Source organism: Artemia sp. Qi Xiang Cuo, chromosome 13 (assembly GCF_049724085.1).
Source record: "Artemia sp. Qi Xiang Cuo chromosome 13, ASM4972408v1, whole genome shotgun sequence".
Lineage (NCBI taxonomy): Eukaryota > Metazoa > Arthropoda > Branchiopoda > Anostraca > Artemiidae > Artemia > Artemia sp. Qi Xiang Cuo.
In genome coordinates, this window is record NC_142806.1 from 63,476,439 (window position 1) to 63,586,088 (window position 109,650).

The window sequence follows — 109,650 nt, forward strand, 5'->3', positions numbered from 1 at the left end:
AAAACATTTGAATAGAAATTCAAGGTTTTTAATAAATAGGCAAAAAAGCACTAAAATCTGATTGCGTTTGGGAAATCAGCATAAAATTGGAGAAGAAGAAAAATGGGTTATATCCGTGAAATACTAAATACATATCATACAGATCTGGCAAATCTTGACAAGGAAGGTGACAACAATTTAAACTTTTCATTTTTTGAGACAATCACTGAGCATATGGAAATTGGTGATGAGATAACTTTAGCTGACTTTGGATACAAAAGCTGCTTCGTTCTTGATAAGAAAACGCTTCGGGGGAACGTTATATCAACCGGAAGGAAGAAAAAGCAACTTTAAGGCTGAAATTTGGAAATTTAATATGAAATTTAATCTAACACAGCACAATTTTTTGTAGTAACAGCTTACTCTAATGTTTTATAACAATAGTAACAGTAGAGTCTAACTCTTAAGACGTACAGTAATCGTAACATGTGGTAATTTTCTGGCAGTGTTAATTATCTTCATCTGTCACCTGTACGATATATTTACATCCTTGTTGAATTCCATTGTATGAACTTCTAATTGGCATAGCTTTAATCTTTGGAGCCTTGATGCATAGCACAGACTGTTCAGCTTCCTTTGCTAAGTTTATCAGGAACTTGTGAAGCTTCTGCTTGTCGTCTTCTTTGAGATTCTAATCGACGTCGAGGAGAAGCTTTCCTGCAATTTGGATCCCATGTCCATTTAACTGTCTAAGGATGTAGTCTACAGCTTCGACAAAGAGAAAGAGAAAATAGTCGTGGCTCTAACATTATTTTTAACTAGGGCTGTGTTGAAGTTACATCAGCAGCCAAGCGTGGGATCCCTCTACAATTACACAGTTACCATTTCTGCTTGATAAAATAGTAGAGCACAGAATACTCACAAGCTCGAAATATGATACCGGAGGAGGTCCTGTTTGTCTTTCGTCATCTTCCTCTTTATCCGTTAGTTTCTTCCTTTTGGGATTCCTTCTAGACAAAAAAAAAGAATATTAGTATGTTTTAGATTTTTAGATTTTTAGATTTTAATGTTTTAGATTTTTAAGAAAGGAGCTGAAGAAAAATATGGAAAATTAGCAAAATTAGAAAATTAGCAAAATTAGCAAATTAGCATTTGCTTATACAAGCTTCATATTGTGGAAAGTATTGAGTGTGGAAAGTATTTTTGTATGTGTGTAAGTTGTTTTCTTGTTTGTTATTTTTGTAGTCATGGCCCTTGATAGATGTAACATACATCTATCTATTTATGTTAGTTTAATGGTATCGTGTGCTTTATTATGTTTTTGTAAGGTTTTGCAATTTTGCGTTGTTATTGTTATGTAGGCTACCATACTTTGCTATGAGTGTTATAATCATGTTATTATTTTGTGTGATTTTCCTTTTTTTGCCATGGCCCAAAGTGGCTTTTATTGCAATAAATATCTATCTATCTATCTATTGAATGCTCCGTTTACTAAAAGCTCGTTGCAATAAGGGCTCAAGGATTCGATCAGAGCAAAGTGCTTTTTCAATCGCTATGGATTCCAACAACTTAATTTCAAAAGACTCAATCAATATTTTCGCCCAGTCTAATTTAAGACAACCTGTCTGCATATCTAATGAAAATCGAAGTTGCAAAATGGCGTATTCCATTGCCAGGCAAAAAATACTTATTCAACCAAATTGGTGAATTTTCTTTCATTTATCTCTGGCCATTTTTTTTATTCAGTATCTATTCTGCTCTTGCTAGGTTCACTTCAAAAGGTTAGATTTTGTTTACTTATTTTTGTTTTTTTGTTTTTTTTTTAGCACTGAGGACGACTTGGCGGAGGTCTTTGTCGAAATATTTGCTAGTTATTCGTCTTGATATTTTGCCACTGGCTGACAATATCCTCGTTCTCTCACCTATCTAACTTTATTTTCCATTTATTATATCCTTTCCTCTCTTGACTTCATACGTTAATTATAGCCAGTATGGTCTTAGAATGTATATACGTCAAGCTTATGGGGAGCATTTAACCAATATTGTTTTAGTTGTTTTTAAATTGTGTTAAAAACATGCAAATTTTATTTGTGAGTTCAACTTTTTAGAAATCTGCAAAAGACATCGAATTCTTCCTCCTTCTTTACGTTTTAACCGACAATTAGGCAAACAATCTGAAGGTCCGTTCATCCAGAGAATGTGTTTCAAAACTTTAACACATATTTTTAAAAAACATACATTTAAAAGGTACGTCCTTAGTAATAAAATATTTAATTCCAAATCTTTATTATATTAGGCTTTATCCGTTCCAGATTTTCACCAAATTTTACATACCTCACAAAGGTCTTTCCGACACGTTTTACATTTAGCGAAAACTCGCTTATCGGTATTTTTAAATTAGAATTTTCAACCGTTCAACAAACACGGATTTTCCTTCCTACATTTTGTCCTGGTCCTCCTTTGAAAAATCTATCCTCCAAGGTTTTCAAATACAAGGAGCTAAGTATTCTATCAAAAGAACCTAAATTTTCAATAACTAGAACCGACATAAATATATAAGAAATTATTACGGGTGTGGAGTCCGCTATTTTTAGCACTCATGGTGAGGCTGAGAATCCAGACCTACTCAGAGGAGAGATCGTAAAGAGTATTCTTTATCATACGTCATCATTGACGCTTTCAACTCAATCAAGGGAAGAAATTAAAATCCTCCGAAACTTTAAAAGAGATAAAAACACAGTAACTACAAGAGCGGACAAAATAACAAAGTTGTAATTATAGATTCTGCAGATTATCAAATAAAAATAAATACCCTTTTACTGAATAAAAATACTTGCAACAAAATAAAATCTGATCCCAAAGACAAATACACACAACAGTTGAAAAAAGAATTAGAAAGTTTAAAAGACAATAGTCTAATTACCCCTCAAATGTACAGAAAATTCTACCCCAAAGGTTGTACAGTCCCAGAATTTTATGGTCTATCAAAAATCCGTTAGAAAGATATTCCGTTACGTCCTATTGTAGCATGTTATATTTCTCCAGCTACAGGTGTAGGAAAGTTCTTAGTCACCATTTTTAAGCCTCTTTTAAGCACAGGGAAATCTTGTACAAAAATTTCGATAGATCATGTTGACAAGTTAAAAAAATCAAAGTATAACATAAAAAACTAGCTTATCTAGTTTTGATGCAGTTTCCATGTTCAATTCATGCGATGTCCTTAAATGTGAGCAGGCCTTATAAAGAAAATTAGAGAAAAATTCTGCTAGGTCACATTACTAAACTTTGGAAATTGACACAGTAACAACGCTTGTTCGTCTTTACAAAAAGTTCTCTTTGTAGTTTAAGTTCCAAGAATCCCTACTCCGAGTTCTCAAGGCCGTATCCAGGGGGGGGGGGGGGGGGGGTAACCCGGTTTGAACCCCCCCCCCGAAATTTTTGACCGAGTCGAAAATAAGTCGAAAATTAGTAAAACCTAGGTAAAAATCAGTATAATTAGTCGAAAACTGAGTCAAAAATTGGTACCCCCCCCCCGAAAAAGTCAAAAATTAGTTACCCCCCCCCCCCGAAAAAAAAATCTTGGATCCGCCCTTGCGAGTTCCAGTTCTTGAATTTTCTATATACAGAAAGCCGACCGATAATGATCGGTATCATGTAAATTCTGAATTAAATGTCAAAGATATTCTGTTTTGCAATGGCTACCCAAAAAACCCTTATTGAATATATCCTTGATAGACGATTAAAAAAACATAAAACAGGAAAATAGGGAGCCCGCCCCCCTTGATTCAGTTATTCCGGCAATTCAGAACAAAACTTTCATCACTACCATACATCTCGAAACTTAGCGAAAAACTTGGAAAAATTAAAAAAAAAATCATAATCTCTATATTTCTTTCAAAACCGAACAAAATTTGAACATTTTTTCAACTCGTTAAGGGTTAAACTGACCATGTACTAGGTAGTGTTGTCTACAGAGTCCGGTGTTCATGTGGGAAATTTTACATAGGTTGGACCCATCATCAACTAGGGGAACGATTGCATGAACATAAAATTTCAATAGATAAGTCGCTGAGATTTGAAAATAAAAATGACAACTTTGATTCTGCTTTGGCCCTCCATATATTTGAAAATCTTGCACATTTAGTTCTTTTTTAAGCAGCAAATTTAATATTTACTGCCAGTGGCCTACCACAATCTTTTAAAGAGTTAATTGTGATAAAGAAAATATATAAAGAGAAATTTGGCTATAAATAGAGACACCGGTGATATTTCCTTAGGCGAAATTTATAAAAACTTAATTTCAAAAGACTCAATCAATATTTTTGCCCAATCTAATTTAAGACAACCTGTAATGATGAAAGTCGAAGTAGCAGAATGGCAAAGTCTATAGCCATGCAAAAAGTACTTATTGAATCCAATTGGTGAATTTTCTTTCATCTATCTCTGGCTGTTTTTTTTTTTTATTCAACTAACCCCCTCTCACACCCATCATTTCGCAAAACACATTCAATTAAAATTTTGAGATAGCCATTTTTTCAACGTATTTGAAAGTTCTGGAACTTGTGTCTTTGAGGATGAACCCCCCCCCCCACGGAGGGGGGAACGATATTAGATGAAATTTAAACCATATTAAGAGCTTTTAAGGAAATACCCTTTTTCATTAAGATAAATTCATGGATATTTTACATTAGATCTTCTTTACGCTTTTATAAAATTCCCGCTTTTATATAATTCTCTGACATACCAGAAAACTGAGAAAAATATCTTCCTTGTCAAGCCAGAGACTGAGAACAGAAAATTTCGACCACAAAAGCGCATGCAATGAGTCGAAAAATGCTTCACTGTTTCAGATTTCAGAACTGGGTTTCGAAATCTGTCAATGAAGACTGAATCCTACCAATTTTGAGTTTTCTGAAAGACAAAATTCCCACAATTTGTGCTTATCTGGTAACGTTGTCTCTTAATTTCCTGTTTTGTTTTTTTTTTTGCACTCATCCCTGCAAGATCTAATCTCCCCTGAACTCCACCCAAAAAATATATAGCGAAAATGCGCCGTTGGCGTATTTTTGCTTCCCTTGGTGCGCTATCTAATGTGAGGAACCTGGCATCACTGATCCAAGCCATGGAAATGACTTTACAGGAGGCCGAATCCGACAAAACCATGCCAAAGGATTTATTCTTCAAATGGATGACTTCGCTACAAATCTTTGAGTGTCTTCAATTTGATGTTTTCTAATGACCTGGTTTTTCAGAAATAAATCGAAAGCAACAAAAACATTTGGAAAAGGAAGAATAAACCAAGAGCTTCAGAGTTAAAAACTAGGCCCCTAAAAAAATCAGGAGGGCCATGGCCGCCCCCCCCCCCAAACGGCGCCACTGTTCTTACAGGAAAAAAACTAAAGCTAAGATTTTGCTAATCCAGACACAGAAACGTCATGGATTCTAATTCCAAGACTTATTGTTATTACTGTTATAACTGTTTTTTTTAAAGCCCTTAGTTTCTGCTCTGGTTGGGCGTGTCAAATAAAATAAGCGGGCGTTTACTGTTTACCATAAAAAAATGAACAAAACAGAAGAAATTAAATGAATTTTACTACTGTTACTACTACGAACAACTCACCGCAGCACCAAGCCGCCTGAGGCCAACAAAGCTACGCACGCACCTCCTCCATCACAATCTATTCAAAGCCTCCCTCTTTACAGCCTCCCAGGAAGTTCCCATTTCCTTTAAATCTTTCTTTATGACATCCTTGCAACTCATCAGCTCAACTACAGTGATTGACGTCAGCTCAAATATTGACGTCAGAGTCAAATATGGGTGTGAAGCATGGGCGCTCCGAAAAGCGGATAAAGATTTGCTAGATGTTTTCCAGAGAATTTGCCCACGGATTGTTCTGGTTACGCGGCTGACTGACATTATTTCAAACAGTAGGCTGTACGAAAAGTGTGGTTCAATCCCTCTTTCTATAGCTATAATGAGAGAAAGGTTGAGATGGCTAGGGCACGTTCTGCGGATGAAGGATGACAGATTGCCAAAGATAAATGAATCTTATTCGTCTTAAATTTTAGTTTTCAACTAAATAAGAAGGAATTAAATGGATGTTCTGTATCTGAAATTTTGGTTTTCAGCTATAAAAGAAGAAATTAAATGAATTTGTCCATCCTATATTTTATGCTTCAACTAAAAAGAAAAATTTGAAAAATTTTCATTCATCTAATTTTTCAGCGAAAAAAATAGAATGGATTAAATGAATTTCATCAATCCTAAATTTTAGTTTAAGATGCTTTTAATCTTAAAAACGCTGTTTTGATATAAATTTGAATTTTTAAAAAGTAATGTTTATTGAATATCAAATTTGAAGATAGACAACCTGGGTTGACGGAGGGAGCAGTAGTTCCCTTACAGTCAAAAGAGCTTCGGATTGAATAGCTAACGATAACTAATCGTAAAAGAAAAGTAACCTCAGTCAATAAAAACCAAAAAGGAAAAAATGAAGCTCTTATCCAAGTGTATGCAACGTCGGAATCCATTATCAATACTGATTATAAATATGTACAATATAATATAAGGCTAATAATACAAGATAATTTGCATAGTTTCAAAAATAGAGATTGAGCTTCCCCAAACGTTTGTGCGGTCTTAATGGAAATTATGCAACGAACTTCAACATGCATGCGGACCCTAAGACACTACTGACAAAATATGAAATTTCTCACTTTTCTAGAGAAGGGTGGTCACAGTAAGGCCATAAAGTTACTACGGTTGCCCCTAGCTGTGACCATCAGATGTACTACGGTCGCCACTGCCTATGGCCATAACCTGTAAGGTTTACTACGGCCGCCTTCCTATGATCATAAGGTTTACTACGATCGTCCCTGCCCGTGCCTGTAAGGTTTCCTACGGCCACCTTTATCTGTAGCAGTCTCTCTACGCATTTATATATAGGGCATCTGGTCATGCGAGAACTGCATTATTGCCTGAATATAATGAGAATCATAGATGATTATGTAATTATTAAAACAAGTGGTTCTGCACTTTTTTTTTAACAAACCTATTGTCCAATGTCATCTTCCTTACCAGCACACGATGCCCAGCCCTACACCTGCTAATAATTCCTTCTAATTTCTTTTTGAAATCCATCTGACTTTGGGGAGGGTCATGTCCCTCCCCTCTTTGATGCAAATGGGGGGGGGGGGGTTCAAATTCAGGAGGTGCTAAGTTATTAATTCACAAATAACAATTTAGTTCCACCAAAATTTCTCCATCCATAAAAGCTCACCACTAGCAATTATAACTAGCAAAAATAACCTATTCACTAGGGCCCCTAGTGAGCCCTAGTCGTGAGCCCCCGAAAATGTGGGGGGGGGGGGTGCAAATTCAGGAGGTTTTAAGAAAATAATTCACAAATAACAATTTAGCTCCACCAAAATTCCTCCATCCGTAAAAGCTCACCACTACCAATTATAACCTATTCACTAGGACCCCTAGTGAGCCCTAGTCGTGTTAATTTCTGCTCGTTTTGAGGTTCACTCAGTTATTTATTGCAAATTCTGTTCGTTTTGGGATTCACTGATTTATTGATGCTGATTCGTGGTAGTTTTACGCTTGGTAGATTATTTGATTCTATTTTTACTCATTTTTGGTTTAATGGAGTTATTTACTGTTCTTTGAAAAACTTATTTTGTGGAGAAAAGTTTTTTAATAATTAATCCTAATAAGAGCCTGCTAATAATCCCTTCAAATTTAATGCAAAAAAAAAGAATAAAAATATATTGTATAAAAAGAATTACACACAAAATCAACGCTTCCCAGTCTTATTTCCATGATTTTTAAACCGACAAAATTTTGCATTTTTGACTTTCTTTAACAGAAACTTGCGAAGATTTCCTGGAATTCATATTTGAGCTGATCCCCTAAAGTTTCACTTCGCACATTCAGAGACGTGGACAGAGATCCAACTCCACGGACTTTAAAACACATAAAAATACCTTTTCTGAGCCCAATGTTCAGCTTTTCGCGAAGTCTTTCCCAATTCTCCCGTATATTTATGCATTGGCAGTGATTTGTGTCGAATATTTTTCACTCGGTTCTCCTAGTTGCTACAACGCGTTAGAACGGAATATATTTTATTTCCTTAAATACCATTAAGTCACCCAGATAATATAGAAAGATGAGGCTAAAAATTCTAAACCGGCTTCAATAATGACAATAGTATTTAATATAAGACAAAATTAATGGATCTTGGATCCATTAATGGATCTAATGGATTATTATTTAAAGGAAATGGATCTAATGGATTATTATCTATACGGATCTAATGGATCCATTAATGGATCTAATGGATTATCTAATGGATCTAAATTAATGGATCTAATGGATCAAAATAATGACAATAGTATTTAATATAAGACAAAATTAATGGATCTTGGATCCATTAATGGATCTAATGGATTATTATTTAAAGGAAATGGATCTAATGGATTATTATCTATATGGATCTAATGGATCCATTAATGGATCTAATGGATTATCTAATGGATCTAAATTAATGGATCTAATGGATCAAAATAATGACAATAGTATTTAATATAAGACAAAATTAATGGATCTTGGATCCATTAATGGATCTAATGGATTATTATTTAAAGGAAATGGATCTAATGGATTATTATCTATATGGATCTAATGGATCCATTAATGGATCTAATGGATTATCTAATGGATCTAAATTAATGGATCTAATGGATCAAAATAATGACAATAGTATTTAATATAAGACAAAATTAATGGATCTTGGATCCATTAATGGATCTAATGGATTATTATTTAAAGGAAATGGATCTAATGGATTATTATCTATATGGATCTAATGGATCCATTAATGGATTATCTAATGGATCTAAATTAATGGATCTAATGGATCAAAATAATGACAATAGTATTTAATATAAGACAAAATTAATGGATTTTTCACACCACACCGTAGAGCCTGTCTCACAAACATAACTAAGACTTTAGCTTATACTGTGTAATCTTATGCAGCAAATTTTTTTCGTAACATAGGCAATGCCAACTAGACTCGATCTCTATATGGAATATTACGTGACATAGCTTATGTTACATTATGGAAAACTCAATATAGGGGCAAAAACAAATTAAATTCCCAGATGAATAATCAATAAATTAAAAAAACAAATTAGTAAAAATTCTCCTAGAAAGCCTTTCACGCTTCATCAGAGCTAAAATCTAGACTGTCATAATTATAATGATTTCAAGCGATGGTATAGATTTTTACGTAAGCCTAGCGTGAAAGGATTTCTTTAAACGTACAAAGTTATACTTAACGTAACGGAACTTAATCGCTGAACACCGAAAACTACATAAGTAATGTGAAAGAAGTACAAGAGCATCAAAATTAATACGAACTCATCAATCAAATGACTCAATGCATCAGCAATACACATAAAAACTTTGCACTGCATTCAATCTGCTCTTGTTGCATTGTAATTTCTAGCACCTAGAAGCATTTCCATAATGACGCACTTGGGTAAGTGAATGAATTCTCAAGAAAATCTAAGAGATGAAGATCAAAACCTAATTTATTTAAACTAATTGTCTGCCAACAAATTATCTAGCATTATCTTCGGATTCAATATGAAGTTTGCATTCATTATGAAGCTGAAGTTGTGAAAACGGAAATCAAATGAGTCAACAACATGATATTTTATACCTTATAACGGAGCACAGAAAGGAAATATTCGCTCGCTGTATCTATAATCATTTATAAATAATTATTATATTACTATAACAATTACTTATGTTACTGTCCTTTGTGCACCATCAAGATATAACGAATCTTTCAGACCTAACCTACAAGACTGCTTGAATTATTTTTTCTTTCATTTAATAATAATAAGAAAAAAAGTACAAAAAAATCAGGCTCTTCGATACCAAAAACGAACCCTATGATCATCACCAGTACTGATATAAGCAGCTTGAAGATGAGAATGTGCAAAATGGCGTACAGTGTCAGAGTGATCTGAAACGAAAATTTAAAAAAAAATGTTAGAAAAGAAATTATGATATTTTGAACTCTTGTGCTGTGAGGTACAAGATTAAACACTTCTTTTTTTCCAGTTTGTAGCAGGGTTGCCAAATAGACTTTTTTACTCCCCTTTTGTCTAATGAAAGAAAGGTTGAGGTGGCTAGGGCACGGTGTGCGGATGAAGGGTGACAGATTGCCGAAGATTGTTCTTTTCGGCCAACCATCTAGGGCTAAACAGAATGCAGGTCGTCCCCGTCTGGGGTGGGAGGACGTCATAAAGAAAGATTTAAAGGAAATGGGAACTTCGTGGGCGGGTGTAAAAAGGGAGGCTTTGAATAGATTGGGGTGGAGGAGGAGCGTGCGTAGTTGTGTTGGCCTCAGGTGGCTTGGTGCTGCTGTGAGTTGCTAGTAGCAGTAGTTTTGCCTAATTTAAGGTATATGTTCTTTCTGAGACAAGCAATTTTAAGACAATCCTGCAGCCCTAACTTACTAAGAGATGACATTATAAGTTACTTAATAATATAAGTTACTGACATTATTGACAATATGTCAATAATGACATTATGACATTATTGACATTATTGACAGTTACTGACAATATAAGTTACTGACATTATAAGTTATAAGAATTATAAGTTACTAAGATACTAATATTATTGGATACATTAGTCTCATATCTATCCATGCACAGAGCAAGAATTGCGATATTAAACTTTTTCTTGCGGGAGATTCTAAACTTGATTCGAAAATAAAAGGAGCATTGTAGTTCAACGATTTTATATCAATTTTTAATGTATTTTCAATCTAAAACGTATTCCAACAAAAAGTCATCTACATCAAATTTGAAAAGTGTAATTCGACAGCTGGATAAAGTCGAATGTCAACTATAGAATAATATCAAAATTTTCGCTTTTCGTTAATATACTGAGACCATAGAAGAGACCAGAAAAATAGCATACTAAAAATTAAGCAGTGAACATTAACCTTTAAGCTTGTAGAAAGACAAACCAGCGAAAACTAAAGAACTGTCCTTTGGTTTACTAAATTTGTTGGTGAGTGGCTAGTTGCTGCCTGCTAAGTTTAGCAGTGACTTTCCTTTTTGTAGAAAGCTATGGTTTGCTCTTCATTTACATTTTATTTTCACGTGCTGTCTGATACTTACATGCTTAACATTTAAAAACACTCTTTTCGAACCAATGGTGTCGAAAATACAGGATCCAATAATCCCATTAAATATATAAGATTTAAAGAAATTAAATTGAGAGAGAATTTTGAATAGGAAAGAAACTACAAGGACAGAAAGAAAAAGAGAAGAAAAAGAAAGAAAGACAGAGAGAAAAAGAGAAGAGAAAGAAAATAGAAAGAAAGACAGAGAGAAAAGGAGAAGAAAAAGAAAAAAGAGATAGAGAGAGAGAAAGAAGGGGTAAGAGAGACGGGAAGGGCAAATGGCGGAAGAGAGAGAAGTAAAGAGAATAAAAGAAACAGAGATTGAGGAGCAGGAGGAAAAGCAGAAGAGATTAAGACACAGGAGAAAATGTAAATTAACAATTTGGCAACATCCAATTTACAATAAAAAGCAATTTAGGGAAAAAACTTTAGGACGACTTCAGGGAAAACATCAAAGAACAATTTTGACTGACAGTGGCTGGGATGAAGTTCCAAAGTGAGATATAAAGTTTGTCTAAATAGGAGCACCAGATTTAAAAAGACGTTATTTTTTATTTATTGTTGTTGGTAACATTGTTCTTGCACGTTTTGTTACCATTGATCATTGAGGTTATGCTTTGATGCTCTGCTTGTATTTTCCAAGTTAATTTTTGTGGTATAAATTCATAAATGTAGTGTAAATATGCGGCAAAGACTCAGCATGCCTAAGACTCTAGGCAGGCATACCTTTCCAAAAACTAACCTTACAAGTATGTGTCCAATAAGAGAGTCACGCATACTCCTGCCATTTACCCGTGCCCCAGCCATTTAAACATTTGCCTCTAAATTACTTGGACTATCTGTCTTGGCTTTTCTCTGTCTGCAATTACCCAGCGTCTTGATGCAACCTATTGCAAAATACTTGATAACTTCAATTCAAAATCAACGGACTCAATCTGTAGTAGACACAAATCCGGCCTTCTTTTTTAGACACCTCAACACAAATTGGAGAGAATTAAAGCCGGTAAACTTTGCCTTGTAGGGACTAAAAATCACAAATTTTACCAATTGATGGGTTTCTTGAAATCCCATCAAGAAATTGATGGGAAAAATCGCAAATTTTACCAATTGATGATTATGTCTAGTTAGTCATTGCGCATAATTTTTCAAGCGATACTTCACTGCTTGATGAAGTACCTTTCATTCCTGATTACGACCCTTTTAAATTTTTTCCTTCCTGTAGTTGGTTATTTTTTTCTTATAATATTTGATGTTATTTTTGTGTTGGTCTTTGCTTTCTTTTCTTTTCATTTTTGTCCTTATTCTCCCCATTGTTGTTTTTGATTTTTTATGGGTAATAAATATACTACTACTACTACTATACTAAAAAAAGGAAAAAGTAAGTATGACGGCAGTCGACCCTAAAGGTCCAAACCGGCGGTGCTGATCTCCGCTTCGTGGCCCTTCAGCCAGGAAGTGCAATGGGGGGCTGGGTGCCAGCCATCCTGTGCTTTCGCACGCCTTTCCTGCTTACCTTCCCCAGATTTCTCCAGGTACCCATTTAGAGCTGGGTCGACTCTAGCTAAGCTTACAGAGTCACACCAATTACAAAGAATTCTCAACCCAGCGCACGTCCACTTAGCCAGGACGGCCTATACTAAAAACATATATTAAAAACAGTAGACGGACTGTGTATAGACGGACTATACTAAAAACAGTTTAAATTAAGTTTTAAGTTCCCTGGAAAATATAGGGAGGCTACTCATGACATATTCTACCCTGCTATCCCTCTTTACCAATTTTTGGAAAAAACCTAACTTTTGGTAACACCAGAAGTTGCCAATTTCCGTCTAAACTAGACCAAAGTAGCCTAACTAAGCCTAAACTAGACTCAGTAAACTAAACTAGGCTCATGGTTGTAGCAGTAGCTGTAATGTAATAAAAAGCAAACCACGGCCAATACTAGTCGAAATTTAAAAATGAGTTTTTAAAGAAACATATTTCAGAAGAAAATATTTCACCAGTTATATCATTTAAAAATGAGTTTTTAAAAATGAGTTTTTAAAAATAATTTAAAATTGAAATTTAAAAATGAGTTTTTAAAGAAACATATTTCAGAAGAAAATATTTCACCAGTTATATCATTTAAAAATGAGTTTTTAAAAATGGGTTTTTAAAAATAATTTAAAATCGAAATTTAAAAATGAGTTTTTAAAGAAACATATTTCAGAAGAAAATATTTCACCAGTTATATCATTTAAAATGAAATCATTTAAAAATGAGTTTTTAAAAATGAGTTTTTAAAAATAATTTAAAATTGAAATTTAAAAATGAGTTTTTAAAGAAACATATTTCAGAAGAAAATATTTCACCAGTTATATCATTTAAAATGAAATCATTTAAAAATGAGTTTTTAAAAATGAGTTTTTAAAAATAATTTAAAATCGAAATTTAAAAATGAGTTTTTAAAGAAACATATTTCAGAAGAAAATATTTCACCAGTTATATCATTTAAAATGAAATCATTTAAAAATGAGTTTTTAAAAATGAGTTTTTAAAAATAATTTAAAATTGAAATTTAAAAATGAGTTTTTAAAGAAACATATTTCAGAAGAAAATATTTCACCAGTTATATCATTTAAAAATGAGTTTTTAAAAATGGGTTTTTAAAAATAATTTAAAATCGAAATTTAAAAATGAGTTTTTAAAGAAACATATTTCAGAAGAAAATATTTCACCAGTTATATCATTTAAAAATGAGTTTTTAAAAATGAGTTTTTAAAAATAATTTAAAATCGAAATTTAAAAATGAGTTTTTAAAGAAACATATTTCAGAAGAAAATATTTCACCAGTTATATCATTTAAAAATGAGTTTTTAAAAATGAGTTTTTAAAAATAATTTAAAATCGAAATTTAAAAATGAGTTTTTAAAGAAACATATTTCAGAAGAAAATATTTCACCAGTTATATCATTTAAAAATGAGTTTTTAAAAATGAGTTTTTAAAAATAATTTAAAATCGAAATTTAAAAATGAGTTTTTAAAGAAACATATTTCAGAAGAAAATATTTCACCAGTTATATCATTTAAAAATGAGTTTTTAAAAATGAGTTTTTAAAAATAATTTAAAATCGAAATTTAAAAATGAGTTTTTAAAGAAACATATTTCAGAAGAAAATATTTCACCAGTTATATCATTTAAAAATGAGTTTTTAAAAATGAGTTTTTAAAAATAATTTAAAATCGAAATTTAAAAATGAGTTTTTAAAGAAACATATTTCAGAAGAAAATATTTCACCAGTTATATCATTTAAAAATGAGTTTTTAAAAATGAGTTTTTAAAAATAATTTAAAATCGAAATTTAAAAATGAGTTTTTAAAGAAACATATTTCAGAAGAAAAATATTTCACCAGTTATATCATTTTGGAAATAATTTGGCTTTAGATAGAACTCAAAAGTAAGTTGTAATTAGTGTACGAGAAGAAGGTTTAAGAATTTCGACAAGAGGCTGAACTCATATTGACGTCAAATTAAAATAGGAACTGTACCAATAGTTTCGCCATTGTCAAATTCCCGTAAAGATGAAACGAAAAAAAAAATAATCAATAAACCTGAGGAAAAATACTAAGGTTCTATTCACTATTGCCAAAATTAATCTAAACAACACAGATCAACCAACTTATCACGGATCTAAGAAAAATACTAAGGTTCTATTCAGTATTGCCAAAATTAATCTAAACAACACGGACAGCTTCGATCAACTTATCATGTTGCTTATCCATGCCCTTTCCACACTTATCCAAAACCCGCAAGAAAATTTCCATTCAAGACCTCAGATACCCAAGATCTGGGTGTTTTCTACTACGAATATCTTCGGTATATTCTGAAGGTGATGCAATCTGAACCATAAACAGTAGAGCTGAAAATCCGTCATCTATACAACATATCATCAAATGTCGAAGCCCCCCCCCCACGGGTTGACCATGTACTATGAAACCCTGGGGACGCGATAAAGTGTCCCCCGTTGCCGCCGAGAAGAAACCAAAACGGCAGTTAAAAAAAACTCGTTATTTACCATCAAGTCCAACTCGGAGCCGCTTGGTAGGCTCAGGAATTATGGCAGACGTTGAGATAAAGACTGGTTGTTGATCGGCAAGCCATCGACTGTGGACAAATCCTTCTGGAGTCAAACACTTCACCGGATTTTGGGCATAACGATGAGCCAAGGCATTGCATTATTTAACAAGTTCAGACCCAGAACCTAATGAGAAATCGCTAGATATTTCGCCAACTTGATACCCTTATTTTAAAGTACTTGACAACATAAAATGGATCTCATTGATAATAGTTGTGATAGTTAATATCGAGTCGAGCAGCAAAATCCTAGTAAAGAACTAACTCCGAAGAATCCTGGTTATTTACCATCAAAGTCCAAATCGGAGCCGCTTGGTAGGCTCAGTAATTATGGCAAACACTGAGATCGAGAGTGGTTGTTGACCATCAACTACGGACAGACCCTTTCCGGAGTTAAACATTTCACTGGATTTTGGCTGCAACGATGGGCCGACGTCTTGCACCGTTAAACAATTTCAGGCCCAGAACTTAATGAGAAATCATTAAATTCTGTATAGAACGCATTTTTTTTTAATATTTTAATGTTGTCCCTCTTAAGAGTTTTAAATGGATCTCATTAACAATAGCTGTGATAATTACTATAGAGTCGAGCAGCCCAATCCTAGCAAAGAACTAACTCCGAAGTACCAGTTCTTGGACATTTTAACATTGCTCTTATAGGATCTGAAGTAGCAGACAGGCATTGTGGCGTTACCGAGTTGAACTAGGAAAATTCAACAGGAACGAAATTGCAGTGGCGTCAATTGGGGGAGAAGGGGAGGGGGTTATGTCCTCTTGATTTCCCCCTCTAGAATTTTTAAATCATTTTGGGGGCATTGTCATTGAAAAATACCTTTCTGGTTTCCTTTTTTTTATTGAAAAAAACGACAAATTTGCCCACTTAGATATTGAAAATACATTTTTGCCCTCTCCCCCTGTAAATTTTCGTGAATTTATCCCACAGCAAAATTAAATTTAGAAAAATATAGTTATGTTAGTATGATAATTCTATCTATGCGTATGTTGCTATTAAGTTCGAATGCAATTACCTTCTTCTTAAAGATACTATTTTGGTCAATTTAAACAAAAACGAGAACAATCCAGAAGAACGACCAATTTTGGAGCTCGTCCTTAAAATCACAGGAGAAAATAAACAGCAATAATACCCAATATAAAAGCAATAATACCCAATATAAGCAATAATACCCAATATAATAAAAAGCAATAATACCCAATATAAAAGCAATAATACCCAATATAAGCAATAATACCCAATATAATAAAAAGCAATAATACCCAATATAAAAGCAATAATACCCAATATAATAAAAAGCAATAATACCCAATATAAAAGCAAAAATAAAAGCAATAATACCCAACGATCAATATTAGACGACAGAACCTTCGATGGTTAAATAGTATTTTTGATAAATTAAATAAAAATCTAAGAGCCCATGATCTCCAATCATTCCATGCCTAGGAACCAGCAAAAATAAGGACATGAAATCAGGGTCTGACGACCAGATCAGGAAAGGTAATATTTTATACAAACAAAGTTGTGTCTATCGAGCGAAACAGGGTCCAACCATGGTCCGAGAATGACTCATTCAATTGCAAGGACCTGAAATATAAGGATGACTTACTTAGGGAAATTAGTTTCTTCCTAGTGGCATTTCGAGCATCCCAGGAACAGAGATTGCCAGTTGTTTCGTCGGCCATCATTACATACTCCTCGGTATGGTTTAGAGTTGCACTAGATCTAAACATCTGCTTCCCTGCAATTACATAGACAAAGTAAGTTGTATCAAATAATTTAGTCTTTTATCTCAATGTGAATGTTTCATCAAGATGTATGAAAGAGGTTAGGTAAATTGAGAGATATTTTAACTATACCTGCGATAAGCCTAACGTGACAAGAGAGTGAAACTGTCTTGCTTTTTGAAAACTCATTCTGCAAAAAAGACGAGATTTAGAAAGATTTAGAAAGCTCCTTTTCGAACGTTCCATGGCTAATAAATTGTGCTTATTTTTTTCTTCAGTCATTAATGAGGAAATCAGTAGGAAATAAGGAGGATAGGGTAATCTTGCTAATTAAAAACCAAGAAAGAAAGATAACAAATAACAAGGTGTAAGAAAACTAACCTACACTTAGACTATGCAGATGAATTGAGTGTCCGAAATAAAAATACAAGCGAAACGAATAATTATTCAATTTTTAGACTTCAGGATGTTAGAACAGGATTAAAAATTAACGTGAAGACGACCAAATGCCTTGGAGTGGGAATAAATCGGGATGGAGAAATGATGTTGCTTTTAGATAGCGATGAAATCGATCAAATGGGAACTTCGCTTAATCTGGTATCACTATTAGTAAAGATGGTGGATGCAGTGGCAGATGTAAAAAAGTAGAATTGTCAGGGGGAAACCTTTCTTTCAGCTAAAAATCTGGAAAAAAGGGAAGATAAGCTTTCGAACTGAAAATAGAATATCGGAAACTATGACAATGACAGAATATCTCTGGTATTCTGTCAATCAAGACAATCAAGAATATTGATTAATCAAGAATATCTTGATGTCAATTATGACAATCAAAAATACCTCTGGAACACGATAGTTTCAAAAGGTTGAAGAAGTTATGCTATATGTCTCTCAGAGCAAAAGTCTAAGAACAGTTTTCGGTACATGTTTGCCTAACCGTATAATGAACAGTGGGGGATCTAGGGAGGGGGCGGGACCCCCCCCCCCCAAGATTGTTCCGGCGTCCTCATTTTTCTCTTTTTTTAGAATCAATTTGACAATATGGTCAATTATTGGCAGCTTTGTCACACTCCCCCCCCCCAAAAAAAAAAAAAAAAACATTTTGCTCATTGGCGCCCTTGTCACATTGGGCCTACCCCAAGATTTTACTCTAGATCAAACTCTGATATTAAAGAATATACTGTTCAGAAAATGTGGTTCTATCTAGGGCTTCTATGAAAGAAGGGTTAAGATGGCTAGGCCAAACTTAATGGTTAAACAATGAGAGATTATACGAGACATTGGTTTTTGGAGGTCCAAAAGAATAGGGTCCAAAGGCATAGTAGATTGTCCTTTAATTGGTAGGAAGAGGTAATAAAAAACAATTTAAAGGAAATGGGAGCTTCGTGGGAGGGAGGAAAGAGTGAAGCTTTGAAGAAATTGGGTGGAAGAGAAGCATGCACCTTCTCTTCTCGGGCGGCTTCTAAAATATAATTCCAAATTCCAAAATATAATTCCAAAATTCCAAAATAAGTGATTATCGAGTTTGTGAAAAATTTGTAAAGTACCACCTTAACCAATTTTAGTCCTTTTTTGGGCTAAAAAATAATTCTGAATCATTTGTTTCTTATTTACAATGTTGAAGGATAGTTTCTGAAAACAAAACACCGAAATAGAGGGCGTAAAGGTAGAACCGATAGATTCTGTTCCTGTATGACGACATTCCAATTCCCCATCCCCACCCTGAAATAGTGTTATTGGCATAATCATTACGAAAATCCCCACAGTCAAAAATTCTGGGGAGAACTTAGAGGAAGAACAGAAAAGAGAAACAATAAAAAGAAGATTACAAATAAAAAAGAGCTATTAAAAAAGCGCTAAAAATAGCTGATAAAAAAAGAACAAATAAAAAAGAGCTTAATATCAAGAATAAGCCACATGTTAGTTTTTTCTTTTTTTATCTCACACCTTTTCAAAAGTGGTGAGAACAAACTAACAACCAAAAATAGGTTGCGCCGTACATCTCCTATAATTACTTCTAGATATGTACGCTAAGGAGGGGGGAGGGGGCTTAGGGTCTGGATGCTCCTCGATATTTTTACGACCGTCCTCATAAAATATTATATAAAACATCCAAAACATAATGTATTAAATTAAATATAATATAACAGAAAGTATTATAAATTTTTTTTTTATATAATTCTCCTGTTGTCGTTTTTTCTGTTCCACTAGTAAGTAGCAGCGACCGGTATCCCGGAGTAACCGGCAAACCATTATTTTACCATTTACGTAAATTTACCTAATTCATTTACATAAATTAGAGCAATGGTCCTTACCATAAATGACTTAAAAAACTGTGATTTTAAGAAAATGGCACCTTTAAATTGTATCAATTTTTTTCAACTGAAGTTCAAATCGTCAAATTTCACATGGCCCGATAAAATAGGTAAGTATACTGAGAAAATTCGGTTCATTTCTGTTTCGTATCAGAGATCAAAAGTTCGCGTCTTCGATTGGCAAAGAAAGATAAAGGCTTCTCATAAAACATAAAAATCAAGATGCCAATACAGGCACTGGTAAAAATTTACATTGCCTGATAGAAAAAAGTACTCATTTGAATGCTTTTAAAATTCAAAAAATTCAATGAATATTCTCGTCACTTGTGTTTCTGTTCAGAATCGAAAAATTCGTTTCTCCGGCCGGCGATACTGTGTTTAAAGTAAATAAAAGCTTTTTGTTGCTACACTGGAAAAAAAAAATATTAACATCATTTGATGAAGAAAAAAGTATTCACTTAGAAAAATAATCGGTTTACTTCTGCTTCAGATCGTAGTTGAAAAACTCGCCTCTCCAGTTAGCAAAATCGTAGTTATATTAAATAATAGCTTCATGTTTATACAGAAAAAAAACTCTATTTGTAGTTTCTGTTTCGGGTCAGAGTCACCAAAGTCGTTCCTCTGGCCAGCAAAAGTATGATTAAAATAAGCAAGAGCTTCTTGTTTTTGCACTGGTAAAAATGGTAAACTGGTAACTGGTAACTGGTTTTAAACTGGTAAAATGCGCATTTGGTATTTTGTTTTAAATAAATATCCAAAAGTTCCTCCTCTATATTTTTTCTATTAACTTTTACAGAAAGTTTTATTTTCAATCAGATATATCAGTCAGGATTCACAGTGACGTTACTTGGTCGTCTTTGCATCACAAAAATTACTGACAAAAAGGCTGGGCCATTGTATTCGTTCCCTATATGAAACCCATTTCAACCACCCCTCCAATCCTAGAACGCAGTTATGAGTTTAGTTTGTATGAGCACACTCACAGTTCTGGGAGGATTAAAAGATTTTCAACAAGAAGAAGAATATTTTCGGTAAAAAACGAGCTAATAGACTTAAGAGAATAAGCCATACTTTAATTTATTTTCTCATCTCACATTTCTTTAAAGGTGGTGAGACATAACAAACAAATACCGAGAGGTTGCAACACATAGCCCATATTATTGGTTCATGGTACAGACGCAAAGGGGCACTTGAAGGGGGAGGGCTTTGGTTTATAATGCCTCTCAAACTTTTTACGACCGTACCAATAATTCCAAACATACTAGACGGAATTCAGAGCGCCATTATATAACTTTAAGCGACGACATAACTTCATGTCATAACTGATATGGTCAACCATTTTTACTTTTTCTTTTTTGATCTACCATTTTTACCATTCTTACCTCCTCCTCCTGCACCAGTGTAAGCAATCAAGCATCGATTCGTCGACAATTCCCAGAGTCGAACGACGGAGTCCATTCCAGATGAAAGAACGTACTAAAAAAGATATACTTTTATTAAAATTGGCTATTCTAAGATTGGTGCTAATCGCGAGGTGCAAGGTGCATAATGGGGTGCACTGAGTAGGCTTTTGTAAAATTTTGCCTCTACCTTTTTGTCTTTACTTCCTTTTAATAGTTAAAAATGTTGCGCGAATCTGGTTTTATCTTAAATACAGTAAACTTTTACTTTATCTCCCCTCTTGGCGAGGCCGTATCCAGGGGGGTTAGGGGTTTGAACTCCCTCCACCCCCCCCCCCCAGAAATGTTTGTTTAACTCGTAGAAACGTAACAAAAATGGATAAAAACGCATTTTTTATGCGTTTTTTATAACCCCCCCCCCGAAAAAATACTGGATAAGGCCCTGTCTCTTGGCATAGTAATAGTAAATTAATTCGTACCCGATGTAACACCAAAGCTGGCCGTACTGGACAGAGAACTTTGAGATTCAGCTTTTTAACTATTTTCCCCCGATTATCCTATAGTCCATCTGTTTAGTTAATTTCATTGTTGCATTACTGTAGTGTATTCTCTCAGCTATTTTTTCACTGTTTTACTCCACAAAAGTTATTTTTGTGTATGACCCGGTTTAAAAAAAAATTAATTAGAAGTTAATTACCTTGGCAAGAATAAAAGATTCAAGATTAAAACTACACAAATTTGAAGCGCCCGGATGTTGCTTAGCAAGTAAATTTGACCCCTGATCATAAATTTTTGTGGGTGGCCAAACCTAGTAGGTAGAAAAAGTTCTGAAGGAGTCTAACTTTTGAAGCTTTAAGTCTTATTCTATTTGTTTTTGTTTTTTTTTTAGTCTTTCGGCTTTTGCTTTTTGGCTTCTATATTTTAATTCGTTTGCATTTTATTTAAAGTTTTGTGTAAACTTTATAATTTCTGATGCAATTTTAATTTTCATAATTTTGTTTTCACACTATATAACTTTGTTAATGATCTTTATATTTTGCATGGTTTTTGTTAATTTTGCATAAAAGAAAATCCGTATTGCATTTTGTCATTTATTTTTCGTATTAGAATTTGGTTTTTGTATTAAAATGTTTCTGCTTTTTATATTTTTGTAATGAGTTCTGTAAATCAAGGAAATGTGAAAATACCCCTAATATAAAGACATACAGTTATTCCGTAATCCTATAAGCAGGGGCGAATCTCCAGCATTTTTATTGGGGGGGGGGGGAAGGGGTCCATATCTGGATAGTCAAAGGACATGGGATGTATAATATTTTCATCCACATTATTGGGGGGGGGCAACCACCACCACCACCCCTTGCCACCCCCAAACGACGCCGCTGACTATAAGCCATAGTTGCTTCTTTCTAGCTAATATTTAGATTTTATAAATACATAATTATCTGCTAAAATTTTCGTATTTGGCTTTGGTTTTATCCACAGATTTGGATCTAATATTTATTTCTCAATGCACCTATTCTCATTGCACCCCTTTTAAGACAGACACCGGTCTCCTAACACCCCCACATCAGTACTAAATATTAGCTGAGTAAGAAAATTTCATTCTTCTTCAGACTAGGGGGTTTGACCCCCCTTTCCCCCCAAAATGCTTGTCTGACTCGTAAAAACGTAACAAAAACGGAAATAAACAAATTGTTTATAACGAATTGTAGGGGGTTGGACCCCCCGTCCCCCCCAAATGTTTGTCTGACTTGTAAAAACGTAACAAAAATGGATATAAACAAATTGTTTATGCAATTTTTAGTTTTTTCCTGTAAGCCGCCCCACCCCCATCTCCCCGAAAAATAATCAGGAGTACGGCCCTGCCACACACTAGAGGGGAACACAGCACTTCCACTTAAACCGAAAAATTTAGGCTGAAAGCAATTACTAATTGAACATACATTAGCTTTGTAATGTTTTGGTACATCATTAATCAATACATTTGCTTGCTAACTTCAGAATTTATAAATATACCAGCAAAACTTACCTTTACGCTGTTTCACAAGGTGATTTTTTTTTGCTTTGGGTATCTTGAGGATCAGTAAGTTAATTTCTTACACCAAATTACCTTTCTATTAAAATGAAATAAAAATAAAATAACGGCTGATACTTTAAGATAATTTTTTTTGTTTTGTTTCATACATATACTTAAAAAAGTCTTAACATTTCGGCTTCACATCCGAAAGCCTGCATCAGCAGAAAAAGAAAATTAGATTAAACACTTGCTAGATAATATCAATAGGTAATAAAAAATATAAAAATAATAAAAAAAATCCTCCTTTGTGGTGCATAGAACATCAATAGATGTTTAGTGGGATTACCAAAGCGAAGAGTCCCCTTCCACGTCAGCCACGCCGCGTCCTATGGCGGCTTCAATCTAGCCACAGTCCCCACATTTCTGATCACCGATCAATCCACTGCGTTATCACAGGTTGACAAATACTTGAAAGTCAAATAAAAAGATGAGAAAGATAAATCATAATAGACAAATATGATTTTCTGATGTATTTTAACCGTTTCCAGTATTTTTTTTTCTCTTTTTTTTCGTTGATAAAGGCGCTGTCTGGTGTTTCGTTGAAACACCAGACTCCAATTAGTATACATAAAAAAAACTCAGCATACACTTCCTTGATAAAACTTTTACTACTTATTCTTTTTTCAATTTAATTGTTAGATTTTTGAAATTCTTTTTTGCAATTTAGTTATTAGTTTTGCGGCTGTTTTTCAACTGAACGTAATTTGTGAGACAAATTTGATAGACCTTACCAAGTTCTAAATATAGCTAGACAAATCAAAAGAAACTTAATTTTGATTTCAAATTTCTTTAATTATATATTTTTTTTTTAATGAAATCTTCAGAGTGAATTATAAACCTGTACTTTTGGCGTCACTCCTTTCGTTTCAGAGGAAGTTATTTTTGTTGAAAACAATTTCTGTTCGTCATTTATTTTGGATAAAAAAATATAGACTGGCAAAAATTTAAATAAACTAAATCGGCAAAAGAAAGCTAACCCGAAAACTGGAAACGTGCTATCATTATAAAGCACGTGTTCAATCGCCATAAGCCTAAGCTACCGACCGTAGCGAACATAGTGGGTGGAGAGAAGCGATCCCCAGATGTAATTACAAGGGTCAAAAGCATGAGTAGGTCATTGGTGGTTGCCAAAGGCGAGATCATGTTGTAAATATTTATTTATATCCTTCGATATCAAGGAGTATATAAAATACACAAAATGAAAATTAAAAAAAAATTACAATAGGCTTAAAACATAACTGAACAAAATATGTCAAGACGAATATCAAACTTTATTTAAATTTTTTAAAAGGGGGAGAAGGTTATGCATGGAGAGAACGTCTTCAGACTTACGATAAAAATTATCTGTCTTAACCATAACTCCAACAGTTTTTTTCATTTTAAAAATCGAAACTTATTCAGTAACATCAAATTAAATTGAAAAACCAAGTAAAAACTCGCAACATTTAAAATAGGAAACGCAAATCGAAGAAAAATCGCAGATTTTCAAATCTAAAAGAAGAAGTGAAGGATAGAGGATACGCGGGAAAGTGACAAAATTAAAAAGAGAACGTAAAATATCGATTAGCATCGCACGATTTTACGATAGAATCGTAAAATAGCACGATTAGCTGATTAGCATCGACTTCGAATCACCAGCTCATGTACAATAAGGTAATCCCAGATAACAACAGTGTAAGAAACCGGAAAGGAAACACTCCTGTCGGAAATATAGTTCAGTTCGATTATCACTATTGATGGGAAATAATAAAATAAATTAACACCAAAAGAAAAACCTAAAAGATAAAACTCTACGACCAACAGAAATAGGATTCGAAAAAATATTTTTCGTGAAACATAAATTAATTCAGCAAGGAAAAAAAAGAGAAAACAACAGGTAAGAATACAACTTATACAAAATAATAGTACAAAAATATGAAATAAAAAATAAGAATACAAATAATAGAATACAAAAATAATAAAACAACAAGCAGAATAATATGAGAACTATGAGAATAAATAACCGCTTTAGAAGGATCAGTCGTGCCAATTCATGAAAATATAGGGGGGGAGTGCATGGATATTTTCCATTTTCCAGAATCGAGGGCCCTAAAATGCTGGTAAGGGCCAGATACCCTAGCTGCCATGTATAATGAGCATAGGGAGGGTATGTCAGGCTATAGTGGGTTCAGCAAGTGGGCTTTTTTCTATACAAAGAGGTCCTGAAGCGGGATGTATACGACCAGACGACGGCAAGTGTGGGGAATAGAGATGCCCATAGGAAGGGTGAGGTATGCGATGCAGTAAACTGTGTTAATAATGGAGGTACCAAGCGATATAGTCTGTTATGAGTCATTAACCCCAATTATATGGTGTTATGCTGCCATGATAGTCTGCTGATAGTATACAGTCTGCCATGCTCCTGAATTAAATTCGACCCCAATACTATGATATTCATCAGATGAAAAAAATTCCTGAAATACGCTCAGTCGTTTGACGCAGAAGCGTTACCGCAGAGTGATTTGAACTTACGTCCTTCCAATCAGACGGAGAGTCTCTTTTGTGTGCTGTTAACAGTTAATATGGAAGGCCTTGTTGAACTTACGGTTATATAGAACCATAGAGAAATTAGAGAAGAAGATTTGGATAATTTAGTTTATGTTAGTCTTGACTGAAAAGCCCATTTCACACTTAACAGAACAAGAAGAAGAAGCTACAAGCAATGCCACGCCATCTGAATAAACAGATCAATTTAAAATGTCCACAAAACAAACACTGCAGGAATTTAAACATTTTAACTACCCATTAAGGAGCAGTTACAATGCTCATTGCGATTACCACTTTAAATGAACGCCCTGTTTTGCAATTTGTAAACGAATGCAAAATGCTGCAGCTTTGAACACCCATTCGTTCTAAACCAGTCATTAAATCAAAAACAGTTCTAAGCTCAGTATATCAAACAATGTCAGGTTCAAATCCGTTTTTGAAGCAAAGGATAATATAAAAGGGTGTTTTGTTGTAAGGAAGCAATTCGTTTTTTAAACCATTGCTGATCGGTGGTTTCTTACAGCCTATACTCAAACAGTTGGTGGCTGTGGAATCTAAGCGAAGAGCGACTCACTTTAATAGTAACCAAAACTCTAGAAACTGAAATTTGTATCAACCCCGTTAAAATAATCAACTATTCACGTTAATTTAAAATATGTAAAAGTTTCATAATGTTTCGGTATCATCGATCGAAATTTTTAGGCGTAAAGAAATTATTTTTTTCCGAGAAGCAAGAAATCTGTTTTCGAACCATTTGTCCTACAAAATTGGCCCTTTCGAACAAAAACAAGTCCTAGTAGCCACTTTAAGTAAGAAAGAATTGTTCCCTAATTTTCCTTCATAATGAAGAATGTTTCAAATATTTTTAGACTAGACCCATGAATTTCCAATACTATATCTTTTCATTTACTTTCATATAAAATTTTGGTTATATTTTAATCTTTCAGCTTTGTATTTGTAGTTTTTTTTCCGAATACATTGATTCTTGGAAGGTAATTGCTGATAGAGAAATTACCTTTCGTAATTCTTCACTTCTTTCAACGAGAATGTTAGCAGCATAAATTGGTTTCGACTCATGGAAGCCAGTTTAGCTCCACATATGTACTTTCGATAGATCTGGATAGACTGGCTATTACAGAATTTCCCCTTGATAGCATTTTGGCTCTGTTTGGACACAAATTGCTGTTTCACAGGAGAATAATGGTCGAAATATCAATTTGCTGCAATTTGATATGTGGTTACTCAAAACGAGGGCTAGAACTTTAAATATATACTCAAATTAGCCCTCATTTGATAATCTACAGCCATATGTTCAATACGATCATCCATGGAAAGTTCACCGCATCCGGTACCATCTTCCTCGGAAAATTTAAAGTTATCTTTAAGTTTTGGTTTCTAATAATAAGGACCACTCTTTAATTACAGCTCGTTACCAGTAACTGTTTCACCCAGGACTCTCTGTAAGGTGATGGAGGGTATCATCAATTAACCACCGTTGAATTTCGATTTCTGTGTAACAATGCTTTAAGAGTGATAATTAATCTGCCCTGAGTACTCCCATAAAATATCCATAAAATGTTTCTCGTGTGAAATCGGCCAGACTCACGTCTTAAAAATCTTACACTTCCAAAATATTTAAACAGCATTTATCTATACTCAAAATTTTTTGGCGATCTACAAAACTAATTAGTGTTTCCAAAATCTTTCGAATTAGAATAGATCAAAAACAATTTGTTTTGTCTTTTTCATAGATAATTCTGCAGCTACTTCATATTTTATAACCTTCATCTTTTTTAGTGAGGGTGGGGGGCTAGCTTTTCCGTCCCTAGTTTTATCAACAGAGCATACAGGAGCTCCGTAATGATCAGCAGCAAAAGTTATTAATGAATAATTGTTACGTAGAAACCAAGAGATAATTCGCGGAATAACATTTCCATATTAGCAGTATAAGTAGGATAAACAGACTAAGTGTTCTTGAACCTGAATAAAATAGCTTTAAGATTGACTTAGATGATTCTTCATAACTGGAACGGTAAGAAAAATTAACCAGGTAGGTCAGATGTATTATAGCCTGGCGTTGGGAGCATTGGATGGGTGTTTCCAAAGGATGAGTGCATTGGAAGAGTGCTCCTCTATCAAAAGTTTCCCTTACTCCTCGAACATACCATAAGTTATATGGCTTAGCGTGTGCCATCCTTCCTCATAACAATAAGAAAAGTCTTCTAATAAGTTATGCCGTCCCGCCAGATGAGTCTATAGTCCCCCTAGTATAAAAATAATGTTCGCCTATACTTATAAAGAAAGGAAGGTACGAACTTTTCCATTTCTAGCAACATCAATAGAGCAAGCAGGAGCTCCATCGTGAGCAGAAACAAAATTCTGAAGATTATCCTTCTTAAATATCAAGATCCCTAACAACTGAACAATATTTGCTGATACTCATTGCTGTAGCGGTAGTTGCAACATAGTCATAAAAAAGCAAGACACTTAATTTTCCATGTCTAATAAACTCAACAGTACACATACTGGCTCCTTAGTAGTGAGGAGCGGAAGAATCTTGTTGGAAATCACCCTAATTATCATGAACCCTAATAACAGAATAATTCTTTTTTATACTCATAAAGAAAGGCGAATGCTAACTTCTCCATTTCTAGTGACATCAACACAGCACATATCAGCTCCTTAGTTGTGAGGAGCAGAAGAATCTTGATGGAAATCGTCCTTATTATCATTACCGCTAATAACAATACAAATCTTTTTTATACTCATGAAGAAAGGTGAATGCTAACTTTTCCATTTCTAGCAACATCAATAGAGCAAGCAGGAGCTCCATCGTGAGCAGCAACAAAATTCGAAAGATTGTCCTTCTTAAGGTCCCTAAAAACTGAACAAGATTTGCTGATACTCATTGCTGTAGCGGTAGTTGCAACATAGTCATAAAAAAGCAAGACACTTAATTTTCCATGTCTAATAAACTCAACAGTACACATGCTGGCTCCTTAGTAGTGAGGAGCGGAAGAATCTTGTTGGAAATCACCCTAATTATCATGAACCCTAATAACAGAATAATTCTTTTTTATACTCATAAAGAAGAGCAAATGCTAACTTTTCCATTTCCAGTGACATCAACACAGCACATATCAGCTCCTTAGTTGTGAGGAGCAGAAGAATCTTGATGGAAATCAACCTTATTATCATTACCCCTAATAACAATACAAATCTTTTTTATACTCATGAAGAAAGGTGAATACTAACTTTTCTATTTCTAGCGAAATGTTCAATCGTGAGCACCAACAACATCTGGAATACTATCCTTGATAAAAAAAAAACTATGGTCCCAAATAACAGAACAACTGTTGCCAATATTAGTAAAAAAAAAGGCTAATGCTAACCTTTCCATTTCTAGTGACATCAACAGAGCAAACAGGTGCTCCATCATGAGCAGCAGTAAAAGTTGTTACGCATCTACAAGAAATTCCGTCCCATATTTTGATACTTCCATCTTTGGATCCAGAGGCAAAAAACCGACCATCAGGAGAATATCTAAATATAATAACGATTATTAAAAAATGACTACACAATGACATGACTATCATTGACTCCTATAATGATAGAAGGGTTCTCTGAATTTTAGAGAATTTTAATAGATAATAGGCCAAAATATACTCCTATGAATATAGGCTATTATAAGTATAATGACTATAAAGCGACTATAATGAAGACTATAATAAAACGAGTATACAATGACTATGACTATAATAGGCTACTATAATGATAGTAGAGTCCTCTGAATTTGAGAGAATTTTAATGGATAACAGGCCAAAATATGCTCCTATGAATATAGGCTATTATAACTATAATGACTATAAAGTGACTATAATGACGACTATAATAAAACGAGTATACAATGACTATGACTATAATAGGCTCCTATAATGATAGTAGGGTCCTTTGAATTTGAGAGAATCTTAATAGATAATAGGCCAAAATATGCTCCTATGAATATAGGCTATTATAAGTATAATGACTATAAAGCGACTATAATGAAGACTATAATAAAAAGAGTATACAATGACTATGACTATAATAGGCTACTATAATGATAGTAGAGTCCTCTGAATTTGAGAGAATTTTAATGGATAACAGGCCAAAATATGCTCCTATGAATATAGGATATTATAACTATAATGACTATAAAGTGACTATAATGACGAATATAATAAAACGAGTATACAATGACTATGACTATAATAGGCTCCTATAATGATAGTAGGGTCCTTTGAATTTGAGAGAATCTTAATAGATAATAGGCCAAAATATGCTCCTATGAATATAGGCTATTATAATTATAATGACTATAAAGTTATTTTGTTGTAGCAGCTCCTTTAAGGAGCAAGGAAAGCAGAATTCGAGAGCTTCTTGTTTAATAACTTTTTATACCCTTCAATGATTCATTGCTTTTCCTCTGTTCATTCAAATCGTTGAGTATTGTTTCAAAAGAGAGCTATCAATATAACCTAGGATTTTTCAGTAAGTTTTAGGTAAGTAATGGGCATTTGCACCTGACAAGGCTATTTTAGTGCCCTTTGAAGCTATGGTTTAATGTCCTTTTTGAAAGACTATATAAAAGAGCTATATAAGAAGATTCTTATTCGTATTATTTATATAAGAGTAGAAATTTCTTAATTCTATAAGAAGAGGAATAAAAGAGCTCTCTGTTCTTGTTATTGAACGCTTTGCAAGTACCTTCTCATCCTCCCACCTCGAGCCGGAAATTCCAGAGTAACTACAAAATATGTGGCTAGTAATAACGTCACCTCCGTTACTGAAAGACAGAATAAATATTTTTTATTTGCTTAAAGTGAAATATATTTCGTCAGTCAGGTATCAAGAGGACGTATCTCCATAATTGTAAATTTTCAGAAAAACAGAAAAATAAACCTCACAACTTTTTTATTTACTCTCTGATGACAGTAAAACAAAAATGTATAAATATGTATTGATTTTACATACCGATTCGTTCTTGTTTTACGGTTATATTGGGGAAATTAAAAAAAACTCTGAGTTTTTTTGCTCTTCTGAAGATCTACAATTATGAAGATACTTCCTTTTGATATCCAACTGACGATTTGTTTTATTTTATTTGTTATAAGTTTTTCTTTTTTTATTATGAGTGTATATTGTGTCCCATTTCATTATAATTTTTTTATTACTCCGTTTGTTAATTGTTGTTCCAAGAGGGAAATAATTCCCATTCATTTACTGATATATATGCATTCCAAGCCATATAAAACGAAGCAAAGCAAACAAACCAAAAAAATTAAGCAAACTTCTTTCTACTGGGCTCCAAGTCTTTTAGGATAAAATAGTCAATTGCAACAATATATGTAGGGTAGGTTGATCTAAGAATCTTTTGTAGCAGCTCAGTTTTACCACAGGCAAATAAATTTTAGCTTAAATTCATGCAACTAAAAAGAAAGTTTCCCAAACCATGTCCTGAAATTTGATCTTAAGGAATTTGAGGATATTATTGACTGTCTTATGAGATATTTGCCCTTGAAGCCAAGGCCGTATCCAGGAGGCGGGTGTAGGTTTGAACCCCCCCCCCCCGGAAATGTCTGTCTGAATTGTAAAAACATAATAAAAATGAATATAAACAAATTTTTTATGCGTTTTTTAAAGTTTCTTGTACCCCCCCCCCCTCCCAAAAAACCCTGGATACGACCCTGCTTGAAGCTGTATTTGTTAGTGAGTAGAGTGAAACAGAGCAATAGCCTTATTGAAACATACTCAAGTAGCGTCCAAAATGAGTCCATGAAACTATGTTTATGCATTTTTTTGTCTCTACTGCGAAAAAGACCATTTACCTTATAGAAACACATTAAAGAATATCAAAATGATTTCCAGCGATAGGGACAGCAGCTATATGAGCCCTTGAAGCTACATCAACACTATATTTGTTTGTATTCACAATGAAAAGAACAATTTCCTTAGAAATAATTAAAGGGGATTCCAGGTAGAATTGGTAAAAGAATGTTCCAGATACTAAAGGGTAAAATGGTATTCCAGCAATAAGGGACGTCATGGGTAACATGGTAATTTCAACTGATAGGGATGAGAAAAACAAAAATTTTCAGTTAAAAGAGAAAAGAATGCACTTTTGACTGATTTTCAGGCAATATTTAGGCAATTTTCAGCGGAGTTGAGGGTATTTGATCTGAAAATCTATCTTGATTTTCACCTGTTCTCGTATGTTAATACTAACGAGGAGGAAAAATATTTTGCCCCTTATCCCCAAACAAAAAAAAATTATATCCCCTCCCCCTCCCCCCCCCAGTCACTCCAATTAAAAAACTGAGTTTTTCAACTTAAACCCCCACCCATAAGACAAACCTAGATAGACTTGCCAGAACTACAAAAATTCGTCGCTTTTTGATTAAACCTATTAACTGTATGCTATTTCTTTGATGAAAAACACTCACTCGCCTTCAGCCACCCCGCAACGCGATGATTTAGCTGGAGCTTAATGACTTGCAGGAAGTTGGGGACAATTATAAACTATACATGAAAAATATTTTCCTTGAAATTCTATTTTATGACCAACTTATTGCATACATTTTCAAATTGTCAAATGATTTTTTCTGTCAGGTTAATCAAAATATTTCAACTCGGTCAAAAACTGTCAGGGAAAGTTTGAAAATATAATGTATCACAAGGATAAATCTAGCGGTGGATATTTTATTTTAATGTAATATCTTACCTTTTACATATGATTTTTTTTTCTCTTAAAACTTTTTTTGTTTAAAAAAAAACTTTATAAGTAGAATAAAGAAAAGCGAATAGTCAATAAATACTTACGATAAAAAGAAAAGGCAATAGAAATAAATAGCCAAAAAACATATTAAAGAAATTACCCAAAACAAGAACTATCTTTTCCCTGTTTTGAGAAAGCAAAAAACCAAATAAAAACTATAAACCTTTAAAAAATTTAAAGGAGATAAAAGTCTTAACTAAAAGAGCAAAGATCTTACTGCACACGAATGTTTAATTGAGGCTGACAACGAGAACAAAAACCGAACTATTTATTCAAATAAATATTACTATTACACCCTTAGTGAAAAATTACTTTTCAATTAGAAAAACCGCGCTTTATATCGGAGTAACCGGACTTAACATTTACATCAAGAGTACTAGGCCGGAAAAAGCTAATAGCCAAAAAGTGACAACAATGTACATAACCATAGTTATCTTTTTGCCTCACAGTACATACTTGACAGATGTGATTGGTTCAGTATGATAAGATTGAGGGACTGGGCAAGCGAAACAGCTCGTTGTTGCCACATCATGCATGCGAATTGTTGGATGCTCAACTCCGACAACTAGAAAATCTCCAGAGGGATGGTAAGACATACAGTTAATTGGAAATACATCCTGAAAGAAGAAAAAGAAACAGATTCAGGGAAAATAGGAGATTAACATGTGCTTTTTTGATGCTCACTCTATATGGTCAAAAGCAAGGGGAAGGGGGTGTGAACCCTGGCCTGATTCCCCGGTTTTGGCACCTTGATAGATTGATTTAGCTCGGTAGTTGGGACCTTCGACATTTTTTCGCCTTTTTTTCAATTTTTTTTCGATATTTTTCACCTTCCTTTACTCGAAAGAAAGCCTCAAGAAAGCCAGCAAAGTTGATCAACAGGTCAATTTGAAAAAAAAATTAGGTGAATTTCTATAGCTCTTCATGACCTTAAATGGTTTACATTGTATTTGCATTATACTACATTTTTCATGACTCTTCGCGTGGCGTAAAACTTAGTGGAGCTTATGTGTTTTTTTAGGGGGAGGTACTCCTTTTTTAGTAAAACTTACGAAAAGACAATGTCAATGTTTTTCTTACTGTTTAACTATGAGTTAAACAGCTAAACTTTCAACAATAAAAATCTGGATTTTTATCATACTTTTTCTGTTTTTGGCGGAATTTTTAGGCCTTCCCGTCGAATCTTTAATGAATTTCTTTTCAGTTTCTATAGCCAATTCCCGATAAGGTTTTTACAATGATTTACACGAAGACTCTCAACACGAAGACTCTATGAAGGCTCTACACACGATGGGATGATTTATGATAATAAATACTGCATATATTTCTAAATATGATACACTATAAAAACAAGGAATCAATATATATATAAAAACGAAGAAAATCTTGGCCTTGGAAAAGAGTTTTTTTAATGTTAGCATTTTTTTTTTTTTTTTTTTTTTTTTTTTTTTTTTTTTTGAAAAATTTCGGTGTCACATCTAGAAGGCTTTATCAACGGAAAAAAGGGAAAAAATTAAGAAAAAAACGAATTTCTGTTTATTTTTTTGCATAACATTTATATTTTTCTCATCTTTAATGTATGTTTTAATTTGTTTAAGCTACTCGTAGTTTTTTTTTATTGATAATGGCTTCTGCATGTGAAAGCAAAATATTCCAATTTCATTAATATTTGTTCAAAAAATATATCCTCTTTTCCTTTCAAAGTTTACTGTCTTACTAAAAGTTTTACGCTCATTTCATTTTACTATACACTTAAAAATGAAGCTGATTAAATCGTTTGCAAAACAAGCCGTAAAAACTCACATATATAGTTTTTGATGACTTTCTTAGCGAGACTTTTGTGTAGTCAAAAAACTTGACCGTCATATCCAAGGAACCTGATGTAATAATAGGCTCTCTGGGGTGAAATTCCAGTGCAGACACTTCATCCGTATGATCTATAATAGTTCGTATGACCGGATGCTCTTCTCTTTCCATTACAACGGTCTCTTTGGCCCTTGCCACCATACGATCCACATCCATAATCTAAAATAAGAAATAAGCAAGGTTCGATTCCGATGAATAGTTGCTAAATAGTAGCGACAGTAAGATATATACCCGTGCCACATTATAGTCATACTTGTCGATAAAATCAAAATTACAAACAACTACAGCGTCAATTACGTTTGCCGTTCGTAATTTATCTAGTTGGACATGGTTCAACTTTCAAACTTTAATTTCTTGACTGACCAATCAGATTCAAGGTTTAAAACATAATTTTTAAAACTAGAAAAGATGGAAACTTAGAACAGCGGTTTTTCTATCTGGGAGAGGAATCTGACAAAAGTTAAGAATACTCAGTATGAGTGAAGAGCAGTTGGACACAAATTACTGTTGGTGCAAACTCTTTAAACTAATTTCTTGCAATTTTTATTTTTTGTTTTTTAAATATAAGTTTGACGCTAAAATCAAGAAAATTGCCTTATTATTCATGATATTTTGCTTTCTTTATTGATAGATTTGACTATGATGTGGCACGGGCAATAAAGTTACCTGGGAATACATATTAAAAGGAGAGGAGAAAAAATAAGTCCAAGGAGAATAGAGATTAGCTATTACATATTTGAAATCCGGTAGTAATACCACACGGTAGACGTCATACACATAGTATGACGTCATATACACGGTAGACGTCATACACATAGTATGACGTCATACATACGGTAGACGTCATACAAATAGTTTGTGTACATTGATTGGTTTCTCGGTGAGAGAAGCTAAAACTCGATTCAGATTGTTGAACTTAGTCGATAAGCAAAACACAAGCCATCTAGGTATGTCAAAGCTCTGGAAGACAGAGTTCATTGAGCTATGCTGCAATGCAGTAAATGTTTATTCTGGTACCACCTGTTTTGTGATGAAATATCAACAGACCAATGTAAAAAAAAAGCTCTAACTGGTTTTTCTCAATAGAGACTGCATATGTTAATGCTGATGATTTTTACTCAGATACTAAAAATACTAGAACTACAGTTCCCACTTCCCACTCTAAATCTTCTATGTCTTAGAAGGGTCCCTAAATTTAATTTGTGTTTTTATAAGAGCATTGTAAATTAGTATAGTAAAATTGAAAATTAGCTTTTATAAAGGCATTAAATACAATGAACTGAGATTTATTTTCTTGAATTGCCATTCAATATCGGACTTTTTATTCAGCTACCCTTTCACCGTTACATTGATTTTCACCGTTTCACCGTTACCTTTCACCGCACATTTTCATTTTAGTGGTTTGTTTTTCGTTTTGTTTTTGTTTATTTTAGTGGTTGCTTTTTACAGCCTTGATTATTTTTTCTATATTTGCACTGAGGACGGCTGAACGGAGGTCTCAGTTTTATGCATTCCCTCATTTTATAAATTCATACATTCTTATTGCGTTTTTGGCTTAAGTGACTAATTGCATAGTGACTAAGTGACTAAGTGACTAGTGACTAAGTGACTAAGTTCATGCACTCTTCAAAGTAAAGTTGATTATGATGTTTATAGGCCGTACATACAACCGTTAAAAACATATCAAATATTTGTTTATATTCATTTTTGTTACGCTTTTACGAGTCGGACAAAAATGTCAGGGAGGGGGGGGGTTCAAGCCCCCTAACCCCCCCCCCCCCTGGATACGGCTTTATTTCAATCGATAGATTCTGAAAAATGGATAAAGCTTTTTCAAACCAACTTCATGAATTCTACTGGGACGCCTTCTTCGGAGAACGCATTAATAATAAAGTCCCAATTTACCTTCATGAATTACCCATGACGTTTTGACACTAAATAAGTAGGTGAAAGATTGTACAAGGGGAGACAAATTAGCGAATAAAAAAAAGTGCAGTTTTGTTATCAACAAAATTAACAAAGCCTGTGAAAATTACGGCCACTGTTTCACCAGTAGATTCTTCAGCTGAGAGATTAAGAAAATAACAAACTACAATCCAAAAATTACCGGATGAAGGTTTTAATCAATGTCTGCTATTAAATGATCAAGGTATTCCGTCAGTGCAAGTATATTTAATAGTTTTATTATTTTGCATCCATATGTCAAAAACATCATCCGCTTCCCTTACTTACTTATAAAGACACAGCAAACAGTATTCCAATAGTCGAAAGCGACCAACTTTAGATGATAATCGATTTGGTCGATTAAAATCGACCAAGCTTAAATCGACCAAGTTTAGATGATAATCGACCAAGCTTAGATCGACTTGGTCGATTAAAAAATCGACCAAGTTTAGATGATAATCGACCAAGCTTAGATCAACTTGGTCGATTTTTTAGTCGACCAAGTCGTTTAGATGATAATCGATTAGATGATAGGAAGAAGTTTAGATGATAATCGACCAATAATATATCGACTTGGTCGGTTAAAAATCGACCAAGTTTAGATCATAATCGATCAAGCTTAGATCGATTTGGTCGATTAAAAAATCGACCAACTTTAGATGATAATCGACCAAGCATAGATCGACTTGGTCGATTAAAAAATCGACCAAGTTCAGATGATAATCGACCAAGCTTAGATCGACTTGGTCGATTAAAAAATCGACCAAGTTTAGATGATAATCGACCAAGTTTAGATCGACTTGATCGATTAAAAAATCGACCAAGTTTAGATGATAATTGACCAAGCTTAGATCGACTTGGTCGATAGAAAAATCGATCAAGTTTAGATGATAATCGACCAAGCTTAGATCAACTTGGGCGATTAAAAAATCGACCAAGTTTAGATGATAATCGACCAAGCTTGGATCAACTTGGTTGATTAAAAAATCGACCAAGCTTAGATCGACTTGGTCGATTAAAATATCGACCAAGTTTAGATGATAATCGACCAAGCTTAGATCGACTTGTTCGATTAAAAAATCGGCCAAGTTTATATGATAATCGACCAAGCTTAGATCGACTAAAAAATCGACCAAGTTTAGATAATGATCGACCAAGCTTAGATCAACCTGGTCGATTAAAAAATCGACCAAGTTTAGATGATAATCGACCAAGCTTAGATCAACTTGGTCGATTAAAAAATCGACCAAGTTTAGATGATAATCGATCAAGTTTAGATCGACTTGGTCGATTAAAAAACGACCAAGTTTAGATGATATCTGAACATCTTTTTAGGGCAGATGGGATACTTCTGTTTAAGCTTCGATATATCTGGATCAATCAACTGCAGAACACAAGATATTTTCCCTGAATCTCAGAAACCTATTAAATGCCAACCTCTTCAACTAGTTTTCTCCAAATTACCCGTCATTTAGTTACAGAGACGGGTATAAAAAAAATACATTAAAAAAGGTATTCTTCTCGAGTACCCCTTTGGTATCACCTTTTTTACTCTTCATTTGACTGCGTCAAAGCCTTACCTCACACTAACCTTTTTGTCCTTATTTAACTTATTTTTAGACAATTTTTTTCCTGTTCACTTTTTTCGTATTTCCCACCTTCTCTGTTTTTTTTTATATTCTATCTTTACTGTATTTTTTTTACCATTGATATACGCAAGTATATTGAATCCCCTCCCTATCTCCTTACTTATTATTGTTATTGTATTAGTCCATTGTACCAAAACACATGTTTAACTTCTGACGCTTTATTATTTATATTCAGTTTTGTGTTTTGACTCTATTTTATTTGGTCTTAAGCTTTTAACTAGTTTCATTGTCATATCTTACTTGTTAATAACTTATTCATTGCGTACTAATTAATAATGCTTGTGTACTTCAACATAATTTTCATGGCAGACATTTAGGTATTTTAGGGCTAGAATCAATTTGTGGAAATTAAAAGAAACACTTAGAAGTGTAAAAAATAAAACAAAATATAGGGGTTGAAAACAAAATTTTAAAAACGTACAACAAAATCAAACCTTAATAGAGGTATCAGCAGATCCACTAGCAACTAACTGTCCATCACAGCTAAAAGCCAAATATCGACCAGGTCCTTTATGTTGTACCGAATACACACAGTCATACATTGCTGGCTCGGGGGCTATGGTGGCGATGTCCCCTTCAAATTCCATGTCTAAACCAGGGCCCAAGGCTGTTTCACTTTCTGCTCTTTTCGATTCTACAAAAAAAGAGAATAATAACAATAATGGCAATTAAAAAAAATTACTTTCCAGCCGGTGACTCATTTGCGAATGGCGTGAATTGTACACTGTCTTGGTTTGCAGTCTGTTTTTTTTTCTAATACGTTACTTTTTCATGATTGTTTTTATTTTTATTTTTTTTAGCTACGAACGTCGACGCGAAACACGCATCATTTCTATTAGCAGTAAAAGAAGAAAAAAACTCGCTTAGATTTTTTTTTTATCCAAAATCTTGCGAGTTTTCTTACTATTATGATTGTCGAATTCGAATTTTTAATATGTTTAACTAAAACGATAGGTTTATGCATAAGTAAAGATCAAAACTTCAAAACGAGTAAAAATTATCAAAAAAAAACTTACTGTGGGACCACACAGTCCTTATAAAGATAAATTTTATCATTTGCTTACAACATATTTAAGAGCCTTTTTCAGTACAACTTTAATCTGCCTCATTCATGTACCCAGTAATACCAGGGGCTGCCATAAAAGCCCAAAGGAGCAAAATACTCCATTTTTTCTTAATACTTCGAATATCTATTTTTTTTCGTCTTCGAAAATTTGCTTTGAAAGCAGATGTCTATTAACATGGCCTTTCCATACAATCTCTTATTTAGGGGGTTTGTTTTATAGTATATATAAGACCCATCACTTTTGAATGGAATTTCATATAAACCTTGATGTTCACTTGTGACTTTATCTTTACCTTTATTAAGAAGAGAGGAAATAGTAGTACCTAAGGGGAAGTGAACTTTGATACCATACCGTCAGAGCTTACGTCTAAGTATATTTGTAATACCCTACATTTAAAGAAATTTAAGGCGTATTAGGTGAAAACTTTAAGGTGAAAACTAAGGTGAAATTTAAGGTGAAAACTCGTAGGGGTTTCAATAGCTAAAATGAGCTTAAACAACAATGTCATTATGCTGAATAATAAGATAAAATTCGGACAATATTTATCAGTGTTGCTTTTTAAAAAAAGAAGAGTTAATTTCAGGCATAAATAAGGACAAAGACTTTTCCATTATGGAAAAAAAGAAACTCGATAGAAAAAGATAAATTATCATCATTAATTTCATTTCTTAATAATATTCAAATGCATCTTGAAATGCCACATTGACTTTGAAGATTACAACATTTGAAAAAAAAGTAAAAGTAACTTACAGTTGTTCTACTAGTGCACAAAACTTTACTTTTGGCTCAGTCATTAACTAAAATTAATTGGTCGTGGTAGTGAACATATTGATGCTAAAGCCGCTATAGTGCAATAAAAGCACTATGTTTTTATTCTGAGTTCACTCATACTTTCATCTAACAACACCGTTTGCCAGCTATAAGGTGCTGCAGTTATAGATTAAGCCTATTAAGGCTTATAGATTAAGTCCTATATAGCTATAGGACTATTGATTTAAGCCTGAGTCCACTAAAATGGCACATAAAACCTAAAGTTTTGCTCTGTGGCATGGTTTTGTTAGCGTGAAAAAAGGCTGACTTGTCTGGTCATTTATAGTTTTTAGTGAGAGTCAGCAGCAAAACAATCATGGTGACAATATAGTTTGTTTCTTGAAACGAACATTTTATGACGAACAGGTATTTATGCAACAATTTTAAAAATGAAATGATGGAAATCAATGTTAACAACTGATATTAATATAATACATCTGTGTTTATTAAACTAAAAAATTAAATGGATTGAGAAGTTGAAGAAAGGAAGACTATTTGAGAGAAAAGCTGGATTTCACCATGATTCCAGGATATCAAAACAAAAGTTGCAAGATCATAAAGTGAGATAGCCCCAAAGACATCTCAACCTCTTCAAACCAATTTAAAAGAATAAAAAATTCATTTTTCCGGGCATTTGAGACTCTGCTCAGGTTCGGACCTGCATAAACCTATGCTAGGTAGTAATTTTGCAGATGTCCAGAATGAACTTTATATCATTATGTAGCCCAGTTATAAAGAAGTATTGAAATACTAGATATACATTAATCACTGTATTGTAGAACAAAATAACTGAAAATCTGAATGATTTTTTTCGGCTTTTTTTTGGTAGAATAGAGTAGAATATTTTTATTTATAACACGTACATAAATAAATGTCACAAAACAGCGCACATGCCTAGTGGCATACTTTAGCACTGAAAATAATGCCAACGAAAATACACAGCCATTTTCTAGCTAAATTTTACAACAACGAAAAAGAAAACCCTAATGAATAAAATGCTTAGCATGTCATAAGATATTTCTTCACCAGTCTTAGAAAATGTCGCTTATTGCTGCATTCTCGAACTGATGCTGGAATTGAGTTCCAGATTTTTGGGCCAGTGTGACGGATGCTAAATCCCGCTGTCGATGATGTTGGGCGAATTTTGCACGAAAAGTCTGAACGATGCGTAGTAGGATAATTATGAAATTGAGAATTAGTTGAAAAAATGCCGGAGAAATTTACAGATAAATTACTATATTGATAATCGTGACAAATACTAGAGATAGAACTTAAATGAAGTTGGTCCAAAGAGAAAATTTATGAAGTCCCATATAGGTGTCTAACTGAAGTTCTGCAATCAACATTAAAAAGAATCCTCATTACTTTATTCTGAAGTATTTGGAGAGATTTGAAAACAGACGGAAAGGTAGATGCCCAAACCGAAATGCAATAGAGAAAATATGGGTGGACGAAAGAATAATAAATAGATTTTAGACTAGCTTTAGGAATGAAATGACGAAGACGAGTTAGCATGCCAATATTTCGGGAAATTTTTAACGACAGTGTTTTTACATATTTATGAAACGACAAATTTTCATCTAAAATAATCCCAAGATATTTGAACTGATCTACCCGTCTTAATTCAAGACCATTCAAGAAAAGAGAGAAGGTATATGACACTACTGATCCAGTTCGCGAAAATAACATATATTGGCATTTTTTTTTCATTAAGAGCCAGTAAATTCCTTGAATACCAATCAGATACAGTTAGTAACGTACTTTCGAGGTTCTGGAAAAGAACTGATAGGTACCGATGAGAAGCAAAAATTACTACATCATCAGCAAACATTATAATTTTACAAAGAGGCAAAACTTCTGGCAAATCATTTATAAAAAGAATAAATAGAATAGGCCCAAGGACAGAGCCCTGAGGCACTCCGTAATTAATTGGAAAAGTTTCGGAACGGAGATCACGAAATTTATCAACACAATCTAGTCGTCTCCCAGAAAGGTAAGATGAAAAAATTTTTAACAGCTTGTGTTGAAAACCCATAAGACTTTAGTTTAAAAAGAAGCAACGAATGATTTACGGTGTCAAACGCCTTTGCGACATCAAGAAAAATCACCAACGCGTGTTGACCATCATCTACTGAATCATTAATATTTAGTAAAAGCTCATGAATTGCCAGTTCAGTTGACTTTCCTTTTATAAAACCATATTGAGACGAGTGTAAAATCTTACTATCAAATAAATATTTTTGTAATTGACTATTTGCAAGTTTTTCCAAAATTTAGCTGAAAACCGAAAGTAGAGAAATGCCTCTATAATCTGAAGGGTGAGTTGAATTCCCAGCTTTAGGTAATGCAATAAAAATTGCTTTTTTTAAAAGCTCAGGAAAAAACGCATGTATAAGTGATAGATTATAAATATATGCCAACAAAAATGAAAAGCTTGACGCTATTTGCTTTACGGTTTGAGCCGAAAATCCAAATTCGTCCTTAGAAAAACTACGTTTAAGCTTCAGAATACCTTTTTTCAATCTCATGAGGCATAATATCAGAAAAAACTAATTTTCTGCATGTTGCTCATTAATTGGAACAAAAGGGGAATTCGGTTGCATATTCATAGTCGATGCAAGTCTAGAACCAATATTACTGAAATAATCTAAAAAAGCATTTAAAATTTCATTGGGCTCTATAACATTTTCTCCATTTAAAACAAGGCAATTAACACTAGTATTCTTACGACTATGAGGACGTATCTTTTCATTTATCAATTGCCATGTTTTTCTCATATCTGATTTATACACAAAAATTTTATCTTTATAATTTTTTCTTTTCACTTGTCTTATATTTGATTTTAGCTTATGCCTATAAACTCTTATTTCTTCAAACGACTCAGGTATCTGTAATTTTAAATAATTCTTAATTTTTCTATTTTTATGCTTTAACGATGTCAAAATATCTTCAGTAATCCATGGGTCAAATTTCTGCTCAACCTTTTCATGCGAAACTCGTGTTGAAAAACCCCGATCCCGCAGTCGCATCATTTGATCAATAAAATCTGATTACGCAGCATTTGCGTCATCTGAGCCATAAACCGAACTCCAATCATGGTCACCAATTAACTGACGTAGAACTTTACAATCAATCCATGTATATCGCTTTTTTGAATTATCCATTGTTGAATCTCGATGTTGTTTATTACTATTATTTAAATTTAGAAGAACACTCACCGGAAAATGATCGGACATATTAGACAAAATTACTGACGATTTTTAAGCGTAAAATAAAACAGGAGAGAAAAATATATTATCTAATAATGTAGCTGTGTTAGCTGTAACTCTTGTCGGCAGAGAAATACTTGGAAGAAAATTAGAACACAACATCATACTTAAAAACTCCTTATTATTTCGAACATCAAGATTCAAAAGATCAAAATTAAAATCACCCGAAATAATAATCGGTTTTTTCAACGCTTCCAGATTTTTCAAAAGCGGTTCAAAAACTTCAAAAAATATTTTTGGGTTACCCGACGGAGATCGATAAACAGACCCGAAAATAAATGGATTACAGCCCAAAGGTACAACTTCAACAAAAATAGTCTCACATTAACCCTTCATCAAAAACAGAAAAATCACTGAGAATACTAAAAGACCAGTCATCACAAATATACAGCATCTGACCTCTTCTCGCATTCTGACACCTTATACGCAAAATACACTTCATCCCGGGCAGATCTAACATTGTATGGGGTGTATTAGCAGACAGAAAAGTTTCGCAAACTCCAACAATGTCTATAGGACTAGATGCAAGCAAATGCTTCAGTTCATTGAATGCACTTTGTAGCCCCTGGGCATTTACATGTAACGATCGGATCGGAAAATCACAACTTTTTGTTTTATCCGATAGAAACTCGCCTGAAGAACAATCATATTCAGGTAGATTATTTACATAAAGCATATCTTTATCACTTCCGGTATCTGAATTTAGAATAGCATCTAATTTCGAACGAGAATCAAGAAAACACTGAAAACGATCCATAAACCTAAAAAAAGAAAAGAAAAATTCAAAGCTTCTTAGTTTAGACGACAGGTTCATATGACACATTGAGAATCTGAACTACGTCGGAAATCGTTTTACACGGAATGATTTGCTAACCGCACTTGACATAAACAACACCTCGTAAAGTCCATACATTTTTCAATTCAAACTTATTGCAAGCAAGCTTGTAGATTTCTTGTCTTTCCCTGGTTAGAGCCTCATTTACATAGATTTGGGTACCTTTCAAATTCTTGCGATTCATTCTTGGCACAGGATCTCAACTGCAGATGCCTCAGTAAAAAATGTAAGTTCAATCGGAGTTTTTATTTCCGAGGCACCTCCCAAACGCCTTGCACCCTTGACTACGGATTTATCAAGATTGAGTCCCATTTCACTGTTAAGTCGAGCTAATACTTTCTCACCAATGTGAGGCAAATCATGCGCAGGAGAGTTTATCCCAGATACAATGACTTTAGTCAGAAGAGAAGACTGGTTTATATCATCCAGCTTAGTTTCAAGCTTTTGGAGCTCTGCGCAATTTTGAACAATTCTTGCCCGCAAATCGCCAAGTGATTTCTCAAGCAGTTCAAATTTACCCTTGAATTGCAGATCGATCGCCTCATAGACAGCTTGCGTAACAGTATCAAGAAAATCTTACTTAATCTGTGTCACCGGAGAACTCCCTAATCTACTGCACTGCTCTTCCACTCTCCTACGAATTTCATCCTGTATGCCGTCACGAAGGTTAACAATTTCTGACTGCATCAAGTTAAACAACTCAGATAAATCCCCGGCTAAACCTTCCGAGTACTCCGTACACAGCCTTATCGCTCTCTGAACATTTTTTCTGCCATCTCTCAGCGCTTCTTCATATTTCTCCGCGTAAGCCCATATATTCTCGGACGTTACTATTTTAATTTCGTCGGTTCCGTAACAGCAAACTTCATAATTACTTCCATCATCTTTGACAGGTATCAACCGCGTAATTTTGCAAGGCCGCAGCTTGTAATATTTAAATTGAGCAAACGCCCGGTTTCCCACTTGCATAGCTTCGGCAAATGACAAAATTAAAAAAAGAAAAATCTCTCTCTCAATACGTCCGCACACCTTCTGTGTACGAATGTCTAGCAGCGACTGATGACAGTGGGCGGGATCAAAAAAGGGTAGAGCTGAAAGCAGCCAATGGAAAATTTACCAAGTATCCAAGTTAAAATATCCAAAAAAGTATGATATAGTTCTCTTGTGTTAACTAGTGTTAACAGACATTCTCTTGTGTTAACAGACAATCAGTTCTTGTAATGCTCTGCCTTCACATAATCTTATCAAAGCATCTATCCCTCGAAAGGGGTGGGAATATTTTGCAAGAACTACCCCACCTATGTTGCAACAGCTTCTGGCACTTCAAAATTCTTTTGTTGGTATTTCTTCTTCTTTTTCTATGTTTAACGTATGCATAGTATTTCATCATTTTAAGTAGGCAATACCACTAGAAAGATCTGTTGATGCACAAGCAATATCTCAACTCAAAGTAACCAACTTTCAAATACCCCCTGTCATTTTTTGAAACTGTATGCTAGTATAAGCCATTCCTCCGCCATTTTCCTCTTTGTCGAAATTGCTACCAAATCAAAGAAAACATCAAGCCAGTTGTTTTGAACTGCCAAGTCTCCTCAAAAGAAATGAATACTTTGGAATTGTTACACCTAGATGCAAAAGTTCAGGAAAGTTACTGGTTCTTCACAGACCTTCAATCATCACCATAAACTGATTTTAAGCAAATTATAAACAGTCCTTTTCAGCCATCTATCTAGGACAAAATCCGTCCATCTTTTGTCCCCGAACGTGTAGGAGGTAGTACAAAATAATTTAAAGGAATTTGGATCTTGGAAGGGTGTAAAGAGGTAATATTTCAATACATTGTGATGGGGGAGGAGCGTCCGCTGCTGTGTTGGCATCACGCGGCTTGGTACTGCAATGGGTTGGTAGTAGTAGCAGTATAAAGCAGCTTTAAAGCAGTAGTAGCATAGTAGCAGCTTTAGCTTCCATATGTAAGTTGCACATTGCTCAGATGGAGATTTTACAGCTCAAGCGTGTTGGGACTACAATGGCTATATGTACAGACCAATAGAAAAACGGTAAAAATGCCTAAGGTTTGGTCCAGATCTTGAAAAAGATGACTGTCTCAGTCTTTCCTCAATTTATAAACCATTAGCTCTATTAATTCAGTGCTAGATCACTGCCTTTTTTAGTTCAGCACTGGCTCGTCACAGCAAAAACAAGCTCAATATAAACCATGTAACAGCTTCAAATTTGACATCCTGAGCTTTGCTCTTGAAGTCTAGTCAAATGAGACCTTTCAAGTACTCAAGCTGAAAAAAAAACTAATATCCACGAATCTGAAAACAAAGGGCATAAAATAAATAATATAAATAACAGGCCAAGTGCACTTCTAACCAACAACTGATCAAGATTAAGCTAAAGGAGAGGGCTAAAGGTCAATTTATAAGCTTGAGATGCTATCTTATGCCATTAATTTTTTTTTTTTTTTTTTTTTTTTTTAAACAAACTAAGCATACCTACTGACACCTTTTAGCAACTACCTAGTTTTAAAAAAAAAAACTCTATCCTAAAGTTGAAGCCACAAACAATAGCCTTCATGCAAATATACTGCAATTTCTCTAATTTAAAATAATAAACCTCAGTTCTCCCAAGGAAAATGCAGAATTAAACCAGTGAATCTAGCAGATTTTACTTCACTAAATATTGACTGAAAACACACCCATGAGAATAAAAAAAAAACTCAATTGAGTTAACCTATCTTATTGCAGCCTACTTAAAGCCTAAAAAATACAACCACAGGCCTTTTCGAAGGATTTTGGTAAATGGGAGCTGCTTATGTACATTGAGCTAAACAAACATAATCAGCAGGGGGAGGTCTTGGTAACAACCAAGAGCCCCAAACGTCCTATGCAGAGTATATTCGACGGAAAATTTACAATAATCTTACCCTTCTCTTGCTCCAAACAACGTGACACTAGATGACTCAGCCGATCAGAGGGTGCACAAGGAGGATCAGCTTGAACAGCTGTTGAAAGTTGGATAGCAATCTGTGTGTGTCCATCATAAAAAAGTTGACTGAAAGAGACCTGTCAATTAGAATTAAAAAAAAAGAATGAAAGGGGCAAAATTATTTGGTAGATAAAGTGTCCTAGGAGGGAGAGAAATAATTGTAATTTGACAATATTTTAGGGCTGAACAAAAACACAGAAAAAGACACGACTTTTTTTCACTGAAACTATAAATGACTAGACGAGTCAACCTTTTTTACACGCCAACAAAACCAAGCCACAGAGCAAAACCTAAGGTTTTATGTGCCATTTTAGCAGACTCAGGCTTAAATCATTAGCCCCATAGCTATATCCCATAACTGCAGCACCCTATAGCTGGCAAACAGTGTTGTTAGATGAAAGTATGAGTGGACTTGGGATAAAAACATAGTGTTTTATTATACTACAGCAGCTTTAGCATCAGTATATTAACTCCCACAACCAATTAATTTTAGTTAATTACTGGGCCAAAAGTAAAGTTTTGTGCACTAGTAGAACACCTGTAAGTTACTTTTACTATTTTTTCAAATGTTGCAATCTTCAAAGTCAATGTGGCATTTCAAGATGCATTTGAATATTATTAAGAAATGAAATTAATGATGAGAATTTATCTATTTCTGTCTAGTTTCTTTTTTTACATAATGGAAAAGTCTTTGCCCTTATTTATGTCTGAAATTAACTCTTCGTTTTTGAGAAGGCACCACTGATGAATACTGTCTGCGGCCAGTCTTATTATTCAGCATTATGACATAGATGTTTAAGCTCACCTTAGCTATTGAAACTCCTACGAGTTCCTCACTTATCTTTATGATTCCACAACTGGCTTGCCAGTGCAAAAAGTTGAATGATTTATTGATTAATGATTGATTAATGAGTTGAACCAGTATTTAGAGTCCTGTTGTTCTTTGTCACTGAGGGCAGTTGCTCTTAACAATGCTTATGCAAAAAGAAACACTCACGAACCCGTGGATAAGATTAAATCATCTTGAGTTTCGTGGTATACTAAACTTTAAATTCTTGATACTGCTTCCCTTTTCACTATTATTCTAGAGCCAACACTGATGCCCATTTTTAAGAATTTTCTGACTGTCAATGAGTATACCACCTTCAATAGAGAGGATATTGTTAATTTAATTTTGTTTGTGTCTGGGTTATCCTTATCTTTTCTTCATGAATAGAACATTGAAGCAAAAATGTAGTTTTCCAAGGGTTTCACAATTAGCATCTGCTCTAAGTGACATTTTCTCTCACCACTAAGAAAACAAGACAGTCCTTCAACCATTTGATAACTTGAACTGTTCAGAGATTAGTGTCCCTACTCAAAATTTTTAGCAAACAACATTCTGATGTTAAATTTACAATTCAAAACAGATAAAATTTTCAATTGAAATTATAATTCGAATTCTAATTTGGAAAGCAAATAAAATCTTCCCTTTCTTCATGTCTTCATCTGTATGAGATTAGATTTGACCTCAGATTTCACAGGAAACCCACCAAAAATGATGAGTATCTTAGGTACAATTCAGATCACCACCCCACCAATAATAACTTAGTGATAACCTCTTTTTTTGATAAAGCTGTAGCTGTTTGTTCTTCAAGACTGGTTCATTGAAGATGAACTGGTTGGTCATGCTCTGGTCGTGCTGCTGCCAACCGGAGCTGCGGTGTTCCACTGACTTTGAATTAATTTGAGCCAATTCTTTATTGCGTCAACTGCAATATTGGAGCCTTTCTTTTCTTGTGAGGTTAAGGATTTTAATTTTCCTGCTTAGTTATCAAGTGTGGTTTTCAAAATTAAACAAACAAGTGTGCACACAAATGGTTTGTTAGAATTTATTGTGCTTCCAGGGTGAGTTTTTTTTGGCCCTAACTCTTGTAGCACGTCCGTTGAATAGGCATTTGTCTGCCGACCAGACATCAGATTAAATTCCTTGTAGTAACCTGAGATTTAAGGACCTCTCTATTTCAAGACACTTTGTATCTTGAGTTATTTCTTGAGTCCTTGTCATAGCCAGGTGTTTTGATTCCATGACATAGCAGCATTACTCAAAACATTAGGTTCTGAAAATTCTCAAGTTCCTAATTGTTAAATTCTGAATTTAACATTGAAGACAATTAATGTGTTCCTTATTTGTCATAAAACCACTAGAGGTGAAATAACTTGGAGCAGACTAGGTGTCTAATTACAGGGTCTTGACCTATTTCAGACATCAACAGAAATGATTGTGCAGGAAACTACAAATGCGGGTCTCCCTAATCACTATCTCAATATTTATATCTATTATACCGCCTGGAAAATTAATTTTTCTCTGCTTTATTTGTCTAAATTATTTTTATGAATGTTTCATTAGCTCAGATATTTTACCTATATACAATGGTAACTATTTTAATTGCTCAGACAGTTAATACTAGAAACCTAATTGTAATTGCAAATTTTTAGCTTGAGTCTAATCTTGGAAAATAGGCTACTGCCCAATCTTGAACAAAGGATCTTAAAATTAAAGAATCTCAATCATGGACAGATTGAATCACTGACATGTGTTATGAAGAATAGTAATCATATGTAAATAGGCTTGGCTGTAAGATTGTAGTCAGCCAATCCCAACTATCTGCATCAGGTCCAAGATTAAGAACCTACTCTCCTTGTTTAAGGAAGATATATTTTAGTCAAAACATTTGTTAAAGATCACACACTGTCCAAATACTGTTTTTTTTTTACCCTAATGAGTCCTGTAGATGTCAGTCAGTTAAGATGATGATTCAAATCATTGGGCTCATCTCAAACTGTGAACCATGGCTTGAACTACATGGTTGGAAAAGAATTTGTTTTGCAGCTTGGTATTACTGTGCTTCTAGTAGAGATTGAAGTGGGGCCCTCTTTTTCTAGAGACACAACATATTTGAAATAGGTAAGGGATGATACCTTGGTCACAGACCAATTTACAAGTCATTAGTACATCCTCTTGCTTACATTGGTATGCTAGAGATGGTATTTTGATTCTTCAGAGTTGAATAGAGTATAGCAAGTGTTGAAAACATGGTTGGAACCAAAACTCAATTTTCTAAATCTGCTGATTCTGAAAAGAAAATGAAGCCACTGTCTCTAAATTCTTTTACTGATTGCTTGTTAGTAAGAATTCACATCATCTAAATCATAATATCACCATGAAGGAGTCTAAAACATGGTTTCCAATGACCTTCTTTATCAATTGCTTGAGTTAGGTCTAGCAACAACAAAGAGACATGACAATTCAAGCAATGAAAAATCACGAAAAATAAATTATTTAGACCACTCAGCATCTAATAATTTGTTTGAAGATGTCCACAGATTCAGCAGACACAGTTTCTTTGGAGAGTTTATTCCAACTGTCGACAATTCTTGAGCAAAAGAATTCCTTAATCTTGAATAAAAACAATTATCTAAAGGAGTTTCCAGATTGGTCTTCTTAATCTATGGATGCATTTCTCTTTATTAAGTCCCCACCATGCAAAATGGCACAAACTAAGTGCCATATCAATGTACTGCAAGAGAGCAAAGAATGCTATTCAGAGTGATAGGTCAATGGAATGTTTTTTTAATGACATTAATAAAAAGTTTCTGAATTATATGCATGTTTATACTCATGGTTATTTTAAAGACTCGAAAGCTGGTGTAGCTACATTTATCCCTGACATAAATTTGAATGTTAATACCCCCTTTCCTAGTAATTAATCCATAATGTGTACAAAGCTACTTGCTGCTTGACTTGGATTAGATGTTCTAATGTATCTTGAGACATCAACTAAGAATACCCTATTTTTATCAGATGAAATTACCATGCTTATGGTCATGGCTTGCAAGGTATACAACAAAAGATTGTTGCCTCAACTTCAACCCAAAACACCCTTGTATTTCTTTTCATCCCAAGTCATTGCCTAAGGAAATAAAATACAATGAAGTAGCTGATTCTTTAGCCAAGAAATGGTAGAACTTCAAATTTTGCAGAGGTAATTAGACCTTGAGCAAAAATTATATATCATGGTTTTGTTCCTCCCCTGTTGAACCCCAATAATCTTAACATGCTCTACTATAAGTTGGGTCTATGACACTTAATGCACATCTTTTGCAGAAATTGTAGACTGACTTGCCCTTATTAACCTTTCCCTATCCCCTGACATAGAAGCAACACTATATTGTTTAATTATCTTAAATCACAGTTTGAAGTGAACTAAGAATAATGATAAAGATACAAAAGAAGCATTGTTATTATTAGTATCATGAGCTAGTCTTTATATTTGCAGATATCAAATAAACCCAAAAAAGGACACCAAATAGTCAGTGCAAGCAGTTTAGACAAAAAAAGCCAAATGGTTCCTGTAGCATCATGTGATGCCTTGCTCTCATGCTTGTGGTTGTGCACCAGCTTGCTATTACATGCTTAGCTAATTTGCCTTGATGTGCTTATGCTTGCTTTGCTTATAATGTTCTTTATTGTAGGTGCCTGGGTTTTGAATAAAGATTTATCTACCAAATATTGCATAGTTTCAGAAGATGGATCTGAAGATAGGCCCTTTTTTTAAACACAGACCCGGGGTATACTGTCATGGCATATCCCAGGTCACAATTTCCCATAATGGTAGCCAATTTCTTTCCTAAGAATTCAAGAAATTTGCCAGAGACTGGGGATTCAAGCTAAGAACTTCAAGCCCATTATACCCCCAGTCAAATGGATTAGTGGAAAAGACTATCCAGACTTGCAAGAGCATCATGACCAAGGCAAGTGAAAATGAATTACCTTAAATTGCAGCTAGGAGCAAGCTAAGGATTGCTCCTTGTAGAGCTCTGGAATGATGACTAAATGTATGGAAGAATCACTGGTGACCAGGTGCTGCTCCATCTTTGATAGCATCCCAATTGAATTTACCCTCTTTAGAGGACCAATCAGCATCTAGCCTTTGTTTAAAAACATCAACAGACTCAGCAGTAACAGTTTCATTTGATAATTTGTTCCTATTGTTGACAATATATGTTGAGAAGAATTGAGTATGGACTCTAGATGTTGTAGACTGTTGACAAGTTTCAAATGATGACCTCTAGTTCTTGAATTGGTGCTAACAGTAGGGAATAAAGCTGGGAGAATGTTAATTAGCCCTCAATAACTTAAAGGCTAAAATGGCATCCCCTCTATTTCTCCTGTATACAAGTGCAGGGAGATTAAACTTTGATAGTCTTACAGGATAGGAAATCTCTTGCCTACCAGATATGATTTTAGTGGCATGTCTCTGCACATCTTCAAGAACTTTTATATCTTTTTTAAAGTATGAAGAGCCAAGTGACATTCCAACTTTCAAGCTATGAATTGGACCCATAGCTTGGAATTCTAGAATACCATAATGCCCCAGTTGACAGTTTAGTTGCCCCCCTCACAAATGCTCATGAGCTGCCAGCTCTGCTCAAAACTGTCATGCACAAAAAAGCACTTAGAAAAGAGTGGTACAGACTTCTGAATTTTTGGCAAGCAGAGAGATGGTTCAACACAGGCAGAAGTCTTACCATGACTGGGATGCTGGAGGCAACCAGAATTTCTTCAGAAACAGCCAGAAGTGCCATGGAAAATCAGGGAAATAATAAAAGAGGCAGATGAACCTAGATTGTAAAGATGGAGATCCTAGACCATCTAAAGATGGTTCAATTCCTTGCCAAAACCAAACACACTTAATGAAAGCAGCCTCTCATTCCACACCTGATGATAGACCTGCCATGGACTACCCCCCCCCCAGGGCTGTATCAAGGTCACAAAACCCATGTTGGGTTACTGATTGCCCTGACACTACCACAAGCATGAGTCCACACAGAGCATTATGGAGATTCCTGACAACTGCCACCAAGCCCAGTATGGCTGTAGCCGAGCCCTGCCTGCCAGCAGGTGAACCATCTAGCATAAACCACAACTGTTCAGGCTACAAGATCCAGCAGAGTGGTAAAGCCACTAGAAAGACTAAATCTATAAAGAATAATCAAGTGACATTTGTGCCAACTCCCAGTGTAGTGTTCTTCTGTGTCCTGTATTAAATGATAAATTGCCTAGTCATTGGTGGTTAGTGGAGTGAGCCTAGTGCATCCATGCCTAGAGGTAAAAGGTGTTCATTCTTTTGAAAATAGCTGAAGAAGGATGTAGCATCAGAAACTTAATTTCTGATGTAAATGAGAGGTAAGTCTAAACTTTTTTAAGAATTGTTTTCTTAACATGTTTCCTTATCAAGGGCCACAATTCTAAATTTTTACCTAGACTGGTCATGTAGACAAATTTCAGGACCCTCTAGAGGGAGAAAGCATGGAGATATGTACTTCAAAACACCTTCCAGGGACACCAACGATACTTTAAAGCTCAGCGCCCGCTAGCGCCCAAAGAACCCAAATTCATTAGCCTAATACATTAGCGCCCAGATCCCACAACTCCCAACTTGAAAAATATATACTACCATTACCTTTAGCACAGCAAATTTATGGTCCATTTCTTCTTTAAAGAGCGATTTAAAAAAGTAACATATCTAAAGGAAGCAAATCCAAGATGTTGCGGGCACACACAAAATAATTATGCTGATAACTATGATATATTCAATTTTATGTAAGCAACTACCTTGTATTGGCAAGGTAAATATGACAAAGCGAGATTATTATCAATTGCAGGAGGGGATATTTTACTTCTGTTGGCAAACGCATTTCACAAAGAGGCAATTTGCGTGTTACAAATATTCGAGATATGTCATTCAGTGTTGGCTCCTTACAAATTAAAATGCTTGTATTACATACATGCGGGCTTTGGCCCCGCTTGGGCTTATTATCCATTTACAGTGTTTTTATTAAGTGAAAAACAATGCCCCAGGAATTTACCATAAAATGTAATAGGTGCCCCACAGTTAAAAGACTTCGTGACTTTTTTATTCAAGAAAACCAATTGCCCAGCGCCCAAGAACCAAAACAAAGATAGATCATATCAAGTTACAAGAGTGGCAATTTGACTTCTATTGGCAACCGCGTTTTATAGATACCTACCAAGTTACAAGAAAGATTAGCTTACGGTTATTCGAATGTTCAAAATATTTCATTCAGTGTTGGGTTGTACAGACACCTTATTCAAGGGATAGCAGATCTAATGCGATTTTGCGAGCTCGCGAGTTCCCTGCCCTTTTTATTCTCCGCCTCCAGTAAACGTGCTAATTTTGACGTTTAATTTAATTGAAATTTCGAGACTTGTTATTTCATGTGGCAAGAAAATACTTTGCGAAAAGCTCAATTCTCCTTTACACTTGTATCTTATTTTTATAAGACGATTCTTTCTGATATTATTTTAGATGGAGAGATTTTAAGAGGAATTTTCACCAGGTTAGAATTGTCTAGAGTATCTTTTCATTGGGGGGGGGGGGGGGTTCCACGGGATAAATTCTATCGGGAAAATTTCCACCGGGAACAAATTTATGATAGGAATGGGGTATTTGCGGGAAAAATTTTACAGACAGACGGAGATTTTATTCGTGATTCAAAAACAAACAGATGTTCTTTCATATGAAAATGCGCCCCAAAAAAAAAATTCATGTAAAGCTGACCGCAAGAATTTTTCTGGGTGGAGGGGAGGGGACTATTTAACATGAGAAGAACATTCCATGGAGAGGGAGCCGGATTTCCCGGCATGATTTCGTAACAGTCATAAATCAAATAAAAAAACATTTTTTTCCATCTCTCCATCTTTATTAAATCCAAGTAATAGATTAGACTTAAAAAAGAAGCACAGTTTATTCTTTAAACTATAAGTTCAGTATATGCAAGAATTTATCTGACTGAAACTCAAACCCATATCTCCCACCTGACAGTCAGGAACAGCAACCATTGTACCACAGAGACACTTACGGAGTTATTATTTAGCGTCCAGTATCTATTTTTGACGCAAGCAAATCCCCACAAAACTTGATATTTGGTTTTTGGAAAATAGGGAAGGAAGGATCAGATTGAGCTGAAATTTTGAGGATAAGCTCCCAGGCCCAAAGTCTAAAGCTCTTTTTTGATCCTGGGAGCTTGGACTCTGGAAGCTGAGGAGCTAAAGTATCGAATCTTTGATCCTGGAAGCTAGATTCGGTTTCATCAAAGGTTTATATTTACCTTTAAATCTGGTGCCTATGTAAAAAATCAAATTATATTGACAGTAAATTGATTATTTTAATATTTATTTGGCCGAAAATATAAACACGAATCATTTTTCATTTATTAGAAGCACTGTATAAGGCATCATAAGCCCAAGCAAGACCAACGCCCGCATGCACGTAATATAAGCATTTTTAATTTATCAGAACCCAAAAATGAAAGACATATTTGAAATAATTCTGAAGGCCAAGAAAGACACCAAAGTTGATCCCTCTAATAACTTGATATTTCTCTGCAAAATGGATTTGCCATCTATAGCCATGTATAATATCTAAAGTTAGAAAATCACAGATAGTGCGGGTATAAACAAAAGAATTCTACTAGTCACAAAGATATATTCAATTTAAGTCAGCAATTGCATTGTGTCGGCAAGGGACTTTTTTATCTAACAAAGCCAGTTGCCCAGCGCCCAAGAACCCAAACAAAGATAGATCATATCAAGTTACAGGAGGGGATATTTGACTTCTGTCAGCAAAAGCATTTCACAGAGACGTATCAAGTTACAGAATAGATCAACTTTGGGTGTTTACAAATATTCAAAATATTTCATTCAGTGTTGGGTCTCATAGACATATTATTAAATAAACACCAGATCGCATGGGATTTTGTGAGTTTGCGAGTTCCTTGCGCTTTTTCTTCTTTGTCTCCAGTAAAAATCGCTATTTAAAGAAGAAAGAAGAATATGCTGTACCAAAGGTAAAATAACTTATTTGCTGTACCAAAGGTAAAAGGTAAAATAAAATAATCGGTACAACAGCAACCTTTTAAGAAAATCGAAATATATTTTCTTGTGATTATTATCTATTCTAATCAGCAGTTGTACCAAACCAATTCTGCTCAAGACATCCTCAGGGCTATACTGTGGTGTTTATCCTCCCCCATAGTATAGTGCAGACTGTTTGATATCATCTATTTTCCCTTTTTGTTTTAGTTTTATTTCTTTGTTTAAAGCTTTTTCCAATAGGAAATGATTAGAAGTCCTCCAAAAAAAAAAAGTCCCCCCAGATCACAAATCAAATTCCAGTGAAAGTGTCATAGTGAATGATAACCATCCTGGCTGGTCAAGCACCCTATCTCAAAGTTCTAATGATAGCTCCAATTCGGAGAATAGGACAATGATAAGTGTAGGGGCTAATGTAAACATTGATGATATTGTGTTTCAAGAGGTCCTATCTAGAATCTCTAAAACAAGTAACCAAATCTCCCCAATTAAAAGCATTTCGCCTCTCCCTGCCCAAGATCCTACCTCCAAAAACTTAGGAATTTGCTTTAAAATTACTCCCACTATCCCCTTTGAAATAAAAATGATAACTGCAATAAGAGTTGCAATTTTTAAATTGCTAAAATCAATGTTCTCTCTTAACATTAACCGTGATGGATCTCTGCTAATAGCTGTAGAAGATCAGAAATCAGCAGATACAATAATTAACCTTAAATCCCTTCTGAATATCCCAATTATTGTATCTAATTGGAACCCAAAACAATCACCAACAAAAATAGTAGTTTATAATGTTCCCCCAGAGATATCTACTCAGGAGTTAAAAGAAGGCCTTTCAGATAGGGCTGGAAACACAATCCCAGTTGAGGATGTTACCCAACTTGGAAAACCCAACTCTAATGGCCTAAAAACTAGTAGATCCTTCTTATTCACACTGAAGGATAAAATTGATATCCCAGAAAAATTATTCCTATTTGGGCAAATCAAACCACACAAGGAATACAAACCTAAGCCTATTCAGTGTCAGAAGTGTTTCAAACTGGGACATACAACAAACAAATGCAATGAAATCCTCCAAGAGTGTAGTAATTGTAAATCTTTCCATCCTAAAGAGCTGACAACTTGCAACAACACTCAGCCTACATGCATCAATTGCAAAGGCCCACATGAATCTACAAATAAATCATTATGCCCTGCATACAAGAAAAGGGCTCTAAACTCCAAATATCAACAGAGAAGGCCATCCCATACCCCTTTGCAGCAATGGAAGCAAATACTGCCCAACAATACCAAATAAAGCCTGTAATGAAACCAACTAAAACCCCCAAGTCAAATGCCCCCAATGCATCAAGCACCCCATATAAAACACCATCTTCTAAGCCCCCTAGCTCAAATCCCTATCAGAAGGAATCACCAAGCCAACAAGCCTCCTTGTCCGGTGAGATGAGGCCGGCCTTGCCCTCCCTCCCGAGAAGAAACAAACCAGAAACACTACCAGGAATCAATCCCTTAACCAACAAACAGGATGCACTACCAAAAATGCAATCCACAAATATATGCTTATTCATTCTAAACTGTAATGCAGTTCAGGCCATGAACATACATCAACTACAGAAAACAAAAATTATTGCAGAATTGGCAAAAATATACATCCCAGATGATATGCTCATTCAAGCAAAAAAAGATCTTGCTTTACTCTTAACAAAGCTGAACATTGATACACAGTCATATGAAGAATAAATCAACAACACAACATCTATCAATACTCCAATGGAATGTAAGATCACTCACGGAAAATAAGCTAAATGAACTAATATCATTTATGAATAATAATTCAATTAATATTGCTTGCCTCCAGGAAACTCATTTAACCCAAAATCAACAAATTAATTCTCTGGGATATACTATCCTGAGAAAGGATAGATCTTCAGAGAGAAAAGGAGGTGGTGTAGCTTTATTAGTTAATAATAATATAAAATTTTGTGGCATCAATTTTCCAGATTTTGAAAATGATGTTGATGTAATTGGTATAAGTGTTTGGCTGAATAATTTAAAAACCTACATAATAAGCTTTTATAACCCTAATGGCCAAACTACAGATGCCAAGGATTTCTTTAATTATATAAATAATTCTAATATGTTAAAAAATATCATTATTTGTGGTGATTTCAATGCCCACAATCTTTTGTGGGGGAATAAACCAGCAAATAAAGCTGGTAAATTTATTGAGCTTATGACTTCAAATAATAATGAATTAGTTGTTGCTACCCCTCCAAACCTGAATACTTATTTCAACCCCAAAAGTGGCAATTTCTCCACAATTGACCTACAAATTGTCTTTAAATTTTTTGAACAAAATTTACATAAATAAAATTGATAGTCTATGTACAGACCACTTTGCTATAGTTTGCTCCCTAAATGAACCTGCTGAAACTTTATCTCATACATCCAAATATATCAACACTAAAGCAAATTGGTCTATTTTCCAAAATAAGCTAAATGATGAAATTACAAGTTTCACCCAAAGTTCATGCATTTCTAACACAACAGTTGACACACATGCTGAAGCGTTGACATCTTTACTAATAAATACAGCTAATCATGCTATCCCCATGACAACACCTAAGCAAAAATTCCCTAAACAAATTCCTAAAGCATGGTGAACAAATGAGTGCCTAAATAAATGGAGGATATAAAAGTCAGCTAGGACAGAATTCATAAAAAAACCAACACCTACTAAATATTTAAAAAAATTACAAGCAGAATCTAATCTAAAAAGGACTATAATAGATGCTAAATATAAATACTGGAATAATTTTGCAAATAATCTCTCCAGAGAAACAAATGAGCCAATTATACATAAAGTCATAAGCCACATATGTGGGAAAAAGACTTCTCCCAACCCACTCCTGTATGAGCTTATACATAATAATACCAATTATGACAATGATAATGAAAAGGCTAACCTATTTGCAACTCTTTTTGTTAATAAGCTAACATCAAATAATCAAAGCAAACTATCCACAATTCCTATGAACCCTAGCTACCAACCACGCCCAGGATCCGAGTACATAACTAATCCATTTTCAATCCAGGAATTGAATAATGCAATACATCATATTAGGTCCAAAACTAGCAGTAGCTATGACAATATACACCCTACATGGATAAAGAATCTCACACCTTCATACAAACAAGAACTGCTAAATTGTTATAATCACGCTTGGGCATCTTCTAGGTTCCCCAATATATGGAAATGTTCGTCCCTCCTACCAATCCTAAAGAAAAATAAACCAAAAGATAACCCTGAGTCTTATAGGCCCATAATGATTACACCTGTGATGGGGAAAATAATGGAGAAAATGATTTATCACAGACTCCTCTGGTTTGTTGAGAAAAATAACATGATCCCACACACTCAAACTGGATTCAGGAAATACCACTCCTCAACAGATGCTTTCATGGTTCTAACATATGCAATAAATGAATCTTTCTAAAAAAATAATATCCTAGTGGCAGCTTTCCTAGATTTTGAAGGAGCTTATTACAATGTGAACAATCAAATCCTTTTAAATAAACTTGTAACCCGTGGAGTACCTCTTAAGCTATTCTCCTTTATTAAATCCTTCATAGAAGTGCGAAGTTTCATTGTTTGTGTTGGTTCAGCCTCTTCACCCCAAAAGACAATTTCCAAAGGCCTACCTCAGGGAGCAGTCCTCAGTTGCCTCCTTTTTGCCCTATATCTCTGGGACATGAACCTACCCCACACGAATCTGCAATATGCTGATGATCTGGCGCTATGGTCATCTGGCAACACCTTTCAGATAGCACAGTCAAATCTGCAAAAGTCACTTTTCAAGTTTGAAAAATTCTCTCAACATTCAGATTTACCCATTGCACCCACCAAGTCAAAAATAATCCAATTTCACCGGAAGCGAAACCATGTTAATGCAAAACTAACTCTAAATAAAACAACTATTCCAGAAGATAATAATATTAATTACCTAGGTCTCATGCTTGACCAAAAACTTAATGTCCACCTCCACATTTCAAACACAATAAAAAAATGTTATAGAAAAGCAAATATACTAAAAAGACTTCTTTCCGCACCCTGGGGTTGTAAGGAGAAAACCTTACTCCAGTTTTATAAATCACATATAAGACCCCATATTGACTATGGGCTCATTGTCTATGGTGCATGTGCAAAGACCCAGATGCAAAAAATTGAAACAACACAAAATGATAAAATATGTCTCATATCTGGTCTTAGGAAACCCACAAGCACCAAGTTTCTGCTTATGGAGAGTGGATTACCAACAATAAGGGAGAGACGTAGCTTTCTCTTGATAAAACATCTTACAAAAATTGAATCAAATAGCTCACACACATGACATAATTGGTTAAGAAATCCAGCCATGTATAGAGGTATTGCAGATGAGTATGCCAATATTCAAAAGAAGTTCCCTGTACCAGCAAAGTCTATTGCACCTACTTTCCCCCAATCCCCTCCATGGAATTGGTCATTTCCCATAATAAATACTGAATTTTCAAAATGGAATAAAGATTTAACCCCCATTGCTTTTGTCCAGAAAAAATTTGCAGAACTTAATACAATTACCTATAAAAATCACTTCCAAATATTTGTTGATGGGTCAAAAATGGATGAGAAGGTTGCAAGTGGTGTTTTCCTTCCTCACCTGAAAATTGCAATGGGCGAGAGATTATTTAATAATTTATCTATAATGTCTGCTGAGTTAAATGCCATAATCATGGCATTAGAACACCTTAAGCAAAACCAACCTTTGATTGAAAATTCGAATAATATTATCATCTATTCCGACTCTTTATCAAGCCTTGAGTTGCTGGCCTCAGCTCCTCAATATAAGTTGGACATAGACACTTATCATTGTCTCAGTATTATTGATAATCTTGCTTCAAGCGGCATAAAAACTTACTTTCAGTACATTCCTAGCCACTCTGGCATAAGTGGTAATCATCAGGTTGATGAAATAGCAAAAAATGCTATAAATATTGACCAGCCAAGTGGGAGACCAATCCCAATTAGAGATATTTACCGATGGAGGCTATCAGATATTAATTTTAATAAGATTAATCCTATCCTTTCCCCCTTTCCCAATAAGTATCTTTCTAAAATTTATCATAGAATTCGTTCTGGAACAAATGGACTAAATTTCCTTGCATTCTCATATAAGCTTTCTAATTCAAGTGGTTCAATTCCCCTGTCCCCTCTTTGCAGGCATTGTAATATGAATAATGAAACAATTGACCATTGCCTATTTGAATGTAATGTGCTGACGTCTGCACAACATACCTTGCTTTGTAAACTGTTAAAATACTTCAAACACCACAAAATCCCAATATCAGCCAAGAGCCTAGCCAACTATACCTGCACACAGAGCATAGAAATCGACATCTATCATCTTATATTTGAACTCCTAGAGTCAAAAGATCTGCTGAAAGATATCTGAATATATCTAATAAATATGAGGCAATCAAGCCAGTAGCTCTGTAGCCCACAGAGTGAAGCAAAAGGAAAAGGGCTAAATAGTTTTACTGAAAAGCCCGCCTGCTGTTAAATAGAAGAAGAAGAGAAGAATTTATGCTTGGTTTTGCTTCACGAAAGGGGTTGATCCTGTGACAATGCCTAGTTCTCTCTGATAAATTTTGACTTTTCCATAATATTTTTAAAGGGTTATTATGAAATCTAAACAACCCTTACGTTCTATGATTAGTTTCCAAGAAATAAGGCAAAAAGGTAAACTTCATCGCAAACAGCGTGTGTTTTATCAGGGCACAATCCCCCTCCCCCCTGATATCCGTAATAATTTCTTTTCATTTCAAGTTTTTTTGTTCCTCTTTACTTTCCGCTGAAAACAAAAATGTTTTTTTATTTTATTTCTGATTGTTGTAGAATAATGGCCGGAAATCCGCGCTCCCCCTCAGTATAATTCTTTTTTGTATACCCACACCATCTGTGATTTGCTAACTTTAGATATGATATTTGGTTTCTGTCGGCAAACACATTTCGCAGAGACATATCAAGTTACAGGAGAGATCAACTTTGGGTTCTTTCTGGGCGTTCAGAAATATTTCAAATATGTCATTCATTTTTGGGTTCTGATAAATTAAAAATACTTGTATTACATGCATGCGGGCGTTGGCCTTGCTTGGGCTTATGATGCCCTATACAGTGTTTTTATTAAGTGAAAAATAATTCATACTTATATTTCCGGCCAAATAAGTATTCAAATAACCAATTTATTGTCAGTATAACTTTACCTTTAACTTGGGCGCCAGATTCAAATGTAAATATAAACCTTAGCTGAAACTAGATCTAGCTTCCAGGATCAAAGCTTCGATACTTTAGCTCCTCAGCTTCCTGAGTCCAAGCACCCATGATCAAAAAACAGCTTTGGACTTTGAGCCTGGGAGCTTATCCTCAAATTTTAAGCTCAATCCGATTCTTCCATCCCTCTTTTCCCAAAACCAAATATCAAGTTTTGTGGGGATTTGCTTGCGTCAAAAATAGATACTGGACGCTAAAATAATAAGTCTGTACGTGTCTCTGCGGTACAATGGTTGCTTTTCCTGACTGTAAGGCGGGAGATCCGGGTTCGATTCCATGCCAGAGAAAATTTTTTATATTCTGAATTTTAAGTTTAAAAAGAAACTCAAGTTTCTTTTTTAAATCCATTCTAGTACTTGGATTTAAAAAAGATGGAAAAATGTAAAAAAAATGTTTTTTTATTCGATTTCTGATTGTTACGAAATAATGGCGGGAAATCCGGCTCCCCCTCAGTAGAATTCTTTTGTGTATACCCACACCATCTGTGATTTGCTAACTTTAGATATGATATTTGGCTTCTGTCGGCAAACACATTTTACAGAGACATATCAAGTTACAGGAGAGATCAACTTTGGGTTCTTTCTGGGTGTTCAGAAATATTTCAAATATGTCATTCATTTTTGGGTTCTGATAAATTAAAAATGCTTGTATTACATGCATGCGGGCGTTGGTCTTGCTTGGGCTTATAATGCCCTATACAGTGTTTTTAGCAAGTGAAAAATAATTCATACTTATATTTTCAGCCAAATAAGTATTCAAATAATCAATTTATTGTCAGTATAATTTTATTTTTAACTTGGGCGCCAGATTCAAAGGTAAATAAACACCAGATCGCATGGGATTTTGCGAGTTCGTGAGTTCCTTGCGCTTTTTCTTCTTTGCCTCCAGTAAAAATCGCTATTTAAAGAAGAAAGAAGAATTTGCTGTACCAAAGGTAAAATAACTTACCTTTACGCCTGATAACTTACGCCTGCTGTTAAACTAAATAACTTACGCCTGCTGTTAAATAGAAGAAGAAGAAGAAGAACTTAATATTTGGTTTTATGAAATCCCACTATCAAACTCGAAGAAGGAAGATGAAGCCAGTAGCTCTGTAGCCCACAGAGTGAAGCAAAAGGAAAAGGGCTAAATAGTGTTACTGAAAAGCCCGCCTGCTGTTAAATAGAAGAAGAAGAAGAAAGATGAATTGATACTTGGGTGTGCTTGTATTTATCTTCCAAGTTGGGAGCTGTGGGCGCTATGGGTTCTTGGGCGCTAAAGTAAATGTTGCTTTGATCCTGGAAGCTAGATCCGGTTTCAACAAAGGTTAATATTTACCTTTTAATCTGGCGCCCAAGTCAAAAATAAAATTACACTGACAATAAATTGATTATTTGAATACTTATTTGGCCGAAAATATAAGTAAGAATTATTGTAGTTAGGCTTGTCTTTTTTTTTTATTTATAAAAGATGGTTCAATCAGTTTTTTTAGTCTAAAGCTCTTTTTTGATCCTGGGTGCTTGGACTCTGGAAGCTGAGAAGCTAAAGTATCAAAGCTTTGATCCTGGAAGCTAGATCCGGTTTCAGCACAGGTTTATATTTACCTTTGAATCTGGCGCCCAAGTTAAAAATAAAATTATACTGACAATAAAAATAAATTGAACAATCAAAAATAAATGTGGTCTGCTTCAAGGGGAAGGCTCTGAGACCCCTCCTTCTCCCATTTCTGAGGGGGGATGGGTAATTTTGGAGGGATAACCAAAAATGCTCAGAATCAAAAATAAAGCGTGATCTGCCTCAAGGGGTGGGCTCAGCAGCCACTCCTTCCCCCATTTCTGAGGGCAGGGGAGATGGGGGGTCAATTTTAGGAGGGGGTGGTTCAATTTTGGAGGGAAAACCAAAAATACTCAGAATCAAAAATAACTGTGTTCTGCCTCAAGGGGAAGACTCAGAGGCCCTTCCTTCCCCCATTTCTGAGGGTAGGGGAGGGGGGGTCAGTTTTGGTGGGAAAACAAAAATACTCGGAATCGAAAATACAGCGTGATCTGCTTCAAGGGTAAGTCTCAGCGGCCCGTTCGTCTCCCATGTTTGCGGTCAGGAGAGGGGGGGGTCAATTTTGGAGGGGAAAACAAAAATGCACAGAATAGAAAAATGCCTAGGCAAACTGTTACAGTTATGTTGTCGAAATTTTCGCCACATCGCAGCAGAGATCTCTGTTTTCAAACCATTTGCTTGCTATTATTAAAGAGAAACGTTAAATGATCCATGCCTTTTTTCTTTTCTTTTTTTTTGAGAAATTCGTATGTGCAATGTTGATTTCTGTCAGCACAGTTTCGTCACCCCCCCCCCTCTAAAGGAAAATTGCTAGCAATGCCCCTGGCCTTGGCTACAACTAGAAGTATTCGATAGCGCTGCCTAAGTGAAGAGTGATGTGGGCACAATATATTGTGTTTTTTTTAACCAGGGCACTTACTATAGAAAAAAATGGCATAGGAACTTCAAAAGAGTTAGGTGAGGGCCGCACGTTCCCCTCTCTCACAACAACAACTTCCGCAGACACCTTCAGTCAAAGTTTTGACATAACCATTTTGTTCCGGGGAGGGTTAAGGCCTGTAAATTATGACTTTGAGAATGACACCCTCCCTCCCCCACAACCCTCAGAGCAAGGGTTGTAAGGTTTTGCCATTTTGAGATATAAGGTTATTTATAGGAAGGGGGCTCATTTGATTGGTAATCAGAAGTTCTACTCGCCTATTTAACTGTCAAAAGTGATTGAAGGTCATCCAGCCCCCTCCCATAAACCAATCATTTCCCAAACATATTCAATCATCATTTTTGAGATAGCCATTTTGTTCAGTGTAGTTAAAAGGTCCAGAAATTATGTCTTTGAAGATAACCCCCCCCCCATATAGCCCTTAGGTCAAAGGTTGTAAGTTACGCCCCGGGGGCACATAAGGTTTTTATAGAAACGGTGGTCGTATAAAATTCAAAGAGGGCTCATTGGATTGGTAATCAGAAGTTATAGTGCTCTTTTTAAGAGTCAAAGAAGGCAAATAGCCCCGCCCCCCCCCCCACACACACGTCATATTTTCCAGAAACACATACTCATAGTTATTTTAAGAAGGCCATTTTTTGTTGTAGAAACTTTAAAAATGGCTTACTCGGTTGGTAGTTAAAAAGGCTAGTACCTTGTTTAATAATCAAAAGTGATTGAAGGGCAACCACCCCCCACGCCCATCATTTCCCAAAACACTTCCAGTCAAAATCTCGAGATAGTTATTTTGTTTGACGTAGTTTAAAAGTCCAGAAATTATGTCTTTGAGGATGAGAACCCCTCATGGTCCTCAGGGCTAGGGTCGTAAGGTTTGCTCCGAGGGCATTTAAGGTTTTTTCGGAAACAGGGGTCAAATATACTTTAGAATAGGCTCATTTAGTTGAGAATCGAATATCGAAGAGCCATTTTTGAGAGTCAAATTCATTGAAAGGTAGCTATGCCCCACCCCACGTCATATTTTCTCGCAATGCATCCAATAGAAATTCTAATATAGCCATTTGTTCAAAAATAGTCCAAAGATCTCATAACACGGTCTTTGGGGTTGACACAACCCCCCAAAGTATGGGGATAAGGGTTGTAAGTGATGCCCCGGGGATGTAAGGTGTTTATGAAGAGGTGGTCTTGTTAACTTTAGAGGAGGCTGATTTGATTGGAAATGCATAATTCTATTTTCATTTTAAGAGTCAAGCATGATGGTGAAAAAATAGCCCCCCCCCCCCTCTCCCTGATAGACTCTTGTCCCCTAACATATGTGATCGAAAGTGTGAGGAAGTCATTGTTCTGCCATTAGTCTAACCACAATATAACGATGTATTCAGTAAAAATATATAAGAAATATATAGGCGGACGTTGAACAAAATAAAAACAAACTATTAACATGTGAACCTTCAAAAAGGTGACAAAGCATTATACCAAGAACAATTTATATTATTAAGTCAGATCTTTAAGACTAAGTTGTGGGGGATTTTGAACTAGCCAGAAAGCACTATGTGTATACTTTTAGTACTACAACTGCAGTTGCTGTAACTAATGACGCTTAGAGTATTAAGGTGAAACTTCTATGAAGTGTTTAGAGGGCATTCCAATTAAACACAAAAAGTGTATACATGCATGTTTTCAAAATGCATATAAGCAATATCATAGGCAGCACCACTTTATAATAGCTAGAAATATTTTTGAAACTTTGAAAAATTATCATTGAAAATTTAAAGGAGCTAATTCAATTCAAAATTAAAAAATCTTGGGTCCTTTCTAAGAGTAAAAAGAGATTGGAGGGAAATCAACCCGTCTCTCAAGCTGATTTATTTCCCAAACAAATCTAGTCAAAATTTTGAGACAACTATTTTATTAACCATAGTAGAACAATTCAGCAACTTTGTCTTTATTATTACTGGGCATGTAAATCCCAACAATTATGCCAAAATTTTGATGTCTCTAGAAAAAAAACGAAAAGATGTAAAATATTTTTTTTTATGAAAAAGACTTTGTTAATAAAAAACGAACAGAAATTCATCTAAAAAAACTTTTCCTACAAAACAAGCTTTTCAAAAAAAAGCAAAGAGCTCCATTATGCCAAAAAAGTGCAGAAATAAAGTCAAATAATCTTCCAAGCATAAAACTGCCACAAATCACTATCAGCAAATAAATGAGACCCAGAATGAACAAAAATTAAATCAAATAACCGAGTGAAACTCGAAACGAGCAAAAACTAACCTGAGTAGGGAAGATAGCCCCCATGCCTTTTCAAGACCAGAACATAATTAGTGCTTTACTGAAAAAAAAAAATTTTTAAATGTTTTCAACTTTTTTTACTTAAATAAGTAAAAAACTTTTTTTACTCGCCTTTTTTACCCATTTTTTATTTTAAGGAATAAATATCAGTATAGGTAAATTAAACTGACAATCCACTGTCATTATTTCTTTTTTTTTCAGTAAAGCCTAAGTTATGTTCTGGTCTTGAGAAGGCATGGGGGTTGTCAGTCCTAGTAATGTTAATTTTGCTCGTTTTGAGTTTGACCCGTCAATTTATTATAATTTCTGTTTGTTTTGAGTCTCATTTAATTGTTGATAGTGATTTGTGATAGTTTTATGCTTGGAAGATTATTTGACTTTATTTCTGCCCATTTTTGGTGTAATAGAGCTCTTTACTTTTCTTTGAAAACGTAATCTGTGGAAAGTTTTTTAAATTAATACAGATATATGACACCGTCATTCAGCCAGGGGGGGGGGCAGGTGCCCTCCACCCTCCCTTGCCCCCACTTTAATGGGCGCCCATGGTAGTGTCTACAGAGTCCCGTGTTCATGTGGGAAATTTTACACAGGTAGAACCCATCAACAACTTGGTGAACGTTTGCATGAACACAAAATTTTAATAGAATAGTCCCAGAGATTCAAAAATGATAACTTTGATTCCACCTAGGCCCTGCATATCTTTAAAAATCTTACACATTTGGTCCTTTTTGAGGAGACAACTTCAATATCTACTATAAATATATATATATATATATATATATATATATATATATATATATATATATATATATATATATATATATATATATATATATTATATATGGGTATACTTTATACCTGTATTTAATATATTTTATATATATATATATATATATATATATATATATATATATATATATATATATACCCTCCCTTGCTCCCACCTTAATGGGCGCCCATGGTAGTGTCTACAGAGTCCTGTGTTCATGTGGGAAATTCTACACAGGTAGAACCCATTAACAACTTGGTGAACGTTTGCATGAACACAAAATCTCAATAGAATAGTCCCTGAGATTCAAAAATAAAAATGACAACTTTGATTCCGCCTTGCATATATATATATATATATATATATATATATATATATATATATATATATATATATATATATATATATATATATATATATATATAAATATATATATAATATATTTTATATATGGGTATACTTTATACCTGTATTTAATATATTTTATTGCAATGATCAATTTTCTTGAATTAAAATACTTTTGTAAAAGGGCATATTAGCAATTCCTTGGTAACCACTTTGAGCATTATATTGGAACTTTCAGATATGTTGAACTAACAAAAAGGTACTCTGTAGGCCTACCGCTTGATAATACTACTACCTACTCATAACACTACTTCTACTGCTACAACGACTACCCTGTTGTAGGAGCCCCATCCTATTTTTACTAGGGACATGATCACTTAATAAAACACTGTATGTGGCCCAATAAGTCCAAGAGCAACACCCAACTGTCATTAAAAATATATATTTTCAATTACTTTTAAATGGGACTTCAAGCATGGTATGACATATCTATTATGAATTAGAGAAAAAGGGCTTTCAAATGAGGCACTAGTCAAGCAGATATGGTTTAATCCCCAAAAATCGCCTCTGTACTGACTCATTGAGTTTTTTCTCCGAATTGTGGTGAGTGACAGCTCATTTTAAATGTTTCATCAGTCTGAAGATAGCACTCCACGTTTTGAGATGAATAGGAACCTTTTTCTCATTTTTTTGCCTTAAAGATAGAATTTTATAACCTTGGCACTAAAAAGACTGGTTTTGTTAAATAAGAAAGTCACAAAGAGCTGTAGCAATGGGGCACACGTTCTATTCTATGACAAATCCTAGGGATATTGTTTTTCACTTACTAAAAACACTGTATGGGGCATCATAAGCCCAAACAAAGCTAACGCCCTCATGCATGTAATACAAGAATTTTTTATTCATCAGAACCCAAAAATGAAAGATATATTTGAAATATTTCTGAACGCCCAGAAAGAACTTAAAGTTGATCTCTCCTGTAACTTGATATGTCTCTGCGAAATATGTTTTGCCGACAGAAGCCGAATTTCCCCTCTTGTAACTTGATATGATCTCTCTTTGTCAAGTACCCTTTGCCGACACATTGGTTGGCTGACTCCAATCTTTGTGACTAGTAGAATTTTTTTATGCATGCCAGCCCCATCTGTGATTTACAAAATTGTTAGGATAATTTTTTAAATCGCTATTTAAAGAAGAAAGAAGAATTCGCTGCACTAAAGGTAAAATAGCTTAATACCTAGTTTTATAAGTTGATGCTTGGGTATGCTTTTCTTTATCTTTCAAGTTGGGAGCTGTGGGCGCTATGGGTTCTTGGGCGCTAAAGTAAATGTTTTTGGTTCTTGGGCGCTAGTGGGAGCTGGGCTTTAAAGTATCGTTGATTCCGGGGACATACTTTAGCCTGTAGACCCATCCCTTAAAGTTTCATTTTCCTAACTTAACCCCTTTCCTTTCATTTTCCTTAAAGATTTTTACCCAAAATTTGTTTCTTAAAATTAGTAAATAAAAGGGTAAATATCTACCAAATCATATTATTGACTTATACATAAAGTGAATATACCACTTGATGCCTTTTTTTATGCTGATTATGAATATAATAATAATTTTTATTGGGAATGAATCTTAGCCCCCCCCCCCCTATATATGCCAATTCAGGGTATATATTTCTACATTAGGGGGGGGGGGTAAAGTTTAAACTTAACTCCCATTTTCATCAGAAAAAAAATTTGCGCCCCCCCCCCCCCCCCCCTAATGTAGAAATATATACCCTGGATTGGCATAGAGGGGGGGCTGAAATTCATTTCTGATAGAAATGATTATTATATTCATAATCAGCATAAAAAAGGCATCAATTGGTATAGGCTAGGCTAGGCCTATTCACTTTATGCATAAGTCAATAGTATGATTTGGTAGATATTTACCAATAAAAGACTTAATGAAACATAGCCTAGCTTAAAATCCTGCTTAAATAATAGGAATTGCACTTTTAAAAACTAGCCCAGAACCAATGTAAAAGGGACAAAAACCCAAAATTAAGGTAAATATTTTAGGTTGAAATTATTGTCTTGTAAGGAATGAGCTGAGAAGCATGTTTGAAAACACTTTCCTAGGCTCCAAATTAGGCTGTAAAACAATTCTCAAGCATAGCCTAAGCTACAGTTTACTCACCTAGAATGAGAGCTTCCCAAGATGGCAAAACCCAATAATCTACACTTTGACCAGAAATACATACATAGCAAGTACCTTATTATAAGTCTATATAAATCTTCTCTTATCTTCAAATCTTTTTTACTGTCTGGATGCATTTTTTGAGATAGAACTATGCATGCAAAGAATTCGAAAGTTTACGTTTCAGATAACTGAAGAAATGATTATTGAATCCATTTATAGAAGAAACCAAGATAATGAAGATCAAAACAAAACAAAAGCTTTTAAACTAGCTTATATTTGAATATTTACATTGGTGTAGCCTATATTTTAATGGTTTGATTGCTCAGTCTTTTAAAAGGTTAATTGATTAACATGTCGTTTCTATTATTAAAGGAAACAGCCTTTATGGCATCACCTAAGCTTTGAAACAGTAGCCCAGGCCTAATTTATTGCTTTTTGATCTAGGCCTGATTGAAGAAAGTAAATACAGACCCTGTATCCAGCCATATTAGCCTAGGAAGCATAACTTGTACAATAAATCCAAGTTGAGGCTTAAGAAACTTGATTTCTTGCAGGTAGGCCTAGGTTTAGAGAATGAATTAGCCTATCTAATTGACCAGTATGTGTCAATTCCAGTCTTGAATTCCTCACTAGGCCTAGTACCTGCTCAAATGTTTTTTTTTTTTAAATAGGGTTTTATTTGTTGGCACTGAGAAGAAAACAGGACAGACTTGTAGGCTTGAACTGGTTTGCTCTTGGAGCTTCTTTGAGTAGCCAGTCATAGGCTAGTAGCATGAGACAGGTGGAAGGTAAGAATAGTTCTGAGAGATTTTCTAGATCCAAATCATATCATCTTGACTTCTCTAGTGCTTGTGTTCAGTATTCTGAGCCTTTTAAGGAATTTTTACAGGTAGCCTGATCTTGGGCTTTTTGGTCCATTGACAATTTGATAGGCTAAGTCTTGTATAGACACTCAATCTAATTACAATAACAGTAGTATAAATTTATATAGAATTCCAGGTAATATTAACCAAATCATATTAGCCTATTGAGTTACAACTAAAGTGAATATACCACTTAATGCCCTTTTTTATGCTATTTACAAACATAATAATCATTTTTGTTGGAAATGAATTTTAGCCCCCATCCCTATATAAACCAATTCAGGGTAAATATTTGCACAAAAAGGGGGTAGATGTAATTTTATTTCTAATCTAAATGAGAGGTAAGTTTAAACTTTCTCCAACCCCCCTAATGCGCAAATATATACCCTGAATTGGTATTTATAGGGGTGGGGGCTAAAATTCCTTTCTGACAAAAATGATTATTATGTTTGTAAAGAGCATAAAAAGAGGCATTGGGTGGTATATTCACTTTATTTGTAACTCAGTAATATGATTTGGTAAGTATTTACTGAATTCCATTGCTGCCACAGAGTCAAGGCAAACACATTAGCTCACTCAATGCCTTAATTTTATGTTGTTTCTAAATATAATAATTATTCCTCTTACAAATGCAAACCAGCCTCCTCTCATGGAGGCTATGATCATGTTTTGTCCTAATAACATGTTTTGATCATGTTAGATCATGTTTTGTCCTAATAATTGATACATTTCTCTTTTGTTTTCCATTGTCAATCCTTTGTTTTCTTTGTAAAGTAGGGCTATCACCTGTCAAAACCAACATCTAAGGTTCAAGCATATACTCCTGCAGAAAATCCCTCTCATAAAATTGTACAGTGAAAGCAATTAAAACAAATAAAACAATGAAGAACAGAAGGGATTCTGAAATACTCCACTTGTATTCTAAAATACATATAATTTGTCAATGAATCATATATAAGGAGCAGCTTAGGCCAGTATCACAGTGGCTTCTGTACTCTTGATACAGAACAAGCTATAGCAGGTCATTTTCAAACAGTCAGTAAATCAGATAAAGGTAATCTGCTCATAGCTGGGGACTTTAATTTCTCACTAATATCATGAAAAGAAGGATTTGGTTACCATGAAGATGGTGCAACACAACAACCATTCCTTGATTACATACATGACCTCTCCCTATATAAATTTGCTGGTAAATCAGCTAGATATCCTAGAATCTTCCAAAACCCAACCCTATTAAACCTTGTTTTCCTTAATAGTTAGGATCTTTAGGAAAATATTCAGAATTGCCCTCCCCCCCCCCCGAAAAAAAAAAACAAACATTTTTCCAACTTGTAAAAATGAATATAAACAAATTTTGTAAAGTTTTTTTTTAATTAAAGAAAAATTAAAAACCAAATTTCACCAAAAAATTATTTAGATAAATTTTTTATTTTACTTAAATAAAAAAAAATGCCCCTTAAAGGTACTTCAGATGGGAAAAACTTCTGATGTATGTGGATGCATCCTTGATTGCAGGGGGTGAACTTGTATTACTATGCCTTAATAATGTCCTGCATACTAGGACATTTGTTCCTGAAAAGTCACATAGTCCAATCAAGGGGAATGATTAATGTTGACATTTATCTTAATGCTATGTTTAACTATGTTAATTCACTTTATTCTTCATGAAATTATGTAGGGTAGGAATTAATTTCTTAATTTTGTTTATTTAGACTAAGCCTGAATAAGGACAATACAGGGTGATACCTCCCTTCTTTTTGCTTAAAAATCTTCTGATATTGATTTTAAAAGTTTCATTTAGATAAACTGATGTGCTTCCCTTAACATAGAATCAGATATTGTGATGTGTAAGCGTACATCAGCTATTATAAAGCAGAGGCAGTGGGTCATTCTGTAGACAGAGATAGACTGGGAAAGATGCCTCAAAGAGTGAATTTTAATGCCCAGATTGTTTAATTCTTTAATAGTCCTTAGATAAATATAGGAAGGGGTAAGAATTAATCTCTCATCTTCCTTTGCTTCAAATAAGCCTGAATAAGGGGTATCTATGGTGATGCACTCCTTCTTATTGTAGAAAAGTTCCAGACATTCATTTTAAAGCTTCATTTAGTTAAACTGATTTGTCTTATTTATATTTCATGAAATTATGCACAATTATGTGTAAGTGTGCATCAGCTCTTACAAAGGAGGGGTAGGCAGGGGTGGTGGGTCCTCTTGTAGGCAGGGAGAGATGTTTCAAAGAGTGCATTTTGATGCCCAGATAATTCCATATATGAGGGGTTCTGTTCCTTCTTTTATATTCTGATTCTCTTAATTCTTATTTTTGTGTTTGTGGGGCTCTGGTGTAGATTTATCATAGCAGGGTGAAATGAAGGTTAGAAAAATTAATTTCCTTGTTTGTTCAAATTAAAGTGTCCTGTTTATCTTAAAGTTTTTGTGCTTCTGACTTGGGGTTTGATCCCATGTCTTTAAAATAAATTGAAAAAAAAGTAATAAGGAGATCTGTCAATTTCAAATTTGCTTGATTCTAACTTAGAGTTTGACTCCATGCTATTTTCATTAAATAAAAAATATCCCCTTAAAGGTACTTCAGATGGGAAAATCTTATGATGTATGCTTACTGGATGCATTCTTGATTGCAAGGGTTGAACTGGTATCATGTACTATAGTTGTCAGCACAAGACCAATTCCACAGGATGTAATTACTTGTACTTCTTAGTCCCAGCCTGTCATCTCTGAGCAATTTCATTGTTGATTTTTGTCTGCAGGGGGAAGGGGGAATACACCCAGTACACTATATCTGATTATAAAAGAGTTTCAGATGTACTGGATGTCAAATATTATTTAGAAATGATTTGTGAATGTAAATAACAATGGAAGGGAGTATAGTAATTGTGATTTATAAAAACATGCTGCATATTATAAAGTAAGAATTGTGTTGTTGTTTTTATAAATTTGTATAAACCTTTATCCTAGGGCTGTATGTGGGACCATTCGGGGGGGGGGGTGCATGTGCACATGAAATGATTATTATGTTTTGAAAGAACATAAAAAGAGTACATTTACCTTGTCCCTATGTCAGTTATGGAGTTATTTGCATATTTACCACAATAGCTAATAAAATTAGGCACTACAGCAAAAATACCATATTTTGTAGGCTATGGGCAAAATTTTTGCTGTAAATTTTCAAGTGTGATTTGAATTTGTAACTGGAAGATCAAATACAGTTTTCCAGGGCCATATAAATGATGGGCTAGTATTTGGGATTGTTTTGTGCTCAAAGTTAGACTAATGAGGCACTGTTTTAGCACCTGTGTTCATTTAAATGTTGTGCCTTTGGTTTGGGGACAGCTTATGTAGAAGTTGATTTCTTTTTTTCTTTTGTTTTACCCCAGCATAATTGTTTTTATAAATTGTGGATAATTAAATTATTATTATTATTTTTATTATATAGAGATGGACAAGAGCAGTTGTGCCCTCCCTATCTAGGTGAAGGCTACATCCTAGTCTATTTAAATACAATTGTTTTGCTTTGCAATACTTGCCTTAGATTTAATGTATGATTTCTTACTAGCTTACACCTACCATTGCAACCTCAATAGAGCCTATCTGTGATTTAGATACTTTTTCTAACTTTAAGACCCTTTGTCAGAGATTAGACACCATTTTCCAAGTTTATGCTGAAGCTTAAAGTCTGTGTCTGTAGTTAGGCTCACTGTTGACTATCAGTGCATTTAAAAATGTTTATAGTAAAAACATTTTATTCATCACATACTTATTATTAAATTCTGACAAATCCAATGGTGAAGTAATCCACTTTTTATGTGGTATAACATAGATCTAACTGTTGTTGTGGAAACTAGTAACAAAACTCTTACTTGATTACATTCAGATAATTTCTATACTGTAGATTTCTAGAGTTACCTGGATTTTTATATCATACTTTTTGCCACTTTTCAGAAGATTGGCCACTTTTCAAACATTTTTTTTTAATTGTAATAAACCTGACAAAATGCCTTGACAAGGATAGGCTTGGTATAAAAGGTCAGAGCAGTGTTTGAGGTAGTTTGGGGTCTACACTATCCTAAGCTCCTTTCTCCACCCCTGACATGGAAATCTTGGTTGCATGGCATCAGTGTGGATGTTTCACAAGTTTTTTTAACTGAAACCATAACTGCTCACAGAACTCATGGGTGACTTTGAGGAGTGGTAACCATTGAGGAAATTATAGTCCAGTAAATGACACAGCTTTTGGATTGGATTCTGATTTTTGGATCATTCTTGTGGGTTTGGCCTGTTTTAGATTGAAAACTCCCTTCCTAGCTAAGCTATCTATTATGGGTTGCCTCCCTACAGTAGCATAATATTTGTAGGCATTAATATATAATGACTTAAAGGTAATGAACTTGAGATTGTTTATGCAGGAATTTGACTTGTATTGATAGAAGAGCATCACCAAGTGTGGAGAATAATGCAGTGAACAAGATGCACCCAGGATTGCACAAAACCTCCATTATTGGAGGCTCCAGGGACTTTTTGCTGTCTGATTCTAGGCCAGCTTAAGCACTTCATGTAGACAAGAAGATGTGTTAGTCCCTGTACTGCACTGGTTCTAGGACCATAACTTTTCCTGGGGCCATAATACTTCTAATGATGGAAATAATATGAAAATTGCAACTTGAAATGTTAAAAAATAACTTTTGTATTGACATTTTGACAGACAAACTTAGATTCTTCAAAGTGGACCTCTTAGGAGTTTCAGAAACTCATATTCCAGGGGTTTGTTAACATGAAATTCATTTATACAGGATCTATTTACTCAGTCAGGAAAGATGGGGTGCAAAGGCAGAGAATAGGGCTCATGATGAATAAGGAAGCTACTAAAGCTTGTTTAGGTTGGGAAGGTATTAATAATAGAATGCTAGTTGCTCATTTTATGACTAAAATGTGCAGGGTATCAGTCATAGTACTATATGCCTGTGTAGAACTGACTGATGGAGATTGTAATGACTCAGTTTGAGCTTTACTTACAGCTACAGGAACAAAAAAAAAGGATCTCAGGTAGAAGCATGGTATTTTTATTAGGGGATTTTAATACCCAGACTGGTAGAAATAGGGATAGATAGTATCCTAGCCTAGGTAAATTTGATGTAGCAAAAGAAATTAGTACTGGTTACTGACTGTTGCAATTTTGTAGCTATAACAATCTTGTTATAATCTTTACTGTATTTGTTCATAAAATGGCCCATAAACTAACATGATATTCACATGATGGTAAGAGAGCTAACCTCATTGATTATACTACTGTAAATCAAAGCCTAGCAGGATGATACAAAGTACTAGGGATATAGAAGTGCTGTTATTGATGTTAAAAGTAAAGACATTGGTAGACTCCAGGATGTGAATTTGAACAAAATCTTCCAGGAGCAGTTGAATACTAAAGTGGAGAGTCTAAAATTTATGACAATACAAAATATGGATGGAATAAGTTTTGGGAAATAGTCTGTGAAGTTGCTGATGGTGTCTTTGGGAAGAAAGTTAGAAACACAGCTAGGAGTATTATTGAAAATGCTCTATCTTTAATAGAGGGGCATGTACAAGAATCATTTGAGTGATAGATAATATGAAAATTAAAGGATTGTAAAGAAAGTGGAAGAGTCATTAAAATATGAATTACGTAGGTGTGAAGTGGAGGTCATGGATAAAATTGCTGAAGATGCAGCCAGACAGCTCAGTAGAAAAGATTGTACTGGCTTGTTCAAAATTGAGAGGGAACCATCAATTTGGACTTGTCCTAGCTAAAGGGGGAATAAGGTCATAATTAGTGAGAAGGAAAGAGTTAAGTGCTGATAGTGTGGTAAATAAGCTTTTTGGGATATGTTGGCTATGAATTCAAAGACAAATTACTGGAGATTATGAATATGGTTTTTGAAAAAGAATAAGTACCTTGAGATTTTTGGAAACTTTAATTACAGTGCTTTGGAAGAAAGGTGATAAGAGTGATTGCAGCAATAATAGAGACATTAACTTAGTTTCTGTAAGAAGCAAATTACTTAGTATAATGATACTTTTTTAGACTTAGAGATGCTTGTAGATAAAGTTTTAAGAGAAGAACAGTGTTATTTTAGGAAAGGTATAGGATGCATCAACCAAATTTTCACTCTTAGATGAATAATTGACAACTGCCTGTGTCATCAAGCCCCTTTAGTCCTCAGTTTCATAGATCATGAGGAAGCATGTGATTCAACTGATAGAGGAGCTTTAGTGAAGGTCCTTTCCTTGTATGGTAACCTGTACCAGATAAATACATTAAAGTGATTAGAGCTATGTAAAGAATAACATTGTTGTAGGTAAGGTAGGAAATCAGGCTAGTTGCTGGTTTCATATTGAATCAGAAGTTAAGCAGGGTTGTGTTCTATTCCCATTTAAATGAACTTACTCCTAAGGAGCACGCCATAGGCAATGAGAGAACACCAAATCAATTGGAGAAGTAAAATTCTCTAAGGATTAGGCCATTCTGATGATTTAAGCATCCTAGATTAAGTTGGTTGCAAAATGAATGAATTTTTGGTTGTGTTGAGAGTTCAGCATGCAAGAATACTACTACTAGCAACTCACCACAGCACCAAGCCGCCTGAGGCCAACACAGCTACACACACTCCTCCATCCCAATCTATTCAAAGCCTCCCTTTTTATACCCTCCCAGGAAGTTCCCATTTCCTTTAAATCTGTCTTTATGAAGTCCTCCCACCCCAGATGAGGACAACCTGCTTTCTGTTTAGCCCTAGACAGTTGGCCAAAAAGGACAATGCAAGAATAGTGCAAGTGCAAGAATAGGTTTGAAGAGTAATGTTAAGAAGACTAAGATGCTAGGACTAGCAGTGAGTGAAAGTAAAGAGATGATGATGGGCAATGAGAATATTGATCAAATGAATAGCTTCTCTTGACTATGTAGTTTTATTAGGCTATAGGTTGGTTGGTACAGAGAAGATGTTCAAAGTAGAATAGCCAATGATGTTTTTTTCACAGTTGAAAAAAGTTTGGAATAGTTGGAAGATAATTCTAAGAACCAAGATTAGAACATTGGAAGCTCCAAAAGATGGAGGAGGATTCACCAGATTTTTTCTAAACAAATTGTCTACAGATTGTTTAGGGTACCTGACTGACTGACTGTATTTTAAACAGTAAGCTGTATGAAAAATGTGGTTCAATCCTGCTCTCTATGGTTATAATGAGAGAAAGATGAATTAGACATGTTCTATGGATAAAGAATGAGAAATTTCCAAAGATCATCCTTGTTGTTTATCCATCTACAACCAAAGGGAAAGGAGAATATCCCTTAATGGGTGGGAAGTTGCTGTAAGAAAAAATTTAAGGACAGTGGTCAACTTCTTGGGAGGATGTAAAGAGGGTGGCTTTGAATGCATTGGGATGGAGAAGTGTGTAGCTGCATTGGCCCCAGGTAGCTTGGTGCAGCAGTAAGTTGTTAGTAGTAGCAGGCTAACTATAGCCAGGACTGCTCCTGTCTGCTCTCTAAAACAAAGAAATTATTTGTAATGTTGTCTAAATGAGCAGGGCTATGTTATAAATGGTCAATATTTTGCAAAACATGTTGCATACAATCAAGTAAGCAGTCTATTCAAGGAAGTTTTAAAGGAATGTGAATGTGTTTTTTGGTCTCTTCCAAATTGAACCAAAAAGTATTGGAAGTATACACTGTCATAAACCAGTTAGACCATGATGTTGATTGTTTAAAGACATTTTGTTAGGGTAAGATCCTAGCAAAAATAGACACTGTCCAGTGCCTAATCTTCTTACGTTACCTAATCTTGGACAAATATTTTGATTAAATTGTATCCTCCCTAAACACAGACAACAGGTTCCCAATTTTGAAAAAATGTGTATTGCCTTAAATCACACTTGCTGGCAATAGGATGAATCCTATATCTTCCATTTCCAGTGATAGTAGCAAGGTAGTGATGGTAGTCTTAAATATTTGGGGTTAATATAATAGACAAAGTTGATAAGCTTTTTTTGTTTTCTTCTCTTAGGGACAAAGTTTTTGGTTTGATGTTTATATTTTAGACAAGAAATTGTAGTACATTTTAAAAATAGTTTAGTTGTACTATGGAAGTCAGGATAGCTGGAATGAAGCAATATTATTCAAATAAATTGCTTGAAAATTAGCATAATTTTAACCTACTATGGGGTTAAAACCCTCCAGGCCCCCATCATATTATATTCTTGAGTATAGACAAATATTGATTGAATATTTCATTATGAGACTCTTATTATGTTGTATTTTGTTTTAATTCCTTGTTTGTTCAAATAAATGCATCTTGAGCTCATTTATTAAAATCAGTTCTGACTTTTTGTTGGAAAAAAAAGAGGACACCAAGAATCAATGTTTCAGATTTATTTTTAGTTGAGGTTACCTTGGTTTTGAAACTCTAATTGAAGTGTCTTCTTGGCCTGAAATTTTAAGTGGATCAACATACAAAAAAAACTGCATTTTTTTTCCAATCAATTTTTGTCCTTGATGACCCTTGGTCCCCCAAGTCAAAATCTACAATATACTTGATCTCCACTTCCAGTATTCCCTCTTCCAGTTTCAGCTGGGCCCCTAGAGCTTGTAATTTAATCCCTTAACCATACTTGAGATATAGTAGATATGCTCTTAACAACATAAATGTACATAGTTTCATTTGGTTTAGTTCAACATCTCCTAAAATGCTTCAATTTGATACTTTCAGCTGTTCCTAAGATAGCCTATGGTAGATATGCCCATTTGATAACCTGGATGCATATGGTTTCTTTTGATTTAGTTCAACATCTCCTAAAAAGTTACAATTTAATACCCTTAGCTGTTCTTATGATATGGTAGAAATGCCCATTTGACAACCTGAATGCACATAGTTTTTTGGATTTGGTTCAACATTTCCTAAAGATTCAACTCAATAGCCTCAGCTGTTCTTGACGTATTGGAGATAGACTCTTTTGACAACCTGGATACACAGATTGCTTTTTTATTTAGTTCAGCATCCCCCTCAACTTTCCCTGAAAGTCTCAGCATAATACTCTTAGCTACTCTTGGATTATTTCAGATGTGCCATTTTAACAACCATAGCATTCTTAGTATATTTTGACTTATGTTCAACTTCCCTCAATATTTACAGAAAGCTTCATTTTGACACCATAGCTGTTGCTGATATACTGCAGATATGCAATTTGACATCCTAGATGCACACAGTGTCTTAGGATTTAGTTCAATATTCCCTGAAAGTTTTAGCATAAGATCCTAAGCCATTCCTGAGGTATTGCAGATGCACCATTTTGACAACCTCAATGCACATAATGTCTTTTGATTTGGCTTGAATCCTCCACAATATTGTACAAAAGTTTTCACTTGATGCCCTTACCTCTTCCCGAAATATTGCAGATATGCGTTTTTGATAACATAGATGCACATAGTGTCTTTATATATAGTTCAATGTTTCCTCAACATTGTTTGAAAATTTCAACTTGATGTCGTGGGCTATTTGTCAGGTAAATTCACACAAAAGAAGTTTTTCAAAGAAAATTAAAGAGCTATGTTAAACTGAAGATGAGCAGAAATAAAGTTAGTTAATTTTTCAAGCATAAAACTGCCATAAATCACCATTGACAAATAATGAAACCTAAAAGAAACAGAAATTACAATTAATAACCAAGTCAAACTCAAAATGAACAGAAACTACCACAAAGAGGGGTAGGGCTACCTCCCCTGGTGCCTTCTAAAGACTAGAAAATAATTTATGCTTTACAGAAGACAATCTATGTTTCAAGCTATGTGTTTTTATTTCTTGTAACATCAAAAAAGGGGGAAGAAAATCACCATCATAACAAAGATTTCTAGAAAAAAAAATAATGAATGTGGGTTAATAGTTCAATATATATACTAATATTCATTTTTGAAAGCCTTAATTATTTTGGATAATAAAAAAAAACAGAAAATGTTAAAAATATATTTTGTTTTTGACTTGGTTATTTATTGTGGTTTCTGTTCACTTTGGGTTTAATTTACTTACTGATAATGATTTATGTTAGTTTTACATTTAAAAAATATTTTGCTCTATTTCTGCTTGTATTTAGTTTAATATAGCTTTTTACTTCTCTTTGAAAGACTTCTGTTGTTGAAAAAGTTTTTTTAATTAATTTCTGTTTGTTTTAATTGACATAGCCTTTATCATTGGTTAAGAAACGAGTGTTTTAAATCTTTTGTTTTCTCTGTAACAATTTTGGCTTACTAGTTATATGTTTTGATAAAATTTTGCAACAATTTGTTATAATGGTTGTACTATAATGCTTTGGATTGATGGGTACAGGGGAAAATATTCAAATATATAGGTTGAAAATCTACATAATCTTTGGGACTCAATAGGGCTCTCTAACCCCCATTGTGTTGCAACCTTATGTATTGACAAATATTTATCAGTTATCCCTCTCCACCTGCCCTAAAATTTCAAACTGTGACTGCTTTTAACTGTTTGAATTTGTGACTACTTGCATCTGCAATTACTTGTGAATGTGACTGATTGCAACTGCGACCCCAACTAATTGTAACTACAATTGCCAGTGTATATGACTTTGACTGCATTCACTACTTGCCTATACCAAACAACAAGACAATCCCTCAGAACTGGACCAATGCCAAAGAGGCAGGGATAGACGTACTGGTAGGTTTTCGAGCTCAAAATTCACAACTCTGACTACGTAAGCCTGAACCCACAACCTTGGGTCTAGCAACAAGCTTTAACAGGGTCAACATTAAGCAGTTCTTCTCAAACCCAAAGTCAGTTCTAGAAAAGCTTCAGAAGCATCAGTTCTAGAAGTAACATATACAAATGTGACAAAGATTCTGCGACCACAGTTCATGTTTCCCATTTAAGTGTTTAGGGAGAGGGGTCAGATGATAGTGTGCAAGGCAACATCCTCAGAGAGGTACAACGAAAAGTGAAATAGTGAAATACTAAAATGAATAGTGGATTAATACAACTTCAAACTGAGTTTGAAAACCGATTTGCTGATATCACAAAGATCTCACGTAAGATGGATATTTTCGAAAACCACTTCGCAGTGGATATTTGTAGATAATCACTGTTCTCGATTATTGGACATACATTTAGACGCAATATTATATGTCTCTACTACAAAAATGCAAGTTAACTTAAAAAAAACAACTTGAAAGTCAAATGCAACAACAAGAATCCCATTGATTGTATTAACCACAATAAATGTAGTAAAAATATACATTAAGGGTTTTTTTATACCTAAAATATTTTTATATAAATATTGTAGATGTACTCTAATTATTGTAGTATACCTACAATACTACACTACAGTGTAATGACGTGTGACATAAGTGCGGCCCGCTTCATGTCCCAACGTAAAATTTTGACCCTTTTACAACAAAAAGTTGCCAACCCATGATCTAGGTCAACACTGCCCTTATCATTCCCTGAGAGTTTTGCTTTAATAAATTAGTATTGGCAATTGTAGGCTACTAGTGGTAGGAGCACTAGGAGTAGTAGTAGTGTAGTATTGATGGCAATAGTTGTATTAGCAGCAGTAGCAGTATTCAAATAGGGCCTTTTTGGTTAATTCAAAATCCTCTTGTCATGCCCTGATAGTTTTAACTTAATAATTCAATTCATATCTGAGACATACATTATAATACATGTTGTAACATATATTGTCCTAACATAATGACTATGAGTAAGGGATCCCATTCCCTGTATTTACTATGGTGGTTTACTCGTACATATGTAGTGTCATATATATAAGTTCATCACTGCCATACTTAACACTTGGTTTTTCTATATTCTATGTTTAGAAGGTCCCTAAGTCTCATTTCTGTTTGCAACATATATTTTAAAGGAATGAAATCAAAACTCAGCCAGAAAAAATTATGTATTATTTAACTCTAATTTGTAGCTCAAGAGGTTGAACTTTCTAAGCTATGTAATAAATGCAACCTAGAAAAAACTGAAAGGCTTATATAATAAGTTTTACATCCTAAAATAAATGATAAAATTGCCATTTGACTTGAATTAACATAGACTACATTGAATTTTTGTATCACAAATGTCTGGAAAGGCATAAAATCATGAAGCTTTCGACAGAATTACCCCATCTAAAGAGAAAAAGTAGCTAACTGTTTAAATTGCTTACTTACTTTGTCCTCATGACAGGGTGTTGTTGAGAGCGTCGTCAGCCTTCTTGACGTGGGGCAGTCGGCAACAAGGTCCTCTGCATCTGGCAGCAGAATTTCCCAAGCGTTTTTCCATCAGAACTTCGGCCTTCCTCTTGGACGCTTCCAACTGCTGCTGATTGGGTAAAAGACAAAGAATCCGAGACAGAGTGTTGGCTGATAGGTGCAGAAAGTGTCCACACCAGTGAAGTATCTGCTGGGCAGCCTGCTGGGAAGTCATACCTTGCTGGTGGTCATTGCTGAAAAAGTCTGTCTATTGGATTCCCTGAGTTCTTTTGGGCCACTTGAATTGAAGAGTATGAGGACAGCAGTGAATAGGCTGAAGTTGAGGGCCAAGTCTCATCTCTGTACAGCAGGATCAAAGAGACTGAGTCTCTTTTACTATTTACTTTAGCTTATATTAATCTGAGAAATAAAGGGAATATTTGCATAGTAAACAGCAGTATTCCTATGTTTGTTTGAAAATTTAGAATGGAATCGTTTTGAGGATTGGTAAATTTTTCTCAATTCTGTCACAAGGAAAATTCCAGGTAGGGGTTAAGGAGATGAGCTTCAAGGATCAACTGGTGTTACCCACCCTAAAGTACAAGTGTAGACAAGGCAACCAACTGTAGATAGCCCCGCCCCCCACCCTTTATTCTCCAAACTCATCTGATAAAAATTTTGAGATATCCAATTTGTTAAAAATAGTTCAAAGCTCAGATAAGAAAAACTCTAGTGTCAACACAACCCTCCAGGGCCCAGGTGCAGGCGTTGTAAGTTATGCCCTGGGGGATATATGGTTCTTATGGAAGGGATTCTCTTATAAAGTTCAGAGAGAGCTCATTTGATTGGAAATTGAAAGTTCTAGTTCACTTTTTAAGAGTCAAAAGAGATCCGATAGCAACTAGCCCCCCTCCCCCCACGCCCTTTTTTCCCCAAACCCATCCGATAAGAATTTTGAGATAGCCGTTTTTTAAAAATAGTTCAAAGGTCAGATAAGAAAAACTCCGGTGTCGACGCTACCCCCAGGGCCTGGAGGCCGGCGTCGTAAGTTAGGCTCTGGGGGCATACATGGTTTTTGTAGAAGGGATGCTTGTATAAACTTTGGAGAGAGCTCATTTGATTGGAAATTGAAAGTTCTAGTTCACTTTTTAAGAGTCAAAAGAGATCTGAGGGCAACTAGCCTCCCCCCCCCGTGGCCCTTTTTCCCCAAATCCATTGATACAAATTTTGAGATAACCATTTTTTTTAAAGCAATTCAAATATCTGATTAAAAAACTTTTGGGTTATAACAACATGGTCTTCTAAATACTTACTTGCATTTATGTTGCAGGGACTGGTTTTATTACTGGCGGATCCGTGACCCCCCCCCCCCCAAGATATTTTTTCATCTTTTTTAAAAATAAATTTGTCAATTTGGCCGATTATTAGCAGCGTCACATTCCCCCCCCCAAGATTTTGCTCATTGGTGCCCTTGTCACATTACCCCCTCCCTCCCCCTCTCCTGAGAGTTTGTTTTAGATCTGCCACCGGGTTTTGTTACATCCTAAGGCTCTTTTCAGTTTAATGATTGACTGAGTTATAGACACTAACTAATTATATTAAGTAGAATATAAGTGCAGGATTTAAAATAAGCTGAAAGCTAGTGAATAGGGTTTTGGATAATAAGAGTGATTATTGTAATCCCTGTGAACTTAAATTTTGGAACCTTTTAGCTGTTCCTTTTCTAATATTATATTTTCTATTATAGATCACAATAAAAATGTTGCCACAGAGAAAAGGAGACAAATAACCCTGCCCTGTTTCTACATTTTACTTATGAAAACAAATATCTGGAATACCTTCCTAGGAGTAGGCTCGCCCTGGGAAATCCAGATAATTTGGTTTATACAGGTAAATATTTTCTGCATTTATACATATTGGTGTTGAAAGCCATAGTTAAAGTATGGGTGTCAAATGAGTCAGAGGGATTCGGGACCTAATTGGCATATACATCTGGGGAAACCTTCACTACAGTTACTAACAACAGAGTCATTTCCCGCAATTGTCATGTGTTATTCGTTTTCCGTTTTAATTTTGCCGTCTCCTAAAATTTGCCGTCCACTCTTTACCTTTTTAGGTTTTGCCCTACTTTTTTGGATTTGGATCACCACCCACTTACAGTGCCCTAAAAGCTAGATCGTCATTTGAACTTTAACAGAACTGATATTAAGTGTAGTAACTATCAGGTTTTTGTGGCAATTATATTTATCCATCTAAAAAAAACATTTAAATTCGTTTTACCATTTGTAAGAAAATCATTAAAACCCATTCCTTTCATATGTATTGGCCAAACTAAAACCTTAATCTAGTAATCTATTTAGTCATCAGTATAGTGCAAATGACACTCTAGCCTTGAGTGGATTTGAAGGGTGTGTGCCACAACCACAACTGTTTCTTGTAATTTATGTTGTAAGTTCTACTTCATTGTTCATCGTAATTTGTGTTCATTTTAGGTTAATTTCTTCCATAATAAATTAAATAAAAAACAAGTTTTAAAAGTTTGCCATCTCCTCCATTCCTAAATTAAATTCCTGTAAATGTGCCTGACGTCTGATGCTTAAAAGAGTGCATTTTGATACTAAATATAATGGGTTTTGTACCTTCCAAATTGGGTTTCAAAAAAATTGTAAGGGATTTTTAGTGGATTCATCTTTTGCGCTGTTGCCCTTCTGTTCAATCCTCAAGGGCTCAGTCCTTGTAAGGATATTAGCGCATTTTTTCTGAGGAGGGGGTGCATTTTCGGGCATCTTTTTTTATCTTGACAGAGAGGACAGGGGCTCTTAATACAGATCAGAGTTCAAATTCCTCCTGTCCCCTAGTTATAGTAAATTTGTCCAAAAGGTTAAATTTAAGGAATCCTGGGCAAATGATGAAATTTTTTTGGTTGCAAGGGATAACGTTTTATATATTTTCTTCTAAAGAGAAATGTTCACTTATATAGTTGACTACCCTGTTATTTTCAGCAGTATTAAACAAACATTTTTTCCAGTAACAATTTTTGCAAATGCTATTAGGATTTTACTGTCACTAGATTGGCTTGTTCTAAAAAAAATACTTCACCAAGATAGATTGTAATAATTTCTAGTCACTATATGATTGGTTCAAAAACTCACATGCTTTTAACTTCATAACAATACGTTAAATACTACTACTAGTATTAACAACTCACTGCAGCACCAAGCCGCCTGAGGCCAACACAGCTACGCACGCTCCTCCTCCATCCCAATCTATTCAAAGCCTCCCTTTTTACACCCTCCCAGGAAGTTCCCATTTCCTTTAAATCTGTCTTGTTGACGTCCTCCCACCCCAGACGAGGAAGACTTGCTTTCCGTTTTGCCGTACACGGTCGGCCGAAAAGGACAATCTTTGGCAATCTGTCATCCTTCATCCACAGAACATGCCCTAGCCATCTCAACTTTTGTCTCACTGTAGCATTAGAAAGAGGGATTGAACCACACTTTTCGTACAGCCTACTGTTTGAAATATGGTAAGACAAACGAGCAAAAATGGGGTTTTTATAGGCCAAATGAAGATACTGAAAAAACAAAGCGAATATTTTGAAAGGACAAACGCCTCTCTTCTTCAGCGCGAAACGAAACGATGTATCAATAAAAACCAAAAATTAAAAGAATTAAAACCAACTACCTAACAACCATAAAAGCGAGTTATTCGCCAATATCCGCGATTTGCACGAAATCCAAAAAAACATGAACTGCCATCGACGGATACTAGCGAACAACTGACAAAGGAAAGGAAACAATTCATTCACTCGAAAAACAAAACGAACCAGCAATTAAATAAGTTGGAAAACTATGTCATTTGATTTCGGATTTTAATTAAGGCATTTCTTGCAGACACCCTTTGAGACCTAAGGGGTTGTTCACGTGTTTGATTTCCCAGTCATCTAATCAAACACGTGAACAACCCCTTAGGTCTCAAAGGGTGTCTGCAAGAAATGCGATAATGAAAATCCAAAATCAAATGACATAGTTTTCCAACTTATTTAATTGCTGGTTTGTTTTTTTTTCGAGTGAATGAATTTATTCCTTTCCTGTGTCAGTTGTTCGCTAGTATCCGTCGATGGCGGGTCATATTTTTTCTGAATTCTGTGAAAATCGCGGATATTGGCGAATAAATCAATTTTATGGCTGTTAGGTATTTGGTTTTAATTCTTTTAATTTTTGGCTTTTATTGATACATCGTTTCGTTTCGCGCTGAAGAAGAGAGGCGTTTGTCCTTTCAAAATATTCGCTTTGTTTTTTCAGTATCTTCATTTGGCCTATAAAAACCCCATTTTTGCTCGTTTTTCTTTCTTTATGTGATGTCAAGCCAATGTGGTTTAAGAAATTATCTTAAAATATGGTCAATCAGCCGGGTAAATAGGAGTTGCCTAACTAATGACTCAAGGCTATAAAGACCATCTCTCCTGTTTTCAGTGTTCAAAAATGTAGTAATTGATTACCTCTACTGCACGTTTTCCTGGATATAGCTGCTGCTGAAAAACGATTTAATTTATGTGCCAAGATGGTTACCATTATTGCTTGGAATACCCATTGATTATGAATACCCATCAGTCAAATTTCAATACCCCTCAAATCCACCCTAAGATTTAAAGGATGACCCGCCTTAAAACTGCTCGGCTGTAGATAATTTCTTAGACCACACTGCTTTTCCATTTACGAAAAATTAAGCAACAAAAACTGGGTTTTAATTTTGATAAAGCAGTGAAAAATTACAACAATATAAACACCTGATTAAACAAACACACTCCGAATATTTCGGCCCCACATCCGGGAACCTTTCTCAACGGAAAAAAAATATTTCTTAAATTACATCGAAAAACAACATACTAAGCACATAAATGTGTGCTTGCTTATTTTTTCGCTAGGCTGTAGCCTCTTAAGAAAGCAAGATAATTTTGGCTATCATTTATTATATCTACCAATTAAGCTTGTCTCCAATGCTGTCAAAAGAAATCTCAAAACAATTCGAAATAGTTGAATTTCAATAAACATGTGGGCTATTTGAGAAAACCACCTCTCTATCGTTGTCTACTGCCTTTTAATATAAGATTTCCAATAGATACACTTAGGTATACCAAAATTCCGTATTACCTTAGATATACCAAATTTCTGTATTTCTGGGGGTTCCTGAGATTTCTGTTCTTAAATTCCCATATTTACTGTTTATTGCCTATGGCATGTTGGCAGTACGGAAATATGTGTATGTATTTTCTGATTTTATTAATAAATCTAGTCAATCAAATATACCCTGTCTTCCTCTAAAGCTAATGCTCCTTTTTGTGATAAAATCTCAGGAAATGGAACTGGCCTAAATCCTCCCCCTCATCCACTTTTTGCTGACTATGCGATACTACCAATGAAATTTTAGGCCATGACCTCTTTGAGGGTGGCATTAGCTATTTGAAGTATAAAGGACATCTACGGTATATAATCTGCATAATTCATGTGGCCTCCCAAACAGTTATCTTTTGCCTTCAAAAATCTAGTGGAGCAGAACCTGTGCAAGAATGAAGTTGAAGTATTCGATTGTCTAGAGACAAGAGTATATTACCCAGATCATCTGTTTCAGAAGGCAACTGATGTTCTAATCACCCTCTGACATCAGAAAAAAAAGAACAGGTCTAAATTTTGTGAGACAAAAAGCCCTTAATTCAAACCAAAGAACAATAATAAGTTCCAGACCAAAAAAAAATAGTCTCTACATTTCAGTACGTCCATCTACAAATACAAATTATCCATCCCATCAAATGAAAAAATAAGTAATAAGGTGGATTAGGAGAAATGGAGTGGGATTGTAACGAATGATGCAGAGAGAGGAAGGAAATTGAGATTGAAAGAGAGGATAAAATGCAATAGGTAGAACAAAGTGACAGCATCCTGATTACAGTAGAAAAAAAAAGAAAAATTTGTATAATGCTTGAAGAAACAATTTAGATTAGTACTGGCTTATAAGCCTAGTTGTATAAGCCTAGGTGGCTTATAAGCCTACATTTGTTTATAAGCCTAGTCTAACCCGTCTAAGCAACCCAAATTTTAGGAATACGCAGACTTTCAGATTAGAAAAATGAAGTCATTGGTTGTCTATTTCGTTTATACTTTGCAATGCTAAATCAGGCACTACTTTCCAAATACCACTGTATACTTCATCAAAAACAACTTGTAGGTTCAAAATAATAAATCAGTGTGTCTCTGTGTGTATCTGTGCGTCTTTGTGTGTCTCCGTGTACTGGCTTGGGCGGAAGTTAAAATTGAGAGTAAACGCCCTTTTGGGCAACCTGAAAGACTCAGTGTTAGCTGAGAACATCTAGAAATAGCAACTCAAGTGGGAATATGATATACTTTTCTGTACTTGTTGGATTTTGAAATTTAAGAATAGTTTATGTTATTCATTATGTGAATTCGTTAGATGGGGAAAATAAAAATAGTTGTAGTGTAAAAGAATTTAAAAGTCCCTTAAAAATGGGTTGTTTTCTAAATATGATTTTTACGATTAAATTAACTGGAAATATAATCAATTGAAAAAATGGCATGAAATCATTAATATTATTTCTTTTATTTTGATTGATATGTGTTAAAGAAGGAGTTGGATTTTAAGTTTTAAGTTAGTAGTAGCACGGTACATGATGTTATAGTTATGCTTTGTTTTTTAAACCCTTTCTGAGGTTAATGTATTATTTTTTGGTGTGGATTTGTTTGCTCATTCCTTTTGCATATCATGCCGGCATTTAGAGGGGCTATGGTTATGTTTTTAGCTTTTTGTTAATAATTGATATTAAAAAAAATTATTGATTTAGAAGCTGCACTTCCTACTGTAAGCAGCATATGTCAAGAAGTTGACATGTATTGAAGCCAATAAATTCTTGAAGTTGACATATACTGACATTGCCGTACAGTAGAGGCTATAAAAATGAGCAGACTATTTTTTATTTTATTTCTTTTTTGGATTTTACTATGGTTGTATAAAGGCACATATTCAGATGGCTATTTGGAGCCTGGATTCTTACGAATCTCTTGGTTCTTCCAATTTTTTCCATGTTTTGTTAATTTGTCTATTTCCTCGGGTCTTGACAAACTCATATCAGGTACATATTATCATTAAAACTAACTTCATTGTTGATTTTCAAAGAATTAAAGGATAAATGCATGAGAAAGTTCGGCATTATTCTACTTTTGCAAGACGTTTCTGAAATCTTTGCTTTCCAACTATATTATAAGTTTTCATGTTAAGAAACAATGCATTAAGCTTATTTCTTATCTTATTTTTTCCGATTGGATTATGTTTCTCGGTATATTTTTTATGATTTTTTCCAGTAGTTCTCTCTCAAGTGTATTGCCGTTCAACCAAAAGTAAAAAATTACAAATAAATTGTGTTTTAGTTTTTTATTAAATAGTTTTGTGGCAGTGTGAAAGCATTTCCGCTCAACCAGAAGTACAGAATGACAAATCATTTAGGTTTAGTTTTATAAGGGTTACCAAACGTCTTCCGTTAAAACGACATTCGTGTCATCCTGTTTAACCTCTGTCCCCCCTCCTTTTACAGAAAATTAGAATTTGTCCTTCTTTTTGTGCTTAACCAGTACAAAACACTTGCACAACTTTTTTCTGCCCATTAGAATATAGTTTTTTTTGGGATGCTTAGAAATGGTATCCAGTACTTCTACATTGCACACCAGACACTAATTAATTTGGCAGAATATATTTTCAGTCTCATCTATTTGCCAAGCCTTCGAAGCCCTTTGATCGCGTCATCCTTTGTTAAAGTATTTCAAAATGAAAGCAGCACCATCTTCGCTTGTTCAATTTTACCTATTAGAAATGCCAAAAATACCAAATGTCTTCCTTTCTTCATCCTTTCATCAAAAACACCAAATGTTCTCTTTTCTTTGCCAAAAGCACCAAACGTTGTCCTTTTCTTTGAACTGTTGTCCTCCTTTGAGATTTTTTAAGACGGTGACCCTGGTTTTATGTTGGAATTTTGTGTAGTTACTGAAGAACGGGCGGGTAAATACTGTGCTACTAATGTTGGACGTAAAGTAGTGTGCTTGTTCTGGTGTAATTCTGTAGGCGTCTTTAAGGAGTATCAAAGGCAGTGCTACCACGTTGGCTAAGCGAACTGCCATGTACCTTCCAGGGACTATTATGTTTTCCCTGAGCCACTTCGTATGGAAGGGTTGTCATTAAAACTTGGAATGGGGTTCATTCGATTGGAAATCGAAAATCCTACTTTTTTTCTTTTTTTTAGTCTAAAATGATTTAGACTTTGCCGCCCCCTTCAGTTGGCCTCCATCCCCCTCTGTAATCCACCATGATATCGGACCAAAATTTTGAAATAGTCATTCTTTTTCAAAATGAGCGAAATGTCCTCACCCCCCCCCCTTAAAAAAATATGCTTCCAAAAGCATATTTTGGGGGGGGGGATGTCTGTGGCTAAAACTGATTTGTTTCCGATCCATCTTTTTTTTTTCTTTTTTTGCAATATAAGCCTCTATGGTAACCATAGTCTGTTTATGTCTAAGCAGCGAAGTAAATCAAAATATATTGTTTTTCGTCAGTTTAGGGGGGGCCAAAGGGACGTCAATTTGGACTTTGGGGGACGGTTAGAGGGGGTGGGTAAAAAAATTCGGTATAATCTATTCATGATTAAATAGTGAGGTAAATCAAAAGACAGCATGTGTTGCCAGTTAATTAGTACAGTGTATTTGCAATATCTTGGGAATGATTTTGGGACTAAAGTTGAAACTTCAGGGGGTGTCGGGGGGAGTAGACATCGATTCATGAGTTGTCGGGTGAGTAATGGGGCAGAGGAGAACGGTTTAAAGATTGAGGTCTACAGTCTGTTTAAACTTTTTGGTCCCCGTGGGACTAGACTACCAGTGAAATAGTAATATAGACCGGAAAACACAATGAGTACCCTGGTTATCAAAATTGTGTATCTGTATTATATCAGAAATAGTATTGCCATCGAGTTGAAATTTTCACGGATTGTTGGACGCTGTGCGGACATTGAATTGTGACTTGTGACTGTGACTTGTGAATTGTGACTGTGAATTGTGACTGTGAATTGTGATTTGAGAAAGGGGCAGAGATAAATTAAAAAAAAATTATGCTTACAGGTTCTTAAATGGCTCTTACAGGTTAAATGGTTCTTAAAAGGCTCTTACAGGTTCTTAAAATGGCGTGTATGCAACACCTCAGGAACAGCTTGCTGAAATTGAATTGAAACTTTCGGAGTGTTTGGGTGAAGAGGAGGCGGAACAATTTTATATTTTGCGTTTAAAAGGATGGTATGAGGGGGCCTGCAAATTCGTGTTACCGACCCACCTAAAAGTTTTGGCACTATTAGCCCCAGTGGAACTTCCAACCTATTCACAATTAAGTAGTGAAGTGAATCAAGACAGTATGAGCACCCAGGCTATAAACATACCATATCTTTAATATATGGGGACGATGGCAATCGAGTTAGGCCATTCAGGGAAGGTTTGAAGAGGGCAAGTGGATTTCAAACGTTATGTTTAGGGAAAGGAATAAGAGTGTCGAAAAATTCATGTCTCTTAAACATAAGGTCCCCAGAAAAAGAGCCGATTTTTTTTTTTTTTTTTTTTTACAAGCTTAAAGCTTACATCCTTAAGCTGTCAGATCAAAAGACCCCTTATGCACAGAAAAAACTTAAATACTTTTTTTATTAAAAAGGGGCCAAAATGTTTTTCTCAGTCAGCTAACGCTTGCAATACTCGTGTTCAGCCCAGTTACTTGACTTAATTTTTTAGATCATTGTAGACCAAAAGACTCTGGAGGCACAAAAACATGGCCTGAGGTTTTGTCTCTCGAATCGGCTTGAAAGTAACATTCATGAGTTTACGGGGCAGGAGGATGCCTATGCAAAATACACGTTTGAATTTAATTTTGGCTGGTTCATTTCTTGACGCCCGAAAATGAGCCCACATTTTTTTCGTCTCTGATAGATTTTTGAATAGTAGGGTGCGTAGACAGAGACAAAGGGACATTAGCGAAGACGATAGCTATGGAAAATAATTGTTGTACTTATTCGAGATGCTTAAAATAGGTCCAAGTTATTTTAGTCTCAGATTGGCTGAAAAGTAATGAGACTGATTTTTTACTTAATAAAGTTTTTATTTCTTTCAAACTTCAATGTTATCCCCTTCAAAGTAGTTCCCTTGGGTAGCTAAACACCAATGGAGACGTTGTTCCAACTTTCGTAGCAGCGCGGGATGTCTTTAACCATGATGACCTTCATCATGTCCATTGCAGCCTTTTGAATGATTTCAAAGTACCGAAATAACGGTCTTTGACGACATTTTTTAGTTCAGAGAACAGGAAGAAGTCACAGGGACTGAGGTGACATGAATGATTCCTTTTCTAAGCCTTTCAAGGCTGGCTTTATTAAAAAAGAGGATAAATGTGTCGAAGTTTAATTATTCACTCGACATTTGTAATGTTAAACGATGGTCTGATCTCACAAGAGATTTCACACGTTCGATGTTTTTGTCAGTTCTCGAATTTGAAGGCTTCCCTGAACGTTGTTCATCTTCATCATTTTCTCTGCCTTCCAAAAATTCTTTGTGCCATTGAAAAACTTGAGCTCAGGATAAAGAATGCTCCCCATAGGCCTACAGGGATGTACGTAGGAATTTTTTTTATGAGGTGGGATAATCAGTTAATGCCCAACGAGAACTGCCTCTTCAAAGGAAATCTACACATTATTAAGGTTTTTACTGCCATTTTATTATTTTTTGCTGTATTTTCACCCACATTGCTTTCTTTCAATTTTGCTCCTCCTACTACCAAAAAATGAATAACCGCAAATGTTTTTTTTTTTTGTATTTTCATTAAAAATTGAATCCCAGATGTTTCATAGTTCTTAAGGCTTCACCATGATCATTAAACATCAAATGATTTTCAGTATGGTCATATATTAAGGGGCTTTCAAATCTCTGAATGGCTGGAAGCGTTTTCCAGGATCCTATAATACATACGAGACCGAGTTTTATAGGGGAATGGGTTTAACTCGTAATAGATGCTATTAATGGGAACCAATAATTGCCGTTCATTGCAATTCTTCTCCTTTATTTTAGGGCTATGGGCGTTCAGCTTGTTCTACTTAACCCTCTTTTTTATTTTCCTGGTTTTGCTTCTGTTAAGTACCTAGGTCCTCCTTGGCTGATTTAACTTTTCAAACGTCAGACTTGCCGATCCTCCAACCTTAGTACAAATTTTAATGGCACAACGTTGCTCCAAGTTGTAATGTTCCATTTTGCGTGACACACAAGAGAAATACGACTTAACCAGTTGTATTTTCAAAATTTGCATAGTTAACAGACGATGTAAAAACTCGAACTAAGCTATGGGAGGGTTCTGATACACGTGCTCTCTCAAGGATAACAGTGAAGGGCTACACGATCGCTTACAGTACCGCCAGTATCATTACTTTTCTGTCACACCTCCTATACTGGGCCAAAGGAACCTAAGAGGAAAACAGTATTTATTTTTAAAAAAGGTTGTTTAGATTCCTGAAAGCCCAAAATGGGCCAAACATAGTTTATTGCTCTGATCGACGTGAAAGTTCCGAAATAAATAGACTGAACCAAGGGGATTTTATTTGAGGATAACAAGTCTTGGAAGGAAAATGTGGTTAATTCGATTTTTGGCATGAAAATTCAAATTGTTTGTGCTGCTTTCACTTTATTTAAAGTATGATTAATATGTATAGTATATTGACACTTTAACATAAAGAGTCGGTGGTTTAGGGGTGCTGGTGCCAACCTCATATAAGGTATACTTTCTGTTAATCTGAAGTCTTCACACCACTTTTATTTTTATTTGAAAAAAAAAAATTATTATTTAATATGTTAATCTAAAGCAGAAGCGAACTTCATATTTTGCCAATGTAAAGGTATTTTACCATTGGATGACACGAATTCTGGGTGTCTCTTGCCACAGTGAAATTTAACTCCTGCAAGACCCAAACTTTAATTACATTAGCTTAAAAAAAGTTCAAAATAGTCAAAAGGTGTAAAAAGTAAGCCTCTGGGGACGACATGATCCCCACGGCCCCTGGGCAAGGGCCGTAAATTATACCAATTGTAAACTGTGTGAGATATGTTTCATAGATTGAACAGGGGGCGAGTTTGATCTTGGGTATCTGTCTGGCTCGAAAATTTTAGTGATCATTCCTGGGCCAAGAGGAGAGCACGTTTTCGGGGAGGGGAGGAAGGATACGAGTCCGGAAATGGGCCAAGGGGTATTTGCCCGGGGTCAGTTTGAAACTTCAAAAGGTTTGGTGTTTTATAACCAAAACGTGTTTTGTTACCCTTTGATGTTATTTCTTATTTTTAGGGAATATTTCTATAGACTTGCAAAGTTAGAATTTAGCCGGGTGCTTTGTTTCAAAAATCAAAATTGTAAGAAGTCGTCGCATCGATTTGGCTCCATAGGGGCTCAGAAAATTATTTTGGAGCCAGTTACAGTTATGTAGAAAAGAAATACGAATTGTATATAAGCTACGTAATAGTTATGAACATAGGCACTGGCAGTCCCGGCCCTCAGTCAGCTAGGGAAGGTTAGATCTGTTTTCATAGGGGAGAGAGAAGCAAAGTCTGAAAAAGTACATTTTCCTACCACTATTTTTCATTTTTTTCAAAAGATCACCCCGTCCACTCTGTATATGCCTACAAACATTGCGTGCACTATCTTTTAAGATTCCTACTTGTTAGTGATGTGACGATGCCGAAACTTTCTTGATTTTGACTCCGCCTCAGAATCCCTTTTCTGATGCGATTCCTGGTATTAATCACGTCGAGGGTTACCAGCATGTTTTATTTTTATTTTATTTATTTTTACTAATAATTACAAAATGAACTATATATACACACAACCACCAGGGAAGGCTCGAAAAGCTTGATGATGGACGACTGCAATCCTCTAATTCTCAACCAATAACAAAAATCGTTTACAAAAACTAAATAGAGGACAAAAACACTCTCAACTAACAAATAATACCAAAATCTAACAAAAGAAAAATAAAAAATTACCCTCTCTCAATAAATGTTTCTTAAACTTTACTTTAAATGACCCAATGTGTTCAGCCTCCCGAGTGCCATTTATTGTATTGTCGCGTAACATATATTGTATTATATATATATATATATATAAATATATATTTATATTTATATATATATATATATATATATATATATATATATATATATATATATATATATATATATATATATATATATATATATATATATATATATATGTATCTACACTGTATTTCTATGTATTGTCCACACCACAGTATATAAATAATAGACACTATGATCGTTCCCTATCTCACCCATTATAAAAACCCGGGCCGAGGTGCGAGTGCTCCGGAGAACGTAAAAACATAAGCGTTAGGAATTACAAGTAGGTTTCGAAGTCCCGAATTGATTTCAAAAAGCATTTTGAGAAAGTTTCTGCCAAAATACGTGTTCCAGGGTAATTGGACCGCTGACATATACTAACATTAGTAACCCGCTAATGAAAGAGTATGTGGGAGGAGCTGTTTGTGCGCACCGAGAATGAAGAGCCAGAAACCGTCTGCGGTGAACTTACTGTTAATTATCTTTATACAGTGATCCACAATTCCACACTTAGTGTGGAGCCGAGAGATGTGGTTAATGGTGCTGGAATCCTATAAACAAGTGTAATTCGTCATTATGTGTAGTTTTTACGAATTCCTCTTCTCCCTCTCCGAAATAAATGCATCTGAATGAGCCTGGTATTAGATACATGTTTATGTAAAACTTCAGTGTCTATTTCAAAAGAATTAAAGGAAAAAAATACACTGATAAAGTCATGGATTATTTTACGTTATTTGTTGTTCGAAAATTAAAGTTTATAAAATATGTAATACAGGCACGTAACCAGGAAATAAAATAACCTAAGTAAAATCAAATTCAGGGGGAGACAATAATAAAAAATAAATTTTATCTGATAATTTGAATAAGAAGTGCCAAGAGATTCGAAACAATATAAGATTTTCTAGGGGGCGAGTCCCCCTTCGTACGTCCCTAATGTAATGCGTGTTGCCTTATAAAAAATAACTTGTCGGTAAAAATACCAAACAATAGATTCGACATTAACCTTTGAAAGATATAAACAACTCAGAATTTGTTATCATTACAAAGTCTGAAACGCATAATAATATGGTAATTTTGACTGGACCATTGCCGTTCACAACGAATAATTAATTAATTATTAATGTCGTTAGTAAATTAGATCAGGTTAAATCAGAGACTTGCTGAACCAAAGTAATACAAATATTTGCATAAAAACGGACACCTAAGCCACAATTTTCTTTTATTGTAAAGAAAAGCTGGATTTTGGTATAATTTTAAGAATCAGGGGAAACAATTCCAGATCCCTATTCTTGAAAAATTCCAAATTTTCCCGATTCTGATTGACCATGCTATCATGACTTTTTTGTGCCTTGTCACCAAAAGATGAAATGTTTAAGAGGGCGTTTCTTTTTTTTTCTTCTTTTTTTTAGTGCTTTGTTTTTCAAGAGCTTTTTTAACCCTCTAAATAACTTTACATTTATGTCATGTATAACGACTTCACAGCAAAATGCCTAGCCCATCACCTTGTCATTCTTCATTGTACAGATAATACTTCTTTTATTAATTATATTAGTATTATTAGTCAAGGCCATATATAGGGGGATAGGCGTTTGAACCCCTCCCCCCTTGAAATGTTTGTCTAACTGGTAAGAACGTAACAAAAATGCATATAAATAAATTTTTTAAGTTTTTTTTGTGTACTCCCTCCCCCCTGAAGATAATCCTGGATTCGGCCTTGTTATTAGTATTACTTCTTACTAAGATTTAGTTCCAAAATTCGACCTCCTATATGAGACCATCTACAGAATGCTTAGGAAGTATCTAAAAGAATTAATTTCGTAAATTGATAAGTTTATTGTAAAATTAACAAGACTTTTAAGCTTATCCACAAAATATAGGTATTCGTACATTCACTCATTTATACATTGTCATCACTTTTGAAGTCTTCAAAATTTATTCCGTGGGGGGGGGGCTGAGAATGCGATTCTACCAAAAACATCTGGTTTGCTTAGTGTCGATGGATTTTGTGCTTCATAATTCTATGTGGTACTTTTTGTCTTGGTTTTCATTGTTTGTGCACTTAGAGATATAGTCTGTTTTAATCTAATCTTGTGTTTTTTAAAGCTCTGTATCAGTGATTTTAGAGAACCGAACTTCACTCGATGAAAAGAAAGACAATCTCGATCCAGTCTTTTTGCATATTTATGCTGAAAAACCATTCTATATCATCAACAATCAAGTTAAGTTGCAAAGTGCTTATAAAAGTATCTTTTTCAAAAGTTTTTACAACTGTTCCAAGTATTTGTGGTGTCATTCAAATGAAAAATGTTGGAAAAATTCGACTATGGGAAAACATTTCAAAGAAAAATACGAATATTCTTACAGTCGAACTTGCGACCTTCGAAATATAAGTCTGATGTGCTATTCACTGCGCTAAGCGGACTCGCAGCAATTAATAAAGGAATATGAATGATAAGAAACGCATACGAAAGTGACTTAATTCATAAAAAAAAAGGTTTTTCCTAAATTAAAGGTCTTAGCCAATTTTTCAATAGTTGTGACCTATCTAGGTCGTTTTTTCACACCGGAAAATAAATGTTGCCAAAGTTATTCTCATAAACAAAATGCTGTTAAAACAATTTAATATGTGAATTTGAATACTCCTGCATACAAATTGGATTAACCCGGATCAGAATGATTAAGAAGAGTAATGATGTGTTTGTTATTCACTCACCCTTTTAGGGCCCGGGACCAGCTTTCAATTATCAGGCTGACTGTTCTCCAATTTCAGTCAACGGATGATTTGAGAAAAATGTATCAAGAGGGTTATAAGGGGGAACGATTTTTCCAAAATTGTGATATATCTGAATTTTTTTTTTTTTTTTTTTTTTTTTTTCTCACACCGGAAAATATTACTTTCAGGTATAAGAAGCTGCGTGGGATTAACAGCGTTTTTAGTAGATGGGAAGGCGTTATAACATCGAACCGTCAGGAGGAGTACAAAATCCGTCATAACATCAACAAAAAAAATCCGTCAGAACCTCGAACCGTCATAACATCGAAAATTTTTAAACTTTAGTTTTTTGGGGTTAACGGGGAAAAGGTACCTAGGTTAGGTTACGTATTTAATATATGCTATGCTTTACCCCCCACTCCCCTGATGTGCAGATATGTAGCCGAAATTTGTTTCTAAACTATTATATACTTATTACTATTATATAAACTTATAAAAAATTTTTGATATTATGACAGTTCGAGGTTCTGACGGTTCGATGTTATGACGTTTCGTCCTTGCGACGGTTCGCCGAAATGGTAGCATCCCGTAGTAGATATTGACCTTTGATAGACATTTTTTATATTCTACTGTCCTTTCTCCTTCGCCTTATACTCTTCTCCCTGTGACATTTTAAAATTAATTTATTCTATTCTTTTTTCAGTAACTTTCAAGATGCGGCCAGTGAGAAACAGAAAAATTTCGGGAGACATGGGTCTCTCCTTGAAGAAGTCAATACCAGCATTGTTGCCAAATGCTGATCCTAGTGACAAAACTACGAAAAATAGTAAAAAAGCGAAGAAGTTCAGGAAACAGAACACTCATTCTTTACGATCAAAAACTAGTGCAGTGTCCAAAAAGCAACTAGATCAGAGTACAAAGGAGGAAAAGAAAACTAGAAGAAATGAACTTTGTATGTTAATTGACGCCAGTATTGAGCACTATTCAGGACGAACAAGACGAGGGAGTATTGATATGAAATTGACACGAACTATAAATCCAGTTATTCCAGTAATTAAGAAAGAACCTGAACCTCAAGCTACCCCTAGAGAATTGAGAAACGGGAGGGATGCAAATTACATAGAAGATGAAACAGATGAAGACATTCCTCCTCTCAGTAAGAAAAAAAGATTAAGAACTATTGAAGATGCATTAAATCGTAAGACTATAAAACCAGGTGTTCCAGTAATTAATGAAGAACCTAAACCTCAAGTTACACCTAGAGAATTACGAAACGGGAGGGATAATGCAAATTACAAAGACGGTGAAACTGATGAAGACATTGTTCCTCTTAGTAAGAAAAAAAGATTAAGACCTATTGAAGACCCATCAAATTATAAAACTATTAAGTCAGTTATCCCAGTAGTTAATAAAGAACCTGAACCTCAAGTCACTCCTAAAGAATTACGTAACGGGAGGGATGATGCAAATTACAAAGACGATGAAACTGATGAAGACATTGTTCCTCTTAGTAAGAAAAAAAGATTAAGACCTATTGAAGACCCATCAAATTATAAAACTATTAAGTCAGTTATCCCAGTAGTTAATAAAGAACCTGAACCTCAAGTCACTCCTAAAGAATTACGTAACGGGAGGGATGATGCAAATTACAAAGACGATGAAACTGATGAAGACATTGTTCCTCTTAGTAAGAAGAAAAAAATAAGATCTATTGAAGACTCATTTAAGAAAGCACGTATTCTAGATTTTGATATTAAGAAGGAAGTGTTTTCAGACGAAAGCTTAGATGCGCCTATACCCCCGCGGAAAAAGCCGAGAAACCTTGAGAGATTAAAGCAGAGGAAATCATTGATAAAAGATGTAACTTCAGATTGTAAAAAGAATGGCCTAACAAGTGAATCGGGATTTCAAAATGAATTTGTGAGAAGTATATTATTTGCAAGTGCTTTACCTAATGGCCTACAATTGCCAGAAGTGATTAAAGTAAGAACAGAAAAAAGAGTTGTTAAGAAGAAAAGAAAAGAGAAAAGTGAACCTTCAACCATTGCCAAACCTGTACCTGCTATTGCCTTGTCGCCTCCTCCTGTTACTGAATTACTGGTCAAAAAAAGTGTAATACCTTATCCTATGATAGGGAATTCAGAGGTCAATAAACTTCTGGATTATTCCTTTGAATCAGTACCTCAAGGAGAAGTTTGGTTTCATACATTTATCAGACAAGATATGAACTGTGAACAGTGTCCAAAGCTCAATGTTAACTCAGTCAGAGCAGGGGAAGGGTTCAAATTTGAATTACCATACGAAATGGCAATTAGTAGGGTTATCCAAAAGAACAAAACTCCCTTAAAGAAGGTAGTGCATTCTACGCCTTTTGGACATTCTCGAAGAATATCAAGGAAAGTTTGTGCCTATAGCTTAGGCAAAATTGTTGAAACACCTAATGAAGATTTAAAGGCTCCATCACCTAATGGGGATTTGAAGGATAAATTACCTAATGGGGATTTGAAGGATGGGTTACCTGATAGCGATTTGAAGGGAACATCACCAAATGGTGATTTGAAGAACGAATCGCCTGATGAGGATTTGAAGGACGAGGAAACAAATATGCAAGAAGATAAGTTTAATGTTGATTCCGAGCCGCAATCTAGTGATGCCTTAACTCCAATTCCTTCTGACCAGTATGAAGGCATGTTTAAAAAGCAGAAGTTTTGTCGAAAGTTCAAACCATGTTTGGATGATTTTGCCCGAAAATCCCCCAGATGTCATGCTTCAACGTTAGCAATTCTTTCAGAGCTGAGGAATAAACAGCTGTCCGATGCCGAAGATTCTCAATCTGATTGTAGTGAGTCAAAGCTGGAGTTTCTCAAGAAGCCAACCAAATCTATGTCACCTGCTGAACTTGAAGTTTTACTCCAAAAGCCTTTAGAAGATTTGAGTTTAATTTTACGGGATGTAGTGCCCTCTGAAGCCTTGGAACCTAATTTCAGTTGTGAATTTGATGAAGTGTTTGACTGGCGTCAGTTAAATGCTTTACAATTTGACGAAAGTCAGTTGCCCATTTTTAAAAGTTTTGAGATAAAAAAGGCCACTGATAAACTTCAGGTAGATAGCGTTGTTGAAAAGCCTGTTGAAACCATGGATAAAACAATTGTGCCTCGCAAAAGGGGTCGGCCGCGCAAAAATCAAACTGGGTGGCCTACAAAGAAAAAACCGCCGTCTCGGTTATCTCTCTTATCCAGCGTATCCAATGATTCCCATAATTTGGTTACTCCTATTCCGTCTGAATCATTAGATTGTAGTGTAGAATTGCCAGGGTGTATAATAAATCACACGGGTTTAACAAATGGTTTTAATCATGGAGATGGAAACTCTGTTGAACAAGAGAATCTTAAGCTAACAAGACTAAGTTCGGTTAAAAAGCCGTAGTATCCCTGCCTCCATTAGTTCTGTTTTAACTGTAGTATTAGATTTGTTTTTATGCTCGAGTCCAATATAAACGTTTCTTTTACTTTCTATGCCAAATACAATTTACTCGTTTTTGTGTTTCAAGACAGTGCAGTTCTCATATGATTTTGGGTCAGTGTAACAAAGACATTTTGCTCGTAACAGTTTTTTTTGTAATTTCATACTCGGTTTTACTGTCGGATTTTAGATCTCAGTATATATTCATTTTCCATGAATGCCAAAATATTCTCTGTTTTGTATCCTTTTTCTACTGGCAATGTTATGTATATGCCCTTAAATTCCTGAAATGGTTTCAAGTATTTCTGCGTGGAGTTTTGTTTAGTTTAGTATCATTTCGACAAAAAAGAAAAAAATTATGTCATTTGACAGAAATGTAACCGTTTTGTATTGAAAACTTGAAGGAATAAAAATTACTTTCAATTATAGCTTTCCCTTTTTCGGCTTTATGTATTCCTCACCCTAGCTGCTTCCTTTTAAATTTGTCTCCTTTAAACCAACAAGTGATTACTATCCTACGCTTTTATGTTCAAAAGTATGTCTTAATTTTATTGTATTATTTTGTTGCGTATTTTCTTAAGCTAATCACGTTATTAATCATCTTAAGTCTGGATTAAATAATGCTGACTGACAAATTTAGACCACGGTATAAATATATACGAAAGATTTCGTATATATATATATATATATATATATATATATATATATATATATATATATATATATATATATATATATATATATATATATATATATATATATATATATATATATATATATATATATATATATATATATATATATATATATATAGCCTATTCTGTGGTCTAGACAAACAAGAAAATGCAATTTATGAAGAGACAAATAACTCCGTCTTATTAAAACCGGTTCTTTTGCGAGAAATATGAAAGTACATGGCCGCCAATTCACGAATGTATAGGGGGTGCTTAATTTTCAAAATATAGGGGGGATGCAATTTAGTTTGTTTGTTTTTTGTTGTTTTTTTTTTTGTCGTGAAAACAAAAAAAAAGTTTTTTTTTTTAATCTAGCTAGTGGGTAAAAAATCAAAATCCAAGGGGCAATTACCCTCCCGGATCACTAACATTTTGGTTAAGTTACTGATTGATAGTTGGAAAGTGAAGGAAATTTAATTCGCCTTCTAAAGATTTTTTGACTAAGTTGTATATGGCCAGTTTTCTTTTTATGATTATTTGTTGGAAGTTGTGGAAAATTGAAGAAAAACAGTGTGACCAAATCATGTTTTGGCTCCTGAGGCGTTGTCAACACAGATAGGAACATGATCATTGTAACAGATTTCAACTAGTCTTTGTAAAAGCTGAAAAGAGGGATATTTTGCCGACTTTTGGCAAATTTAGATCAGCACATGCAAGATCGTACCCAGAGGGGGATTAGGGAGGTTTGAACCCCCCCCCCCTCCGAAATGTTTGTCTGATTCGTAAAACGCAACGAAAATGGATATTAACAAATTTTGTATGCGTTTTTTGAGGTTTTTTCTGTAAACCCCCCCCCCCCCCCCCCCCAAATTTTCTTTTTTTTTTAGTAAAACGCCCTCCGAAAAAAAAATCGTGGGTACGGCCTTGAGCACAAGCCATATAATTATCTACCGATTGTTTTGGTTATCCGTTTGACTGACTGTATATTAAACAACAAGCTCTACCAATAATGTGGCTCTATCCCTCTTTTTAGGTCTATTATGAGAGAAAGGTTAAGATGGCTAGGACAGATTTTGCAGAAGAAGGATAATAGATTGTAAAAATATCGCTCTTTACTCACATCCATCTAAGGCCAAAGGAAAAGCAGGTCGTTCTCGAATGGGGGGGAAGAGATTTTACTAAGGGATTTAAAGCAAATTAGAACTTCTTGGCAGGAGTTAAGCTTTGAATAGGTCGGAGGGGGGGGGGGGTGCTCATCTGTCTTGACTTCTGGGAGCTGGGGTCTGCAGTAAGTTATTAGCTGTATAAGCCCAGGAGCAATGTAAGTAGTAACTAAGAGATTAGTAGCAAGGTAAGATAGAAATTAAAATAAAGTAGCAAAATATATTATACACAAATATGTCTCATAAAAACTAGCTCTATAAGCTTTACACTAATATTTCGTAAAATACTTGGGGGGGGGATTCATTTATTCAGCATTTCAATTATAAAGGTGGATAAATTTAATACTGTCTTTCTGTTGGAAATTTTGTCGGGGTAAAAAAGGGTATTTTGCTTTAAAAGGCAAGGTTTAAGGGGACTGGGGAAAGTAAATTGGTTGGGGGCTATGGAGAGTATTGTTGGCAATATTTAAAAAAATTTGTTCCCCCTTCCTCAAGGATAATAATTTAAGTAGTTAACCCGAGACTTATAGGCTAGCATATATGAAGATATTTGTAGGAGAACTACAGAATATGCTTACTGTAACCGGTATTAGAAGTCATATATTCTCTATTATAATAGAGAATATAGGACTATAAACATCAATAACTGTTTATAGCATAGAAACCCATCATTCTAGCTGCCTTATCTGTTTTTGAATATTGTGCCCTGTGCAACAAAAACAGTCAAATGAGAGGATGATAAGAACCAAACTGCAAATAAAAGCCTCTTCTATTTCATTGAAAAAATAACAAAATTTCCGTCCCTCCAGTTTTTTTAAAATATGTTTTGCCCCCTCCCTCTAAATTCTTGTGAACCGATGGTCCCGTGTATGTAAGGGCTACCTTTGGTTAACTGTTTGCTCGGGTTTTCCAAAATTCAAAGAAAATTGGATGCGATTTCAAGAAGATTGCTCTTGGAAAGAGGCCTTTTTAACGTAGTAATGCAGACTTGGGAATAGGCTGAAAAATAATTTGTTTATAACCATGGGCGTTGGGAGGGGGCAGCTGCCCCTCCCCCCTAGACCTTCAAATTTACATTAGATATGGCTGAAAAAGCAGATGGTTTGGAAAAAGCAGTTAATAAAACTCCATCACACTATCGACTGCACCCCCCCCCCCTAGATAATATGCTGCCTACGCCCATGTTTATAACCAACTACATAAAGCTGAGAAGTGAAGCAATGCAAAGAAAAGAGAAACAGCAAACCCGTAAATAGATGATTTTTGGATGTCCTGACTTTTAACAGAAAGGCTCAATGGAGCATCGGTAGCATAATAGCAGGCACCTGGTAAGGACAGGGAAGGTGGCTTAGGACAGGGAAGGTGCCCTAAGAGCCACCAAGAAACCATCTTCCGTCCTAATATGAAATACTTTTAAATCGTCCTAACATAATTTTCCAAATCTTCAGCATCAAAACTAGCCTGCTACTACTGTTTTTTTTATATAATAACTGTTTTTCTTTTACATCGCAGTTTTGAAAAGTTTGATTATTAATAACGGTACTAAGCTTATTCACCCTGGAAAATTCAACCTGCCCACGGAAAATTTCCCGAACACCCAAAATTGATCAGCAACAGAGAAAGTATGACAAATAAATATGACCAAAAAATAAGGAATTTTAAAGTTTAGAGGAGGGTCGGATAGAACAAAAGGAACCGGGGAGGGCTGATTGTCCTCCAGTAGCCTTTTTTCAGTCAAAAAATTCAATTTCCAGTCAAATTGGTCCCCTCCAATGTTTCTAAGATAACCCTCTTGGATGTGGGTGGGAAACGTTTCTTGGGACTTCTCTTGTCCGTTTTTGGATGTACTTTAAGGGGAAACAATGTTTTTGTTTATTTTCCTTTATTTTGGGGCTCTCTTAGCTCAAGGTTTTATATAAGTTTCAGATCAGTCGAAAAATGTGGCCCTTTTTGGGGGAGTCTTTGCTAAAGGAGGGACCAATCACTTGAATAAACTTATGATATTAGTCCCCTTTGGCCGCGGACTTACGGCGAAGGACTACAATTCAAATTGATCAGGGAAACATGTTTGTAGAAAGACGAAAAAAGAATTAAATAAAACAGTAGAAATAAATACTATACGATATTGTTCACCACATATTCTGCCTATATTTGGAATATAGGTAGATTATTCAAAAATTCCTTTTTTCTTTTAATTTTCATACTTTCTTTGTGGCGGCTCAATTTTACATGTAAGGGGAATTTTGCACGGGGAGGAGTTTCCCTGTGTAGAGAATAAGTCGGACCCATTTATAATATATAAGCTGTATTATTATAAATAATAATATGGCTTATATTATTTAATATCGTTTGCCTCAATTTTTCTTTTATTTTAAAATCCACGATGCATGTTGATTGGAATTAATATAACTTCTGCGTAGAGCATTTCTTAAAATGTATACATATTATTTTTTTTTTGGGGGGGGGGGGTAACTTAATTTTAAATGAATTTGATGCATTCGGAATTACTAGAAGAAGTGGTTTTTTTATGCGTATATTGAATTTTTTTTTCTTTCTTTTTTTTTTAGTTTTGGATACTTTTGACATCCCAGTGTTATCATTTCTAATGTTAAAAATTTTTATTTATTTTAAGCAGAAAAAATTCACGTTTTTACTTTTTAGTGCGTTTGTCGATAGAAATATATTTTAATTCTTTTATTTTACTATTTTAATAGAAAAGAGGAGGGGCTTGCACAAACATCATTTGGATGATAGATTTTATGAAAATAAAAAGAGTGTAAAGTAGGTGGAGAACGCATTAAAATATGAATTAAAGGGTTTGAAGTAGAGGTCATGTATAAAATTGCTGAAGATCTGGAAGATGCAGCCAAACGGCGTAATAGTAAAATATTGTTCGGCTATGTTAATAAATTGAGAGAGAATAGACAATCTGAACTTGTCCAAGTTAAAGAAAGGAACGGGTCACAATTAATGACAAGGAAAGAGTTGAAGAGAAATGGGCCGAACATTTTGAGAATTCCCTAAACAGTGATAGAGAGACAGGAAATTCTATAGAACAGAATGAAAACGTTTGTGACACTTTGGTTGTGAAGAAAGATTTATTTTGTGGGGAAGAATTAGTGACAGTAGTAAAAGTATTAAACAACAATAAAGCCTCAGGTGCTGATAGTTTGGTTATTGAGTTTTTAAATATGTTGGTTATGAAATTAAAGACAAATTAACGACAATTATGAAAATGATTCTTTTTAAAAGGGGAAGTACCGAGGGATTTTAGGAAAACATTAATTAAAACTCTCAATAAGAAGGTGATAAGAGTGAATGTGGCAATTATAGAGACATTAGCTTGGTTCTGTAAGAAGTCCTTAATATGATGATACTTTATAGACTTAGAGATGATGTAGATAAAGTTCAAAGAGGAGAACAGGGGGATTTTAGCCAGGGGGGCGGAGGCGTCAGCCAAATTTTCACTCTCAGATTAATAATCGAGATGTGTGAGTCATCAAACCCCTTTATTCCTTAGTTTTAAAGATAATGAGCAAGCGTTCGACTCTATTGATAGAAGAGCTTTAGCGGAGGTCTTATCCTTGTATGATATACCAGACAAATATATTAAATTGATTATTACTATTTATGAGAACAATATTGGCGCGATTAAGCTAGGAAATGAAGTTAGTAGCTGATTTCGTATTAAATCAGTAATTGAGTAGGGTTGCGTCCTATCCTCATTTATATTGATCATTACAAAAAAAAACAAAAAAGCTTTCCGTAAAAGAAGTTTTTCAAAGAAAAGTAAACGACCTGAAATTGCTATTAAAGAATAAATGAAACCCAAAACGAACAGAAATTAAATAAGCAATCATAGCAAAAACATACAACAAGTAATAATATAAATGAATAAATAGATTTTAAAGCGAGTAATGCTTCAATTGAATTTGTAAATCAAACTTAAAACGAAAAAAATAATAAAACCCAAACGAAAAGAAATTAAATAAAGAATCAATGCAAGCAAACATACAATAGATACTGATGTAAATGAATAAATACATCTTAAAACGAGTGGAATCTAGATTGAATGTGCAAATCAAGCTTGAAACGTACAAAAATCACTACAAACAAGAGTTTTAGTGTCGCCTCTTTCTCTCAGAGTAAAAGTCTAAAACCTACTGCGTCATGGCGCTTTACTGAAAACTATATGTGTCTTGAGTAGTTTTAGAAAGCATAAACAAAATTCAATGGAATATTTTATACCTATTGATATTAACTTGTTCGAGATGCTTTACTTCATTGTTTTATTTCACTGCTATTTTATGTTTATAACCAATGCTTTAAGAACTGGAAAAGAAAATATTTATAATACGATTCGTTTTAAGTAAAGCGCCATGAAGCGGTAGGTTTTAGGTTTTTACAGTTAAGGAAGGGGACAATGATAGGGGTCTTGAACAATTTAAGAAAGAACTAATAAAATAAACTGAATATTTGATGTATAATGATATAATTGCTGAAAACTCATCAGCTGAAAATTTTACAGTAATTTCAATATTTATTTTCAATATTAAGTACAAAAGACAATATTTGTAATACAGTTCGTTTTCAGTAAAGCGCCATGACGCAGTAGGTTTTAGAGTTTTACAGTGAGAGAAGGAGGCGATACCAAAACTCTTGTTTTTAGTGATTTTTTTTCGTTTCAAGCTTGATTTTTGTATTCCATTTAACTTTCACTCGTTTTAAGATTTATTTATTCATTTACATTAGTATCTATTGTATGTTTGTTTGCATTGATTCTTTATTTAATTTCTGTTCGTTTTGGGTTTCATTTATGCTTCAATAGCAAAATACTTTTTTTTGGTTCATCCGTGATTTGCATATTCAATTCAAGCATTACTCAAGTATTCAAGCATTCAAGTATTTATAGTATTACTTGTTGTATGTTTTTTTGCTATGATTGTTTGTTTAAAATCTGTTCGTTTTGGGTTTCATTTATTTTATATAGTAATTTCTGGTCATTTTGAGTTTGAATCTTAACAGGTATTTGTATCTGCTGATCTTAAGTTTAAAATGGCCTTTACTTTTCTTCGATAAGCTTCATTTTGGAGAGTGTTTTTTATTAATTTCAAGAACAAGTCACATTTGACTATAAAACAACATACAGACACAAAAAATATTGCTCCAGTTTTTACAATCTAATTTTTCAAAATTGTTTGTCTTCATTACGGTTCTGATAAAAAAAAAACTGATTCAAAAAAAGTTGGTAAGTGGTATGCAAATCTGCATTAAAACAAAAACTGCTATATGTCGCTTTTGTGGGCCAAATTTATTTCATGTTTTTTTGTTTTCTTTTAAAGTAGACTCCCCTTGCCCAACTAAATTAGAGCTTTAAGT

General features: G+C 34.6%; 2 protein-coding genes across 4 annotated transcripts; one reads left to right on the forward strand and one right to left on the reverse strand.

Moving 5' to 3' along the window:
- Positions 1 to 9,868: 9,868 nt before the first annotated feature.
- Positions 9,869 to 70,122, reverse strand: LOC148945538 (cleavage stimulation factor subunit 1-like). Of its 2 annotated transcripts, none has more exons than XM_089099565.1 (9): positions 70,029 to 70,122; positions 46,545 to 46,672; positions 38,069 to 38,268; positions 33,979 to 34,200; positions 32,632 to 32,792; positions 28,754 to 28,904; positions 20,741 to 20,834; positions 16,929 to 17,060; positions 9,869 to 10,019 (listed from the first exon to the last, which is right to left on the reverse strand). In XM_089099565.1, exons 1-9 carry the CDS (start codon positions 70,088 to 70,090, stop codon positions 9,916 to 9,918), a joined length of 1,254 nt encoding a protein of 417 aa, XP_088955691.1. In that variant the 5' UTR covers positions 70,091 to 70,122; the 3' UTR covers positions 9,869 to 9,915. The 2 variants fall into 2 exon arrangements, with proteins under 2 accessions (XP_088955691.1, XP_088955692.1); XM_089099566.1 differs by having other exon boundaries at positions 69,954 to 70,085.
- Positions 70,123 to 70,184: 62 nt separating this feature from the next.
- Positions 70,185 to 102,962, forward strand: chif (DBF4-CDC7 kinase regulatory subunit chiffon). Of its 2 annotated transcripts, none has more exons than XM_089099268.1 (3): positions 70,185 to 70,293; positions 84,802 to 84,944; positions 99,676 to 102,962. In XM_089099268.1, the coding sequence occupies exon 3, from the start codon at positions 99,687 to 99,689 to the stop codon at positions 102,396 to 102,398; it is 2,712 nt and encodes a 903-aa protein (XP_088955394.1). In that variant the 5' UTR covers positions 70,185 to 70,293; positions 84,802 to 84,944; positions 99,676 to 99,686; the 3' UTR covers positions 102,399 to 102,962. The 2 variants fall into 2 exon arrangements, with proteins under 2 accessions (XP_088955394.1, XP_088955395.1); XM_089099269.1 differs by having other exon boundaries at positions 70,191 to 70,268.
- Positions 102,963 to 109,650: the final 6,688 nt, after the last annotated feature.

What these genes read in the sequence shown, in the direction of transcription:
- chif (XM_089099268.1), top strand. Translation starts at nt 99,687, where the DNA reads ATGCGGCCAGTGAGAAACAGAAAAATTTCGGGAGACATGGGTCTCTCC.
- LOC148945538 (XM_089099565.1), bottom strand. Translation starts at nt 70,090, where the DNA reads ATGCATCCAGACAGTAAAAAAGATTTGAAGATAAGAGAAGATTTATAT. An exon ending in CTGCTGATACCTCTATTAAG is followed by an intron (nt 34,201 to 38,068) that starts GTTTGATTTTGT and finishes TTCTTATTTTAG; the next exon opens with ATTATGGATGTGGATCGTAT. An exon ending in ATGTCACTAGAAATGGAAAG is followed by an intron (nt 20,835 to 28,753) that starts GTTAGCATTAGC and finishes TATCTTTTTTAG; the next exon opens with TACGTTCTTTCATCTGGAAT.